Below are 142,458 nucleotides of genomic sequence, written 5' to 3'. Positions count from 1 at the left end.
AATGAAGAGAGGGAAAGATAGAAAAATAACAATGAATAGCTTCACTAACAGGTCGGTAGTTCCGAGATTTATATAGTTCTTCCCATATCCATGAATTCCTCAAAGCATCCCAATATGTATTCATATCTAGACCTTCATTAAACACGCCAAATGCAGCTTCAGCTGCAAGCATTCCTACAAAAAAATAAGTGCTAGTCTATTAGATGCATGTATGTAAAAGAAAATCTGCAACGTTGTTATTTGCATATCACACAGAACCATCAGCACATCGGCATATCCCAATATGTGTTTGATAAAAGTAAGAAATGATTGGTCGATTTAATAAACATAAGAACGGAGACGACCCTAAAGAATCATACATTCCTTAAATTTCACCAAAACTAAATAATCAACATCAGCAAAATATAGAGCAAGTTTCCATCCCCTACCTGATTTCATTGCTGTGTGAGTTCCCTTTATCTTAGGAACATTCAAGAACCCAGCTGAACATCCAACAATTGCTCCACCAGGAAAAACTGGATATGGGACAGACTGAAATTTAACTAGAATCACGTTTATATTTAAATAATGTGCAACAAGTTAAAGAAATAATGCATTGGAACAAACAACACGCAAATAAAACTCTAATATGATAACAAATAATTCATCTAGCTATTTGTCTTTGAAAACTTTTTCTTCATGTATGTCAAATTCCTCTATCACCAATAAAGAAAACAACCAAGCTTTACATGGACCACTGTAACAGTTAGCAGACATGTTGCCTAGACTATGAAGCATAATCATTTCAGAAAAATTATGTCAATGTCGGACACAATGTGACACTTCAATAGTACATGCACTGCTGGACGCTTAAATTTTGTTGTGTTTTTAGTCCATATGTTTCTTGTCCCATTTCCAATTTTACGTGCTTTAGCGTTTAGAACCCACCAAATACCTTTAAATTTGCATTAGAGATCTTAAAAGTTAGGAGTATCCATTTGTCACCCTTCATCCTAGTACATCTATAACACAAGACCTCTTGAGGCTGCTATGACTCGGACATAAAGGTAAATTACTCTACATTGTTTTCGGATTGGTTGCATGAAAAAAAATGAAAGCTGTTGATTATTTATGTACCTGAAAACCACCTTCATTTAAAGTGCGAGCTCCATACTGGATAACTGTTCCGCCTTCTAGAAATGGTTTGATTGCAGGATGATGCTTAAATTTCTGGTCAACCAAATGAGAAACAGGAGATAAGCAAGGAGAAAAAAACTTATTGACCAAGAGTAGAGATCAGAATAAGTGATGTAACTTTCAAGTTTTAGAGAGATAGAGTATCCACACAACCAACCAGCAAAAGATTCACAAAAAATCCATAACATAATTGGCAAATGTGGCAAGATAAATGACTCTATTAATATGAATTGCATAAATACAGGTGATAGTAGAAAAATGAAACAATCATAACCAACTTAGAAGACAGTTGAAGTGGCTTCCCGGGTTGAACATACATATCATTCCTTAGAAGAAATAGCAAAACACTTACAGATGTCATATGACAACCCCAATCATTTACATTGCATAAATAGACGTTCACCCAAGAAAGCTCATACATTCTTATACTAGAAAGATGGAACAACCAACTTAGACAAAACATAAAAGTGGTTTGCCAAGTTAAATACCACAAAAACCACATATTTGAGTATTTTCATTAAAAGGAAAATCACGTCTCTTAAAATACTCAGGCATGTCATACAAAGACAGAAAAATCACTTTAAAGGAAATGTTGAAATTGCTTGTCAGATTATATAAAAGTTTCGTTTTTTCCTACATTTAAAAAATATGAAGATTAAGTAGCATATAATTGACAACATAAAATTTCAATTATGCACCTTAAACATACCCGCAAGAAAAAACTTTACCTGGAATTCCTCATAAGGATTCATGAAAGGGTTCTGATAGTTCAAAGCAACCACAAGACCTAAAGAAATCTGTCACAGTGGAAAATGGAATTCTTGACATGAAGAATATATTGTCAGCAATGAAAGTAAAAAAAAAAAAAAAACTAGCAGGAAATGATAAACTTATATAGTTCGGTCAAAGTTTGCAAATACAGCTGCAGGTGACTTGTTTATAACTTGATATAACTAGTCAGAAAAGATAACCATGAAAAAGTGAGAAAAATGGCTTCATCAAACAGAAATATATCAACTTGCTCCATAGTGGTTTCAAACACATTCTAGGAATGAACAACCATCTAGCTAAGAGACTACGCTCAATCATAAAAATATACAGCCAAATGGTATAGAAACAAGTTGGATTATCATAACTAAAATTAGAAAATTAGCGAGGTTAGTTTTGTGCTGCATGTGTATTTTTTTATGTTTATTTCAGATTTAGAGCACACAATAATGTTGGTGGGACAACATTATTCACAATATGGGGCAGCAATCAATTTTACAAATGAGAAATGATATTCGAACAACCATTTTTTACAACTTTTGTGACAATTTTGTCACTCATACTCACATTTTCTTTTTACTTTCTCTCTTTATTGCTTTGGTGTTTGTGCCACTACCTCATTTCCTTTCTAAAATTTTGGTTGTCACAAAAGTTGTCACATATATGAATGTTCAAATAACACAACTCTTTACAAATACAAATCTTACTTGTCTATCTTTCATGTGATACAGAAAAGATCCTCCATATGTTTTATGATCCAAGGGCCATCCTAACGTGTGAAGTACTGCACCAGGTTGATGCTTTTCCTCGTCAATTTCCCAAACCTAAAGGTATAAGTTTGCAGAATCTAAGTGAATTTGGCGAATAAGATTAATGAAAACACCTATGACTTTCAGTTATTAGAACAGTCAACAATCAAATATTCTTCATGCATATATAATTGAATAAAAAAGCAGAATCATGAAAGATTGCAGTTTTTCATGAAAAATAAAGACGAGATGTTTTTAAAAAAATCTCTTCTAAAATAAGTGAAGTAGTTATACCTCTTTAATTCCCAAAGCATATGTCTGATGTTCTGCGCCTCCCTTCTCTCTAAGGTTGTACTTTTTCATTATTTGCTGTAGGGAATACAGGGATTGAGATTGGAAATTTTACCATCAACATAATAATTGATGGGAAAAGCTAGACAATCCTAAAATTTAATTTTCATACCTCTGATAACGATCCTCGACATCCCTCAGACAGAAGTGTTATTTGGCCTACATGTGATTCAATATTTACATAGTTAACAACTACACCACAGAAAGAACTAAATAACTGGCAAAACTATTGATCCAGATTATAGTCAAGTTGCTGGAGCAGCTAGACAAGCATTAATCAGGAAAACCTTTTTGCTACAAGAATTGAGACAAAGCACATTAACATATGTACGGGATAAAGAAATGTATAAAATGAAACCTTTGACTTCAACGCCACGTTGGAAAGTCTCCTTCTTTGAACCATCTTTTGAGATTCCCATATCATTAGTTCCAATACCGATAACTTTGTTGTCAGAATCATACAATATCTGGCATGGAAATACACTAGTAAACAATAAAAAATATAGAGAAGAGACATCGAAGGAAAAGCTGAAATACCTCACTAGCAGCAAATCCTGGGTATATCTCCACACCTAACTCTTCAGCTTTTGCTCCCATCCATCGTACTAACTGACTTAAACTGTATCAAATGGTCCAAAATAAGTATTTTGGAAGTGGAATTATGAATTGTGAACACGAACATTGTAAAGTAGACAAACAAACAGTTAATTGCTTTTTCCGCTGTAAATAATTGAATAAACGTGTTATAGAAACCTTATTACATAGTTCCCTTTGTTGTCAAAAGGACTCGGGAGTGAAATCGCACGATTCTTTGTCAGAAACCAAAACTTATCAGAAGAAACAGGTGTACTAATAGGAGCCTGCAAATCAAAAAACAAAATTCAATGCCAGTCACGAATTGAAGACACTTAGGGCATGTTTGGATAAATGCTTATCATGATAAGCGCTTACGTATAAGCTATTTTTATAGCAAAAGATAAAATAACGTTAAATTGTTTTTGTATATGATATAAGTTGGCATCGGAGGGAATCGAACATGAGACCTTGAGTAAGAGCACACTCTCAGGTCCTAAGCCAATACCACTGTGTTTTTACAAGCTATATTGGAGACTTATGAAAATAAAGTTGAAAAAAGCTAATGAAAATTGTCATAAGTTGTTTTCGTAAGTTCTCAGAAACAATGTCACAAGGGCTTATGCTAGTGGATATGCTCAAGTAAGTCAATCCAAACAGGCTCATATTTGAGCTTATCTACTGGCATAATCACTTTTGACATTGTTTTTGAGAACTTAGGAAAAAAGCTTATGTCATGTTCATAAATTGTTTTCAGCTCATTTCCATAAGCTATCCAGGATAGCTTATGAAAATAGCTTATAGATTATACAAAAACAGTTCGCCTTGATTTGATATTCTGTTACAGACTTGGCCTTTTTGGATTGACTTATTTGAGTTTATCTTCTGACATAAGTTTTTTGAGACTGTTTGGGAGAACTTACGAAAACAGCTTATGACATTTTTCAGCTTATTTTCATAAGTTTTCTAAAATAGCTTATATGAAAACAACTATACCATACATATTTTATCTTTTGCCATATAAAAGAACACACCTCTTGTTGCTTCCACTGAGGAAGAAGTTCATCCAACGCGCGAGGTTCAAAAACGTTTCCAGAAAGAATGTGCGCTCCTGAGAATAATAACACAGAAATTGCGAAATCAATTAATAGAGCTTTTTTTTGTAGCAATAAATTAACTGAAAGAGAAACGAAGTTGACTTACCAACTTCAGAACCTTTTTCAAGAACACAAACAGATAAATCGGTATCATTTTCGCGGCAAAGTTGTTTCAACCGTATCGCCGCCGATAAACCGGCGGGACCAGCTCCGACGATAACGACGTCGTATTCGATTGAGTCTCTTTCCGGTGCGGTGCAAAAATTACGAGAGATCGGAACTCTAGAATTTGCATGTGTGGACGCATTGCAAGGTTGAAGGTTGTTGAAAGTGCGAATAATTGTGAGAGCATTTTTGGATTTTGATTTTGATTTGAACAAAAGAGAGCTAAGTTTGAACATTCTTCAGACTTTGATTTTGATTTTGTAATATTGATTTGAATTTGAACTACTTCATTCCAATTTTGATTATAAAGTGTTCATCATCATCATCGTTTTCTTTTTTCTGCATATAAAACTATATCATACTTTTTTTTATTATTAATTAATAAAAGCACATGCATACAAGAAGTTGCGTCACGGATTAAAAAACAATTGCAGTGTGTTGTGTCTGACGTGTTCATTCAGTTTATCTGCAAAACGAGTTTATCACATTGTCAGACTATGTAACACCGACACTTCTGATTGAAGGCGTGTCTGAGTCCAACTTGTGTCAGCATCCGACACCGAGACTTGTGATCGAAGGTGTGTTCAGTGCTCAACTCGTGTTAGTGTATGACACCGACAGATGTAATCATACTGAATTATGTCATTTTTTCAAATTTTTATACGTGTCTGTGTCGTGTTTGGTATCCATGTTATGCTTCATTGTTAGCTAGTCTACAATTTTATTCAATGAAAACACATTCTATTTACAGTGCCTTTTGTTAACTTTATGTAATTGTGTTGTATTGAACATCCGAATGTTTGAATCTGATAGAAGGCACCTAGAAGACAATCAAATTAATGGACAGATTCCCTCTCCCTTTGGAACACTAGCAGCTTAAATGATGTGTAAGTTCTACCCCCTTCTTCAAATAAATTGCTTTTGCATTGTTATTGTGTGTCAATACACACCAAATTCTGTGGGAGAGGAGCTCTACTACACGGCTTTAATTCAAGTTTGTTTAATGGCATTTGTGAAATTTGGTAAAATGACTAATTAAGCTGTATATATCCTAATAGGGCCTAAGTTACATGATTAATAGTAATAATTAGCTTAGTAAAATGTATAATTGGGTATGCATTTAAGATATAATTGGTTATGTTTCAATGCATGCAAAGTAAAGGGTTGCTACTTGCTAGATCTGCTACCAAAAGCACTGCAAAAGATTGCTAGATGAGATAGTAGTGTTCATAAGTTGTGTAAGCACGAAGGATTTAATCGGGTTTCGGTCTGAGTCAACGACCAATATAACAGTGCGGTATATGAGAATTTTTCATTTTAGCTTATAGTTTCTATCATCCAAGCTATGAGAATTCAACAACTTGAATTTTTCTGACAGATAGTTCTGCTATCTACATAGTGTTATATCTGGTTTGAGAGATTATGTTCTGGTAAAAATCAGGTATAATCCACGTGTAATTGCATAGATTAATTACTTGAATCAAGTAGAATCGCAATGTCTTAAACTAATTTTGGTAGCTCCCCCTACAAGGAATATGTGATCTATACCAAAAACATAATACAGTGATCATTATATTGCAGGGGCATGGATTAGAAAAAATTATTTGATTAACTAAAATACTTGCACAGATAAAGATTAAGCAATTCTAGCATTTAATTTTACTAAAAGGAAAATCCTAAACCAAGACACAAGAAATTTAACTTAATGCATGACAAAGTCATATTTTTAAGGGTAAGGTAAGGTGGAGATGTGATTATGAGCTACTGTTCCAATCCAAAGCTTTCCTTTCTCCTCTTTAACTTCACTAACCAGCTTCATCACTTTGCCTTCTCGATCTTCAAGAACTTCAAGAATCTTTCCGTTATCATCAAGAAGTGCAATCATTGTGTACATTTTCATCCCCATTGCTTTAGCCAACAAGCTCATTCTTACAGGCAAGCGGAAGTAAATACTCCTCAACCATGGATTGTTACTCAAGACTTCTTGAGGTCCAGTTCGACAACAATCTATTGCCACCCAAAACTGTCCTTTTTCATTCATTCTTACGTTGTCTGGGAATCCTGGAAGGTCGGCCACGCATTCCACTGTTCCATCTTTAGGACCATCTATCCAAAGTTTCATTAGCCTGTCATTAAAGAATTTAATGAATTGATTATTTTGTTGGGCGAATTTCGATTCAATATAGCTGCAGTATGATGTTGCAACCGTAGAGAGACCAATTTTGTGTTGCTAAAGTTTTTTAAAAAATGGTTTGCAGCACCAAGGTAAAAGATCACAATGTGACTACAATTGAGTATCACATTTAACCTCAATTATTACAAGTTGCAGAAAAAAAATGCAAAATAAGTATGATATGTTGATAAAGAAATAATTAACGCAGTTGAAAACCTGCAGTTGGTGGTTTCAGTAAATAGGAGGAAGGATTGATCTTTCGAAATTTGCACTCCATTAGGAAAAACAAGACCATCCAAGACAACATGAGTTGTTTTGGTAGGAGGATCATATCTAAGGAGCCTACCTGTTCCTTCTCCTTCCAACAATATAAAAAAGTGTGCACTGCAAACAATAGCACCCATCATAAGGACTTAGCTGAAATAAATAAATAAATAGGATCCCTGGATTCGGGATCAATTCATTTAACATATTGATAACCGTTGAATTGAGATGACCGTCCAAATTTTATTGTAGATTTTTTCTAATATAAAATACGGAGCTTTAAATCTTAATCATTTGATCTCAATTCAACTGCTATCAACAATCTGACTTTGGTGAATAGATAGCTAGAAACAGAAGAAATTACACTCGATTGTATCTTGTGCTTGTGTCAGTGAAGAAGATGGACCCATTCTTGTGAATATCAAGGTCATTTGCAAAGAGAATGGGTTTTCCTTCGACATGGGTTGCCAATGGTGTAGCTAGTCCTCCATTTGGTCCAACCATAAGAAGACCATAATATGCATCTGCTATGTATAAATCTCCACTCTCTTTGTCAAATCTTAAACCAAGGGGACGCCCACATGTTTTCTCATGTTTCCATTGCTTTGGAGTTGTAGAGTCATTTCCCCTCATGCAAGTCTTCTCAGTCCTTTTAAAAATATCAAGTTTCATTAGCATGAATGCACATATAGACATATACAAACATAATATTATAGATCTAATGGAGTGTATACAATCATGCAATTGCGAGAAGATCAGACATTTCATATCTTGAACTCAAAATATGAATTGTTTGATCTTCATTCAACTATTATAATTGCAATTGGACTCTCTACATTATAATAATTGAATGAAGATTAGATAGTTAATATTTTGAGTTGTATTTGATAGCTGATTTAATCAAATTAGATTACAAATTTCTTGATGATACTCACCAATTGGATGTGACAACTGCAAAAGTTTCCCAACCAAGTTGTTCTCCCATCCATCGGACAACGCGGCCATCGGCTAAACCGGTGTAAGGTCCACGACCCATGTTATCGAACTCAAGTGACTCTGGTCCAAATACTTCATTTTCGAATTCTAATTTTCCGTGAAGTCCTAGTCTACTCATGTTGTCCTTAGGCCAATTCTTCATGACTTGTTTATATGGTGCAACGTTGTGTTTCACGGGTCGAAATTCATGTTCTCCTAGTGGACCTAAATGAAAAGGGTCCATCAAAACAAAACTCAAAAATAGAAATATAGCAAGAACTTTATGTTGTTGGAGAAAGGTTTCATCTTTTAGGAAGTTTTTCTTCTCCATGCATGAAAATTTGTTTTGAATATGGGAATCCAGTATCAAAGTTGAGAAGGTATAAGGCAAGGTTTTGTTTTGCACAACTAGCTAGTAGAACAAGATGTACTTGGCTTGGAGGAGTTCTTATTGGAAGGTTTTGAGAGTTTAAAAGCATGTGTACGTTGCTCATGACAACATGCAAGGTTGGAATTAGGTTGTCTATTGTTGTGCATGTTGAAAGCATGTCTTGCTCATACATATATGTTTGTTTGGTCTAATAATAAAAGTGATAGGAAAGTAAGAGAGAAGAATGCAATGTTCTCATATAGTTTTTTATTGTTTTTTTTTTTATGAATCATTTTTTATTGGATATAAAGTGAGAGAAGGGAAAATGAATCTTTGGAATATGAAAAACAACCCTATGTTAAATTGAATATTAAAAAGTGATTAAAAATACACACTCTTCAAAATGTAAAAATAAAATAAATATACCTTCATTCACAAACCAATATAAAGTAAACTATATTAATATATTTAAATGTACAAATTTTATCCAATGATTTCAAATTTTAAAAAAAAAAAATTACTTTTTCTATTTCATAAACGTGCAAAATTAAATAGGTGTCATATATAAATTATCCCTTCAAAATTAACAAAGAAAGTGCAAAATATTAAAAAAATAAAAAATATTACTTTGAATGCAATAGTTAGAATCCAGTATAAAAAAACAATCTGAGGTAAATACATAACCTATATAACATTGGATGTTAAACCTTAAAATAATTGTCTCAATAGAACTTTGTGTCTTTTTAATAAATTCGACAATCTTCTTCAACTTTTCTTTTTGTACAAGAGTACTTTGTATTTTGAAATGCGACCAGTTTTTATTTCCCATTCTTTTTAACTCTTTTTTAGACAATCAAATGGAGGAAACAATTTTTTCTTATTCCTATAACTTCACTTAATTATTTCCTCCATCCTCTTTTCCACTAAACCAGAAAATGTGTTGAAGTTGGGGGTTAGGTTGTCTTTAGATGTGCATGGTTATTGCATTCTATGACTTATGTTGCAAAAAAACATCTGCTTGAAGAAATTAAATCGTGTGGTTTTATATTTCAAGAAAAAATGAATCATCAAGACCAAATGATAAAGATAAAAATATTCTCTTATCATTTTTTTTTTTTTGGTAGATAGACGAAATGGCAAAGCTATTATAAACTCACACACACAAGTGGATGTACCGGGGTTCGAACCCCGGTCATGGCATCCGGCCTAACAATTTCGGCATTTTACCTTCTCTTATCATTTTTTATTGGATACAAAGTGAGAATAAAATGTATATTTGCAAAATATGTACACCCGCACACTTAAAAATGAAAAAACAAAGAAAATAATCATTCATTCGCAATCCAAGAAGATAAATTAAACAACACTGATAAATTTAAATATAAAATTTTATATCTAATAAGTTTAAATAAATTGATTAATTATAAATTTTCTATTTCATAAGCATAGAAATTAATTAGGTATTATGTCCATAAATCCTAACACGATTGAAAAAATGTCGAAATTGTTGGAGCAAACACTGTGATCGGTATTCAAGTCTTGGCTCCCCCACCCATAAGTGAGTTTTCAATAATTATTGTCATTTCGTTTATAAAAAAAAGTATCATAAATAAATAAGCCCTTCAAAAAAATAACTTGATTTTTTAAAAAATAATAATAATTTGTAATTTTCAATATAAAGTTAAGAATCTCCATATAAAAAAAGTGAAGATTAACCCTTCTTTCTAAACAATGTGTTAAAGTTGAGATTAGGTTGTCTTTTTGTTTTGCAAATGTTGATTGCATTATATGACTTCATTTGAAAAACAAAACAATTTTATTCATACTTTGTATTTCCTTGTAAAAAAAAAATTGTGTGACTTTTTGTTTCCAAGAAAATCATTGAATGCAAAGAGTCCTCTAATTGAACCACACTAATACCAAAAGTTTTTTGTCCAAGCTTAGTAGGTTCATTCACTTAATCTTTAAGATTAGGTAGCCCAAATTCTTGGCATGTCCTCAAGGACTTAAGTTACATATAAAACAATTATTTTCTAATCATATACCATAAGGATCTTATAAAAAAGCATTTGGTAATTCATATCAACAACAACAGGACATATCACAAATTAAAACCAAAACCAATTTCCACAATGGCTAAAAAAACACCTACTAAATTCTCATTCTTCTCGCCTCTTTATTCCCTTTTAACCATAACAATGACTCTATCACAAATCCACTCATTAACTCATGAAAATGACATTCACTCCCTTCAAGAAATAGTGCATGGCATTGATCCTAATTCAATTTCTCCATCTTCTTATATCAATAGTTGGGACTTCACAGTTGATCCATGTCATAGCACTGGCTCACAATTTCTTGGAATATTATGTGATTTACCATTGGACAACTCTTCTAGTAGAGTAACAGCAATTGATCTTGATGGCATTGGTTATGAAGGATTCTTAACACCAGTTATAGGGAACCTAACAGAGCTAACAATACTCAATCTCAACAATAACAAGTTTAGAGGACCAATACCAGAAACCATTGGCAATTTGAGAAAACTCACTAGACTCACCTTCTCAGATAACTTTTTCACTGGTGGTATTCCTCAAGAAATCATTGAACTTAAGAGACTTGAATATCTTGATCTTTCCGCGAACAGGCTTTCCGGCACAATCCCTTCTAATATGACAGGTTTGAGAAGCTTAACTTACTTGAGCTTATCAAACAATAACTTTTCAGGTAGAGTCCAAAATCTCACTGGACTATGGAATTTGAACACACTAGACATTAGTTACAACCAGTTTTTCGGCAATCTACCAAATCTTCCAGTGAGTTTAAGAAACATATATCTCAGCCATAATATTTTTTCAGGAGACATAACACCTCTTAAGGATCTTATACATGTAAGATGGTTAGATATAAGTGACAATAGACTTTCAGGTGTTATAAGAAGGGACATTCTCTCCTTAAGATTTGTTAGTCATTTAAATGTTTCTTATAACAGATTTACATCGATCAATGTTGTTAACGGACAAGGACAAGGACAACGACTTCGTTTGCTTGAGGCTCAAGCTAACAATTTGAAGGGTCATTTGCCAGTGAATTTGGTGACTTTCACAAACTTGACTATAATAAATTTATCAAACAATCAATTACATGGTCCTATTCCAAAAGAGTATGGATTAAAACTAAGAACAACATGGAGAAGATTGTATTTGGATCACAACTTTCTTACAGGAAATCTTCCATTGGAGTTAACTCACAAATCCACAAATTTCAAAGGAAGCTTTGCAAACAACTGTCTCAATTGCCCAACAAATGTTGGTGTTTGCCGTGGAGGGCAAAGACCAGCAACAGAATGTACTGGGCAACACAACCTATGAAATTGGATAAAAAAATTCTCCAAAGAAAACAATTTCTGAAATCAATCAACTGCAATAAGAAAGTGGAGTTCTAGTTTATTTATTTCAATGGTGTGCTAAGTATATTAGTTATATTCAAATAAAATAATTAATTTTGTGAGAAATATATGTAGTTTTATTCTTTTGAAAGAGGTGATGTATTCATTTTAATTTGGCATGTTTTTAATATTTATATTATCTGTTGACCTACTCTGGGGAGAGATTGATCTCTCCAATCCACTATCAATTTGGTCGCGTAGCAATTTGGTCAAATTCCTCTTACTCTTTTTTTTTTTAAGAGAAATTCCTCTTACTCTTAATTTTGGGCTTGATAAAAATATTTTATAACTAATGATTTATAATCTTGATAACTTTTTAAATTGTGTTGATATGATATGATATTTTTTTTCCTAAAAAATGATACGATATTTTTGTAATGGATCGGTTTTTTAGTAGAAATGCGGGTAACGGATATGGGTACTTAGGTACCTAGAGGTTACGTGTATGTGTACGAAAGATGCTACCCATGTTCAGGCCCGGCATTGAGGGTGTGCAAGGTGCTCAATCAGGCCGGGCCTCCAATTGCTAAGAGCCTCTAACGAAAAATTAAATCTAATACCCAACCCCCACTTAAAAAAAATATATATATGTTATATCCTTTTCTTTCTTTAGTACACGTTTGAGTTTTTTCTAGACTCTAGTTCTCCTTTTTGTACATAAATCGGATCCTATCAAACCACCCCTAATTTGTATAATCACTTAATTAGTCAATTTGGAAAGCTATTTCATTTAAAGAATCACAACAATCATTTTTTACTTCGCATAAACCATTCGTTTTACCCTTTTTCACAACAGAGGAGTGAAAAATCCAAACGACACCGTTAGATAAATTTAACCTCTTTCACTTAATTATTTTTAATTTCTTTCATGTTTAAAAGTTCTTCTGATTCTGATTTTTTTTTTTTAATGAAATTAAGTTACACAAAAAAATTATGTTTTATTTTACTATGAGCCTATTTTAAAAAGAGTCGAACCTCCTATTTCACAGGGACGGTCCTGCCCATGTTTATATGAATTCATGTCTAGGGATTTTTCCAAATTGATACCGGGACAGGTAATATAGTACACTATCCATTGTCTATATGAGATGAAAAACAAAATTTGATAATTTTTTAGAGATGAAAAAACTTATTAACCCTTAAATTCTATATGACATTGATAGGTTGTTATTGTATGAGTCATGTTAACAAATTTCTTATGGACGTTAATTAAAAGAATTTATCAAAAGAAATTTTATCTTTGAAATGCAACTAAAATATTTGTCAAAATAATAAATACCTTATTTTTTATTTGAAAGTTACATTTTCTATGTGAACATGTGATATTCTTGTTAACATTTTTCTTAATGAAATTTAGAGTTTGCATGAAATACACGAATTTTGTTATATCGCGGTCTCACCAATAGTTTAAGAAACTATTTTGAGTGATGCATTACATTTTTTTTTTAAGGAAGATGCATTACAATTTTTGAAAGCATTTGCCAAATTTTGAAATTTATTCATTGTTTTCGCTCATAAAAATAAAATTGTTTAAATAAAAAGTATAGACATTCTTACAAACATAGCTTAATTGATAGAGACAATTCAATCCGTAAATAGCAGGTTTTAAACTTGGGATTTCCCATTTATCAACCTTGATGAATGGAAATATGACAATTAGGCTACTTGATGATATATATATATATATATCATAGACTAAATCCTCACCACAAAAATCATTGACCAAATTTGACTTATTCATATAATCAAGACAACATCAATTGTTAGACTAAGATCAAACGATTCAAATTTTAAACTTTTAAAAATCAAAATGTATATTAAAATTTGGATCGTTCGATCTAGATAGATCGATCATACTTCTTCCAAATGTGTGAATGCGTCAAAACATTTGCCCTAGGGAATCCTACTTGCTAAGTTTGATAGTGATAGTGTGATTGATTTTTACCATCCAAACCGTTTGAAAAGCAGTGGACACAGCCAACATGTTGACATAATGACAGCAACAAAGACAAATACAAGTACTGTAGTACACTGTTTATAATAACAACTGAGCTAGTTGTTGTTATAGATCGAATGGTATCCACAAACTAATTACAATGTCAACATGCATGCTTTAATTATTTTGTGTCCATGACTCTACAGCCACACATAAACACTTGGTAAGAACACTCACTGTCCCCACTAACTCGTGTTCTTTTCATTACCGTAACCAAACCTTTAACCTCATCCACTCACTCCCTTCAAATCTTTTATTATTTCATATTTTATTTTTCTCTTGGTCCTTATTATTTCATCAATACTTATAATACAAGATACCCTAAATATTATACAATACAAACAACATTGTCTATTTTTGGCTTAAAACACTTCTTGTCTGATAAAGAGTATCCATTACCATTACTTGAGTTGATATTTTTTTCTTAAAGTTTCATTAGGAATTAAGAGAGTTAAGTAAACATGAAAATTCAGTGTGATGTGTGTGAGAAAGCTCCAGCAACAATGATTTGTTGTGCTGATGAAGCTGCTTTGTGTGCTAAATGTGATATTGAAGTTCATGCTGCTAACAAGCTTGCAAGCAAACATCAGAGGATTCATCTTCAATCTCTCTCTAACAAGCTCCCTAGATGTGACATATGCCAAGTAATTCATTACCACCTTAATTTTCTCTTGTTTTTTTTAATCATGTCATAAAATTAATCATGTTTCAACTGAGTGAATTTTTGTGATAGATATGATATTCAATATTCATACATGAGAAACTAATAGGTCATCCAAGGTATGTTGTCTTAACTTTTAATCTACTTCACAATTAATTCTAAAATATGTTAATTTCAAGTAGCATGTATGAGTTAGTAGGAATTGGGAGCTTATTTTTAAAGTAGCTTATGTGGATGAATGAAAGATAAAATAGTCTAATTATTCTCATACAAGTTATAAACTGTTTTCATAAGTTATTCTGGAGAGCTTATGAAAATAAGCTGAAGTTGAAGACAACTTATACACATATCATAAACTCAAATAAGGTAATCCACACATGCCTTCAAAGAGTCTCACAAATGCTAATACTAGTAGATAAACTCAAATAAATCGGTCCAAAGATGCTCTTAGACAATTGTTTATCTGATGAATTTTGTATTAACTTTCCTATAACTGTTACTTATTATGTTCATTTCTCCTTTTGTTTCACCTGTATGTACAAACAGGACAAGACAGCTTTCATATTTTGCGTTGAAGATAGGGCACTCTTCTGTGAGGATTGTGACGAGTCGATTCATTTACCTGGAAGCCTTTCTGCAAATCACCAGCGCTTCCTTGCGACCGGTATCCAAGTGGCCATGAAATCTAACTGCGCCAAAGACGACGAAAAAACTCACTTGGAACCACCTAAGAGGAGTACACATCAAGTTTCTCTTGAAACTACTTCTCAGCAAGTGCCTGACTTTACACCCCCTTGGGGTGTTGATGACTTATTGGAGTTAGCAGACTTTAATTCCCATGACAAAGTAAGACTTACAACTTTATTTCATAATTGGAATTACATATATGTCATGAACACTAACACAAAATTTGTAACATGTCCTTAGTTGATTAATCGATTTTAAACTTCGTTTTTAGTCCTTTAATCCACTTTTCCGTCCCTATAAAATGTTTTTTTCCCTCTCTAGAGAAACATGTAGTTTTGTAGTTTGTACGAACTAAAATGTGGTACATGCTAACAATACAGAGAATCAGAGAGAAGAGAGAACAAAACAACAAAGACAGCTAGAGTTTTATTAGATCGACAAAAGTTCAAAATACAATAAGAATATAAAGTAAAAATATAAAGAGACTAAACTACCCTTAGCTCAATTATAACAAAAGGTTCAATAACCTATTATCAAATGGTACATGATTAAATACAAGAAATGTAAATTTTTAGTAACTAAACATATTTAATTAACTCAATTTTTAACTTCTTTTTTTCTTATTGTGCTTCAGAAGGATTCCATGCAGTTTGGAGAGATGGAATGGTTCACAGAGGAGGGTCTTTTTGGTGATGACTTCACTCAAGAAGCCATGGCTGCAGCTGAAGTTCCTCAGCTTCCAGTAACTCATGCAAGCAACAATTATTCATCATACAGAAACTCCAAGTCACATATGTCTAACAAAAAGCCTAGAATTGAACTCATACGTGATTATGATTATGATGATGAAGATGAGTACTTCACCGTGCCTGATCTTGGATGAAGCAAATAATCATGTGGGAAAATAATTTATTTGGAAATGTAATTATTTTTCTCAAATTCTTTTTGAAGAAATTGTAAAGAGAAAGTTATTGTTCCAAATTAAGATTTTGAAATTGTATATTCCTACTTCTCTCCGAATACAATACTTTGAGTTGAAGTATGTTTATAAGTTGTGTGGAGTTTATATCAATGTCATATATACTTCTATGTGTTTCATTGCTAGAAATAGAATGATACAAGTAACGAGAATGAATTATTTGTCCACGGTTTAAAATTGACAAGTTGATATTCATTCATTTTGTGTAAAGTTTGACTAATTAGCAAATTCTAATTATAGCAACCTACCATCCATGTAATTATGCTTGTGTTTTCATGTATAGCAAATTTAGTTTAATTGATTGCCTATTTTTCCTTGTTTTCTTCATAATATAGGACCTCCTATCATAGGAGATATTATTATGATAGGAGGTCATAAGCATCCAAATGTTTCTCAACCTCATGTCAATGAGTAACGTCGGTCTCTATGTGCAATAGGAGGATGGAAGAATGGGGAAAGTAAGATATTTTTTGCAAAATCACATGAAAAAAATAAAAAAAATAAAAAAATAAATAAATAAAAGGGAAGGGCTTTGGGGAGTAATTGTAATTATGGTGGTGTCAATAGTAAGGCTCGTGTCTTTTTGGTGTGAATCATAATTCTCTGCACGCATAAATGTGCAACTGCAAAAACTAATTATGTGATTTAGATGGGATGGTAATAGCAAACAAAACTTTCTCAAGAAATTTATTTAACACTACTGCATTTTTATGTTTGGATTCAAACTCATGACCTTTAGTTACATTGGAAGAGATTTTTTATCATCATATTCAAATGCTTTTGAGTATAGTAAGACGTTGTAAATCCACATTTTTTTTAATGTTTTTCTAAAAACAAAAAAAGTATTCAAAAAACAACTTTTTTTAACACCTTATACGAATACTTAAAATTTATCCAAAATATCAACAACGACTAATGTTGTTTTCCAATAGTAAAAAATTCATGATCATTTTCATCTTCACGCCTAAGACAATGATTTGATCAATATTAATTTGACAAAAACAAGTTGAGTTTTGAAACACGCTTATCTGTGTTCTCTTATTTTACGAAACAAACATTGATTAGGTTATTGTCTCAAACAATTACAAATTAGCTCTGTAACGAGTGAATACAAGCAATTCTCTGTAACGAGTGCAATGAGCTCTGAGTTTGTCTTCTCCGCTCAAGATGATCCAACCCTGTACCACTCAAAAAAGCCACCCGACCCCAAGCCATCACCAAAGCCTTCCTTCCGCGATAAACTCTTGGGATCCTCTCAAGATGCCCCAACCCGAGAAAAAGAAAACATGATCGAGAAAAACCTAGTACGAATTGAATTGGAAGATGGTAATAGACTCCTCCCAAAGGTCTACCTTGAGCCGGCGGTTTTCCAGGAGCTATGCACACCTTGGAAAGACGCCCTCGTTGTCAAGCTGTTGGGTAAGAACCTAGGATACAATACCATGCGAGACCGGCTGCAAAAAATTTGGAAACTCCAAGGAGGTTTCGAAATCATGGATAACGATAACGGGTTTTATATGGTGAAGTTTGACCAAGCAGCAGACAAGGAAAAAGTTGTTACGGGAGGTCCTTGGTTAATTTACGACCATTGTCTTGCAGTCACACATTGGTCCCCCGAGTTCGCCTCTCCAAATGCCAAAGTGGAAAGAACAGTCGTTTGGGTCCGTTTTCCAGGTCTAAATCTAGTCTATTACGACGAAAGTTTTCTCCTAGCTATGGCCTCAGCAATTGGCCGACCAATCAAAGTTGACACGAACACCCTGAAAGTTGAACGAGGAAAATTTGCAAGAGTCTGTGTTGAGATTGACCTCACTCTGCCAGTAGTGGGGAAGATTTGGGTAAATGGACACTGGTACAAAATTCAGTACGAGGGTCTGCACCTAATATGCACCAACTGTGGCTGCTACGGTCATCTGGGTCGAAACTGTTCTAAGCCTGCAACCACCGCCGCTTCCGAACCGCCACAAAACACTACTACTGCCGACAACAACCGCGAGTCCAGTCAGCCACCTCAGCAAGCCATTCCCGTCGCCGGCAAAACTCATTCAATGACTGATGAAGGTAACGGTAACGGTTTCATTTCTGATCCTTATGATTTACCAACAATTAAAGACAGTATAATTAGCATTGATGATGGCAATAAAGAACTTCATGGTGACTGGTTGCTTGTAACAAGGAAAAAGAAGTCAACCAATAACCCCACCTTAAATTCCTCAAAAACCGTTACAAACAGAAACAACAGGTTCGCCCCGTTGGTTGCTTCGACCCTAAAAACAAGGGCTACCCCACCAAACCAGAATTTCACCCCACGACCTAACCCTAGTGTTTTTTCACGTACAACAAAACCTGCTAATGACCAAAAAAGACGCAGGCAAGAGGAAAACGCGGCTGACCTATTCATGAATCATCCCTTTACTTCCCCCATCATTAATCCCAATCCTACACCTCTTAATGATGCTCCTCTGAAACATGCAATATCTACACAGATAAAGAATAACCAAAACACCAACCTTTCTTCGAATAACAACTTTTCTTCGCCTGCCCTAACCCCTCAAAAGCACGACCACACTGTTGTTTTGGAAAGAATTCCAGACAGCAGCATCATAAAACCCCCAACCACCTCTGACCCTCACATAAATTTGCCAACTATTCCCAGCCATAGTAACAATGAAGAGTTAGTAGATGATTGTATGACCAATGTGAGTAATAAAGATGAACATGGTGCTTGTGACGTGGACATGGTCTCGTAATTCCCTATCACCGAGGTACTTTTGTTTTCCAGTTTTTTTTATGGATGCTCTGATAGATATTTCAATCCTCTCTTGGAACATCAGAGGGGCATACAATAACAATGCTAGAAGACAATTGAAGGATATGGTTAGAAAGCATCATCCTACTTTCATGGCTCTTTATGAAACTCATATACCTTTTACTCGACTTTCATCTTTCTGGATTAATATTGGCTACACACCGGTTCATATTATTGAAGCTAACGGTCATTCGGGAGGCATCTGGCTTCTAAAACATTCAGCAACGAACATTACCACTACAGTTCTTGATTCCAACCAGTACTCCATAAGCTTCTCTCTCTGCCGGGGTACCGCTACCACTACTTGCTCCTGCATCTATGCTAGTCCAAACTACTCCATGCGCCCCAGCCTTTGGAACCACCTTACAAACATCAAGGATTCCATAAACGGACCTTGGATGCTCATAGGTGATTTTAATGAAACTCATCTCCCTAGTGAGCAACGTGGTGGTACGTTCCATCATAATAGAGCTGCCACTTTCTCTAACTTCATAAATCAATGCAACCTTCTTGACCTTACAACAACTGGTGGTCGTTTTACGTGGCACAAGAACAATAATGGCATCCGCATCCTCTCTAAAAAGCTTGATAGAGGTTTGGCAAATGTTGACTGGCGCCTTTCCTTTCCCGAAGGTTTTGTTGAGGTCCTCTGTCGTTTGCATTCAGATCACAATCCTCTCCTCCTCCGTTTTGGCGGTCTCCCTCTACCTAGAGGGCCTAGACCCTTCCGTTTTGAAGCAGCCTGGATAGACCACTGTGACTATGGCGAGGTGGTAAAAAATTCATGGACCACTTACAGCCACAACCCAACCGCATCTCTAACCAAGGTCATGGAGAACTCAATCACTTTCAATCTTGATGTCTTTGGGAACATTTTCCAAAGGAAAAAACATGTAGAAAGAAGGCTCAAAGGTGTCCAATCCTATCTAGAGAGAGTTGACTCCTATCGTCATACACTTCTAGAGAAAGAATTGCAAATTGAATATAATCATATCCTCCACCAAGAAGAAATGTTATGGTATCAAAAGTCGAGAGAACAATGGGTGAAGTTTGGTGACAAAAACACTTCCTTCTTTCATGCTCAAACGGTTATAAGAAGAAAGCGGAACAGAATTCACAAGCTGCAGCTCCCAAATGGCATCACAACCTCTGACAGTGATATTCTCCAAGAAGAAGCTCAAAAATATTTCAAAAAATTCTTCTGTGGTCAACAACCCCCCCTGAACCGCACCTTCAATGAGGGATGTCACCCCGTCCTTGATGACACTGGTAAAACTTCTCTCACCTCTCCTATTACCAAAAATGAAGTTTTTGTGGCCCTCAACTCTATGAAGCCTTACAAGGCACCTGGTCCTGATGGTTTCCATTGCATCTTCTTCAAACAATATTGGCACATTGTTGGCGACGACATTTCCCACCTTGTCCGCTCCGCTTTCCTAACAGGTCATTTTGATCCGGAGATCTCAAACACTCTCATTGCACTTATCCCAAAAATTGACTCTCCAAATACATTCAAAGATTTCAGGCCGATCAGCCTTTGCAATATAGTTTACAAAATCATCACTAAGGTTTTAGTGCAACGCCTTAGACCTCTCCTTAATAATATTATTGGCCCCTGCCAAAGTAGTTTTCTACCTGGTAGGGGTACTTCTGATAATTCAATTGTTTTGCAGGAAATTATACATTTTATGAAAAGATCCAAAAGGAAAAAGGGTTATGTGGCCTTCAAGCTTGACCTGGAAAAAGCGTTTGATAATGTCAACTGGGAATTCCTCAAACTTTGTCTCCATGATTTCGGTTTTCCGGATATTACGGTTAAACTTATTATGCACTGTGTCTCCTCAGCCAATTACTCCCTTTTATGGAACGGAAATAAAATGCCTCCTTTCAAGCCCACTCATGGCCTCCGGCAAGGTGACCCTCTCTCACCTTATCTATTTATACTGTGCATGGAAAAGCTTTCAGTGGCGATTCACGACGCTGTTCTTAAAGGGGAATGGGATCCGATCCATATCACAAATGACGGCCCACGGATATCTCACCTTCTTTTTGCTGATGATGTTCTTCTTTTTGCCAAGGCGAAAAGCTCTCAACTTCAATACATAACCACTTTGTTTGATAGTTTCAGTCGAGCGTCCGGGTTGAAAATCAATATCTCCAAATCTAGAGCCTACTATTCTTCTGGTACTCCAAATGGAAAAATCAATAGTCTCACTGCTATATCTGGTATACAAAGTACAGCCTCATTCGGCAAATACTTGGGTTTTCCAATGCTTCAAGGTCGTCCGAGGAGAAGTGACTTTAATTTTATGGTCGAAAAAATGCAAAACAGGCTCGCATCTTGGAAGAACAGACTCCTAAATAGAACAGGTAGATTGACTCTTGCAACTTCTGTTCTATCTTCCATACCTACATACTACATGCAGATTAATTGGCTTCCACAGAATATATGTGATAGTATTGATCAAACTGTCCGTAATTTCATCTGGAAGGGATCCAATAATAAAGGGATCCACCTTGTCAATTGGAAAACAGTCACTACACCTAAGTCTATTGGTGGTTTAGGGGTTCGCTCCGCAAGAGATGCTAATGTTTGTCTGCTAGGGAAACTAGTTTGGGACATGGTTCAATCCACGAATAAATTATGGGTGAATCTCCTTGCAAATAAGTATTCATCCGGACCAACCATGCTTGAGGATAGCGTGAAAAGCAGCATCTCACCTTCATGGTTCTCTATAATTCGAGCTAAGGATATTCTCAAATCCGGATATACTTGGCGGGCGGGGGCGGGCACGTCCTCTTTTTGGTTCAGTAATTGGAGCTCTCATGGCTACCTTGGTTCATTGGTCCCTATCATTGACATCCACGATATCCATCTCACTGTCAAAGAGGTATTCACATCCGTTGGCCAACATACTGATGCCCTTTACACCAATCTTCCTCAAGGCATAGCTGATATGATCAATAACTCAAGCATGAGATTCAATGCTAATATCGTGGACGCTCTCATCTGGAATCACAACAAGAATGGTGTGTACACTACTAAAAGTGGATATTCATGGCTATGCTCCCTCGGAATCATCAGGTAATGGCACTACTTGGTCTTGGATTTGGCATCTGAAGGTTCCAGAAAAATACAAGCTCCTAATCTGGCTTGCCTGTCACAACGCAGCTCCTACCTTATCGCTGCTACACCACAGAAACATGACTCCAACAGCTATTTGTTCGCGCTGTGGGGAGGAAGATGAAAGCTTCCTCCACTGTGTCCGCGACTGCAAGCATTCCGCAGCCATCTGGCATCGAATGGGCTTTATTAGCAATGCTTTCTTCTCAACGAATTGTGTGCAGCACTGGATCAAGAATCAGTCCTCTGGGCCGCGCTCAACCACTTTCCTCGCCGGCCTATGGTGGTCTTGGAGGCACCGCAACATGATGTGCATCAGCAATGAAACTTGGCCTTTAACTCGGATCAGCTACCGTATTAACGATTCTGTCAACATCATTGAGACATGTTTCAAGAGGAACAATATCATCCCTCCCGATCGCATGGTTAAATGGAATCAAAATAATAATAATTGTAGCATTCTCAATGTGGACGGAAGCTGCCTCGGAACACCAATCCATGCGGGGTTCGGAGGTATCTTTCGAAACAATGGTGGAGCCTACCTCGCTGGTTTCTCTGGCTTCATTCCGGATTCGACAGACATCCTGCTAGCTGAACTCACTGCTCTTCATCAAGGCTTACTCATGGCGGTTTCAATGGGAATAGAGGAATTAGCTTGCTACTCGGATTCCCTTCTCTCCATCAACCTCATTACAGGAAGAGTTTCAAGCTTTCATGTGTACGCGGTCATAATACAAGACATCAAAGATCTCTTATCTGTGCATAATTTTTCAGTTCATCATTGTCTCTGTGCTCGCGATTTTCGGATATCAAACCATTAATTGATTTGAATCGTCAATCTTTGAACTCTCGATTTTTATTCTTGGGAAGGGAAAAAATGAGTAAAAACCCTTATCGAGACTTTGGATTCGGGGGTTGGTTTCGAATAGGGAAGGTGTTAAGCACCCTAAACGACTATGGTATTCCATAGGAACCTCTTACCTAGATTATCTTGTGCTAAACTACTTGTTTATTTGAAAAATTATTGCCTAATGTCTAAGTGAAAGAATGGAGGGAGAAGAAGTATGTTTTTGGTTATTTTTATTTGATTTGGAAGGACGAGTCCTCTGCCTACGTACCCTTTTTGGGAAAGGGATCAAAACCGACGTAGTTCCACTCAAAAATTTCTTTGGTGGGTTAGGTTGATTTTAAGATTTTTGAAAATGGTTTTAAGAAGAGAAAGAGGCCTCAAGGCATGAGATAAAAGAAATGAGTGAGGTTGATTGATTTTAAATTTTGAAAATGATTGAAGTTGAATTAAAATTGATTAAAAATTTGATTAAGAAAATAAAGGGAAAATGTTGCTAAGAAAAAATATTTTTTGAATTTGACATATTTGATTTTTTTTGTGAAAAATGATTTTTCTAAACTAACGGTGAAAACTAACGTAACGTCGTAAAAAACTAACGGAAAGCGGTAAATAAAATGTGGTAGTGTCGGTGCATGTGTCGGTGCTTGTGTTACCTACATTATTACATCAATTCCTAAATACAACCCTAAGGCCTTTATGCCAAAATAAAATGCAAGAAATAAAATTACATCAATTCCCTATTTATACATACTAAGTCAATGACAAAATAAAATGATGAGAAAATTGAATATGCATGCTATGATTTAAGACAAAAATTAAATGGTTAGTAATCACAAGGAATATTATGATGAATGAGACATAAGAAATAATAAGCAAGAATTAAGATAATAAAAAATTTAAGATCATCATATAAGAAATAATAATAAAAAAAAAAAAAAAAACAAATTAAAAGGGAAAAAAAAGGATGGATTTTTAACAATGATAGAAAATTAAAAATAGTGAGAAAAACATTTTTTGGAATTTTTTCTAAACGTAAAAATGTCAAAGAGAATAAAAAACAGCATTTAAAAAGTAAAAACAATAACAAATAAAAATAATAAACAAATGGCTCAGCAGGATTAATTCTGGATCATTGGATTAAATCAATGGTCCAAGTTCAAACCCCTGGATTCATCATAGCCATAGGATCTAAGATCCAACGGTCACAAAAACAACATAGAAACAAAGGGATTATACTGAAAACACAGTGACCGTCAGATCAACGATCTGATGGTCCAAACAGAAACCACACCATACTCACGCAGAAAGAAAATCCACTTGATCCAAAATCAAGATACACAGGAGCCCTCAGATCAAGGAATGATCCAGATCCAAGGGGTGTAACGCGATGGAGCACTGAATTGCAGTATGCGCATGTGCACAAGATCAAACCAAAAAAAGAAACACTATAAAAGAGTTTTAACAAAAAAACATAACACAAATCACAAAAAAAACCTCTTTCTAAAAACCTAGAGAGAGAAGCTCCCACTTCTCTCTAGGAATCTCGCCGGAGAAGAAGGTGGGGGAGGGGCGGCCGGAGCAACTCCGGCGTGGTGGCCGGCCGGAGCGCCGCCGCGCCGGAGTTTTTTTTTGCTTTTTTCGAAAATTTTTTACATCAAAATACTCCTCTTCCCCTCCTCTACTCGAATCCAAGCTCAAAATTTCGAAACCATACACCAAAAATCCTAGATCTACAAATGAAAATGTGAAATTTTTACCTCTTTTTCCGGTCCCCTTCTTTCCTTCCGGTTCGTTTCTGCTCCCTTACGGTCCGGTTCCGCTTTCTGCTCCGGTTCGGCCTGCTTGCTGTTCTGGTTCGGTTGTGTTGTTGTTGCTCCGGTCCGGTTGTGTTGTTGTTGCTCTGGTCCGGTTGTGTTGTTGTTGCTCCGGTCCGGTTGTGTTGTGGTTGCTTGTTTGTGATTTGTGTGGTTATATGAATAGTTTTGAGGTTTTAGTAAAGTTTTGGTATTGCTGGATTTTGATGAATATATGAATGTTCTTCATGTGTTCATGTTATTTCTTTGTAATTTTTAGTGTTTGATCTGAAAAAGGGTTGGAAAAGTAGAAAATGAGTGTTTGTGAATTGCTGCTGATTTTTTGACGTGAACAGTGACTTCTGGCCCATTTCCCAATGATTGACAGGGTTTTTATAGTGACAAACTAGGGTTGGCTCTGGTACAAAACAAAAACCAAAATGCCCCTGCAGCTGAGACTTGGGGACAAAGGCTTAACAAATAAATAAATAAATAAAAATAAAAAGAATGAATAAAAAGAAAAAGAAAAAGAAAAGCAAAAGAAAAAGAAGAAAGGGAAGACGTATGTCTTCTTCTTTTCTTTGTTGTGTTTTTTTTTTATAAAAAAATAAAAATAATAAAATAAAACAATAATAAACAAACTAAAAAAGACAAATAAAAAAATAATAATAAAATAAAAATAAAAAAAATAATAAAAAAATAAAAAGTCCCTTCGGAATCTGACATGAGGTACTTCAAAGTATCCTCCCTGCCGAAATTTCGATTGAAATGATTAATAAGAAAAGACGCCTTTTTTTTAAAAAAAAGCGATTAGGCCTTCTCTTTTTTGACGTGATCGTTACGATAAAAAAAACTATGCGTCGTAAAAACGAAAGTGAGACGGTTTTTAATTGTTGTGAAATGCGAACGTTGATTAAAATGTAAAAATAAAAACTTTTTGAATGACTAAAGACAAGAAACCCGAATTTTAAATGGTAAAAAAAACGAATAAAAAGGGAACGTGAACCATTTTAAAATACGGACAAGAGATTTTAAACGGTCCAAAATTGGGGTATGACAGATGCCCCTATTTAAGTTTCTTCGTCACAAAGGTTTTAAAAGAGAACTTTTTAAACCAAAGGGTCGGAGAGACTTAAATATATAAAAACGCCAATTTTGGACCATTTGAAACGCCAGAGATGTGATGCTGATGAATGTGATAATATGACTGAATATGATATAAGCATGAAGGTAAAGATGATGCAAAGACTGACTGGGAGACAAATGGATAGGTATCACTGGGGAAAGAAATGATAGGTAATGCTTACGATTGTTGTGAGGTACCTTGAAACGACTGGAGTATAAATGATGATGTTTAATAACATTGTTTCAAGGCGAAAGTAAAGACATGATTGTCGACGAGTGGCGAAAGTAAAGACATGATTGGCCGACGAGTGGCGAACGTAAAGACATGACGGGCCGACGAGTGGCTAAATTAAAGACATGACGGGCCGACGAGTGGCGAAATTAAAGACATGACGGGCCGACGAGTGGCTAAGGTAAAGACAAGACAGGCCGACGAGCGGCTAAAGTAAAGACATGACGGGCCGACGAGTGGCTAAAGTAAAGACAAGACGGGCCGACGAGTGGCTAAAGTAAAGACATGACGGGCCGACGAGTGGCGAAATTAAAGACATGATGGGCCGACGAGTGGCTAAAGTAAAGACAAGACAGGCCGACGAGCGGCTAAAGTAAAGACATGACGGGCCGACGAGTGGCTAAAGCAAAGACAAGACGGGCCGACGAGTGGCTAAAGTAAAGACATGACGGGCCGACGAGTGGCGAAATTAAAGACATGATGGGCCGACGAGTGGCTAAAGTAAAGACATTGTAAAGCTTGATATGAGTGGGGATTAACTTGACAAAGATACACCTGAGGGGAAAAATGAAATTGTCTGAAGACGATGGGGCAACTGTATAGACTGGTTACTGGCGAGACCTGCCACTTTGAAACATGATTGGTTTTATAACATACCTGAGTTTAGACCCATTTTGAGGATAATGAAGCAAAATATTGGGTAAAAAAAAGAAACTATGTATGGATGGTGTTTATATGCGTGCTATGTATGCATGAATGAATGAATATGTATGAGACTCATATGATGGTGTAATGGTAAGATTGTTGAGACAGGACTGGGCAGGTCTACGAGGAGAATGGCCCGGCATCACTGTACGAACACTCAAAGCCTTCAATGGGGATAAAGTCACGGGGAATGAATCAAACATTGTTAGGGTACAGCCCTTAAACATACTGCTGAGGTAAGTCTTCACAAACTGTGGTAGAAGTCGCCATTTCATCAATGCAACACCGTACTGTCTTGTCTAAATAGTCATTGCTTTTTGTATTTATTTGAAATCCCTAACTTTTGCCTGGATCGTCCTTTCGGATTTTCAATCCACCGGGGAGACATTTTTCTTTTTCTCTTTTGTATGCCCCTAATTTTTACCTGGACCGCCCTTTCGGGTTTTCGATCCACCAGGGCGCCTCTTTTTTTTTTTTTTTTTTTTTTTTTGCAATGACTATTTCTTCTTTGTTGAACCTGCTTGTTTCGGACCAACTGTTGACACATACTTATGTGATACATGTTTTTAAAGATAATATGTTTGTCATTTTTTTTTTTTTTTTTGGAAAGAAAACATAAAATCTTTAGAAAAGTTTTCAAAATTTTTGCTTCAAATACTAATACTAAAAACGAAAGAAAGATTTTTTGCACATAGAATAAACAAGAATTCCAACAAAGGGGCACATGCTCAAATTGATTTAATAGAAAAGGTGACCGGCTAAAGGCATGGCACCACAGATTACAAAGAGTTGGAATATGGTAATTATATGGGATAGGCACATTGAACACAATAACCGCTATACTTCTAACCACTTTGAATTCCACAGTTTGGATGCTTCAACATTAGAGAACTTCTGACAGTCAAGGTATCTCGGGCGAGTGGTGTTTCATCTGATGCAGTTACTTGTCTCGATCCTTAATTTTTGCATAGATCGCCCTTGCGGGTTTTCGATCTATCAGGATAATTTCCCCTTTTTTTTTTTTTTTTTTTTTTTGTCTCTAATTTTTGCCTGGACCGCCCTTTCGGGTTTTCGATCCACCGAGACGCTCATTTTTGGTTTAAGCCGCCCTTTCAGGTTTTCGACCTACCGAGCTGTTCTTTTATATATTTAGACAAAGTATTTCTTGACTGCATCAGAATTCACAGGACGAGGTAACTCCTCTCCATCCATATTTGTAAGAATTAAAGCACCACCAGAGAAAGCTCTCTTCACCACATAGGGACCTTCATAGTTTGGCGTCCATTTGCCCCTAGGATCTGGTTGAAAGGATTTGATACATTTGAGCACAAGATCTCCTTCCTTGAATTCGCGGGGATGGACTCCTTTATCGAATGCTTGTTTCATCCTTGACTGATATAACTGTCCATGACACAAAGCAGCCATACGTTTTTCCTCAATCAAATTCAACTGGTCGTACCTGCTCTGGCACCATTCAACTTCAGACAATTCAGCTTCCATCAAGACTCTTAAAGAAGGGATCTCAACCTCTACAGGTAGTACAGCCTCCATACCATATACCAAAGAGAAAGGGGTTGCCCCTGTCGAGGTTCGCACTGAGGTACGGTATCCATGCAAAGCGTAGGGTAACATTTCATGCCAGTCCTTATAAGTAACTACCATCTTCTGTATGATCTTCTTGATGTTCTTGTTTGCAGCTTCAACTGCCCCATTCATCTGTGGTCTGTAAGGAGAAGAATTGTGATGTTGAATCTTGAAGTCATCGCACAACTCTTTCATCATGTTGTTATTCAGATTTGTGCCATTGTCTGTGATGATTCTGTTGGGAACACCGTAGCGGCTGATGAGGTTGTTCTTGATAAATCTGACCACTACCTGCTTGGTCACATTGGCGTAAGATGCTGCTTCAACCCACTTGGTGAAATAATCGATAGCCACTAATATGAAGCGATGCCCATTGGAAGCCTTTGGTTCAATCCGACCAATCATGTCAATGCCCCACATAGAGAAGGGCCACGGGGAAGAGATGACATTGAGCATAGATGGTGGTATATGAATCTTGTCAGCATAGATTTGACATTTGTGGCATCTCTTGGCATGATTGTAGCAATCAGCGTGCATTGTTATCCAGTAGTACCCAGCCCTCAATATCTTCTTCGCCATGGCGTGCCCACATGAGTGAGTTCCGAAAGAGCCTTCATGAATCTCGCACATCAATTTTTCTGCTTCATGCTTATCCACACATCTAAGTAGGACCCTATCAAAGTTCCTTTTATACAAAACGTCTTCGTTAAGGAAGAAACGGCTTGACAATTTTCTCAATGTTTTCTTGTCCTTGTTGGATGCCCCAGGTGGGTACTTTTGAGTTTGAAGAAAAACTTGGATATCATGATACCATGGCTTGTCATCATCAATTGCTTCAGCTACAAACACATAAGCAGGTCGGTCGAGAAATTGGACATTGATTACTGGCACAGTATTGTGACCGTTCACATTGATCATTGAGGATAGAGTAGCTAAAGCATCCGCCATTTGATTCTCATCACGGGGCACATGGTGTAACTCTACTTTGTTGAAGAAAGTCAGCAATCGTCTCGCATAATCTCTGTAGGGAATCAAACCAGGATGGCGAGTTTCCCATTCTCCTTTGATCTGGTTAATCACGAGAGCTGAATCTCCATAGATGACAATTTTCTTGATCCTCAAGTCGATGGCTTCTTCGATACCCATGATGCAAGCTTCATATTCTGCGATGTTGTTTGTACAATCAAATCGAATCCTTGCAGTAAAAGGGATGTGAGTACCCTTAGGGGTAATGAGAACTGCACCAATTCCACTACCATAGACATTAACGGCTCCATCAAATATCAAACCCCATTCGGATTCAGGATCAGGACCTTCACCGAACACTGGTTCGTCACAATCTTTTGCTTTTAGATACATAACCTCTTCATCTGGGAAGTCGAATTTGATTGGTTGATAGTCTTCGATTGGTTGATGAGCCAAATGTTCTGCCAAGATGCTACCTTTGACTGCTTTCTGAGTGCGATACTCGATATCATACTCGGACAATAACATCTGCCAGCGAGCAATCCTTCCAGTTAAAGCTGGCTTCTCAAATATGTACTTGATAGGATCCATCTTGGATATCAACCAAGTTGTATGATTAATCATATAATGACGGAGACGCTTGGCAGCCCAAGTTAAAGCACAACAAGTTTTCTCAAGTACAGAATATCGGGACTCACAATCAGTGAACTTCTTACTCAAATAGTAGATAGCGTGCTCTTTCTTTCCGGTTTCGTCTTGTTGACCCAAAACACAGCCCATGGAATCTTCTAGTACTGTTAAATACATGATCAAAGGTCTTCCGTCAACTGGAGGAACAAGAATTGGAGGTTCTAACAGATATTCTTTGATTTGATCAAAAGCCTTCTGACAATCATCATTCCACTTCACCCCTTGATCCTTGCGGAGTAACTTGAAAATTGGTCCACACGTGGCGGTCATGTGAGAGATAAATCTGGAGATATAATTGAGTCTACCAAGAAAACCTCTGACTTGCTTCTCTGTCTTTGGAACAGGCATTTCTCTGATGGCTCTGACCTTGTCGGGATCAACTTCAATACCCTTTTGACTGACGATAAAGCCTAGGAGTTTACCAGATCTGACACCGAAAGTACATTTGTTAGGATTCAACCGGAGCTTGTACTTTCTCAACCGCTGAAACATCTTCAACAAATACTCAACATGTTCTTCTTCTGTGCCAGACTTAACAATCATATCATCTACGTAGACCTCAATTTCTTTGTGAATCATATCATGAAAGATTTTGGTCATACCCCTTTGGTAAGTGGCACCAGCATTTATCAAACCAAATGGCATCACCACATAGCAGAAAGCACCCCAGGGCGTGATGAAAGACGTCTTTTATCTATCCTCAGGAGCCATCCTGATCTGATTGTAGCCGGAGAAACCGTCCATGAAGGAGAAAACCTTGCACTTAGCAGTATTATCAACCAATACATCAATGTGAGGTAAAGGAAAATTATCCTTCGGACTAGCCTTGTTCAAGTCCCGATAATCAACACACATTCTGACTTTGCCATCTTTCTTTGGAACAGGCACTATGTTGGCCAACCATTGAGGATACTCTGATGTGACTAGGAAACCTGCATCAATTTGCTTTCGTACTTCCTCTTTGATCTTGAGGGCCATATCAGGATGAGATCTTCTCAATTTCTGCTTTACCGGAGGACACTCAGGCTTCAAAGGCAGTCTGTGTTCAACGACCTCAGGGTCTAGACCCGGCATGTCTTTGTATGACCATGCGAATATATCAACATATTCTCTGATAAGCTCAATTACTCTTTTCTTGACAGATACATCCAACGATGCCCCAATCTTGATTTCTTTCTTGTCTTCCTCAGTACCCAGATTGATGATGTCTATCTCCTCCTGATGAGGTTGAATTGTCTTCCTTTCTTGTTCCAACATCCATTTGATCTCATTCGGGATCTCCTCATCCTCCTCTGCCACAGCCTCGTAAACCGGGACCTCAAAGTTGGGAGAAAGCATGGGGTCACTGTGTTCAACGGATTCACTTATGTTCAGTCTGCACATGATTCATGATTGATTTTAATGAGTAAATGCAGACCTTTGGTTTTGAAATTTAAAAGAAAAAGAGAATGATTTTTTTGGATTTTTGTATTACCATTTTTTCCAGAAAAAGTAACAAAAAATAAAAAGTAATAAAGGCCGTGATAGAAACGACGATTTTTATTTGTAATAAAAGTACTAGAATCAAAACAAAGCCCTACATGATTTCACTTTCGCCTTGGGCAGAACGAAAGGAGTTTTCTTAAAAACAAAAAACAACAAGAGACAAGACAAACACATTACTTAGAGCGGGGTGTCACAGAAGGAATGTCAACAGCAATCCAGTTGCAGCAAGCTCCTCCAGGCGTCACAAAGACCGGTGTCACTCCTCCAGGTGCATCATCTAAAATTGCATTAGTCTCTGGCGAATCATGAATGAAACCAGCACTGTGGAAAGAACCTCTGGTAGGGTCGAACATCCCAGGCTTACTGTTAAGGAAACCAATTCCCTCTTTACGCTTATTTTCTGGCAACTCCACTAGCTGACCCCAGCCTTCGGTCTTGCCTTCCTGAATTACTCTCCGGGCATCCTTCAACGAAGCCATACAAGTCTCAATCTTACCGACACTTTCTTCGGCAGAGAATCCTTGGAATGATGGCCCGTCTGAACCACTACCACCGATAACAGAGAAAGCAGACAAATTGCTGATTAAAAAGGCCGATTCGCCACTCACAGTGATCAACTTTCCACGACTTACGAACTTCAATTTCTGATGGAGAGTAGATGTCACAGCCCCAGCGTCATGAATCCAAGGTCTGCCGAGCAAACAGCTGAAAGAAGCCTGGATTTCCATGACTTGGAAAGTAACCTGAAATTCATGTGGGCCGACCGAAATTGGCAAATCTACCTCACCATACACCGATCTCCTAGTTCCATCGAAGGCCCTTACTGTCACCTTGCTAAGTCTCAAAGGAGCCTCGGAGTACGCCAATTGGTCGAAAGTTGACTTGGGCATCACATTAAGTGCAGAGCCGGTATCTATCAGGACGTTGGATAACGAGTCCGTTCTGCAAAGTACAGAGATGAATAATGCTTGATTATGCTTATTCCCCTCCGCCGGGAGATCCTCATCACTGAAAGTCAGACTGTTACACACGGTCACATTCCCCACAATGCTTTCGAATTGACCCAGAGTTACATCATAATCCACAAATGCCTGGTCTAGTACTTTCCTCAGGGCATCCCGATGAGCACCAGAACTTGATAACAGGGCCATGATGGAAATCTTCGCAGGAGTTTGTAACAGCTGGTCCACCACCCTGTATTCACTCTTCTTGATCAGCTTCAAGACTTCATCGGCATCATCAAAGTCAAACTCTTTGGCTTGCTCCCCAGCTTTACCTTTACCGGCGTTTTGCTCTTTTACTGGCTCATCGACTGGAACACTAACACTCTTCGGACCCACCGTAGGAAACATGCGGCCACTCCTCAAAATCCGGCTATTCTCTGCGATATTATCCACAGCAACAGGTGAAGTTGTCTCACTTCCGGGCTCAAGAATCGTGCCTTCGTACTTATAGGGTACAGCTTTCTGAGCAGTAGTAGGCGTGGGCCTAGGCACACAGATTACCAAGGGAGTACCAACAGGCTTTGTACTGTTAGGGTTTATCACCAGCGGCCTCCTGGCTCTGAATACCGGAGTGACAACACAGACGTCCTTGCTCTCGGGTTCCCTTGTAACCACAAGTTCCCTTCTATTTAGGAGACCCTGCATATCATTCTGGACTTGTATACATCCACGAGGATCCATCGAACATATGTCACAAGCTTCATGATTGTGGTTGAAGAGAGTTGCTTTACACATTTTCACATGTATCGGTACCAGAGGAGTCTTGATATCACCTACAGAGAGAATGCGAGCCTCTTCCTGATCTTCTTGAATCATATTAACAGCAGGCCCATGAGTAGGCAGAGGATTGTTCTGAGCTACAGCATCAGGGTCGGTGAAGGTTAACTCTTTACTATTTATCAGTTTCTGAACCTCTTTCTTAAGAGCAAAACAACGCTCCACATCGTGGCCTGGTGCCCCTTGATGGTAAATACAATGAAGGTCCGGACGGTACCAGCGTGGGAGAGGGTCTGGAATGCGAGGAGGTGGTATTGTTTGGACCAGATTCTGTGCAAGTAAAGAAGGGAGCAATGCTCCATAGGTCATTGGCAAGGGGTCAAATTGTTGCCTTTGATTCTGCTGATTGTAAGGAGCCTGAGGACGGGGTTGTTGCTGTGGTCTTTGTTGGTATGGTTGTTGGGGGTAATATGGTTGTTGAGGGAATTGTTGTAGGTTGTATAGTGGTTGGTATAATGGGGGGTAGTATGGTGTAGGTCCTTGAGGTCTGGGTGATTGATAGTTTGGGTTCTGGGGCGCGGTCATTTGTGGGGTGATGTTGGCAACAAAGGGGTGATTAGGGTACACGGGCTGAGGTCCTCCATGAGCCACCATGCTAACCTCTTGGGCATTCCTCTTTGGGTAACCATTCCCAAATTTCTTATTACCATTGGACGAAACCCCTGAAGAACCACCTGAAGAACCTCCCGAAACAGCTGCTCCCTTACGAGCCCACTCCTCGATGCGCATTCCTGTTTCCACCAAATCAGTGAACTTCTGTGATGCACAGACAATCATCTTTTCTGAATAACAAGGGCTCAGGGTTTCATAGAACAATTCTGAAAGTTCCCTCTCATCCAAGGGAGGACGAATCTGAGCAGCTTTTTGAATGAAGCGTTGTGCGTATTCTTTGAACGATTCTTTATCTTTCTGGGTTAAGGACTGCAACTCCTTGCGACTTGGCGCCAGATAGGTATTATATTTGTACTGTTGCATGAAGGCCTCAGCCAACTGTTCAAAAGTAGTGACTCCTTTCAATCCCATGAACCAGGTATGTGCCGGACCAGTCAAACTATCCTGGAAGCAGTGAATGAGTAAGGGAACATTATTCTTGTAAGCTATCATCTTGCTAATATACATAGTTAGATGATTTTGTGGACATGTGTCCCCTTGATACTTCTCAAATACAGGCATCTTGAACTTTGGAGGTATGTTTACATCTGGTACCAAGCAAAGGTCATATATGCTTTGGACGACTGTTTCCTTTCCCCGCATATTACTCATCTTCTTCTCTAGAGCACCGAACCTTTCTTCCCAATCGATTGCTTTATCATCCCCCATTATACTGTCGGAGTGATAAATCTGTTCTTCATGTTGTGGCCCAACATGCACAGTAGGACCTGCTTGAGTCATGGTAGCTTGAGGAATCGGTTGACTCATCTGGAAATGTGCCGAAGTCTGTTGACCCTGTGCGAAAGGCATTTCAGTAGCGCCTGGACCAAAACCCCCGTTGGTTGCAATCGGCATGCCCCAAGGGTAGCCTGAAGGCATGGAATACTGAGGAGTAGCAAAGGGACCCTGGGGGCCAAGAGGACGGAAGCCTGAGTTGCCCATAGTTGCCATATTACCAGAAGAAAAATCAGTCATCAGAGGCTGGGTGAGGCCGATAGTTGTAGTAGTAGTCGGAGATGGTTGCGGGGGACCCTCAGGTGCAGCTGTGACGACCACAACAGGAGTTGAATTGGAGATTGCTGCTTGCTCTCTCTCAGCCATCATAGTTTCCATCATAAGTGCCATTCTTTCCATCTCCCCCTTGAGGTTAACCAGTTCCTCTCTGAGCTGAGCGTTTTCCTGTTCTGCCGCTAACATCCTTTTCTTGATATGAGCTTGAGTGTTGTGAATGCGAGCGGGTTTGTACTGAATACGCCGGGCCACTTTTCTTTTCTGAGGCAGAAATGAGGAGAGCATGAGACTTGGTTTTTGATACTTTTTATGAATGCAATATGATGCATGATATGCTATATGCCAAAAATATGCAATTTTTATATATATATATTTTTTTATTGAAGGACCTATAGAAGCAGTTTTGTAAACATACCAACCTAAACAAATCATAAAAAACAAAGTTGATTACAAGATAATTCCCTTTCTAACAACAAAGCCAAGGGATAAACTTTCAAAGTAAAACAAGATAATTCCCTTTCTAACAACAAAGCCAAGGGATAAACTTTCAAAATAAAACAAGATAATTCCCTTTCAACAAAATGAGCCAAGGGATAGACTCCGTAACTACACAAAAACATCAAAAACAAACTGAAAGACTCTCAAGCCTCTGAACCAAGCTACTCCTCAAAATCAGAATGCGGCCCATCAAAGAGATCCATGCGTTTCTTCTTCCGCCCGGGAATTTGATCCAGCGCGGCATCTTTCTCCTTGATACTCTTTTTCAGCTGGGCGATTATCACATCTTTCTTGTGGCTATCATAGGCTTCTTGCTCTAGTAAGGCCATCACAGTCTCATACTCCTGATCCTTCTTGCGGTACTTCATTTCCCACATGGACTTCTCACGCCTTTCGATATCCAACTGCTTTTGATACCCTTCTAAGGACTCGGGAGGTAAAGGTAAAGGTATAGCTGGGACGGTTGATGTTGCGATCCTTTGTCGTGGGTATGGCATCTTCAATTTATTGGCTCGATCAATAACCCATTGGACATAAACTTCATGGGCGATAACCGATCTCTTTCCTAACTGATTCTTATCTTTCTTGACGATGGAATGCCAAGCTTTCTCGAACTGCACTCTTTGATTTGCATCATCTTTTTTGTAGAGGAAGAAATCCCTATCTAGGATGAGGTACACAGGCTTCATCTCCATATAATACCCAAACTGTCGTCTCGCAAGAATTGGGCTGTAGCTAATTCCTCCCTGCGTACCAAGAAGAGGTACATTGTTGAAGTCACCACAACTGTCAATAATAAACTCTGGGCCACAAGATGGGTTGAACCAGATTATGTCCTTTGGGGTCCAAGTCATGAGCTTTTGGGACCAAGGGATGGGTTCTGGTCTAATACTGGGACGGGGTAAGTGTGAAGTAATCCAGCGGTGGAGTAAAGGTGTACAACAGACGATGGTCCCCTTTCCATGACTAGTGCGATCATGAATAGCGACATACGTGTCAGCGAGTAAAACAGGAACCGGGTTTTGGGTTAAGAAGATCCGTATGGCATTCATGTCAACAAACTTGTCAACTTTCGGGAAGAGGACTATGCCATAGATAAGCAGGGCAAGGATAGACTCAAAATCATCGGTTTTGGATTTCTCGAAACAAGTGGTGGCCTTTTGGTGAAGGAAGTTGTAAGGTAAGCATGGGAGACCGTCTTTGGTTGTGAACTTGTCTTTTATGTCGGCTACTTCAAGGTGAAGGGCTTTTGCGATGGTAGGGATTTTAGGAATGGGCCCAAAGGCATGAAAGGGTACTTCATCGAGCACCGGTAAACCAACCCAATGGGAATACTCCTCTAGAGTTGGGAAGAGCTGAAAGTCTGGGAATGTGAAGCCATGGTAAATCGGATCATAGAACTGGACCAAAGTATTGAGAAGCATTACATCCACTTTTGTCTTGAGAATATCGAGTAAATTACCGTACCGCTCCTGAAAATGACCCGGATTTTTCAACATCTTCGTCAAACCCCTCAAACCCTCTAAACTCTCTGTATCCGGTGCCTTGAATTTATACCCGTGGGTCCTCCTTCCAACAACCTCCATAACCTATGATGTTTATAAAAAACCTATATAAGTCCTTCAATATTTTAATGGATGAGAAAATATGTTTATGAATGAATGCATGTATGTATGATAATGCTCAAGTACATAGAATACAAGGTGAGGGTAAGTTCCACGTAACAACGCCATTTGGTAAGGACTATGGTTTAAATTGCACTTGTAACAAGGGTTCTACCGAGGTTCCCAAAGTCATTGACCACTTCCGAATATTATCGGATACCGAGAAAACACCCGGTCCAACAACGTTCGTAGGAAAGTCTCATTTGAGTGTAGTATCGCGTGTCGACTAATTCCGAAAAAACACTCGGTTAGCCACCGCACTACATCCTAAAAGGCCAAGATGGGTTAAGGGTTACTAAAAGGTTCTTAGCTTCATTGGAAACTTAAGAGTAATAAAGTCTAAAACGTGAAAACACACGTCGACATACATTACTTCAAGCTCCTTTGCTAAGTGTGGTTATCTCACGTGTGACAAGACACGAGTATACTCTCGGTATGCCACTATGAGTCTACCACTCCTATCTTATATTTCCCTCAAGCTCGGGTGTAGAGCTTATTTTCTCACCCCTCACGTAATAAGGTAAACATGTAAGCAAATATTTACAAAGTATAAACAAGTAATAAAGCATAAAATAAAGAAAGTAAGGTGGGTTTAACCCGCGTAGGATCTAAGATCCCCAGTGAAGTCGCCATTTCTGTGCTCGCGATTTTCGGATATCAAACCATTAATTGATTTGAATCGTCAATCTTTGAACTCTCGATTTTTATTCTTGGGAAGGGAAAAAATGAGTAAAAACCCTTATCGAGACTTTGGATTCGGGGGTTGGTTTCGAATAGGGAAGGTGTTAAGCACCCTAAACGACTATGGTATTCCATAGGAACCTCTTACCTAGATTATCTTGTGCTAAACTACTTGTTTATTTGAAAAATTATTGCCTAATGTCTAAGTGAAAGAATGGAGGGAGAAGAAGTATGTTTTTGGTTATTTTTATTTGATTTGGAAGGACGAGTCCTCTGCCTACGTACCCTTTTTGGGAAAGGGATCAAAACCGACGTAGTTCCACTCAAAAATTTCTTTGGTGGGTTAGGTTGATTTTAAGATTTTTGAAAATGGTTTTAAGAAGAGAAAGAGGCCTCAAGGCATGAGATAAAAGAAATGAGTGAGGTTGATTGATTTTAAATTTTGAAAATGATTGAAGTTGAATTAAAATTGATTAAAAATTTGATTAAGAAAATAAAGGGAAAATGTTGCTAAGAAAAAATATTTTTTGAATTTGACATATTTGATTTTTTTGTGAAAAATGATTTTTCTAAACTAACGGTGAAAACTAACGTAACGTCGTAAAAAACTAACGGAAAGCGGTAAATAAAATGTGGTAGTGTCGGTGCATGTGTCGGTGCTTGTGTTACCTACATTATTACATCAATTCCTAAATACAACCCTAAGGCCTTTATGCCAAAATAAAATGCAAGAAATAAAATTACATCAATTCCCTATTTATACATACTAAGTCAATGACAAAATAAAATGATGAGAAAATTGAATATGCATGCTATGATTTAAGACAAAAATTAAATGGTTAGTAATCACAAGGAATATTATGATGAATGAGACATAAGAAATAATAAGCAAGAATTAAGATAATAAAAAATTTAAGATCATCATATAAGAAATAATAATAAAAAAAAAAAAAAAAACAAATTAAAAGGGAAAAAAAAGGATGGATTTTTAACAATGATAGAAAATTAAAAATAGTGAGAAAAACATTTTTTGGAATTTTTTCTAAACGTAAAAATGTCAAAGAGAATAAAAAACAGCATTTAAAAAGTAAAAACAATAACAAATAAAAATAATAAACAAATGGCTCAGCAGGATTAATTCTGGATCATTGGATTAAATCAATGGTCCAAGTTCAAACCCCTGGATTCATCATAGCCATAGGATCTAAGATCCAACGGTCACAAAAACAACATAGAAACAAAGGGATTATACTGAAAACACAGTGACCGTCAGATCAACGATCTGATGGTCCAAACAGAAACCACACCATACTCACGCAGAAAGAAAATCCACTTGATCCAAAATCAAGATACACAGGAGCCCTCAGATCAAGGAATGATCCAGATCCAAGGGGTGTAACGCGATGGAGCACTGAATTGCAGTATGCGCATGTGCACAAGATCAAACCAAAAAAAGAAACACTATAAAAGAGTTTTAACAAAAAAACATAACACAAATCACAAAAAAAACCTCTTTCTAAAAACCTAGAGAGAGAAGCTCCCACTTCTCTCTAGGAATCTCGCCGGAGAAGAAGGTGGGGGAGGGGCGGCCGGAGCAACTCCGGCGTGGTGGCCGGCCGGAGCGCCGCCGCGCCGGAGTTTTTTTTTGCTTTTCTCGAAAAAATTTTACATCAAAATACTCCTCTTCCCCTCCTCTACTCGAATCCAAGCTCAAAATTTCGAAACCATACACCAAAAATCCTAGATCTACAAATGAAAATGTGAAATTTTTACCTCTTTTTCCGGTCCCCTTCTTTCCTTCCGGTTCGTTTCTGCTCCCTTACGGTCCGGTTCCGCTTTCTGCTCCGGTTCGGCCTGCTTGCTGTTCTGGTTCGGTTGTGTTGTTGTTGCTCCGGTCCGGTTGTGTTGTTGTTGCTCCGGTCCGGTTGTGTTGTGGTTGCTTGTTTGTGATTTGTGTGGTTATATGAATAGTTTTGAGGTTTTAGTAAAGTTTTGGTATTGCTGGATTTTGATGAATATATGAATGTTCTTCATGTGTTCATGTTATTTCTTTGTAATTTTTAGTGTTTGATCTGAAAAAGGGTTGGAAAAGTAGAAAATGAGTGTTTGTGAATTGCTGCTGATTTTTTGACGTGAACAGTGACTTCTGGCCCATTTCCCAATGATTGACAGGGTTTTTATAGTGACAAACTAGGGTTGGCTCTGGTACAAAACAAAAACCAAAATGCCCCTGCAGCTGAGACTTGGGGACAAAGGCTTAACAAATAAATAAATAAATAAAAATAAAAAGAATGAATAAAAAGAAAAAGAAAAAGAAAAGCAAAAGAAAAAGAAGAAAGGGAAGACGTATGTCTTCTTCTTTTCTTTGTTGTGTTTTTTTTTATAAAAAAATAAAAATAATAAAATAAAACAATAATAAACAAACTAAAAAAGACAAATAAAAAAATAATAATAAAATAAAAATAAAAAAAATAATAAAAAAATAAAAAGTCCCTTCGGAATCTGACATGAGGTACTTCAAAGTATCCTCCCTGCCGAAATTTCGATTGAAATGATTAATAAGAAAAGACGCCTTTTTTTAAAAAAAAGCGATTAGGCCTTCTCTTTTTTGACGTGATCGTTACGGTAAAAAAAACTATGCGTCGTAAAAACGAAAGTGAGACGGTTTTTAATTGTTGTGAAATGCGAACGTTGATTAAAATGTAAAAATAAAAACTTTTTGAATGACTAAAGACAAGAAACCCGAATTTTAAATGGTAAAAAAAACGAATAAAAAGGGAACGTGAACCATTTTAAAATACGGACAAGAGATTTTAAACGGTCCAAAATTGGGGTATGACAGTCTCCGTGAGGGAAACCAATGCGCGGACTATTTGGCCAAGTTAGGAGCTTCATCTAATGAAGAGTGCTTATTCCACGCCACACCACCTCATGAGCTTTTGGATTTGATTCGCTTTGATGCCATAGGAACTCTGTTTCCTAGAGCATAGTTTCTGTTTCTGTATTTTTACTTTCAGCTTTTTCTTTGTTATTAGCTTTGTTACCAAAAAAAAAACAATTACAACTAGGATGATTGTGAACTCTACTTCTGGGCCTACACGAGTCACAATTGAAGTTTTAAATGATCCTGGAGCATTGTTCCATGACGGTTCATTGTAAGAACTTATAAAAATCTACTTTTTGATATCAAAATCATGTTAGAATAGTTGGTAGTACGACTCTCTTCCATAAAGGAAAAAAAAAAAGAGTTTGATTCTTAGAATCGCTTTTGAAACAAAAGGAAAAAAATTGCTGGTGAGTTGAGGATTAGTCTTATAGTAAATTCAAAATATTAAATTGTGAGAATACTTTGGAGCACCTCCTTGAGATCATTACAGTGAGTGTGTAAAAGAAAACAAAAGGGAACAAAAAAAGTTATGATTATAAAATCTCGAAGTGGTTTGTGACTTGGTGTGTTATAGAAAATGAGGGAGTAAGAATAACCATTAGACCTTGACCTATGGTCTATCTCAAACTCAAATACTAAGGACTCGTTTGGATTGACTTATTTTTAAGCTTATGAAAAGCAGTTTATGTAAATCAATAAGTTTTTATGTCAATTCATTAGTTCTCACTAACGAAATTTGCATCTTCATAAGCTGTTTTATTATAATAATAAAAACTACCTTGACAAACTTATGAATAATACGTACAAACTTATTTATTTGCTTAAACTCGTTTTGGTTCCACTTCTAACTTCTAGAAGGTTCAAATTTTATTTTGAAGACATATAGTTGATTCTAATATGTTTGGTTCCTTTCTAATACAATTAATTTTGTATTTAAAATTAATTCTACTTGAAGCTAAAATTCATAATTTTTTATTTAAAATTGATATTTAAAGAAAAATTTATAATTCACCTCACTTTTCCATAAATTTATCCAAACATAACTTATTTTTAGTGAAGAATCAATTTATTCCAAATCAATTATTCTCTACCTTGAACCAAACATATGCTATGTTCCATTTTGACCCCCCAAAAAAAGTTGAAGAAGAAGAACGCGGCACTGACATTGAATCAGAAGTAGAAGAAGAAAATGGAAGCGATAGAGTTGGATGAAGCCATGAAAACAATAGATTCATGTTTATCTCAAATGAATTGGAGCCTCAAATCTTCTTCAAAACGTCGTTTACAATTAGGTACCTCACACTTCATCTCTTTCAATTTTCTTCAATCAATTCTATTTTTTACATTCAATTCAATTTCACGCATCACAGATATCATTGCCTTAATCACAAGAATGAGACCCGTAGTTATGATCGATTACGGTGGAATCATGCCTCAACTTCAACACCAACTCTCTTCACTTCTTCAACTTGCTCAAAATCAATCCCAAATTTTTCAACAATTAAGATTAATGGTTATACAAGAAATGATTTACTTCATTCATGTAACTGAGTTAACTCATTTTGTTAATTCGTCTTTGGATTCGAAATTGCTCTTTGTTGATCTTGAACATGAATCCCCACAGGTAGATTAACATATTTTTGTTTATTTACTGCCATAAATATTTGAAGACTTTTTTGGAATTAGCTTATAGAAATTAATTATGACATGTTCTTAAGCTGTTTTTAGCTTATTTCATAAGCTTTTCAGGATAGCTTATAGAAATAACTTGCTTAGATAAAAATATTCTGACTTTATTTTATCTATGTAATGGAAATAGCTGATACATAAGCACGTATATGATACAGTAGCTTATACTAGTATGTTCGGCAAGCACAACAAACTAGCTTATAGTTGATAGCTTATAGCTTATAAGCTCATACTACTAAAATGACCGGTTTGATAACTGTCATTTTTTTCACTAGCTTATAGCTTATTTTTGTTAGCTGATGTTTTTTGATAAGCTAATCCAAGTAACTTAAAGCTTATAACTCACATTTTTCTCTCAATTTTGCCCTTGTTATCTTAATTGAAAAAAATTAAATATTAATTAAGCATACTTCTTTTGTCATCTCATATTTATAACCTAATTCAACCGCTGCTTTTATCCACAATTTTTTACCGAACAGAATCTTACTCAATTTCATGTGTTTATTCCTAATGGAATGTTTGGTTAATTTTGTGTTTAGTTGATAACGGAAATAGAGAAAAGCCAATTAGCTATGCAGATGGTGTCAATTCAGAAGCTGTTTTCAACGGTTTTTTCCTCTAATGGGGAGGAAAAATTAAAGGATGATGCTAACTCTTCTGCTCATTGTTCCCACTGTTCTTCTACTGAGTGCATTGATCTTAGTTATTGTATGGAAAACACTGACATCTTAGTGCCAACATTGAATGGGTAATTCCTCTCCGGTAATATATATGCTTATGTCAATGTGTTTTTCTCCTTTTCTGTATTTCACTTCTTTCGCTATAGAATATGAAATATATTAGTTGATTACATTTAGTAATGCTTCAGTTAGGTATTTAGTTTGTTTTTCTACAGCAAAAAACTTTCATTCAAAGACAAACAAGAGAATCATTACCAGCAATATTTGCTACAGGTTTAGGGGCACAGCCCACCCACGATTTGGAAACATGTTGCCTAGCAATAGATACTAGTTCAAGAACAGCAGCGTTTCTACTTTTGCTAACAAAAACTACTTTTCCATTTGCCAAACTAGACAGAAATTCAAACTGTCTGTGATTACTTTTGCAACAGAAGCATCATTTAATCTTCCATGTAAACATTTGACAATCACTCCTCAGTCAGACTCAATGATTATGTGCTCATTTTAAGTTGTTGTTTGGATCCACTGTAGGCACCTACTCAATGCCATAGCCTCAGCTAAGTTTGGGGAAACTTTGATCTTTTCCAAGTGAGTTGCAGCAAACTCAACAGTCCCACTATGTGTTCTAAGTTCTAACAGTCATTCTCCATCCTGTAGTTCCATTTATGAAGCACCGAACGTCAATGTTCACTTTTGCAGCCATGTTCAGGACATTCTCATCTGTCAGGAGCAGCTCTAACTGTTTGGACATGTCTTGAGCGGGTTAAGATCCTCTCCATTTATAACTTTTTCCATTTGTTGCAATTTGGAGAGAGATAGACACAACTGGGAACATTTATTTTCCAGACTGCCTTCCACAGTCCCGGATCTCTAGATAGTTAGTTGCTCTATATACAGTAAGAGCTCATTCTATCAATTTCACCATCTTTGTTAATATAATTCCTTAGCCTCTAAGGCTTAAACTTTCTCTCATTTTCCTAAACCTCTGATTCCTAAGATGGTATCAGAGTTTGTTCAAGATCCGTTGGGATATCCGCTATCGAGTCATTCAGGTCACGCTTCAGATGTTCTATCTTGGGTGTGAAGGAGGTGTTGAGAGTCCCACATTAAATGAGATATGGCCTAAAAACATGTTTATATAAATGAGAGACATCTCTCACTATACAATTGATGATTTGTTATGCATGTTCGGATAGTGGAACAAAGAAAAAATTGGTCAACGACTAAGATTGTTTACTTTACTATATTAATTCAATTGTTAACTTTAGAGGAGCTAGATACATATCACCTTACCTTTTTTTTTACTTTACTATATTAGTTATATTGGTTTCACTAAATGATGTAGCTGCAGATTTATACAGTGAACGAGGTTATTAGCTTTGTCCCCATTTTCTGTGGAAGGAAGACACTCACACTTGAATTCTTGTTGGTTGTTACATACATAGCTGCACTAAAACTCCATTTTCCATGTCTTTATAAATGTTCAATGATGTTAAGAGTCTGTGGGAATTAACAAGTAATGTTACTTAGATCACATCTAGTACTATTATAAAGCTTATACATTTTTTCCTGCTGGGTGGCTAGTTCATCTATGCCAAATTCCTAACTCTTTGGGGAATGGGAACTTGGTGATTTCAATCCTGTTCATATCAACCATATCATACTTGGTTCTTTCCAGGAGTGGGATGTTTAGAATAAAAATGGCTGGCCATGCTGTTATATTTACCCTGAAAGCCACTGTGTGTTTATGTTAGTACTGTCCCCTGTTGTGGATGTAGGTATGTCACAGTCTAATCATATAGACTTGTTAGCACGGAGGAATTGGAATTTTTTCCTTTAAAATTTAAATCTCGTACCGGGATCCATATCAACGTAGAACTCCTTTATGGTTGTTCCATAGAATAGCACATTGTTTTTTGTTCCTTATTAAACATCTAATTTGCGGTCGCCTATCTCATTTTAGTGTATTTATTTGTTTCAGATGGCTTCTAGGCTATCCAGTGGTGTATCTGTTCGGCAAAGATCATATTTCTGATGCAGTTTATAACCTTTCAACCAAATATCTTCATATTTTCCAAGTGTTTGTCTGCAGGTTTGTTTTATGAAAATGCTGCTATTGGTGTGATGTAGAAATTGTTGTATTAAATTCTCCAGCATGTGGTGTGTTCCATAAAAAAGGCATTCTCTGAAGCCTAAAGTAAGAAAAATGGTAAATAAGGCCAAGAAAGGAGTTAAAAGGACATAACAAGATACTATGATATCCGCTTTTAGTGTGTATGTGATTATTTTACCAATCAAAGAGTTGTGGTTGTGGTCATGCTTGATAACTATTCAACCATACTCGGGAATTGAGATCACATCATTGTTTCATTTTTTTTTTTTCTTATCAAGCATTTCAACACAAATTGACTATATTAAAATTTGAGCACTTGCAGGAATAGTAATCTCAACAAAGGAAGTCAAACTGAAGAACTGCTAAGGTGAATACTACTTGTGGATTTTTGTACATATCATTTTGTTCATCAGAATGTTTGACAATTGAATCACGAGATGTGGCTTAGTTGATATTCGAGTTCCATATGGGTGGACTTTAGTTGTAGACTTGTAGTGTATCCGTCTATACACAGTAATCCACATCCTGAGTTCTTTGTTCAGTCAATAAGCATATTGCTGATATTCTAATCATGTTTGAACAGTTTTTCAGTGCCTTATGATTTAAGCACTAGAGGGAGTAAAGAACAATGGGCAGAAGCTTTTCTAGCTCACATGCAGGCAAAATGGGAAAGATGTCCAAAAGTTTGGAAGTCTTTAAAGATGGAGGTCAGTGAATGTCATCCTCAAGCTATCGTGTTATAGTTGTACCCGCGTCTAGACAGAACAAAATTTGAGTCCCGCATCTAGGCAGAACAAAAGGGTGTCCCCAAAAGTACCTAACATGCTTCAAAAAGCAGTATGTACTTAAATAAGCGGAAATATTTATCTGAAAATAACTTTTATTTGTTGGAATGTAATTCTATATGTTGAACAAAAATCTTGAACAAAAAAAAATTGTCTTGTATGGTATGTTGATTGAGAAAGTGCAGTTATATTGATAATTGGTACCCAATAAGATCAAGACGTTCAGCCAAGTCACTACATTCAAGATGATTCACATCAACTAATTCATTGCAAATGGTGTATCATTGCTTAGAGATCACTCCTTTCTTGTGCTAATGATTTTGAAATAGGTAAGATCGACTGGTTGGGAACCTAATCTCTTTTCTTTTTCACTAAGAAAAACAAATAATATATCACTCAGTCAAACAATCGGACACAGGCAAAATTTAACAGATATAATATGGATTAAGAAGCAGCAATACTCTTGAATCAAATTTTCATTCAATAACTCATCAAAACTCCCTAAACATTATTTGGCCAAACTCGGCAATAATTTTGATGTCTGATTCAGAAAATAAAGAAATAACAAAGAAAATTAGAGACAAATTCTCTCTTAAATTGATTAAGAGCAACAACAATGAAAAGGTGGAAAAAAAAAATGGAAAGAAAAGTAAATATGCAGGAATCTATGCTTTGATCAGGTTGAGTACATCCTCCTCCTTGGGAAGAGCAGGAATTGCTCCCTTTTTAGTAGTTGTGATTGCTCCACATGCATTTGCAAACTTGAGTACTTCTCTTAGCCTTGATTCATCCTGCAATTAGTTTGTGAAAATCAATCAATCACCAGTTATAAAAAATCAAACGGAGCATTATAGTGTGTTTCTCAGACATTTAGAGAACATTAGAAAAAAATTACATACAAAATCATTCAAACATGTTTTTCAATTTGAGTAGCTAATGTGAAGGTTTATTAAGGGGTCTGGTAGCCCTAAATACTTACTTCTAGTATGGCCTGATCATCAACAATCTTGGCCAATAGAGCACCAACAAAAGAATCACCAGCACCAGTTGTATCAACTGTGTTAACTTTGAATCCATCTACTTGTCCATGGAAATTCTGGCAAAAGAGGCAGGAAAAAAACTCATTAGTGTTTCTAGACAAATATATTCTTTGGTTTACAATTTTTAGACAAAGTTTAACAATCAATAGTGTACAAAAAGTGATAGGTAAATAAAGAGTAGGGATATAGATTTTACCTTGGTGTAGTATCTTGCGCCATGTTCACCAAGAGTGACAAGGAGCAACTTCAAATTTGGGTGCCACAATGTCAAAGCAGTAGCATCATCAATTTTGTCACTTCCAGTGAGGAACTCCAGCTCATTATCACTAACCTTAATTAGATCAGCCTTTTCCCAAATACTCAGTATTTGCTTGCGAGCTTCATCGGCCGAGGGCCACAAGGGTAGGCGAAGGTTAGGATCATAGGAGAGAAGGCAGCCAGCCTCTTTGGCAACTTCCAATGCCTTCAAGTGTGCTGATCTACATGGCTCCACAATCAAGCTTATGGATCCATAGTGGAAAACTTTAGCCTGTCAAATTAAAATTAAGTTTCAGTTAGTCACCTAACCCATTCATAATTACTCGAATGGTAAATCACACAATTCAACCAAGGCAGTAACGTTAACAATGATGAATTTTTTTAACAAATTTTTAGTTCACTAGGCAAATTTGAATTTGATTATTACACATGGCATGAATAGGCTGCCAAATAATGTACCTAGTCAATGATGTAACACGGCGTGAAACACCATGCGAATTTATATTTATAAATGTTTGAATAACCACAAGTTGCATTATTTAAATTCTAGAAGAATAAAAAGAATTGGACACCACCTATGAAATATAATTGCTCCTGATAAAACCTACCAACGCTTTCGTCGTATGCTATTATTGTTGGATTCTGAGGAAACATTAAAGAAAATCAACTGGATCGAAAAATGATCCGTCATCCTAATCCTGTTTTTTTTTTTTTTTTTGCAACGTAATGGTAACTATCAAATGGCACGTGTAAGAGAGAGTAAAAAATTACTACATAGTAATTATAGTAAGAGTAAATTATCAATTCGTCCATAAAATTATAGGGACCAACATCTCTAAATTTTGCAGATATGTAAAAGGGTCAATTAGGTAGTGCATAAACTTGTTTCTATCATTGGACCAATAAGTCTTACTATTCGATCAAGAGTTCAACCAATCTTACTAATAAATTTGCTAATAAGCTGCATAATTTGAGGACCAATTTACCATATAGAAACATGGTTTAAAGATTAATTTAGCATGAGGACAAAATTGGTCAACATCATTCAAAAGCCTCTTTATCTTCATCAACTTTAGGGTGACTCCTAAAAGATTAGAGGGTGAATCCGTAATTTACTCTACACATAGTAACAATAACACCAAACAACAACCCCACCTACCAAAACAAAATCAAAACCATATCATAGGATTTAGACAAATTTTGAAAGCGTGTATCGGTAGCTCTGCTACATAACGTAATATTAGTCCTAGATCTAATGATGGACCCCACCACATGAACACACAAACGCTGACATGTCAATGTCGTTTACCTCAACACACGAATTTGAAGTCGTTACAAACAAGACACAGATACGAAAATAACAACAACAAACAAAAATAACATCGAAACAACAAAGTACTATACAAAAACAAAACATAACAGATAGATAAAGTTGTTATGTTACGTACAGATCTGATGAGTTCGAGATTGAGTTCTTCAGGTTTAAGAAGCATGTCAGCACTTGGATTTCTATAAAACATAAACTCACGCTCTCCATCGGCGCGTAGAGTAACAAACGCCAAAGCAGTACGTGCACCTTGGTCAAAGGTTATACCTTCGGCAACCACACCGTTTTCCTTTAAGATCCCGGCAAGCATGTGACCGAACTCGTCATCGCCTAGTTTCCCGACAAAGGCAGCTTTACCGCCTAATCGGGAAACAGCGATGGCGACGTTCGCTGGTGCACCGCCGGGAGCTTTGAGGAAACCGGGGGCTTCTGCGAGGGAGACCCCGGAGACTGTTGGGACAAAGTCGATCAGCATCTCACCGAAGCTGACGATGAGACCAGTGCCTGTGGTTGGGATGCCATTGCTTGAAGCCATTGAAAAGTGAGTGAATTTTGAGAGAGAAAAAAAAGTGTTTTGGGTTTTGGGAGTGACAGAGGTGATACAAGAATGGGGTTTGGTGGTAAATATTTATAGAAGGAGTTGGTAGAGAGATGGATAAGAATAAAAAAACAAATTCATAAAAATCATAAAAAAAGGGGATAAGAATAAAATTACTAAAGTTAAGGGATTTATCCATTAATTCGAAAAATATAATAAGATTGATTTGATTCTTGAAAAAGAAGTAAATCATTTAAAGGAATGTATTTTGGATTTCGGATAATAAGGAGTTTCTTATTTTGATGACTTGATAAAGGTGTTAATGTTCTTTGTTTTTGATTTGGTAAAGGAGTTCTTATGATTTAAAATTGTGAAGAAAAAAACTATAAAAACAAAATTGATATAGATAATTCCTAAAAAATGATAAAGATAAAAAGATATTAAAAATGGTACAAAAAATTTTAAAAAAAATAGTTGTTTCGTTTGATTGGTAGATCTTAGTTGTTGCTTATAATTTAATTAATCAAATAATATTATTTGTCACAAAAAAATTAACCTTTAAAAACAAAAGAAAAAAAATATTGTTTGAGGTGGATGCAGATTTTATTTATGATTGAAGAGTCAAATTGAAAATATAATAAGAAGTTGAAATATGAGAATTTTGTTATTTGCCGTCGGTTTTGTTGGGGGCATGGACAGTGGATTTGGACTGTTTTAATATTTTAAACTTACCTTTATCTATTTTTTTTAGGCCGAAAGTCACTGTTATCATTTGGATTTGAACTAAAAATATAATTCTATTGTCCACTAGCGTGTTTGCTGACTAGGCATGATTTAGAAAGAATGAAAAAAATAATACGATATACTAGTATGTGTGGTGTATATGTATATCCCTTTTTTCCTTAAATTTAGCAGGTAAAACTCAAATTAAATTGGAGATAGAGTCTAATTTTACTGGATTTGATTTTGAAATAAATTTCAAAACTCAATCATAAGTTTCTTGTGTCAAAAGACAATATGTTGGATAAGTTTGTTTTCTTTTTGGCAAAAGTTTGTTAAGTTTGTTTTCTTTTTGGAATAGGTTGGATAAGTTTCATGACTGAAATTAAAATATATTTTAGTAAAATTACTAATAATTGGTGAATTTTTTTTTGGTAGAATTCTCTTTTTGTTAGAGAATTGGTGAATCTAAAAGAACATTTTTTTTTTTTTGAGAAATCTAAATAACATAAAATAGCATTTTATTTTTATTTTTAAATAAATATCTATCAGGCATCATTTATTTTAAAATAATAATTTATTTCTATTTAAGTTACTCACCGTAGTGAAATTAGAAATTATAATTTGTTTATTTCATTCTTGTTTTTAAATTATTTTTTTTTTGAATAAGCAAAAAGTTTATTTCTAACGAAATGATTAAACGCGAGTGGTTAATGAGCACCGCTCAAATGATGAATTGTTTGAAAGAATATGAGTTTAATTATTGCATGAAATAATTCTAGGTCACACTATAGTTACATCATTGTCGAATTCCAATTATTTAGACCCTTTCCTCTGAAAACGGCAGGAACATAACGACGCTATTAACCCAACAAAAGAAACAGTAAGAATCCAAGAGTAGTTACACCTAAACACCTGAGGTTGAGTACTCAATTGATAGAAATTGTAGGAGAATCCCATAACTTTATTTTTAATCCAAGACCACATCAAAAGCTTCATCAAATTAAGAAGAATATCTTTAAGTTTATCTTATGTTGCTTCCAAATAATCCACAAGCTAACCATCCATATTGAGTGAAGACACTCCTTCACTTTTTTTCTCAAGAGGAACCAAATTTATAAATTGAGTAACATGACTAGAGTATTGTTTGACAAAGTAGAACTAATGTAATCAAGACAAATCGTCCGATTATAACTTACGTGATACATGAGAGTCAAAAAACAAAGGATTAGATGTTTCATTTATTACACATCCTTCCGCGTGTAAAAGAGATATTATATTCACAAACACCCCTACAAATCAAATTATCAATAGTTGAAGGCGGTCATTTATCAATCTCTAAATAAAGAGTGTTACTTTAACGCAACCAAACTATTCTAAGATGTCTATGGAGAATCTGATATTAAATAAAACTTAAAGATCAACTCATAAGCTTCTTTGACTGAGTATATGACACCTGAATTAAAAAATAGAGAGATCAAAATTACATTTAAACATAAAAACTAAATGCAATCAATGCAATAATGTTATCGCCTCCATTAGTTAACTGGTACAAAAAAAAATATTTTTATTTTACTCTCATCACATGCATAGGTTAAGCTTCCTCTAAAAAAAAATGTATATGTTAAGAGAAGTGTTATTTGAACAATCAATTTGGTTAACAACTCTCTGACAGCCATAATTTACAGAGAAAAGGTAGGTATTTGCACGGAAATCAAAGGAATAGAGAGATAAAGTAAAAAAATAATGTGAGTATGAGAGAGAAAGTTGTCACTAAATAGATGTTCAAATATCATTTAAGTTAGTCACTGTACCTATAATGGGTTTTACCTAGGGGTGTATAAAACTCGGTCAGATCTTGTAACACATCCTGTCCCAAACGCAAGGGCACTGGTTTGACTTGATCAGTAAGATAAACATGGACAAAAATAAGGGACAATACATGAACACAACTGAAATAAGCACGGGGTTCGTGTTACCCATCGGGTTACCCGTCCCAATTTAGTTTGAGGACAAAGAAACGTTGGTGGTATTAATCTTCTAAATATTATGCATTATTCTTACCAAATATTGTGCCCCGTGATCTTAACTCAGTCGGTAAGAATAATGCATAATATATACAAGGTTTGGGGTTTGATCTCCGGACACATAAAAAAAGTGAATATTTTGTAAAGTGAGAAAATTAACTATTTCAAAAACTCGTAATTTATTTTACATGTGTATATACCATCAAGGAAAATGCCAACAAAGGTCTTTAAGACATTGTTTAAGCATTCAAAAATTGTAATTTTTATATTAAAAATTGTGTAGTTATAACATCTACATATGTTTAACTTATATTTTCAATATAAACTTTTTTTTCGGGTTCCTTAAACAATGTTCTTAGGGCACTTGTTAGCAAAAACTTACTATTAATTATTGAGTTATCTATGACTTGACTTACATATTTCATATTTTCTAAAGTCAATTGTTATCTTTAAAAATGATCCAAAATTCATTTCATAAAATAAAAATAAGAGTATGATCCAACGATTAAAACCTACCAGCAATCATGCAGTAAATTGTTTTAAGAAATTCATTGTCCCGATTGGTGGAGACTGGAGAGGTGCCTTTTCAAAGTTGAAAAGGACTGCACCCTCCGAAGAAAATGAAAGATTAACAATTGACTTTTAACAAGCAATGATAATTGATATTAACGAATACTCTTTGAGTATTTTTTTGTTTTTTTTGTTTACTACATATAACTATAAGAGAGACTTTAAAAAAAACTATTGATAATTAGTTATCGTTGGAAGATCAAGAATATTAGTGTGTGTCAACTAAAAAAAAACAATAAAATCCGACATTGAATATTAGAGTATACTCAAATGGGAAAAAACACAAAAATTTCATATTGATACATACATTGGGTATAGTTTCTAGCACTATATACACAAAGTGTTAACGTTAGCTTTGATTCTTTTTAAGCTACATATTTTATCTCTTTGCATGACGCAAGTTTGAGTCACTTTTTTTTAATCCCTTCAAAATAATTTGCCCTTTTCAGGTTGTCCCTTTAGAAGTTCGAGTAGTCAAAATATCATATTAGAATTTTCATAATCTCATCATACTAGAGTGAACATAGTGTCATATTAGAGCGGTAGTACCATAAGAATGTAAGTCTAAAACAGATCCTACAGTGCAGTTCAAAAACAATTTTATTCGGACACACTACTTGTGAAATAAAATACAGGAAGTTAAAAGATGATTGCTAAATGTTTGTTTTGTACTTGTACCAAATAAAACACGATTGTTTCGTACTTTAGTATGGGAATGGAAAGTTGTTTCCCACCATGGGAAAGTAAATATTGGCCATTAGATAAAGTGGAGAATATAGTTTTATCATAGACACTCGACACCAAATTTTTTTCCATAAACTATCTTCTCCGTGCCCCACTCACACCAACCATTAGCTGTCCCAACTTTGCTTGCTTCTTCCTCTCCTTCTCGTGTCTGTGTATATTCCGGAAAAAATTTCAATGATAGAGAAAAAATTCCAAGACAGTGGCGGCAACGCATTGAAAGAGTAGCAGTTCCAAGCGGTTACCTCTAAACAAAAGAAGAATCATTGCATGTAACTCTACCCACACGGTGCCATGGTAATTGGGCTCCACCCTCAACAACTCCCATGGAACCACCACTTCCCATCATCATCATCTTTTCACTTGCAACCTAAAAAGGTGTGGAAATCCCTTCAAGAAAGCATCCATCTTTGGTTTTGACTATGACAGAGTTTATCTTCAATTTTGATTTCACCACTTCTCTCACTTACGATTCCAGTAATATTACCATTATAAACTGACGAAAATTAAATGCTAACAAGCAAGAAAAGTGGAGAAAAAAATGAAGAGGATCAAATGAAATATTTTATGTATGGTGTTGTTTGGCCAAACATCTCTGTTCTGAGTATGATTTTAGCTTGAAATAGTGAAGGTGGAAGAAAGAGGAGTCTCTTTCTAGATTAAACAGATTGGAACTGATCCACAACCTCTTATACTTACTTAAACCCATCTTTCAAATTTCAATTAATAAAAAAGTCATAGATCCAGAGAAATCAAATAATGAAACTATAACATAAAGACTCAAAATTTCAAGAACCAATCACAAAATAAAGAACAAAATCCTTGGATTGAATTTGGGTTTGGATTTTAGATTGGAGGAATTTCTTTCGGGGGTTAGAGAGAACCACAGACCCAATGGAATTTTTGCCATAATAGTTTTTTATCGTGTTCTTGGTGGGGATCAATTACAAACTTCAAACCCCATTCGCAAAACTTGTCACTTTTCATAAGTTCTAATTGAAATTTCTTCTATCATGTTTTAATTTATTTATGTGTAATTTTTTGTCACTGAGAGAGAATCACATGCCCATGCCCATGGAAGTTTTGCCATTGAAATATAGGGAATGGTTTTTGAAAAATCTATTTTTCTGTCACTGCCAAGGATTGAAGGAGAGGAAGAAGGAGATCCGTCAAATGGTGAGTGGATGTGGGGTAAACAATTTGGTGTTGAGTGTCTATGATAAAATTATGTTCTCTACTTTATCTAATGGCTAATATTTACTTTCCCATGGATTGAAACAACTTTCCTTTTCCATACTAAACCCCACCATCAAATTATATTGACGTACTTTGATGACAGTCCGTCATTCGCTATTTCTAGAGTCTTTTTTATATGTATTTTGATCACAAATTGGAGTTCACAAGGCAACTTATGCAGCAAAAGAGTAGAAAACTGAAGAAAACTGAAGAAAATACAAAGAAGAGAATCGTGCCACGATTTGGTAAAAACGTGACACGATTTTAGAAAACCAAAATCAAGCTTCGACATTGAAGAAATCATGTCACGATGGCATAATCGTGGCACGATCTGAGGAAATCCTAATTCAGTAATTTGCGATTCAAGGAGAATCGTGCCACGATTTTAGGCGAAATTCTGTGCCTATTTAAGCTGAAGACTATTCTGAAAACAAGGGTTACGATTTGGAGAGAGCAAAGTGCAATTTTGAGACCTAAAGACGGCTAGGAGGGCGATTTCTTCAACCTTCTATCAATTTATGTATGTTTTAATTCCACTATTGATTATGCTATTTGTAAACACCATTATGAGTAGCTAAATCTCTTAGAGATTAGGTCTGAGATGATTCTTTGTAACCCTAATTGAACCATGTTGTTGTGAAACTCTATTTATTGTGAATGACAATCTAGTTTTTATTCAATTCAATTGTTCTTAATGCTTTTTATATCCTGATCAAATATAAACATGATTTAGTGAGAATGAATGACTACTGACCATAGCTTTCTACTTAGACAGAATTGAATTGTTCTAATAAACAGGGTTAGTCTAGGAATGGATAATCGTTTGTTAGTGATATTAGGTTAACGTGCTTAAACCTTCAAAGATTATTAGACCACCTAAGGAATTAGGGGTTGTAGTTTGAGAAGAGGGTCCTAACTCAAGGGATTGATTAGGACTATTTTGTTAACTATCGTGGAACTAGAAAATCATTCATAAGAATAGGTGCAGTATACCAATTAGGGGAACATAAATGATTTGAAAGACCTGATCTTATCTCTCTTCATATTTTCTAACCAAATCTATTTTTTTTTTAAATCAATCTTTATTTTATGTTATTTAATTTTATGCAATCAAACAAAATCTAAACAAAATAATTTATACATCCTAAATATTTACTTTATTTCTAAATTGAGATTAACACAGTTTTTGTGGGAACGATATTTTTATTACTTCGATAGTATTTAGTACACTTGCTAAAAATATCTATCATACTTCAACAAATTGAAGGTTTTATATAATTATTTTTGGCTTAATACATGATTTGGTCCTTAACTTATTTTTGGATTTCATTTTGGTCCCCTAACTATAAAGTGTCTCGATTTGGTCCCATAAGTATATCTCCGTTTACCCAAGTGGTCATTTTTGTTAGTTTTTTATAGCCTAACATTTTTAATATGATTTTAACCGTTTGATTGTAAGTCCACTGTATATAACAGTGAACCACCTGTATCTAATTTTTTTTTTTCCTTTTCTTCTTCTCCTTCAATATTCTTCCTCTTGATCTTCATCATCTTAAACATTATGTTCATATAAACCCAAAAAAAATTGAACAAACAAACCAATAAAAATAAAAAAATTGATTGAATCCTTTACCGATCACTAAAATCTAAATTTAATTTCCCTAAAAAAAAAATCTAAATTTAATTGGATCCAATTGTTAAAAAAATCTAGAATTGAAACACACCAATTCATCAATTTCTTCCTCCATTGAAAAGCAAGTTCAGCCATAAACAAAGCAAGTTCAACCATGACAGAACCAATCAAAGCAAGTTCCGTCATAAACCAAAGCACATATCTCGCCCAATTCGGATTGAATCACCAATCCCATCAAAGTAGCCCACATCAACAACCATAGCAAAAAAATACCTCGAAACTATATTGAGTGATTCAGGCTTTAGATAATTGGAATTGACAATCAAATTGTAGAATAAAAAATAGAAACCTTAATTAAAAAATCAAATTTCTCACTCAGGAAGAGATAACAAACAAAAAAAAAAGCTTTTGAATAAATAAGCGATTTAACATAAAACCCACAACAAAATAATAGGATAGAACCTTGGGTACGAGGATTCAGGATTCGGTTGTGGGAACAAAAAAAACCAAAATTGAGAGAAAAAATCGATGAAAAATAACAGGGTGTGAATGTTATTGTAAGGTGAAGGGTTTAGGATAATGTGGTCAAAGAAGGAAGCCAAGGGAAGTGGTTGGAAGGTTCCTCCTACAATGAGGAAGAATGATTTAGTACCTTTGAGTGAAGTAGTGACCAGTAACTTCAACGCATTTTTTTTGGGTTTTATGAGAAGTTATTGATGTTGTTTTAACGAATTGAGTTATTCAATTGAATTAAACTATGTTGTTTTGAAGAAGATGAAAAATTTAATTGTATTGTTTTGAAAATGATAAACAAATTTTTAAATTTTTTATTATTTCTGGATTTAATTGTTTGAAGATTGATGAACGTATTTGAAGATGTTGTTGAAGATGATGAAGAAATGAAAGGAAGAAGATGAAGAAAAGGAAAAGAAATCAGTTGTTGGTGGTTTACTATAAGATACGATAAGCATGCGAGATCCAACGGTTCTCATTTATAGACAAAAACTAAAGGGCTAAAATTAATAAGATTAATAAGGTCTATCGTAGACCACCTTCAATGATGGTCCATCTTACACATTAGGGGTTAGAATTAACGGAATTGGACTAGATTGGCTAACGGAAGCAAATATAAGGGACCAATTTGAGACATTTTTTTTAGTTGGGGGACCACTTTAAAATAAAGAATTAAGTTAAGGGACCAACTGATCAATTAAGTCATTATTTTTGACCAACAAGTGAATGACATTTCTCTAAAACTAGTTATCTATTTATAAACTCTTGCTCTTTTAAGAAGCATCATGTAAGAAATGTACTAATTTTCTATTTTTTTTAATTTAGAATTCAATATTATTTTTAAAGGTTTTTATTAGGTAATACTTTCTTGTGAAATTAAGAAGATATGATCTTCGATTAAAAAAAAAAAGAAGATAGGATTTTGACTTTTGAAAATTTTCTTTACCAGCATAACTTTTTTTTGCATTTTGGCAACTGTAAACTTTCTATATATCCTTATAAAAAATATAACGTGCATGCACAAGTAACCTAATAATTATATTTTATTCTTATATATATTTTTCTCATTGTACATGGTGTAATAATTTATTTAGTTATTATAGTTTTTTTAAAAGACGTTACGTTCCACGTGATGATAAAAAAGAAAGGAAGTTAGGCTTACCAAGTGCCAATAATAGCTAATTTTTCTAAGTACCTTGAAAATTCTCTTTAAAAAAAAAAAAGAATAAATATGTAATGCTGAAGCCTGAAGAGGTTAGAAAGAGTGGAAAGGGAAAGGCAAAGCATTGAACGCAATGTCACACAAATTTTGGGAAAAAAATTAACAATCCCCAGATTCTGAAAGTGAAGTGACCAAAACTAAGAGGAAAACGTGATGAAATATTATGGTGTTCTTTGTGTTTTTAGGCACACAACATATCTCAACGAAAAAGGATCGTCGATTGCATTTCATTTCCGCACGTTGTTGAATTTGGATGAGTTATAATCTCTTTTTGGTTTGGTTAGGCTCTCAATTTGGTGATTGATAGAGACAAACAACCATTCATTTGTTAAGAAAATAGGTCAAGTATCTCGTTGGATATGACTTGATTTTTCTTTTTAATTTGATAAGTTGGATGACTTAAATGTTTACGCACCTGTTAAGATATACGAAATATTTGAATCTTGGGGTATGTATGTTAGTTGGTTTTTGGAGGAATTTAGAGAGGTTAACATTTTAATACAAATTATTTGTATTTATTAATTAAAATAATTAACATTTATAATATATCAATATTTAGGGTGTGTTTGATTTGCTAAAAAATGAAGGACATGACATAACAACTCTAGTTGTCTAGTGTTTGATTTGTAAAACCGTTTCAGGTACATGACAAACTGGAGGCAAGGGACAAGACAAAAACTCATATTTTTGTCCTTCATCAAACCACAACACAACTTTTTATATCACGGACAAGTTGTCTAAAATACCAAAATAACATTTTGTCCCCTAAAAATCATATAAAACAAAAAATTACTCAATGCCATAAAAAATTTATCTTGTGTTGTTCTGCCTTGTGTTGTACTGTTCTATCTTATGTTGTTTTTTCCAATACTTACTGTTTTGCAAACCAAACCCACAATTCTAATTATTTGTTCCATCTAAGCTTAAAAAGAGTGTATTCACACTTGTGATAACTTAACTTTACAAGTTAGGATATCCTCAATTAAACACACAACATAATTGTTAACACACCACGTAGTTGTTCATATTACATAGATTAAGACATACTCGTAACTTCCACATCATTAAAAAAAACAGCATACAACCCAGACTTTCACTTCCACGTTAATTTTCAATTCCTCCTTGTAAATTTAATTTAGTTGGTATGGACAATGCATAATTTTGAAAAAACCAACTTATCATCAAACTTGAAGTTTTGGCTTTTTGCAAATGAGTTTTTTCTATCGTGTGAAAATTTGTATATGCAAAAAAGTAAGTTTGCATTTGAATTTATGCATTTAACATTAAATATGTATTGTTTAATAAATAATTATTGTTTTTCAATAAAAAGTTTCCACTTGTGGTTGGTTTAACATATGCAAATATTATATATATTAGACAGACTCTTTGCAAATTCATACCAACCTCCTCTAAGGTGACATTCATTTCTTACTACCTTTTCAAAACACATAATGTATTGTGTAAACAGTAATAATATTGATGATATCAAGTAATGTATCGATAGCATGGGGAAGGTGGGGTGGCTGACCAGGACACGGTTATGGTGCATAAGGAAATTCCAAGTAATGTATCGATAGCATGGGGAAGGTGGGGTGGCTGACCAGGGCGCGGTTATGGTGCAAAAGGAAATCCTTATGCACCCTGCATAAATCCAGAAATGGTTTCTGTTAGTTGTACTCCAAAACCATTAGATGTACTTAATGGTTTCCAGCACCCTGCATAAAGATTTCCTACACCCTGCATAAAATTATGCCAAAACCATTTTGCTGTGAAAATGGTTTCTGTGAGTTGTACTCCAAAACCATTTCTGAATTTATGCAGGGTGCATAAGGATTTTCTTATGCACCATAACCGCACCCGGCTGACCATAGGAAAAAAACTCTATAAATTTAAACTTACACTCGCTAACTTCATCATCCTATCATTCACCGCACAAAAGCATCAAAACAACAACAAAAAATTAAACAGGAGAGTTGTCTTCATTTTAATGATGCTAATGGCTTTAGCCGATGGTTTGCGTCAGCCGGTAGAGGTAAAACTCTACCTGCTTCTGTATATGTTGACTGATCTTTTACATGTTACATATAAACCTTAATTTAAAGGGACGGTTGCTATAGTTAGTGAAGTGACAATTTATACTGATAGCGAATGTCTCTAAGACTATCTCCTTTAAGTCAAGGTTTATATGTAATTTAAAAGATAAGTCAAGATATATTATGATAATCCCATATAAATAAAACTATGCATGTTTTTTTTACTTACAAAGGGTGCTTTGTTTTGATTTTTAAAAATAAAATGATTTTGTTTTTAATTTTTTTTAGAGATTTTTGATAAACAGTTTTTTTTGGGATTGGACGATTGAAGAAAATTGTTTCATAGTTAATTAAATACTCCCTTCGTCTTATAATAGGTGTCATCTTAACTACTTTCTTTGTCTCAAATTATTTGTCCATTTTGAAAATAAACATTTATTATTCCTTTTCACTAACATACCCTTATTTATTGCATTTCAATTATCTAACTACTGTAATAACTTTAATTAATAAGGGTGTTATAGTAAATTAAACACATTTTACGATTAAAATCAATACTACTAATCATTTCCTTAATTACTGTGTAAAACTCAAAAGGACATCTAATTTAGGATGGAGGGAGTACATAGTATCAACATGAAAGGAGCACAAATCGCAAACAATTTTTAAACATCGTTTTGCTAAGTTTATGTTCGATCGTGCCGAGGACTTTAATTTTCATTGATTGTCAAATAGTGATACACACATTTCACTCTACATGTACACCATTTAATCAACAACCAAGTGATTGAACTCAAATAACTAATGAACTTTTCATATGACGAATTGTATTGAAGAATCCAATTTTGGTTAGGGTTAACACATAGGAAAAAAAAATGCTTTAATCAATCAATTTATCAAACAAACTTTAAGGGGGCCTATTGAGCAATTTTCGAAAAAATAGGCCCAGGCCCATGTTATACGGTACACAGAAAGCTACATACATCTTTCCATACCTGATCGAATCCTTCATCTATGTTCTGAGTGAATCTTCTCTGAACCAAACACAAAAAAGAACGAAAAATTAATAAATTCAATTTATTTTTCAAATTCACCATCTCAATTCAATCCGCGTCACACTAATTTCTCAGTAAGCTTCTCTTTTTTTCTTTCTTTCTCATTTTCGGTTCTCAATTCAATTTCGATTTTCAATTTTAGGGTTTTTAGTTTCTTTTCAATTACTGCGTTACGTGCCTTATATTGAATCTCTTTTCTTTCAATTTGTCTATAGAATTTCAAATAGAATGAGCTAAGTAGCTCAATTTTTTTATTTTTTTTTGTTAATTTTGTTAATCTGACTTTTTTTTTTTGTGAATGAGCTAAGTAGCTAACATAGAATGAGGTTTTAACATAGGTTAATTAAACCCATTAATTCAATTATGCTTGGATTATATAGAGATATACTGCATTATGCACCTTTTGGAGATGTACCCTATTGTTTGTTGATAATATTGCAGTTTAATTTTGTGGGTAAAGGTTCACTATGATATGATAGGTTGTTAAAAATGCTTATCAAATTTAAGAATTTTAACAATTGGCTTGCTTGTTAACTATTGATGGTGTTGTGAATTCGGACTCAAAATCACACCAATACAAACTATGATGTGTGGAGCAAAGGAAAGTAGTAACCAAAATCAAAGTGAACTCAAGCAACAACAATAATAACAACACCTAGATCTAATCTAGTAATCAAAGTGAAAAACTCAAAACCACAAGCAAAAGATAAAGAGAGAAGAGAGAAACAAACACACCAAAGATTGTTGACCCAGGTCCAACTTGACCTAATCTGGGGGAGAGATAGATCTCTCCAATCCACTATCAATGAGTTCTTACAAAGGGATACAAATGGGTTACAAGAAATTAGCTTAAACAAGCTCACAAAGAACAAACCTAATTTCTACCCATTTTCCCAATCTCACAAATGAACAAGACACTCAATGATTTTCACTCACCCAAGGTGTTTACAATGTTTCCCAACCCAAGAGAACTCTAATCAAAGACCCTCAACCCTAAAGTTACCTCCTTTGATTTCCCAAGTTTTCCTCTCTTGAAGTTCTCTCTCCTCTTCCTTCAAAAATGAGCTGAAACACTTAAATAGTACACAGTGACAGACAAAATCGCGCCGCGCTACCCAAAATCGTGTCACGATTGATGAGTACGACCCAAGGTACGACAACGTTATCCACAAATCGCGTCACGCCTGCACCAATCTCGTCATGTTTTGCCTTCAGCAGAAACCATCCATTCTGCCACCAAAATCGTGACGCGCCACTCAAAATCGTGTCACGATTATGAGTTTTCAGCAACACTAATTTGAAGGCAAATTACAACAGATGGCTTAGTGGTTTCATAACCATTCTCAAAAATGTGGTCCAATTTTTGCAAAACTCTAGCATTTTTCGTTTGCCTGTGTAGCATTATTTATATTTGATTTACAATAAGCTGAATAAAATTTGCTTGCTTCTTTTAGTAATAGATAGGTATTTTGAGTCATAATGTTTTTAGTTGTTGCGCCAACTTTCTTATATGTTTGAGCTGGGAGAAATTACAAATAAAACATATTTGTGAGACCTTATAACTCAGTAATAACCATCTGGATGCCGTTAAGTTTTATCAAAATCCAAAATTTATTAATCTATTAAGATTAAGTTTTTTTCAAAAATATGAAAATAACCATCTGGATGCCATTAAGCTTTATCTAAAGATTGTAAATTATTATTTTTTCATTTAGGTTTTTGGGCTTTGTTATATTTGTTTTAAATTGACTGATCTTTATGGCATGTTTGTTGTTGTACTTCAGAAATATGTGAATTCTTCCTTCACTTTGATTTTTTGCAAAGTCTTTTTGGATTCAGCATGCTAACTTAACTAGTAATCGGTTTTATTTGTCTTTTTTTTTCTTTTAAGAAACTAGGGAAGGGGAAATTATTATTAATAATCGATTTTATTTGTTGAAGTGAAGGGTATTTGACAAATATTTAGTGTCATTCATAGGGTTTCCTGTATTAGCAACTTTGACTTGTATGGTTTCCTCTCTTTGATTCATTATAGTATTTAGTTTAAACCATAGGGTTTCCGAAAAGGATAATTTTGGAATTAATACGATATGTTTCTTCTTCAGTTCTTTCATAATTTTTATCATCACTGAAGCAGCATTTCATCTATTTTATACACTGTTCTGTAGAGTATCACTTGGCAATGAAAATCTTATATCAAATATTTTTTTGGTGCAGTGGAGATTGAGATCTATGACTCTGGTAATGGTGAGGCGCTAGGAAATGCTACTATTGGAGAGGTCGGTAGTAGCATAGCTAACAAAGAAATAGTTGAATGCAGTTCTTTTGATCCAACTGATGAGCAGGATCAAGATGATACTATGACTCAAGATTCTTCTGGAGTGGACCAAATCGCCTCAGCAGTTCCTGTAACATCGGTTATGAGAACAATTGATGAACCCTATATCGGTCAGGAGTTTGTATCCGAAGCAGAAGCACATGCATTTTATAATTCATATGCTACACGTGTTGGATTCGTCATACGTGTAAGTAAGCTCTCGAGATCAAGGCGCGATGGATCTGTTATTGGACGGGCTCTAGTTTGCAACAAAGAAGGTTTCAGAATGCCTGACAAGCGTGAAAAGATTGTAAGGCAAAGGGCAGAAACAAGGGTTGGTTGCAGGGCAATGATTATGGTGAGGAAATTAAATTCTGGTCTATGGTCTATAACAAAGTTTGTAAAAGAGCACACACATCCTCTGACACCTGGAAGAGGCAGAAGGGACTTCGTTTATGAGCAATATCCGGTTAGTTCATGTTCTCCCAGTTATTTGCAGTTCTAGAAAAGTTTTTGGTCTGTTTGGTTTATGTCCCCTTTCTCTGTTTTCACTCTTTCGTGTACAAATCTTTATTTAAAAACATGAAACATAGTAAAACAGTGTGGCATTTTATTAAAAGTGAAAAGATTAAATGAAAGTAGAGATGGAAATAAAAAACCAAAAGGCCCTTAAATGGCTTTAGTTTTTTATTTTTTACAATGAAAAATCATTGAGCTACTTCTGCAACTAATAGAATTTAAAGGATCTCGTCACTGATTTTTATGAAGATGTTCATCAATCATATTTGTAATACTGTTAATAACTTACACTTGTTTATGCAAGAAGAGAAACTAACCAAAGACTTCAATGTTTTATATCTATGCTTATTGATTTCCATTTTAATTGATCTTCGAGGTTCTGTATCAATCCATACACATGAAAAATCAGTAAAATTACTCCCGGGGGTCTATGCACTTAATTTAGAGTTTTGGATTAGTTCTTTAACTCTGTTTTCTCTCTTCCCAAATCGATACTTTGAGTTTCTGGAGTAATTTTGCGAGGTAAATATTTTGGCAACAGCAAATTGATACTTTGGGTGCATCTGAATGTATTTGTCTCTCTGAGACATTTATGTACGAGTAACTTGAGCAATTCGTGTTACATGTCGTTGGGACCCCTTTTCAGTTTCCCTCCCACATCTTACATATTTGTTTTCATGCAATTTCCAGAGTGGACACGACAGAGTTCGAGAACTAACTCAACAGTTGGCTATAGAGAAAAAGCGAGCTGAAACCTATAAAAGGAACCTTGACCTGTTATATGAGTGCATCGAGGAGCATAATGAAGCCGTCTCAAAGAAGATACAGCACATAGTAGAGAGTGTGAAGGAGATGGAAGCTAAAGAACAAGAGAGTCAGTTTCAATTGGCTGTTATCTAGACTTGTAATTCTTTTATCACTGGATGAATTGTGGTAGATAAATTGTGCAATAATATAGTTGCTGACCATTGAACTTGTAACTCAGTCCAGCTTACTTTAGGTGTCAAGTGAGTTCTGTAGTTCAGTTTGTTAAGTTCAATGGAATTCAATATTCATTGGATTGCTTTATTTGCTTTGATACTTCAGTTGTTAGAAGAGACTAGCTCAGTCAATGTACAGGTCATTTAAGTCCATTCTTGTGAATTAATGCTAACAATATGACGACTCTTAACAAGCATGGCATTCCCTTGATAGAATTTTCTTATTCCATTGTTCATTTTGTAAATTTGATTCATGGCTGTTTTTTTTTAAAGAGTCTAACGGCAAAGCTCATAATCATACATACTATGTGCTCGAGTGGAGAATTGGAAGTTCAAACCGGCGCCTCTAAACATGAAAAGTTCCACTGGTTTTTTTTTTTTTTTTCTTTCACCATGAGTTGCACTTCTGAGACTTCTTTTATTCTTTTTAACGTTACTTAAAACATCTTCATTTTTAGATAGATTGCATTACGAAACAGTTTGTTCAGTGTTCAAATAATGTATGGGCATGCCCCCATCAACTCTGAATAGACAAATAGTATGAAGCTTACCAAGTCGTAATTGAAATTAGGCTAAAATATGGTTTTAGTCCCTGCAAAATATTTTGTTTTTAAAAACGGTCCCTGCAAATTTTTTTTTTCAAAAACAAAAAATTTTGCAGGGACCAAAATCAAAATTTTCTTTTTACAGGGACTAAAACCAAAACGAGGCATATTTGCAGGGACTAAAACCATATTTTAACCTTGAAATTATGCACAAATTGTGCATAATACAAAAGGGAATGAAGCCAATTTCGAAATCCTAACAACCTTGTATCTCATCATCAATGGTACACGAGAGGCAAGAATGTATAGTCTTCACTGTTGCTCAATTATTATGGATAATTTCTTTGACTTTTACAAGCACAATTTTAACTATAGTAGGTCTCATAAACCCATAGTCCATAAGTGGATAAGCAGAGAGGATACTGAAATAAGAATAAGGAAATGCACTTTCAATGTGTTTTTCTTATCAAACAACTTAAGAGCACTCTTGTATCTTGTCCATTCCTTATCTTACTAGAGAAAACACCTTCACGAAAAGATAAAATTATACATCTACTCAAGGAAAGGAATGTAAATTCAACTCCGTATTACTTGGCCCTGAAGCACCGAGAATCAAAATTGTCTCATAAATGAACTTTATAAGTCATTTATTACATTGTATATTACGTTATATACATAAGAGGATGATTTCTTTCAACAATAAGCCCTTATAGCTCAGTGGTAGAGCGCCAGTCTTGTAAACTGGAGGTCCGTAGTTCGATCCTGCGTGAGGGCAAATTTCTTTTTTGTATTATATCTTGTTTTTTTTTTTTTTTTTTTTTTTTTTTTGCATAATTTTGGGTCTCAATTATTCCATTACAGCATAAACCAAAATTATCATTTCTTCAGAGGTTATAAAATAACCATTTCACAATCTTTCTAGTTGGAAAAATGAAGCAAAAACAAATGTTGTTATAGATTTTGACACAGCTAATAAGCTTTACAGTCAATAAAATGAGATGATAGTTACATTAACATTACATCAAAGTTGCATCAAAGAATGAAAGCTCCACTAATTCTAAACCATAGCTCTCAGAAGATACAATACAATTACAAAACTAAATAATGTCACATTTGCATTCATAATCAAACTCAAATGCAGAAAAAGTTAAACAAAAAATTACATTCAACACTAATTAACGTAGCCACTAATAATATCATATTCTTTGCAACATAATCATTGCTTCCTCCAAAATTAGAAGTTGTGTTGCAAGAAGAGTCTCTCTTGAGGAGAAGCAGGACCAATTTCTTCCTCAAGACTTCTCAAAACATCACCTCCACCACCAACAACATTACCATAGTTTCTTCCTTCAACAATCTTCACTTCAACTTCACCTTCTGACCCTGAAGACTTTCTTCTTTGAGAAGAAGTAACACTTGGAAAAGTTATCCAAGAAGGTGCTCTAAACTCAAACCTTTGATCTTCACCTTCGACTACATCGATTTCTGAAGCCGACCGATTTGAAGACCTTTGAGATGTTTTCTTATGCATTCTATTACTTCCTAGAACAACCTCAGTTGGCAAAATTGGTTGATCAATACAAGGACTTCCCATTAACATTGCTAAAGCTCTTTCCAAACTTGTTGTTACTTTGTCCATTGAAGGCCTATCTTTACCTCTCATTCTCACACATTTACAAGCAACATTTGCTATCCTTCTCAATGCTTCTATATCAGAAGGTGGTTTCAAACAAGGGTCTAAAATCGAAGCTATATCGCCCGATTTTATTAATGGAACCGACCATTGAACAATGTTACCTTCTTCATATTGCATATCAATAGCTTTTCTACCACTTAGAATTTCTAATAGTAGAACACCAAAGCTATAAACATCTGACTTTGTTGTGAGGTAGTGAAGTCTATAGTATTCAGGATCAAGATAACCAAGTGTTCCGGCCGGTAACTCGGCCAGTGGGGAGCTACTATCTGTTGGACCTAGTAATGACAAACCGAAATCCGAAACTCTTGCATTGTGTTCTTCATCAATGAGTATGTTTGAAGATTTGATGTCTCTATGAATCACCGGTGGGCACGCATAGCCGTGGAGATATTCAATTCCTCGAGCTGCTTGGACCGCAATTGTTACCCTTCTGATCCAATCCAATTGCTCTTTCAACTCTTTGTTTTTGCCATGAAGGTGTTGATGCAATGATCCATGTGCCATGTACTCATATACAAGTAGTCTTTCACCTCCTTCTTCACAATAGCCTAATAGGTTGAGCAAATGAGCATGGTTCAACCTAGATAACAAGTCAAGTTCTGTGTGAAACTCTTTGGAATTTTTCTGCATGTTTGGAGACATAATAGCCCTTTTAACAGCAACTACTGTTCCATCTTTGAGAACACCTTTGAACACACATGAAAAACTTCCTTTCCCAACAATTGATTCTTCTTTGAATCCACAGGTTGCATTTTCAAGTTCCTCATAGGAAAACTTCTGAGCCCTTCTTATCTTGATCTCCTCTGCGTCCGGTCGAACCTTACCGTTATCCTTTTGAACCGAAGAACTAACATTGAGTCTCTTCATCGAGTTTAACGGTCTTGTTGAACACTCACAATCTCTTAGCTTGTAGCGAACATACATAACCGCGGTAATAGAGACAGCACTGACTATAAAAACAGCAAATACTATCTCACCAACAATAACTATCAACTGCATAGACCAAAATCTTTCATTTTTCTTCCCACCATTAGCAGCATTGGAAGAAGAGGAGGAACAGTTTGAGAAGCATTCAGGTGAAGAACAAACAGAACAATTATATTCACATAGTATATCAGATTTCAAATTGCAACCACTTTTCTGATACATTTCATCAGGACAAACACCACTGCATGGAACACAAAGGTGAGAATTTGGATCTTGACAAATTAGACCATTTTGTTGATCCTTTTCAATTTCATAGTAACTTGGAGGACAAGGTGCAGACAAACACTTTCTTGTTCTTGGTGAAACAGCCAAAGGTAGAGAAGTTGGAAATCCAACACCCCAACAAATAGATTCAAGAGATTTTGCGGCAAGAATTCCACAGGTAAAATAATCACCAGCTGCAATGTCAAACACTTTAATCCCTTTAGGAACTTTTGTGCTTGTTTTCAAATTTAACCCCCAACAAATCACTACATGATCATAGCTCTTAATGCCACAAGCATGAAACTTTCCTCCAACAACAGAAAGCATAGGATCATTTGGAGCCAACTCAACATTACCACCTTGTCCTTGATTAGGTATCAATGAAATTTCTTGCTCCAAACCCAAACTTCTCCCCCAACAAACAGTTCTAGAATTCACACCTTCCAAGATTCCACATACATGATACCCTCCACAAGACACCTTCTGGAACCTCATTCGTTGTGGAATCAACCTAATAACTTGAGTACTAACCTCATTACCCCAACAAAATACCGTCCGATTCTGCGAAAAAAGTCCACAGTTGAACTCAGAACCTGCCGAAATCGATTGAATCTGTCCATCAAACACATAGTTCTTTGTCATATTGTATCCCCAACAATCAACAAAAGAAAAGTTCCTGTGTCTTCCTGTCAATGGTTTCCTCAATCCACAAACATGATAATCGCCGGCACTGATTTCTAAGTACTGAGCATCCTTAAACATAGGTTGTGGCACACCCATTTCTATATGGCTACTACTTCCCCAACAATATGGTTGATTTGAACTCATTAAAAGTCCACAAACAAAACCATCACCAGAAGTTAGACCAAGGAATGGAAACTGAGATGGTGTTCCATAAACTATGGCTGAGTTCATTCCATAACATGTCACAGTGTGAGATCCATCTGATTTCAAGCCACAGAAAGCAGAACCTTTATCTCCATAAGAAACAGCAATTGATGACATGGAACCAAGACCAGTTACTTTTGACCATAACCATGAAAAAACAACAACCTCAAATAAAATAGTATTCAAAAGGTAGGTTGAGAATTGTTTTCTTGAGAACCCCATGATACCTAGAGACTCAAAAACTTTATTTTATAACCAAAAAGGTTGAATTTTTACTAATAATGTTGGTTGGACTTGAGACATCACATACTCTTGTTGACTTCCACCTTTCATTTGATGAATAAAATATACCTATTGATAACTCAGCAAGAAACATGACAAATATTGTTGTTTAAAGAGTTCAGAAAAAGACTAAAAAACTTCATCCACAAAGATATGGTTTTTTTCACAAGTTTTCATGAAAAACTTGTAATGTAGAAGATAGAGACTTAAAAAAAAAATGGTGGGGTGTGTAAAATAGTTAGCAAAATCAGAATCTTCATGGTGGGTTTCTAGGACTTATTTGCAGGCAAAAACAAAGGCTTTTTAGTGGATCTTGTGTACATTTTGGAAGGTGAAAAGAGAAAGGTCGTTGAACTTACCAAGATGAAAAAGCTAGCTTCAAGTTCCAATTCTTTATCAAGTGAAGCTATTGTCCTTAAACTTGTAATGAAACACACATTTTGTAAAAGTTGGTAGAAACTCTTGTTGCACCATTTTCTTTTTTTGTAGCAAAAGACTATAAGAGATATAAGAATTGGTAGAAGGAGAAAACAAACAGAAAATGGATTGTTGAAGGGTGGTTCAGAGGGTGGTGACCGGCAAGGACATAGAAAGAGAGGGTGCAATAAATGAGTTAAAACTGCTACTTATGAAAATGGGGTAAGTGTAGTTGGAAGCATTAAATGTCAAAGTTAATGCTTGTTCATGTTTTCATGCCTGGATTACTGTTACTTACCACACAATTTTACTTTCATCAAAAAAGAAGAAAAGAGAGGTGTGAATGAATTTTGTATATTATTATTTACAACCAACTTTGATATGAGAACAAATACAATCTTTACACACAAAAATATTTGAATCCTTTATTTTTCTGGTTGGTTTGTAGTTAATGGAGTTGGTTTTTTCACTATATACTTTTCACTGATTTACATCAACTTTATCACTCTTTTTACTTACAACTTTTACTAGAACTATAGTTAGTGCTGCTAGTTCATAGATACTTATTTGATATGCCGACGCGCATGTTTGAATCTACAATTATTCACTTCTGAGTATTTTAATGTGTCTGAGTTTTGTCGTTAGTTTCTTTAAAACAAAAAAAATGGTACTAGAACTATGTTTTAAAAATATTTATGGCAAATTATTGAATTTAATATTCATCATTATTTATAAAATACACAGAGACTATTCAAGTTTGATTAAGTTGACAGCCTCTCTTCATCTGTCATATGTCAATTTTACATTTAATTGTTTTTATTATACTTTGGACAAACATTTAATTTTACTTGATCATAATCAATGCATGAAAATATATTATTTTTGTAACGGTAATGCATGATTTATTTACTCTTTCTGTTCCCTATTTTTTTTAATGTTTCTCTAAGTCTCTAACCCACTCAATAAAGTCAAAAAATATTGTTTTATTTTTTAAAATGAAATTTTTAGTAATTTTCGATTATACCTTTGATAGTTTTTTTTTCTTCTTCCTATTATACTATTTTGTTTTACAATTTTTAGTATAATTTGAATTCTCATATTACTACAACTTGCTTGCAAGAAATGAAGTTTTGTGAAAATAACAACACCTCTCCCAAATAATATTTATAAAAGTATATATGGAAAAAAATCAATGCACTCTTATTAAGCAAAAGCTCTTTGATGTATGATTGATAATGAGTTAGAAAATTTAATTAACTGAAGACACCTTAATTACTGAAAAGGGGTAGAAGAAATTAACAAGTAGCAATCATCATAATTAATTAAGGCTTTACATGCCAAAAAACATATTGACAATTACTCTTGCATATAAAGATAGTTTACTCTTTATATTTACAATATGGTTTTCGTATTGTGTCTCTCTCTAGAAAGAGTGATAGAAACACTTTTGCCTTATTAGTGAAAAGGCTACAGTTTCTTAACTCACGTTGAAACGCTAATTGTAGGAAAATTCACTCTTTATCACACAACTCATGATAGAAATAACGAACATTGACGATGACTTTGAGTAGTGTGGATGGGACCTTATTTAATAAGAACTTAATAATTCAAATTGAGCTAACTAAACAAATCGTATTTGTGGTCATATGTAACTTGTCGAAGTTTCTACCATTTCATATCTTAACACGTATACATCATTGTTTTTTTCATAAGTTAAATTGGTTCACTCAAATTTACATAGAAAAGAATCGAATTTGATACCTTAAAGAGGAGCACATTCCAAAGTTTCAAGCCAACATCGCAAGATCAACCCAAGTAGGTTGATATACATCATTGTTAAAATGATTTTTAGTATAACTTTAGTTAATAATTTTTTTTATCTAAAATAACTAATTGCTAATTGTGTAACGCGATTAATATTTTTTATCGTCTGATCTCAATTTGTATATGTATGATTTGAACTGTCCTTTAACAGTCGAGATCGTCTATCACATGTAACTACATAACTCCCCTAAGGCAAGGGAATCTCAATCCTAATTGATGTAAGGTAAATCTTCATTTGTACGAACAAGTTTTATATAGTCATAATTCCAAATCAAAAACATTTGAGAACACCAAATAAAAAAAATTAAAACAAAAATAATGTAATCACATCAATCAACAACATTTCATATTTGTATTCTTTTTAATGTTTTCATTTGATTTGATGTGAGTGTGCCCAAATATTTTTTACTTAAGATTGTGCCCATAAAAGAGTCGCTCCATTTGGGCATATGATCAAATGTTGGTAAAATAGAAGCTTACAAATGAAGTGCATATATGTTGCATCAACTAATTAAATGTTGTCTATAATAGTCGATGCATTATGAAGCACAATTAATCTATCATTTTCCTTACTTCCAACTTAATAAAGTGATCTTTTTAGGGGGAAAAACTTAATCAAGCTATTGGCACAGTAGTTAGTAGTTACTACCTTATTTAAGATTGTGCTACCACAAAAACTGTCACTCTCATTAGCCATGAAAGATTACATTATGGAAATAACAACTCATTTTAGTAGTTTTTTCTTCTGAATTATACAGTATAGTCGAATTAAGCATGGGCTATAACTTATAAGTAGATCTTCTTACCAAATTAAAAAAACAACAACTTATAAGTAGATCTTTGGTCTTTATCAAACATTTGACGTTTCCTTTACTTTTCTTTACTCTATTTAGATTATGTTAAATGATTGGTATATAAAGGTTCTTGTGTAGTATTTATCTATTTATTAAAAAATAAATTCTAACGGGGAACCAAAAATAAAATTTCAAGGGATAGATATCCACATTTATCATTGTTATGTTTTATGACTGAATTTAAACTCAAGACCTCATATTAAATTAAACAAAAACATAAATAAGCTCATTTAAACATTCTTAGAGTCTACCGAGCAACTTTGAAACAATGAACCAAAGTGGTGTATATTAAGTTAGTTGTTCAAGTTTCTTTTAACGTTATTGGTCCTTACCGAGCCTAAGAAATACGCTTTGAGAGTTGATAGCTCCACAACGGAGGTGGTGTACATGAAAACGATGGTGATTGACTGATAGCTCCACAATGGAGGCGGTGTACATGAAAACATTGCGACGATCTAGTAAGTAAGCACATGAGAAGGAAGATTTAGGGTTAGGAATAATGTACATGAGCCTAAACCGTGAGTTAGGGTTTATAGTAGGAGGGTTAGGGTTTTAGGACCCAAAGCCTTAATTAGATAGTTGTCTTAGAAGACAAATGTCACAAATCATGATTTCGTCTGGATTTGATGACCTTAATTCAATCAACGACTTCACTATAGTATGACTATAAGGCAAGTTCATATTGTAATCCATTGTGGAGCTATTGACTCGGTCTGTGAGTGGATTGAGCTTGACCAAGTCCAGAACAATTGTCCCTTAAGTCGTTAGATGATGGAGTGAGGTGATTGCTTGTTGTCATACCTAGGGGTGTTTACGATGCAGTTTGGTTTAGTTTTGAAGTTAAAGGTCATCTGAACCACAAGAGAAAAAATATGTGATTCAGTTTGGTTGGCTTTTAAAACAAAACATAATCAACCAAACCAAACCAATGCAGTTTGGATTAGTTCAGTTGGTTTAGATATTTACGAGAAATACGCAACTAAAAGTACTCCTAATGTTTATATTTCATGTTCCACCCAGGGAACATGACAAGTTACATACAATTTCTTATGTGAGAATTGTAGTGATTTGATACTAGTTTTACATTGATACGATTAATTTTTTCATATTGTAAAATGTCACTGATTCTTTTCCACTTTTAATATTTAATGAACTTACTAAAAAATAAATTACATTCAAACTTGTAATTTTGTCATTCTATAAATTGATAGAAAAACAAACATATTAAAAAATATATCATGTTTTGGTTACCATTAGCATGTTGCATTACATCAAAATAAGAGTACATATCATGTACAAATTGCTAATTTTACCATTAACATGTTGCATTACATCAAAATAAGAAACATGTCATGTTGAGATTGGGTCGGAATGGATCTTTTATGTTGCGGTTCTTTTTGGTTGTTAAAATAAAAATCACAAATGAAACCGCACAATCGAGTTAAAAAATTGCATGAATTCATCTGAACCAAACACAATTTTTTATGGTTTCGATTTAAGTTGGTTCGGTTATGCGATTTTTTATTGGGTTTGTTCAACTTTGAATAGCCCTAGTCAAACCTATCTTCAAAAGCCCATGAATGCAGACCCATCCACGGACGTTTCCCTCTTCTTTCAGCCAGGAAATTGGCTGTTTTTTTTTCCTTCATGTTGATGGAGGTATGATGTGTCTACTCCATTTTATTGGATAAAAGAAAGACATAAATTTTATTATTTTATTTTTGGTCTCACCATTTCCGCTCATTAGTTAGCTATCTTACCCCTAGTCTTATGCAATGCAATTTAAATTTCACCATCAGGCTTTGAATTTTGATGTTACGGTGTGTCGTAGGGTCTAATGTTAAGATCTTCTTTACATTTGGCAAACACTTCCTACATAGCATGTGTTGTGCTATACGCTATACTAATACAACTAAGTTTTTTTTAGAGCCCAACTAAAGTTATATGCAATAAAGGAGATGTGGCCATACTATATATTATACTATACTGCGTGAATTTGTTTTGCCTTTTTTGCTTGCCTGGTGACAGATTTGCATGAATTATAAGTTGTCTTGCATCTCATTTTTTTTGTTATATTATATCTTATAGAAAAAGTATCATATCCCAACTCCATAACCCTTCCTCTCAAACTCTTCACAAAAATGCTACTATTTGGTGGAAAGACTTGTGTGAACTTGGGAAGAGAGGGAAGATCAAAATCGGTTCGAGTTTGTAAAGAAAAAAATAGGCAATGACGATCATACCAAATTTTGGGATGATGTTTGGTTGATGAACAAGGCGCTTAGAAAAGTCTTTCCAATATTATTTTCCTTGTCTGTCCGAAAATCTTGTAGCATTAGTGAGATGTGATCCGTGGGGGAAAGGTCATCGAGTTGGGATTTCAAGTGGTGGAAGAATTTCTTTAAATGAGAAAAAAATATTTATTCCAAGAGTTATGGGGCTGCATTGAGGGGTTTTTAATTGACCCTGAAGATGACCATTGGGTTTGGGTGCTTGACTATTTCAGAGTTTTTCCGATTAATTTGGTATATATGTATCTTGATAAAAAGTTCTTACAAAAGTATATTTTAACTTCGACAACTTAAAAGGGTTTGAAAGCTAATTGAAAGAGTTTTGATTCACCTATAGTTTAAACTATCGCTTGACAACTATTTCTTGGAAGACTTATGACAAGAGGAAATATTTAAAAAAGGAGAATCCTTAATGATGGTTTGGTAGTGGTTTGTGTTTGATGTCTAGGTACCTTGTAAGTGAAGGACCATTTGTTTTGTACATTCAAAGTTCTCGAGTTTGATTTGGTACCAAATTTTCAAATGGGTGGGAACATGTGTGGTGCTTTCTGGCTCTATCACCACCCTTTGTAATTATTTCTCTTCTTATTCTCTCTCTCAGCAAAAAACATCATCATGGTTTAATATTGATATGGCACACTATAGTGTAGAAGATTTTGGAGGCTAAAAACGGTAGATTTTTTTTATTTTTTTTTGTAAATAAAGAAGTTTTAAGAGAAGGTTTAGTAAATGATATATTAAATTCACTTCTCGGATATGATTTTCGAAGTCTCATATGTGTTCTTTATTAAGAGATAGTTTTTTTTCTTTTAACGAGTCGATGGTTGAGTATCATTTGTACTTTTCTCATTACTTTCGAATAAATTTGTTGTTAATTACTTTTCAAAAAAGAAAACTTACATATTTGTTTATAGGTAGTTTTGTTTCAGTTAACCCATTTACTTCATCAAACTTGTGATTGTTGTCTATATAGACTTTCTCATTGACAAACTCTAAATTTTGTCAATAACAATATTATTAAAAAAAAAAAAAAACTAAAAATCCATAAGATTAAATTCAACTACAAAGAAGAAAATGTGCCAGAGATATGATAATTGTTTTTATTGTAGATTCAACTAGTAGTTTTGTGTATAAATAAACATGGATACAAGAGAAATAAAATCCAATTGTAATTACACTGGACTCGATTAATACATTGGTATATATATGTGTTTGCGAGCACCAAATAACAAATCGACGCTTTGGCCGAGTGGTTAAGGCGTGTGCCTGCTAAGTACATGGGGTTTCCCCGCGAGAGTTCGAATCTCTCAGGCGTCGAATTTTTTTCCTTTTCTCATTTTTTATTTTTGTCTCTTGTGATGATAATTTTTTTTTTTCATTTTTTTCTTTTCACGCACTGTGATAATAAAGCTAAGCCATAAAAACACAGGCCAAATGTTTTGATACTTATATTTTACCTCTTTTCTTTCTTTGCATTTTCGTTTATCCTCAGCAAATTTTTAGTTTGTTCGGTACCTAAGGAAGTGAGACGAGAGATTTGAAAAGGAGATAAAGTGAGAGAAAAATAAGAGTTTTATTTTCAATGTTTGGTTGTGTGAGTAAAAAGAATATGTAACGTAAGTGTAAACTAATTTTACATCAGCTTCCGATAGGTATAAGTTATGTGGTACTTATTTTTAAAAGACGATTATAAAATAGACTTTTTTTGGTAGTGGTCGGAGTTTGAACACTGGACCTTGCATATTTTATGCATTGTCCCAACCAGCTGAACTAAGCGCACGAGGACGCGATTACAAAATAGACTTACATGACAAAAGAAATGCTAGAAATATCCTCTTTTTAACATAAAACAAAAGTAAAAGAAAAAGAAGGTTGTTCTTGAGCCTCTAATTGCTCAAAAATCAAATTATCGTTGGTTGAGTGACAATTAATAACTGTTTGCCCACAAAACAGCAGTTAAGTATTGTTCAAAACTTTTTAGATTGGTCTAATTACTATTTGATATTAACTACTAGTATGATATTTTCGCCAATTTAGGGTGCTGATTGCAAACAATGGACGCGTAGATAGCAAAATTCAAAGGAAAAAAAATCTCCATACAACATACCATCTCACAAAATGGGCCCAAACAGCCAAACTTATATGGAAATTGTTGTTTACACTAAAAGATTTGCTATCACACTCCTGGAAATAATCAAAATAACTTCAACAGTAGTTAATTACCGTTCGCTTCAAAGTTCAAAGAGAAAAATTAAACAGCAAACTGCAGTTAACTACAGTTGAAGGTATTGAAGGTCATTTTCAGATGCGTGATAGCAGACTTTGAAGTCTGAAGTGCAATGTTCTACTTACATAGTGTATAAAAAAGGCCTTAAAAATCAGCCCATTCAAAAAACAAAAATGGTACCTTCTTTTTTCATGCTATTCATTTGTCACATGCTCTATAAATTTCGGATTTTATAATCCCAACAACATAAATACGCTATAAAACCCTCCAAAATACGTTTAAACATTTCAGATTTTATAATCTAAATGGAGCACAAGTAGATAATAGGGTTGCAAAATAAAGTGGCAACAAAAAAAACAACCATATATACGGTACTCATTTCTTTAGACCAAGCAAGTAGGCATGTTACAATGGTGATTGCTTTGTAGGTCTTTCGCATTGATCAAAAGTTCATCAGATTTGTTAAACCGTAACTTTCAATCGTATAAAATCTATCGAGAGTTACAACTCTATCATTGTTTTTTAAATATTTCAAAGGTTGAGCAATATGAGGGGCCTATAAAGCAATCACATGGGTTGGATCATATTTTTATTATATTGTGAAGTTTTTTTTTCTTTTAATTATTGTCTTTTGGTTGTTGTTAAAGTGTGGGTACCGGCGTTTAGGTACCCAAAAGGTACAAAGACAAGCAACTAACTCGTTGCGCGCGAGACTATGACTTCAAGTACAAACTTTTTTTTTTACAAACGTGAGTAAGGGAATGTGCATTATAGTACCCTGTCTAATGGGTTCCCATCGCACTCCCTACGACACACGTACGTCATCATAGTTTTAAAACTCGGACCGATCGGTTGAACCGTGAGCCGGGGACGTGACCGGTTCGGTCTGCTTATTGGATCGGTCATGCAGTTGAACCGGTGAAAACCGGTATGACTCGCTAAAAACCGGTGACTCGGCCGGTTTGGTGAACCGGACCGGGTCAATGAAAAAATCAGAAAAACTGAAGGAAAAAAATCATTGAACAGACAGATCTGGCACGGAAGGGAAGAAGATGAAGAAGCCAAGAACATGATGGAAATTTTAGATCTAATATGTGCTTTTTAATTTGAGATCTACTTATTTGGATGAATGTAGATTTTGATTTAGAGATAATAGAAGGCTTTTTTTGTAGAACAGTTGGAGGTTGCTATTATGGGTGCCAAGCTAAGGCAAAGTGTTTAAAGGAGGCTCGGAATGGAACCTGCAGCTTGAGTAAGGGAGGAAGACTACAAGTCTGCAACATAAAAAAAAAATAGGGTTATGTTTTCAACTTTAATTTGACATTTAAGAGTCCCATTTAAAACCTAGCAAAATTTTATTTTTCTTTATTATTTTTAATTGTAAAGTAAATATCTAGGAACTAACTATCTTTGTACTACTATTACTTACCTATTTTTTTTCTTTGAACTATGCTTTTATTAATTCATAATGCCATGTTTCAATTTTGCTTAAAAGACTTTTTTTTTTTTTTTTTTTTTTTTTTTTTTTTTTTTATAAATTTGTACAGACCAAGTCATTCAATTTGATCTAGTTTAACATACATATATTTTTTTTTAATGACCGAATCATCCGATTTAACCCGGTTTCGTCATGCGGTTTAATCGGTGACTCAATGGTTCAACCAATGACTCAGTGACCTAATAATCTCACCGAGTTAATGACCGGTCCGAGTTTCAAAACTATGCACGTTATAGTTGTGACTTGTGGTTGTGTGGCCTTATAACATTTAACTTAAATTTTGATGTATCCTATCTATGTTGCATTAAAAAAATGGGAATTCAACTAGTTTTGCGAATTGCAACTTCATGATTTTTCACGACACTCTATTATTTGCTCCAACTGCACAATTACCTTCCCTGTTTTCCGTTAAGTTAGAGTTAAAAGTTTGAATTTTTCTTGTAAAAGCAACACATAAGCGTTCACATCATATTCGTGAAGATATCCTTCGCTTAATAAAACAAGGCTCTTTTTATTAAAAGTAGCTTGATTATTCCGTTGTGCGCTCTGGTCATGAGAATTCTAGCTAAATGCCATCAATTTCTTTTATTCTTTTTACATTATATACGAATTCAAATAAGAGGTGGAATTTTAACTTTCTTTTCGCATATTTTTGTTGTCAATAGATAATAATCATCGGAAACTCATAAACATAAATGAAAGAACCGAGTTTCGAATTTCAACCACAATGTACATCTTAGCAAACAACTAAAAATCCCTTTTATAGTATACTTTTATTTTCCCTTCCCATATGTTTTTCAAACAAAGTCAAGTGTTAAGTCTTCTATGGGTGTAGGAAAATAAGACAACAGAAAATATCATTTTATTTTTAATAACAAAAATAATAATATTCCATCCGTTCCAATTAGAATTTATAATAGATTGAGCACATTAACACCCTATTAAGTCCAGTTCACCATGATAGATAGTGTCATTAATAAGTGGATGGTGGAAATAGAGACAGGACATGTTCCCTAATACAGTCTGGTATAATAATTTAATTTAAATATATCTCATTGTTATGACCAAAGTTGTTTCTTGTCTGGGAGCAACCTAGTGGCAAAGAAAAACTCAAAACGCGCAGTGTATTTTTATACTATAGCACATATGAATATCCACATTGCTGTCTACTATAGCAAGGTGGGGGATATTCTTTAGGCATCTATCTATAATAAGAAAAATAATTAGATTTCCATGTTTGGTTGACCCTGTATGCATGGAAACTAGTATGCACAAATGAAAACAAAATTTGAAATGCTCAAGATGAGGTAATTAAATTACAGTTAAGCATAGTACAATTTTTTGTTTAGTGTAAATCAAGTATATTTTGCATGTAACCGGATATATTAATCTCTTGAATCGAGTCTATAATAAGTGACAAATCTCTCGAAAAGATTTAACATTATTGCATTTTTAGAGCTGGACTCAAGCTCAAGATCTCTAATGTTTTATAAAATACTCCCACCATCGCACAATAATTTATCGGTTATAAGTGCAATTTTCTTTTAACAAAAATCAAACACAATCTTGTGAAACTTTGGGTGAGATAAAAGCAATTTACTTACTAAGTTTGCCAGTTTGGCATTGATGGAATAAGTATGCCAGAAGAAGAAGAAGAAGAAAAGACAAAATTTTGTGGAGTTGGAGAAACATAATGAACTGAAATTTGAAGCCACCTAATGAGGTAGTACTATAGTGTGGGACTTGACACGAATAAATGTTTTCCGTCTCATGGGTGATGATAATTGTGTTTAGGCTAGGTGATACAGTTATTTATGCCGTATAAAAAATAAAATAAAAGTTTTAAATTAAAGAAAAATAGTAATAATTTTTTAAAATTAATAAAAATCAATTATTTTACCTTCAACTCACTTTTAGTCAAAATCAATTCATTTAAAATTAGAGTTTTTCTATTTACACCTTATGTTTTTCTGGTTACACCCAAATTTTCTTAATTTTTTTATAATACCAAAATTGCCCTTTTATATCATTTTTCTTAAAACCCTAATTTTATTCATTGTCAGTGAGTTTCACCCTCTTTCACCCCACAAAGCGATCGATCAAACAATTTGATGTTCAATATCAATCTCCATGAAAATTAAAGAGTGAATCAAAATATTTTTCATCCATACTCAATTGGATATAAGTAAGTGAATTTCTTCTTCTATTTGCTAGTTTCAATTTTTTTCCTTCAACTGCAATGATGCACTGTACGATTACGGTTTTAATTTACATTGACAAGGTTAACTTAAATTCAGTTTAAGTAGGTTCATGTAAACTTAATAAACTAAGTTTACATGAACCTACTTAAACTGAGTTTACATGAACCTACTTAAACTGAGTTTACATGAACCTACTTAAACTGAGTTTACATGAACCTACTTAAACTGATTTTACAAAATCGCAGAACAAGGAAAACACAAAATCAGAACTGAGAACCCATAACAAGAAAACACAATCGATTGAAGAACAACACTTGCTAACCTGATTTGCTTCGAATTTTCTTTGAAATCATGAATGGACGTGAGAAAGTATGGTTTTGAAAATCTTCGCAGAACACAATCGATCGATTGGAGAATTATGGTTTTGAAAGAAGGGTTTTGGGGTGTAACCAAAAAAGAAGGAATAGGCTTTTTGAAAATCAAATTTTATGAAAGGATAATCTTATCATTTTGGGGTGCAACCATGATTAACTAGGGTGCAAGTAGAAAAACTCTTAAAATTATTTTTTATCACCTTATAACTAAATGCACACAATAAACTGATTTATATTTGAACGCATTAAAAGAGAGTTAAACAATAAAAACTGAATTTTGGATTTTCAGCTTGAAGAAAAGATCAATTCTATTGTACCCAAAAAAATTGTCATAGCAAAATTAATTATATTTGAGAGTATTCGAACATCTCAAAAGTAATTTTACAGTTTGTAAAAAAAAAAAGTAATTTTACAAATCTAAAATCAATTTTATTTTCTAAAAAAATGGAATCAAACATGCAAAAGTATTTTTAGTTGTTAAATGGTACTCATTGTGAAATTAAGAGTACACTTTTTTTGAAAACAAAGAAGGTCGAAGTCTAGAAACAAAGAAAAAACAACACAGTATTAAATAATTATTCTTTAAAAATGTCAAAATTTTCAATTTTAATACACTGATTAAACAAATTTTCATAAAAAGTTACCATTTAATATCCTTAACCAATGCTCCGGAAGCACTAGTTAACATTTCCCTTAATTTATCACACTTCAAAGCTACTAAACCATCTACCGCATATGGCTTCACGATAAATGCTACAAATTTTGACGGCCCAATCCAATTCCATCAAGGGAAGAAAGAAGGGATAACATATGGTTGGTGATAGTTGTGACATTCTCCAACCACAATGTTACAAAATGTATAAAAAAACAAAAAACAAATCTTGTGAAAAGGTAGAAGAAAATCACTTATGATATTGTGGTTGATCAATGACATCAATGTCAGCAACGACAATGTCACCAAGTAGAAGTCATGCGCAAAAAGATGCCACGTGTCAGCTGGAGAAGGTAAGACGCGCAAACTAAAAGAACCGTTGAGGAAATCTAAACTCTCTAAAGTGTCTAGAGTCAATGAACAGTGCATATTATAATTGCCGGCCTCTGCCTTTCCTTTTTCAGTTGCGGGTTCCACTCTCCAACGTTTAGATCCGTCATCAACGGTCAAAAAAATGTTCACCTAAAAATACGGTCACACAAAAAGCCACTAATGTTTTTTTATACTCGTAATAATACTCATTTCTCTACCATTGGTATAATCATATCATTATCATTCATCTGATATTAAAAAACCATAGTATTATTCAGGTCAACCTCAACACACAATAAATTGGGTTAAAAAAGTATACCAACTGTTTTAATAAACCCCTCATAAAAGAAGAGAAATACTTCATCCGGTCCTATTTACAAGAGAAAATTGATTTTTTAAATACATTGAATAATGTATGTATCTAATCAAGAATCTAAACCAAATACATAAATTATTTAATGTATTTAAAAAGTAAATTGTCTCTAGGACCAGAGGGAGTATAGCAAACAACAAGAATTAGTCAAAATAATTTGCGTGGAATAATTACTCAAAATAAAAATACTAAAAATTAAGAGTAGACCACTTCTTACATCAAAAAAGAAAAAAGAAAAAAGGGAGTAAGGGCCTGTTTTGATTCCCTTATTTTAATTTTAGTTTTTTAAAATTAAAAATTTTAAAACTTGTTTGACAATCCAATTTTATAAGAGTGATTTTGAAAACTGTTTTTTATTTGTTGGTTTTTAAAACGAAAAAGCAAAACAGGTTAAAGGTGTTTTGGTTCTCAATTTTTCAGTTTTTGAAAAGTAAAAACACGGAGAAGAATGCAATTTTCATTAATGGTATTTCTATAATATTGTACAACCTAAAAATATAAGATAAAAATGCTGATTTTGCTCTATGTTTGTCAAACAACTTTTATTTTTTATTTTCTTCTTAAAAACAATTTTTAAAATTGTTTTGTAAAATAGATTTCAAAAACTAAAAATCAAAACACATTCAAACAGGCCCTAAACCTTCAGACTTGGGAAGGTCAAGGCAGAAATTGGTTGGGAGAGAGTAATTCTTTTAATTATCTTCTACTCCACGGTACAATAGACTACTACTCATCATGGACTTAAGTACTGCTACATCACTAGTTAGTTCAACAAATCTACACCAAAATCTTTTTCTCTAACTTTAATTAGAGTCTACCGGTAGATGACAAGATTGATCCTCTAAGTTAGTCGGTTTTTAGATCAGACACCGATCTTTCAATTTTTTTACTGTTCGGTCATGAGTTCGATCTCTAACGATATGTCGATATATATATAAAAAATATATATATCGAAAGAAATCAACTATTCTTAAAGGAGAAATGATATTTGAACAACAATTTTTCTTTCAACTTTATCTCTCTTTATTGCTTTGGTTTTTGTGTCGATACTTTATTTTTTATTGTTTCAAAAGTTGTCCTATAAATAGATGTTCAAATAACACAACTCTTATTAAATGATTAGTTTCCATAGTTGAGATATCTTTCTCTACTCAAATAAACAATCAGTACCAGTAACATGTAGAGAAACACATGCAACCAACCAACCCTATAGAAGTGAGACACACGGGCACATTAAACAAAGGGAAACAAGTACCTGCGACCCAATAATTAATGTAAACGCGTTATTGTACAACCAAGTCTAATGATCAATCATAGTCTTACTAAATTAGTTTTAAAAAGGTTAACCACCTCAACTCAAATACGCGTGAAAAATTGATGAACCCCACCACCTTAAATCAAAGACAATAAAGAGCATCACTTCAATCTTAAAAACCAATACTTTCTTGTTACTACTACTTCTAGTCGTTACAACTTTAATGTCTTTGCCTTTATAATAAAGAAAAAACCAACACCAACAGCAACATAAGTCATAAACAATACTACAAATTACTCGCTTCCTTGTTAGAAATGCCAACTATTTTGCTTAGAATTTTCCTTTTATACAACGTTGTCAATTCATTTCTCATTAGTCTTGTTCCTAAGAAACTTATAACCTTCTTCCCTCATTCTTGGTTCACTCATCAAACCTTAACCACACCTTCTTCCACATCAAAAAGAGGTCTTGTTTTTACCAAGACAATAACAATGGATCCAAATGAGCTCAAACGTGTTTTCCAAATGTTTGACCGCAACGACGATGGCCGTATAACAAAGAAAGAGTTGAATGATTCCTTGGAGAATTTAGGAATCTTCATCCCTGACAAAGAGCTGAGTCAAATGATCGAGAAGATTGATGTGAACCGAGATGGGTGTGTGGACATAGAGGAATTTAGAGAGTTGTATGAGTCAATTATGAGTGAACGTGATGAAGAGGAGGAAGAAGATATGAGGGAAGCATTCAACGTGTTTGATCAGAATGGTGATGGATTCATTAGCGTTGATGAGTTGAGATCGGTTTTGGTTTCGTTGGGATTGAAACAAGGAAGAACAGTTGAAGATTGTAAGAAGATGATAGGAACTGTTGATGTTGATGGAAATGGTTTGGTTGATTATAAGGAGTTTAAGCAAATGATGAAGGGTGGTGGATTCACTGCTCTCAGTTAGTTAACTCTTGTTCTTTGCCTCTGTGTCGGGGTTTCAACGTTGATTTCTATTCCCACGTTGTAAATAATAAGTGTATTAGGATTCAGATGGAATGTCTTCATCTATGTGTTTTGTACTAGGCATTTTACTTTATTTTTTGCTTTCTTTTTGTTCTTATTTTTTTCCCAATCCCAAGTTGTTTGGGTGGTTAGTATGGAAATGCATGGCTAGCTGTTATTACAGTCAATGATCTCAGACGTTTTGAGATTTCAAGTTATTGATTTGTCGAAGTTGTGAAGCCGTGGAATCTCTATCCAACATCTAAGATTGGCTCAGTGCAATGAATCTGAGTAGGTTAACTGGCTTGACAAGACTTAGTTCTGCCCAGGTACTACTAATGGATGTTTTGAAGGGGGAGGAAGGTAATTGCAATGGAGGACACACAACCATTGTGAGAAAAAAGTGTGTTTTCTTTCTTTTTCCCTAGGTTTTGGGTCTAGGTTTGATTCTGTTTTAATATGTAATGTAAACTTCTGTTTTAAGATTTTTTTTCTTCAAGATTTACCTTCCCTTTTATTGAACTTAATTTGTAACAGTATCATGTTAATAAATTCTCCCTTGACAAATTCACTTGAAATTGACATGACTTTAATTTATCAATTAGAACAAAGAGGATCCTTATAGTAAGAAACTTACAAAAGAGAGATGATAAAAAGAGGGAACAAAAAGAGTACTTTAATCAGTAAGAAATTGAGAAATAGATTCGAAACACCAAACTTTCATAGTGTCTATCTCTCCCCTAAAGAGATCTGAGAAATCCTGAGAATCTTGGCTCAATATTGTCAACTCAATTTTGATATTTTGATATAAACAATAATGGCTAAACCTTCATGTTCATTCATTGTCCGTCTTAAGTATATCATACCATAAAATAAGGTAATAATGACGTCAATTTGGAATCTCGTGGACAGCTAGTTGCAAAAGTATAAATTATAAATGTTGAAATCTTAGGCCTGGGTTGTTTTTCCCAATGTTTATGATAAAATTTTAGAGAGATAAATTTGGCCTATAGTTGAAATTGAAAAATGGTACAGTAATTATCTAGAAGGCAACTGTTTCTTCCACTATAGTAAAAGGGTATATGAATTGACTGCTAAACTAGTATAGTAATCATTCAAAATGTAAGCAGAGACTTTAGTCCTTGTGGTACCAGGTATTAAGTTATCAACCATAATCTCATTCCAATCAACTTGGAAAAGGTAAATGCTCATTCACTTGCTGTATTGGTGATAAATCAAAATGTGCAGCTGGAAACATTTGATTACAATTAATGCAAGGATACAATGGCTATGGTACTCACAAGGGAAACACTTTTCAACATGTTAAAGTTAAAAATTTAAGCACCTAATCCCGGACATGATACACACCGGAAAATGAATTTCCCATTAACCTATATGATGCCTGAAGATTTAATATTACCACTACACAACTTCAAGCCAAATGTTGATAGAATTACGTTTGAAAACTTCAAATTGCGAATAGGACCAAGTATCTCACCAGAATGTCTGGCAGAATGGAATATACTGGCATCAATTACCTGCCATCTGAATCTGATTTTTCTTCCTCAATCTCTCTTATATTTTGGACTACATCAGCAACCTTTTTAGAGATGTGTTCTGTGTGCTTTTCCAAATCGTTCAGAATCGTATTTAACTGTTCTTCATACGCTGCACAACGTCTTTTGTACTTTTGCCTTTCGTTGTGCAACTCAAGTGATAGCTCACGGATTCTCCTATCTTTCTCATCCTGTGACACAAATCAACAAGACAAGTTTGAGGTAGAAAAAAGGAACAAACAGAACATGGACATTCTATCCTAACAATGAACTTAACAATACACGAATCAAAATATCCTAATCCAACATCTGTATGTAATCGATTGAGATGGGACTTTTAATGCCCTAAAAGAGTTAATACATTCCTCTTTGAGATTTGTTTTGGGGGTGGAGGACTAGAGGTAACTTTTCAGGCTATAATTGACTATATTATGTATATTCTTGGTGTAATATTGATAGGCCTTCATTCTATCTTAGGTGGAAAATAGCAAGAGACACATTGTGACTTTAGATAACTAACTTCCTAATGATGTGATGCAAATGGAAGGTAAAGGGATTTTGTTGGATCAGTGACGGACTTAGAAAAGGGTGTGTGGAAAGTGAGGCTGGAAAAGGGTGAGTGAAGGTTTGGAACCCAGAGACAAGGTGTTCTAAAAGCTCCATGAGAATCTGTATTTTGATATTCGAGTTCATCATGTAAAGGTGGGAAAAGTGTGAGTGAAGGTTTGGCACCCATAGATAAGGTATTCTAAAAGCTCCATGAGAATCTGTATTCTGCTATTCCAGTTCATCATGTTCAGTGTAGTTCAATCCTGCTGATACTGATGTCAATCTAATATCAGCAGCAGGAGAAGAGGTATAACGTATTAGTCAGTCTCACTTTTATAATCTGGCCCAGTTTGATCAGGTATACTTAAACTGTTAGTTTAAACTATAAAGTGCACTACTAGAGAAACATACCTCACTAACCAAGTGCTTCCCGGATCCTCGCCACGGAACTTCACCAGGACTCATCAGTTTATGTGTATGTTCCTTCACAAATTTGGTGACAACCCACTTCCCTTCATCCCGTAAAGCCAACCTTATCATGGCTTGACAACCTTCTCGGGTGGCCGGTGGAGGAGGGAGCACTCTATCTTTTCTGTGCACATACTTTTTTGCACGAAAACCTTCTTTTGAGCAAACAAAATCTTGACCAATAAGCTCGTTATTTACTCGCGAACGGCGGTTATGGTGTATCCGTACTGTAAATCCTATCCTCCTACCATAGCCATCGTAGAATCCTCTGGCTTCCTCCCTTGAGTTAAACTGCATGCCTATGAATGGTTCTAATGTGTCCGAATCTGCTACAGGTTGTTCGACAAACTCTTTATCTTCACCTGTACATAATTCTAAACTGTTTGTAAATTCGTCTTCTACTTTCTCATGTTTCTCACTGATTTCTGCTAACACATCAAAGTCACTGCCATCCGAATCAAATCCCTGGCCAGATTGGTGATCCATCATCCTATTATAGCATAAGTACACAATGCAAATAAGCAGATTATCCTTCACAGTTCATCAGAAAACGTAAAGAAAATTTGATCATTGAAAAAGTTTCATGTTTCGAATTTAAACAGTTTTTTTTTCGTTCCTCTTTTTTGTTTTCCTATTTCTTTTGTTAATCTCCTTGTTTGGAAATATAAATATTTATGATCAATGGTGCCTCACATTATGAATAGCAATAAATGGATGTCAAAAGTCCAATCATCCTATCCATAAGCTATTAGCAAAAAGATATTCACATATTCTTAATGGTTCCCATAATAATCATAAACATTAATAAGTAATGTTGAACCAAAAAAGAATAAATAATTAAGGGTTAATAGTGTTTTTTACCCCTGTAATATATGTCATTTCCAGTTTTCACCCCTATAAAATTTTCGGTTTGATTTGCACCCTCATAAAATTTTTATTTTCCGGAAAACACCCTTAATAGGCCATTTTCAGAATTTTTTGGTTCCAAGATAATACAGAACCAACAGCACCAAATGTTTAGGATGATCGACTAGTGCATCCCAACAAAAATTATTTCCTATTCAATTACAAATACAAATACAATCACTAGCATGCTTTTCCACCTTAAGTCTATGATATTGGTTCAACGTGCCGAATACTATTGTTGGAGAGTGTCTGCCTAAGTGCGGAGCTGTCAGAAACACCGCCATGGCTGTTCGCGTGTCTTATCTAGAAGCTGTGGTGAAGGAGTTAATTGACCGATAGGCAAGAATACGAACATAGATGCATAATTACTTTCAGCAAATGCTTATAGAGTCCTGTCTATCACAGGTGGGACCACATACTCCACAGTCCAGCCCATTCGCGTGGTCAGAAGGAGTCAAAGGGGAGTCAAAGAATGATCAAAATAGACGGAAAGGTTTGGAATATGGTTTTGACAATGGAATTACTATCCGATTCCGCTGGCGGTGGAGCAGGTTGAGCTGACGAGTTTTGATGGCACTCACCCAGGTGTTGGATCTCCAAATCAGAGGCTTTGAGGTGTAGGAGAATCACCCAAAGCTCAATATAAAGTTGAGTAAGATAGCATGGACCCCTAATTGGTTCAACATGTCACGTGTGGATAGAGAATGAACCAAAGCCAGCACTACCACAGTTTATTGGACTAATTGTACCTCTATCAATTGTGAGATTCTTGGTTTGATCTATCGAAGCTTCTACATATATTCTCCAATCTCGACACATGTCCAAATTACTTAAGGCAAAATTCTATCATATTTTCCGCAATGAATACTATCCTAATTTTCTCGCTAATGCATCAGTTCCTAATCCTATTCTATCCTATCTGCGCTTTCGATCACTCATTGTAATATTCTCAATTTTGCAACAACAAATTTACTTCCATATCAACTCTTTGCAGCCTAATACTCACTTCCATACAACATCACAAGTCTTTTTAACTATGGAGTCAGGAGTGTTATTTTTCTATCAGAAGTAACAGATGAAAAACTAGTCCACTTTATCCACCCACTCAAATCCTATAGTCCACTTCTGCCTCTTTTCCATGTTATGTAGGTTGGTTTGAGCTACGGGATAAGGAGTTGGAGGTCCTCAGCTGAAATCTGGACAAAAGAGTAAAGAATGACTAACATTTGGCGTTAAAGAAAAAAGGATTGTTTTGGAGAGTGAAGGGGAAAAGGGAAACTCACCTAATTGGCGGTGTTATAGAGTTTTGAAAGATTTTCCAAATCCTCCACCTCACCTCATTATGTAATACTACCAAAACTAGGAAAATATCAGTCATAAGCCTCCTCTTCCCTCTAAACCGGAAATCTAAGTTGTAGTGTAACAGAACCAAGATACTTGAACTGTATGTATGTATGTATGTATGTATGTATGACTTAAGCTATGATATGGTCCCTAATTTTCAGCATATAGATAATTAGTGCAGCTGCTGCTAGCTTTAGTCCAAGATGGTAACACAAAAATATCATCTCCAATTTGAAAAAGATGAAAGAAGATGAAGAAAATGGTTTACCTATCCAGGTTGAAAAAAACTACTAGAAGATTATGAACCAGATTTAAACACTTTCCATTTGACAAAGCGAATAGAAGAACCTGCAAGCATGTTAAAATTTAGTGACACTATTATTTTTTTCCCTTTCTATTCATCGTTTCAATTGAGTTCAGAAAGTTGGAATATCAGATATGTTGAATTGAAAAATGGGAGGGGAAAGAGAAAGTTGATGGATGGACCCTTTGTTTGTTATTACTGACGAATACGATCAAGTGTAGAAGCTCCGGTGACCGATTACAACAAAGGTGAAGGGTTCCTCAGAATCAGTACACTAACCATAGCAAGTAGAGAAACCCAGCAAACACTGCTATGTTACTAATGTTATTGAGAGATATTAATGAGATAAGGCATATGACGTTAAATAATTTTTTTTCTTATAAATATCTCTAATTTCATTTTTAATCTCTTTCAATTTTGGTCCCCAATGTCCTTAAATTTTATAATTTAGGGACTTTCATTTTTATTTTATTTTAAAGAAATGAGCTTATAACATATCATTAATAACAAGAGTTTCAATACGATGAGCAATCATGAGCAACCATCTTTGCTTATCATTAATTGAACTCTATCTCAGAGTTTTGTAAAATGAGCTGAAAAGATATCCTTACAAGTTGTGATAACATGATCGATTTCTATAACATTTATCCGTCTAGTGTGAAAATGCATATGTTGTTGTTTTGGAATCCACCACAAAATCAATTTGTCAAATTGCATATCTTGCATCCATTGCAACACATAAAATAAACCAAGTGCTTCCCCCAACTACAATAGATTTCATACTCATAGAGAACCATGGTCTTGGTCAAAACAAAAGCACCATCCTCATCATGCAAGCAAATACCAATACATGTGCGATCTTGAAGTGACGAGAAAAAGTCATTGATATTTAGACAAATATTTGCATCCCATCTTTTTTTATTTATTTACATAAATCACAATGAGTATTCACTGTTGTAATTTTTTGTTCATAACAGAATGACTAATATCATCTAAAATTCACACACATTTAAGATGTCCAAGATTCGAACTCGGATAAAAGCATCTAACTTATCAATATCAACATTTTCAATTAAGCGTTTTTGGATTAATTTTGTAGTATTATTGTTTTCAACCGTAAATAAACAAATAAATTATGATTTATCTACTTTGTTTGGCAACTAAATTTCCAGTATTTCCCCCAAAACGCAACGTTTTACAAAGCAACTAGCACCATCAATCAAACATCTTCACAATGTCCTCCTAAACAACAAAACAAACATAGTTCTATGCATCAACAAAATGGCAACAACCAAAACCAACCACCACGTACTCCAACTAATCCTCTCCTGCCGCAAAATCACCGCCCAAGTAACAAACCCCACAACCTCATCCATCATCGCCATGGCTTCCTCTTCCGAACAAGAGTTTCTCTCTCACAACCGCTCCGTCCTCAATCGCTTCCCTAGATCACACCGTTTCTGGGACGCCAAAATCGCTTCTCGTGTTGGTGAGAAACTCGCTTTCCGTCTCAAAGATATCGGTATCACCGGCGTTCAAATCGATGCTAATGAAGAGTTATCTCATCCGTTACATTATCGTACGATGGTTTCTCCTTTGTTCCGTTCTGTTCAACGTGTTTGTGTTCATGTTTTCGGTGCTGATAATTTACCTTCCATTTGATTTATCATTTTTTGTTTTTGTTTATGTCAATTATTCACACTGAATAAAGGAAATTATGGAACACAAACACTTCTTCTTACTATAGTTGTTATTTGTTTTCTTTATTTATCAAAGAATTAACAATGTGCCGATTAATTCATAGGGTGTAGGAACTGTAAAATTCTGCCGTAGCTTTACGACAATATGTCTACATTGAAATTGACTACTATATTATGTCACTTGTCTTATGATTGTAGACAAATTGTTTCTTTGTTATTAGTCTTGTTATAATACATAGATATTGTCTGTTAAACCTGCGTGTGATTCTAACACACTCCACCTTTAGATCCATACTTGTGCAACAACACCCCTATGCCATAAGTCGTCATGGTCATGACTAATTAACTAAACCTCCACCACCATTTACCTATAAAGATCAAAATTAAATTTCCTAATCTTCCTCACCTTGAAACACCCTTATGATCAAGACAAAGTATAGCCTAGTAAATCTAGGAGCACCTTGGATGAACTCTATCCATTGTTATTTTGTGGTTTCATTGTACCATATCATCTTGAAGCAATTCCTCTATTTATTACTCCAATCTATACGATATTCATATTAGGTCCCACAAATTTACCTCACGCATTAATATTTTATTCCTCACTTCATAAAGCGACCATAATTACATGCTGGCCACCTCCAACTATAATTTTGGCAAAATAACCCACCTTTTGCACCTCCAGTTGGCGGACCATTACAAAGTATATGGAGAGTATATGCCATTGGAGTTGCTCTAATGAGCCGATCTTGCTTCCTCCTCTTCCCATGGGAAAGAATTAAAAAAAGATTATATTTTAAGAATGATACATACAAGTCATAAAAAATGAAAGAAAGTAAACCAAAAGAGAAGATGAGACAAATTTAAGTATAAAATGTCGACCTCATGAATAACTGATGACTTTTCCAACCCCGTAGTCTTTTTATGATTCTTTCTAACAAAGGATGCCAAAAACAAGATTTTGGAGGATTGTCACCCATCAAAAGATCAGTGTGTGAGTAAAGGGGTGAATCCAATTTTACAATTAGGAACTTTTAGTGTTTCTTCCAACCAAAAAAGTGAGACATTCTCATCCACCAACACAATTTTGTGAAATTTGATTTTGAGACGCGAAATCAACTCAAATAGTCTTATACTGTTCTTATATTTTTCCAATTTTTTTGGCTCACCACAAAGTGTCGTTTGCAAAATTGCACATGAGAAATCCTAAACTAATGATTTGACCCAAGGCATTGTTCATTGAAGCCCTTAGCATGAAATTATGATTTTCTGCTACAATAAAAAAATATATAAAAAAAGGTTAGAAAGTATCACATTGCCTCAAACATCTGCTTGATTTGAATACATCTACATGCTTACCATTAATGAGAGCGGGGATAAAGACTGAATTGATACATTCCGTATTCCACTTCCTCCATCTAACTGAAACCGCTTTCTAATTGTAACTTAATCTACAAAATCATAAGTCTTTTCAAAATCAACCTTAAAGAGAATAAGTTCTTTCTTCAATCTATTGGTATCATCCAAAACTTTACTTGTAATAAGAATACCATAAAAAAATTGACGACCCTTCATAGAAGCTAGAACACTCATCTAAGAAGCCATATTATTTTTCGGTTAACATGATATTGGTACAAAGTTTCCACCGTCATTTAATGGAGTTCATCTTTGCTCCATTTACTCTTGCTCAATTTATTTCTTTTCAATGCATAGATGTGTGACACTTGACAAAAATAAATCCAAAGGTTGAGATTAAAAGATTAACATAGACACCTATCCATCTTATCCCTCTCATCATGTTCTTCCCCTTCTGCTCCACACGCACTCAACTTCTTCTCCCCCTTGATTTTCATTGTTTGCAGATCTAAATCGAATCATGAGAAATATGTATTGATTTACAAAAGTTCAATTCAGAGATGAATCACATGCTCAACAACGAGTTAATTATTTAAATAAGCGATATTCATTCAGAGATAAACGAGTTTTCCGACGACTGATCTGCAAATTACTCGGATGCCGATAAAACAACAACTTTCAATTTTCAAACTTTCGATTTTGTGCTCAATTTTGTATCATTCACCTTCAATTTTTGTTTTTTGTTGCAATTTTAGATTGTTATGAGAAAGAAGAAGATGAAACACTACCGGTTATATCATTCATCTTCAATTTAGTACTATTAAAATTATTCATCTCTATATGAGGATAAAGTTGTAATCTTAGATCCTTATATGGTCCCTGTGACTTGGTGGAATATTTAAGCAAGCATTATTATCAATTTTCTTCTCTTACAAATCTGAATTTTATGTCTATCAGTTCTATTTCACCGAATCTTATTCATCCATTGGGGTTCCTGATTAGAACTAGGATTATTTCGATATCCCTAATAATCCAAATCTATCATCATTGTTACACAGAATACGTTAACCTTTTAGATTGTAAATGACAATTTGGATGGAGGAAGAAGATGAAACGCTGCCTGTTGTATGATAGAGAAAAATAGTTTTTCTCTTATTTTATTTTTTTATCAAATGGAATAAGGAGTAAATGGAGTAAAGCTTCCTCAACCATTAGATTTATTTTTTTCACATGTCAAACATCTATATATTCAAAAGGAATATGGTTAAATGGAGCAAAGATGCACTCCATTTAATGACTAATCTATCGGATAATCTATGAGACACACAAGATAGATTCTTCTCTCCTAAGAAACCACATTTGTTAATTACTTTAAATCTTCAAAGTATAATTTTTGTCGAAAGAAGGAAGTTTCCTACTTTTTTTTTTGTTAATAAAAAGTTTCCTTCCTTTGCAATTCACCTTTCTTACCCTTTTTCTTAGATAAATCCACCCATTATTCCAATCAACCCATAATTCGTGGTACCATTGATCTTCGCATCGTTGTTTCTCCCACCATCACGCCATTGATATCATCCCATCCAACTGGAGTATCAAATAATTTTATCTAATATATATAGTATTGCCATTAGTATATACTACTTAGATGAAAATAAAATAAAAAAATAATCATTTTAAGAATGCCACAATATTCTTTTTTTTCTAATCGAATAGTCTAGTAACCGGAGCTCACACATTTCACCCCTATTCAATTTTTGACGTGGGCACGATACTTTGATTTCTTTTTAATTAATTTTTTTTAAGAAGTTAAAATAAAATAAAATTAAACACTTACCATTCCATAACAAGGTAACTAATAAAGTGATTAATTATCCCTGTGAGCTTAGCTCAGTTGGTGGGGAGGGATATTACATTTTATCGCAGGAGCCGGGTTCAAACCCCGAACATTCCACTTCTCCACAATTGTGTGAGTTCTAGCTACTAGGCTACTTGAAAAAAAATAAAGTGATTAATTAATCATGCATATAATCAAATCATGCCTAATAAATATTTATAAATAATTTTTATTCCTTTTTAATTTTAATTAATATTAAACATAAGATTGATGTTGTAAAACTTTTTTACACATGATTTAATCGAGCACATGTGTAATTTAATCGGTATTAATTACATTATTATCTCACAAAAATGACAATTGATATACTACATGATGGTTTAATTAACTAACTACGTAATTTGATGATGAAACAAAAACTTACCTTTTTCAACCGTATTCCCATTCATCATATTAACAAACGTCATCATGGCTGGGGAAGAGTTTCGCATTCCAACTCTGACCCCATCGCCATTTTTTCACGGTATTCTTTCTTTTTTCCTCTTCATTTTCATTTCATTTTATTATATACTTTCATTTCTTATCCAATTTAATCACCATTTTAATTAATTCATTTTCTCTTTATCTTATCTTAATTCTCATTATTATTTCATCAATTTTTCATTTTCAACTATATAGTTTAGATCCCGATCGAACACGCGTGGTGCAATTTCAATTATTTCAACAATTTCAATTATTCAAATTCGTAAGTTTCATACATTCATCTCTATAAATTAATTATTCATAACTTATTTAATCTATGGTATAATTGATTCATTAAACCCTGTGTTCTTAATTGAGCTGAATTTGACTTTGTTTATGAATTTGTGTGAAACTCAAGTTGTTAATTATTATTACTGTGATGTGAATTTGAGGAAGTGATATTGTTGTTTTTGCAGGTGAGGGTCTGTGAATTTACAGGAAAATGGGGGTTATGTCCAGGCGGGTTGTTCCCGCCTGCGGTAACCTCTGTATTTTTTGTCCTTCCTTGCGTGCAAGATCAAGACAACCCGTTAAACGTTACAAGAAGTTGATCGCTGAAATCTTACCCCGTAATAAGGTATAATTTCATGCTCATTTCGCTATCATGTGTTTGCGACTTTTCTAGTGTCAGAGAGCTTAGAATATTAAGTTGAGTTTGAAATTATTTGCCAATGTATGCAATATGCATTGAAGGATGGTATGTTGGTTTAGTATTTTACTAACACTTATTGGTAATGCTTGTTTGTGGTTTGGCGCGAAGGATGTAAGTTACCGCACATACGCTGCTTGTCTGTTAGGATTTTCAAATACTATCGCTTTTTGCTTTTAATAAAATGCAATGCTTTGGCGTTTAGTTTATACGTATATACAAGAGGAGGGATGGAATTACACCAATAAGTTACACTAATTATTACACTCTTTTCAGCCGTTGATATTGATCTAATCTAATGACTCATGCCATTTTCACTTTAATGATCACGTGATATTGTACAAATGCAGTGAAACCCATCGTGAAACTTCCTCTTTTAAAACCTTATTACCATTAGTCGGCGTGTTGCATCCGTGATTGTTCTTCTCACCATGAGAAAAAAAATCACCGTCTGCTTCCCAAGCCATCCAATAGCTTTTGATTGACAATGTATCTTGATATATGACTTTATAAGATAATTGATTAATTTATGACCCTAAGTAATTATTACCGACTCATCATCATTGTTTGTACATAGAAAATATTTAATTGCAGCTCATGGATGATGCAGATTCCATTCTTCTTCAATTTGTTACAGATTGATTCTGTGTTTATGGCTGGGAACAAATGAATTTGAGTGCAGAAAGCATAGCCAATGAGTTTAAGTGTAGAAAGTAGAGAATTTAGTGTGCAAGTTAATTGGGTTTCAAAAGAGGAAATTTCCGATGGGTGTTTCTTTGGATTTGTATCTTATCACGTGATCATTAAAGTGAAAATGTCATGACCCTAGATTAGATCAATATCAACGGAACCCACTTGGGTTGGCCTAGTGGTATTGGCTTGGGACCTGGGAGTGTGCTCCTCCTCAAGGTCTCAGGTTCGATTCTCTTCGGTGCCAATTTGGGTGGGCTAATTTAGCATCTTAAAAAAAAAAGATCAATATCAACGGTTGCAAATTAGTGTAACTTATTGGTGTAATTTGATTCTTTCTCTATATATAATAAATATAATAATAACGACCCTTTTTGGAGGAAAAGGGGGAATTGACTCTACAACTTACACGTGGCGCTGTTTTTGGATCTATTTATATACAATTGTGCTATTTGGATACACAATTTCCGATAAACCGTATAGATATATAGTGTTTGTGTCCAGATTTGTGTGAAAAAACATTTATCTTTTATATTTTGTTTAGAAATTGTACTAGAGGGTGCTATATGATCAAAATTGCACTAGTTGTTTGGATTTAACAATGATTTAGAACCTCTGGAGGCCCTCTAACCCTTTTGCCCTCCCCTGTCTCCCCTCCCCTGGCTGAACCGATGAATATGAAAAAGAGTAAAGTTTTTGATTCACTTGATGATTACTGTGTTTTGCAGGTTGCTGAGCTCAATGATAGGAAAATCGGAAAGCTATGCGAATATGCTTCTAAGAATCCACTGAGAATTCCCAAGGTAATAATGTTCGTACAAGTCTACTCTTTGTTTCTTGTCACTTGTAGTCTATTTGTTTCACTTAATAAACAAATTTATGACATGCGGGAGGAAATATAGTAGATAATCATTCTCATAATAAATTACTAGCGGCTTTAACTAATAAATCATTGTAGAAAATCGGCTGGCTTCCATCTAATCACATGTTTGATAGAACTGATATATTAAGCACCGAGATTTTTAGTGGCAATCTCAAGTACTGATTTGTAATTTTTGTCAACATTTTCATTCAATTGCTGAATATATATGTTAAAGGAAAACTTGGTCATTTAGTATTTTCAACGAGGCTATGCTAAAGGAAATAACTGTCATATACTGTAATACTTTAAATAGTGAAAGAGTTGCAACTATATGTTTAGTGAACTCTCATTTGCTGAATACTTTCAGCATTTCTTCACCTAATTTCACTCTGAACAAACGCCATGAGATAAATTTAACTCTGAATTTTTTCATTTTAAGTATTGAATTCAATCTCTTATATACGCTGAGTTTAAGTGGTGTTTTACCTTGTCAGATTACAGAGAACTTGGAGCAAAGATGTTATAAGGATCTGCGTAATGAAAGCTTTGGTTCAGTGAAAGTAATCTTGTGCATATACAGAAAATTGCTGTCTTCATGTAGGGAGCAGATGTAAGTTTTTTGCCTTGCAAGTTAAGTGCAGACATTTTCCTTGTACCGAGTTGTTATTTGATCCCAACTGAGTTTGTTGAAACAAAAAGGGATGCTGAGGGAAGGATTTACCTTCCAAATCTTAAGATTCAGTCATTGTAATCACAAGAGTATTTCATCTGAAGCATTTTTTAAATTTACCAGCATTTATGAATTTTGCGTCCAGGACCTTCTGGTATCATTCATGCTGGGTTTATGGGACTATGCATAGATGATTATATGATAAACTTATTCTGGACGAGTAATCTTAGTGTATAATACAACGAGAAGCCTTTTTTGATAACACAATTTTGTATGGATATACCTTTATTTTTAATATAGTATTTGCATTCCAAGGCAGGGTCAAGCATTATCAACTAGCTCTCCTATTTGCCAGTTACTTGAGCGTTATACAATAATGTTTTGGTTCATTTGATTTCAAGTTGTTGCATGCTATATTTCATTGTAATGAGTAATGATATTCAAAATAAATGCTTCTTAATCTGCAGACCACTATTTGCCAGTAGTTTGCTAGGGATCATTCGGACTCTTCTTGAGCAAACACGAGCAGATGAAGTGCGGATCTTAGGTTGCAATACTCTTGTAGATTTTATTATTTTCCAGGTATATGGTCATTCGGTCTTTCTGATTTGAGTGTTAAAAACTTGCATTACTGTTTGTGAGTGGTTTAGCACCCCTCTGAAAGTAGAATTAGTGATTTCAGTTTTAATTTATTGTCCACATTATAGGCTCTGCTGCTTGATACACTGCAATTTATAGATCGTTTAGTTTCTATTTTGTTGTCACATTTTTTTCAATACCCCGAGTTTAGTGATGTTAACCCTTTGAACTAAAAGTAGACAGATGGTACATACATGTTCAACCTAGAGGGTTTTATCCCAAAACTATGTCAACTGGCTCAAGAAGTGGGAGATGATGAACGAGCTCTGCTTCTACGTTCAGCAGGACTACAAACTCTATCTTCTATGGTAATGCTCCTTTGTTACTTCTTTCTTACTGAATTTGCTCTTGCATTTTCGTAGTAAGTTTATAAATGTAAGAACTTCTCTTTATTGATCAATACAAACAAGAATCAACCCACCTTGATTATTTTTATGAAAAGGTTCCATCTGCACAGAATATTAAATAACTGAACGACAAAGATCATCATTAGCGGTTTTAGTTATTTTTTATTTATAATTCTTCAGTATTAAACTTCTTTGTACTGATAGTGATACAATTAAATCACTTCCACACGTTCCTACCACAATACTTTATGCCAGTTCCCTTTTGAGGTTACTTGAGCCTTCCCTTGATGCCTTTTGATTTTCTCCTTTGTTTTTTTGGCCAGGTGAAGTTCATGGGTGAGCACTCACATCTATCCATGGATTTTGACAAAGTGAGTATTGTATTCCTGTTTTTATTCCTTCAGTCTGTTGACTGATGATACCAGTAGTGACTTCAAGCAAAGGGTTGTATAGAACTTGAAGCTTAGTTTCTATATTATTTATTTATTCCAAATTCTGAACCATAATTTGGGTCTTGAATTCAAAGTTAGTTTAGGGTCTTGAATTTCGATGCTAGTTTACACTTGAAGGCTGAAGCCAAATGTCTTCTTGTCAATCTAATTTTTTTTCCCTTTTCTTATTTGTTGGGTGGGCGGGTTTTTGAATAGATTATATCAGCAATTTTGGAGAACTATGTGGATCTCCAATCTAAATCCAACCTTGCCAAGGTAGAGAAACTGAATTCACAATCTCAGAACCAGTTGGTTCAAGAATTTCCTAAAGAAGAAGCCCATGTATCTTCGATGTTGAATGTTGCGACAGGATTTGAGATAGAGTCCAAATTGTATGTCTTCTCTTACTCTTCTTCCTGCTCCCTTTATTATGTATGAATCCAACATCGGTAATCCCAACAGTCTGTGTTCATCACTTTCACAGGGATACGGCTAAGAATCCTGCTTATTGGTCAAAGGTTTGCTTGTATAATATAGCCAAATTGGCAAAGGAAGCAACGACTGTGCGGCGTGTCTTGGAACCACTTTTTCATTATTTTGATACTGAGAACCACTGGTCTTCTGAAAAGGGGGTTGCTTACTGTGTTTTGATGTATTTGCAATTCCTTTTAGCAGAATCAGGTATTCTTGTTACATCCTTCATTTCTTTCCTTAGATATTAAAGTCTCCCTATTTTTCTCAACAGCTGATCATCACTTTTTGAACATCAGGAAATAACTCCCATCTTATGTTGTCCATATTGGTCAAGCACTTGGATCATAAGAATGTTGCCAAGCAACCTATCCTTCAGATTGATATTATTAACATCACCACACAGGTTGCACAAAATGTGAAGCAGCAAGCCTCAGTTGCAGTCATTGGTGCAATATCCGATCTCATTAAACATTTAAGGAGATGCCTACAAAATTCAGCTGAAGCAACCGACATTGGAAATGATGCGCATACGTTGAATACTAAACTTCAATCTTCCATTGAAATGTGCATATTACAACTTTCAAACAAGGTACATATATGTTAACATTATGTATCAAATTTTTGGTCTGTCTTTCAAACTTTATGGTATTTTATACGACACATGACTTCTTTATGGGTATTCTCCGAGTAAAGTTTCTTCAATTCTATGTCTATAGATTCAATTTATTATCTGTTCTCTCTACTGAAGAGGTTTTCTTTAGAGACCCGTGGCTTTGGTTCTCAATCTCTTAATTCTGACTTTTACTGAAGAGTAACCAAATTTCTACACTGTTTTCCTCTCTTTTTTTTAATAGAATTTGACTTGATTTTATAAGCAACTAAATTGCTATAGAAGTATAAGGATTGAGTATGTTGAATACTAAACTTCAATCTTCCATTGAAATGTGCATATTACAACTTTCAAACAAGGTACATATATGTTAACATTATGTATCAAATTTTTGGTTCGTCTTTCAAACTTTATGGTATTTTATACGACACATGACTTCTTTATGGGTATTCTCCGAGTAAAGTTTCTTCAATTCTATGTCTATAGATTCAATTTATTATCTGTTCTCTCTACTGAAGAGGTTTTCTTTAGAGACCTGTGGCTTTGGTTCTCAATCTCTTAATTCTGACTTTTACTGAAGAGTAACCAAATTTCTACACTGTTTTCCTCTCTTTTTTTTAATAGAATTTGACTTGATTTTATAAGCAACTAAATTGCTATAGAAGTATAAGGATTGAGTATGTTGCAGCAGTTTTGTCACACTGCTTCTGTTGTATCAGGTTGGAGATGCAGGACCCATTTTTGATTTGATGGCTGTGGTGCTAGAGAATGTTTCTAGTTCTACTATCGTAGCAAGAACAACAATCTCTGCTGTCTATCAAACTGCAAAGTTAATCACTTCTGTCCCTAATGTGTTGTATCACAATAAGGCACGTATTTCTTACTTTAGACTGAGAATGGTGTTTCTGCATGCCCGGCTCTATTTAATTGTCTAATTTTTTGAGTTATTTTTGGTCTTTTCCAGGCTTTCCCTGATGCGTTGTTTCATCAATTGCTCCTGGCCATGGCTCATCCTGACCGTGAAACACAAATTGGAGCGCACAGTATTTTGTCTATGGTGCTCATGCCATCTGTGGTTTCTCCTTGGTTAGACCAAAAAAAGATTTCCAAGAAGGTAGAGAGTGACGGCCTCTCCATTCAGCATGAAAGTCTTTCTGGAGAAGATCCCTTGAATGGGAAACCTGTAGAAGAAAAGGTAAAAGCAGGTCTGAGTGGGAAGAAATTTTTCACTCATGCTCTAGCTGATGGAAAAGATGTGTGATTTTTTTTTTATCATTATGTACTGTATGCACTTAAATGTGTTCTTATTGGTTGGATGGGTTGAGAGTATTTTGTTCCTATTCATCACAGTTTAATCTCAATGATTCTTGTTGAACTGTTATGTTGGTGGGCATTCAGTAATCAGTTAGTCAAATGTTGCTATAAGCAGTTCCTAACCAAATATTGGATCTCTGAAATTTTCAGGATCTAAGATCTCTTAGGTTGAGCAGTCACCAAGTGAGTCTCTTGCTTTCTTCAATCTGGGTTCAGGCAACATCTGCTGAAAATGGCCCTGCAAATTATGAGGCAATGGCACACACTTATAGCATTGCTTTATTATTTACTCGTTCTAAGGTAAGGTTGGTGCATACCAAGTGCCATGATTGCTTTTAAAGATTTTTATCATTAAGTATAGCATATACTAAGTAGATTTTACAACCATTGTTTATAAAAGTGCAATTAATTATAAGAGCAACTTATGAAAGACTATTTCTACTTGGCTTTGATACCGTTACCAGCATTTAGTGGCAATGGTGAACATTCAGATAGGAGTTTTCATGTTTTCTAAAACTAAGAAACAATAGTGTATATTTAATCTGGATAGCATTTAGAACCAAATTATACTGCACGATTAATTTGTCTAAGCTGATGGTGATGTTTATTGCTTTCCACAGACATCCAGTTACATGGCTTTAGTAAGATGCTTCCAACTGGCATTTTCCCTCAGGAGCATATCTTTGGACCAAGAAGGTAACTGGGATACATGTAATTTTTTACTTCGGAGGTTGGGAATGGTTTCATCATTCCCCGACTTTTTGCATACTGGAAAAAGAATGTTCTTCCCCATTCAATGGTGGCAAAAATGGAATAACAATTTTTGAAATGTCCAATAGCTAAAACTTACTATAACTGAGAATTTTATATTTTCTACGGCAACTCTTTTCTGACATGTTTCTTTACGTGCATGTTAAAGGAGGCTTACCACCATCTCGCAGGAGGTCCCTTTTAACCTTGGCTTCGCACATGCTTATATTCTCTGCCAGAGCAGCCGATTTCTCTGATCTGATTCCAAAAGTCAAAGCATCCCTGACAGAAGCACCGGTTAGTTTCCACTCTTAACCTCTTGATTTGATTTCCCATTTCACGTCCTTGTTCTTCTGCTTCGGTTTAAAGTTGAGAGTCATTGTTTTTTTCCTTTTCTAATTATGCTTATAACTAATCAAAATCATAAACCCACAGGTAGATCCTTTTCTTGAATTGGTGGATGATAACCTGCTGCGGGCTGTTTGTATAAAATCAGACAAAGTAGTTTTTGGATCTGTGGAAGATGAAGTTGCTGCTATGAAGTCACTATCAGCTGTACAATTGGATGACAGACAATTGAAAGAGACTGTAATATCATACTTCATGACTAAATTTTCAAAATTACCCGAGGTAATATAAATTTGCTTGGGCGGGCAAAGAATACTCTTTTATGCTTTGAAAAGTTATGATGATACTTTTTTGTCAAACTTTGTAGGCAAGATGATTTTCTAAAGTGTGTAAAAAAAAGATGATTTTCTAAAGAAATGTGGCTTTGTTATTATTATTTTTTTTTTTTAAGAAGGGCTTTGTTATTTTTCTATTATAATAAAGTCACATAAAACCCCTCCACGTGCAATATGAAAAAGAAGTAAAGAAAATGGTAGTGGGTATGCTCGAGTGAGTAGAAGGATAGTGATAGTAGCAACAAGAAGGAGAAAATAAATGTAGGAGGGTAGTAACACACTTTGGTTTGCTCCAATGATATTATACCAGTGACTAATATCGAGTAGCAAGGATGTGTGGAAGTTTATAACAAAACAAATGGTTGTTTGGTAAGCGCTTAACAGTGATTGAATATAAGAAGATAAATGGTTGCTTTTAGTTCAATAGTTAATTATGTATTTGTTCTGTATATATGTTCCAGTGTCACGCTCACACACCTTTGTCCTGGAAATTGTCTAAAAAATTAATATTATCTTATGTAAAATAGTACTTGCAGTGGAGTGGCTTGGATAGGAATATATTAGTTGTGTATGTGTGGAAATAACATGATGTTTTCCATATTTACCAGGATGAGTTGTCCAGCATAAAAAATCAGCTTCTACAGGGTTTTTCTCCTGATGATGCTTATCCATCAGGACCTCCATTGTTTATGGAGACACCAAGGCCAGGTTCTCCACTTGCTCAGATAGAGTTCCCTGATGTTGATGAGGTAAAATTATCTAAAAGTACATCTTCATTTAGTTTTTCTGGAAAAACTTTTGACCAATACTGTGATTGGTTTTCCAGATAATGGCTGCAGATGATTTGATAGATGAAGGGAGTGGGACCGAACTAAGTGGAAGCCAGTCAGATCGTAGAACATCACTTTCAACCAACCGCCCAGATGTTCTAGGTGTTAATCAACTCTTGGAATCGGTAAAAATGATACGCTATTCTTTCTTAAAAAAACATAGCTAGTTGGCATTTTGATTATATTCTCAATCAAATTTTTATGCTTCTGCTGGAGAATGAATGTGTTTCTTCTCTTTAATGATATATGGGGATTATCACATGTGTAGGTTTTGGAAACTGCTCGGCAAGTTGCAAGCATATCCACTTCCTCAACTCCTTTACCTTATGACCAAATGAAGAACCAGTGTGAGGCCCTTGAAACAGGAAAACAACAGAAGATGTTAACCATTCGCAGTTTTAAGAACCAGCAGGAGACCAAGGCCATAGTTCTTTCAAGTGAAAATGAAGAAGTTTCCCGTCAACCTGTTAAGGTTAGCATTTTCTTACAATAGTTTGCATGTATTCTTCACGTGTTGTGCCATGTTTTGTGTTATTAGTGGACTAATGAAATTAATCCCAAGTCCCAAAGTACATTATATATTTTTTTTTCTTCATGAGATGGGGATACATGATAATGAGGCACAAAGACTAGGCTATGATTAGAGTTCAGTTGTTTCGTTTTCTGGAATGATAATTATTTGTGAGCTGTGCCATTGTGCAGGCACTAGAATATTCAAAAGGAGATTTGAAGTTGGTAACTCAAGAGCAATTTCAAGCACAGGATCAAATCCGCTTCCGTTCACAAGACACTAGGAAGCAACATTCTTTGAGACTTCCACCTTCGAGCCCCTATGATAAATTCTTGAAAGCTGCAGGATGCTAATGAAGCTACTTTGCAATATACACCATTTTTTCATTCTTTGTGGTGATTATAAATTAAGATGTTTCTGTACTCATGCCCATAATCCGTGAAATGCGCAGCTTCTTTTGTTGAAGGAGGTGTTTTGTTTCAGTCCAGCAAATGTATGATATTGTCTATAAACATTAGTTATATTTGTCAATATTTATAGTTATTTTTGTCTTTTTAGAGGATAAAAGGGTTTTGTTGATAAATTTTGTCAATGTATAATTTTCCTCCTGTTCCCTCAGAGGTTCAAATAGTAAAAGCTCCCCATAAGTCATAAATGAGTGAATTCTTGCCCTGCTCTGCCTTCCAAATTACCAGTGATAAAGCAAATTATGGGTGAAATCTCTTTTGTATATTTTATTTCAAAATTTTAAGAAATCATTATGTTCACAATATTAAGTATTTAATTTTGATAATTTCTTATTTTTATATTTTATGACAAAACAAAATAGAAATTTTTGAGAAGACGAAAACATCACGTTTTTAGAGATTAAAACTAAAATTTGCTATATTTTTTAGGGATGAAAATGTAAACTTAGACTATTGATTTTCTTTTTACAAGAATGTTGCAGAACTAATTCATATTGACAAAGTTTTATGTGCTAAAGCTTTAAAGACACCCAAATTTTGCTTATAAAAGAGAACTAAAAAATTCCTTGCATAATAGATTTCACAGTTTTCTTGTGGATGATTCATTTTCCAAACTCAACATGGAGTAGCACAAGATCTTTTGAATATTTCAAACCCCGGTGAATGAATGAATTAAAGTGCTTTGGAATCTCGAGAGCTTGTACATACATGGTGCAGTAAGCTTTGTGCAATGAGAGATAATTTTGTTATAATAAAACAGAATTTTCATCCATTACACTTGATATCCTAAAAACATTCTAAATTATTGAAAGAAAAAAACTCAAACTCTTCTTAGTCCTAAAAATCAAAAGACTCAAACACATTAATCTCTCCCCCAAACTTGTTGTCTGAGTAGTGTGAACACTGCTCTTGCAACTCAAAACAGCAAAAGAAAATGCAAAAAGATAATACCTTAGCTGAAACTGTAAAAATAGGGCAAAGTTAATCAATAATATACTGCCTTGTGTTGCTGCAACAGTGTGCAACAACTTACTTCTGAACTTGCTTCTTCTTTCTGGGATTAGGGCCAGCTCCACAGGTCTTGTACCTCCTTGGCCTTGGTGGTTGAGTTGCTGCAGGATGAGTATTTGTTGCAGCATTTTGTTGTTCTGCTGCATTAGGGCTAGGAGTTGGAATAGACATGGGTTGGGAGGATGATGGTCCATAATGTGTTTTTGGTGTGTGAAAATATTGACTTGAACTTGACGGTTGAAAAAAATTTGATGATGGATTACCATCTTCAATCGTAACACATAACTCGATCGATAAAATTACATCATACTTCTTATAAATGTCAAACATAAACTCAACATCGTCGTTATCTGTAATTTTATAGGATTCATATAGAATATTGCTCTTTCCAATAAACATAGGGATTCTACAAATAATCTCAGATACAACCTTATTGTTTCCTAACTTGAATTTTTCTTCTATTCTTTGCTTTAAGTAAGCAAAAGTGCATTTAGGACTTACATTGAAGCCCTTTCTTACTTTGCTTTCAAAATATACGCCAGAAACATTATTTCTTTCGCATTTTCCATTGTAGTGCACAATGAAAAATACATTTGATGATGGTGCCATTGAAATTATTTCTTGGCAATAGTTTTTGATGTAATGAGTTGAAGAAAACTTCAGAGTCTTAAATAGGCTAACTTGTTTGCAATCACGCCATTTGATATGGCGGTATTGTAGTATTGTTGTTACTCAGTTCAATAGGTACTGCTAGTATAATATCATGTGCTTTTTCAATGCAATTCAAATGATACGAATCTCATGTTTTGCAGCTTTATTATTTTGTCTTGCAAGGACAATGAGTGGTCTTGTCCCATTATTATCACAGGCATTGTCATCTTTGAATGATTTGCTTGTGTTCTGTACAAAAGCATTAAGTTGCCTTTAAAATGCCTACCAACTCACTTTGTAAAAATCAAGGTGAATGAAGATTTCATTTGAACTCATGAGTCATATCAGTTTCCAGTCTTTAATAAGTATAAAATATGATACTTTAATATCTGCTATCTACTTTATTCCTTAAAAAAATAGTGTTAAAATAATTTTACTTTTAGTCTCTAAAAGTGTGTTCGGATTCAAGTTAAGTGTGATTGAAGTATTATATGATCGTTTATCATGTTAATACGTTAACTTTTTAAAAAACATTTCATAGTGTTTGCAATTTAAAAATGAAAAGTAAACTCCCCCTTCTAAACCTTCCATCCAAACACACCCTAAAAGTTTTTCATCACCATTTTTTTTCGAAGTCATGTTTAAAATATTATAAGAATCTCTCAAACAAAATAGCATATAACAAATACATTTCATATAAATACCCATATATATTATATGTTGATTATTTTGAATAATTACCATACTTTATTTTTTTTGAATAAATATATGTTAATTATTTAAATACTTTTTTTTAAAGGAATTTAAATACTTTTATTAAAATCATAAATTAAAAATTAAAAAAATATGGTAATACACGTAATTTATATCACATAATTGAGAAAGTAGAGGGGCCAAAATCGCTTCATTGAAACTATGTGGTTCAAAATCGTACAATTAAGAAACTAGGAGGGCCAAAGTGCAATTAAGCCATTAATATATGTAGATTGATTTGTGCTCATTCACACGGATACTGCCAAAGATCCAAAACTTGCATTCAGTTCATGTACATATAACTAGTCAAGAAGCCATTAAAATGCTTCAAGCACAAGAGCCAAAATTAGAGGACTGATTTTATGCCATACTTCTAAATTTAGTCAACATTTGAGCAGCAGCTGAATCTCTTGCTTCGCGGGGAAAGGGGCATGTGTTTCCCTCACACGAATACTCAAAGTCCACTCCTTTAACTCTTACAGTAGCATGAAATTCACCTTCAAAAGTTAATCATCAATATAATGAATCGTAAGATGCATGATCAATAAAATATGTCATTGTACAACTGAGCCGGAATTGCGTACTGCTAATGGTGTATTGTACAAGCAACCTTGGTTAGGTAGTCTTACCATCTGATAGAGATACACTATAAGTTGGAAGGATCCAATTATTTTCATGACATATTCCATCTAGTTCCTGCAAGATCAAACAGAATTTTCAAGTACTTGTAAAACGATGAAGGGAAATTAATAATGTGTCTAACTACATTTCTTTAAAACGCATAAAATCACAAGGATTGATATACCTTTTGCATCATTCCGCACCACAACTCCACCTGATAAGTTATTTATGGCCTCTAAAACATTTTATATTTTTTCCACAAATTTATAACTATTGTTTCTTCTTAATATTATATATCCTCTTGATCATTAGACTCATATATATGTTCCCTGTACAAAATATTTATTTTACATTGCTGACCTCTTCTAACAACAAGTAATCATTCGCTGGATTATGTATTAACAGAACTAAATAAAATTAGTAAGTAATCATATTCTCTTGTTTTACTCAAATATATGAAAATAGTAAAGTAATCATACTAATGAACCACAAGTATCACTTACAATAAATTTCCAAACTATAGATGGACGTTAAAAATTAAAGCAAGTATTATTAAGAACATGTCTTGCCTGGCAAGGACTATGCAAAGTAAGCACAGCCTCTGTCAATCTTTTACTCTTAACAGATTGAGGTAAGCATTGATCATCAAGATATTGACTGCACATCCTTCCTTGATTTCTTAACCATGTACCATTACAGCCTTCTATAACGGATTCCAATTTTAATTCAAAGTCATCTTCCTCACCTACGTTTGACAAGAAAACACAAACAATAATTTATTTTCATCTTCACATAGTCGATATGAAAATGGAAGTGTAGAGGAATAAATCAATTCACACAAGTAAATTAATTTAAAAAATTATTGGTATTCCATATTGCACAACAGAAAAATAACGCATTTAGTTGGTACCATGCAGATATAATCTTCTGGTGAAAAGGAAAAAGAAGTTTGTGGTCAAATACATCATTTTCATATTGAAAATTCAAGATTCTCAAAGCAGCTTTAGATTCGGTCAAGGATAAAATGTGCTAGTTAAATTTATGAAATCCAAATACTGCCCAAAAAAAAAATTAACAATTTGGAGTGACAGTGAGATGGGAGAAAATACCTATAAGAAGTTAATAATCACGTAAATAAACCAGTACCATTTATGCTAGACCACAAATCTATCATAAGGGGGAAAACCTTATTGATAGAAGAATGCAGCAGAGAAGCAATATTGAAAGCAATGATAAACAACTGGTAAAAGAAAACATACCGGCCAACCATCTATGAATTTTCATATTACACACAGCCATCTCATCCTCTATCGCGCGCTGCTGAAGAGCCTGCTCAAAGAAACATAATCTTAGATAAATGTAAAGGTCCATAAAGAAACAGGTCGAATAAAATTTAAAGGTCAAAATACAAATTGATGACAATAGCAGTACAAATATATAACACAAAGAAGCATATAAGTTTGAACGGTAATCCAACATTATTGACTATAAGAGGCTTTTACCAGTGCATTCCTCTTTCGTATAAGAGCATTGAGGGCAGTTTGTGACAGTATTGTCCCCTTTGAAGCTATGAAAGTTTGGATCTTCTCAAGATTTTTGTTGGAACTATTTGCATTCAGGATACATTTTTCTACTGAATCATTTTCAAAAGTGGTACCGGCACAAATTTTATCAAAAGCAGATTGATCTTTGATTCCACCCTCAGTGATGTGCTTTCTTTTTGAAACAGCCTTCTCAGCCTGGCAATCCAATGCCATGTAGCTGGATTAGAGATAATCTATATATGTAAATATATATTGTAAAAGCATTGAAACTATATTCTCTAACTAAGAGCCATCACAACTCCACAACAAAGGAAATAGTCAAAACCTCTACTTGTAGGAGTTTGCTTATTACAAAAAAAAAAAAAATTGTTTAAAACATCAACCATAGAATCTAAACATAATTTAATACTATGTACTGGGTGCATATTCAACATTATAACTTGTCAAATCATATCCATGAAAACTTTTCAACTCTAGCAGTAAAACATCAACTGAAGTCAGAAGAAGGAAGGTAATAAACAAAATGATCTGAGAAAGGATGAACTTCAAACCTTGCTAGGTCTTGTACATTCATTTGAGTGGTGTTGCACTGATGGATTTTCTATCTTTTGATCTTCACTTATATGTAAAGTATTGGCAGTATGCTTCTGGCATTCTTTATTTTTAGATGGTAAAACTAAAGACTTGTCCACATCCATATCCCAGTCTTCCTTGACAGAATCACACCGTTTAGTTATACCGCAACCATTTTTCTCTTTCTGATTAAGAGCCACTTTAGTATCACTTCCTGGCTTGTTATCAAGATCAATATACAAGCCCTTACTACTTACATGTGATTCTGTCACTTCATGCTTTGGGAATTGTTTCTCTGCCAGCTTTGAATCTTGCAAACTATTTGAGAATGTTTCTCTACAAAGAAAATTTTACACAAATAGTCATCCTTATCTTACAGAAAGAGGTTCCAAAGAAAACATAAAATGGAAATGAGAAATAATTTGATGAAATATGTTATGTTTCTAAGACTTCTAATTACTAGTTCAGAATTCATTATTGCAAAACGATCTAAATCAGGCATCAGAAAAGGGAAAGGTGAATTACACCAACCTAGAAATCCAGTCTGAGATTATTTCGGAATAAGGAAGCACGTGGAAGTACTCAACAACTGAGGTGATCGTCCAACTGCTAGAACTCTTTTTGAGTAAAGGACCCCGGAAGCTATCCAAAGACGAATATAAAATGTTATGGAGAAGCAAACACGGAGTTTGTTAATATTGAAGGAATGACTCTAGAATAGATAGCAATTGAACATAATGATCATGATAGATTACACCACACTAGATTATATCCCTTGTAACTTCCCTAACAACCTGTAACTGCCTAACTGAATTAACTGGCAACTGCCAGTCATCTGGGGAAAGCTGACTGACATGTGTCAGTCAGCTAGAGGTAGTTAGGATCAGTCTATAAATAGACCCACCTCCTTCATGTAACTGAATTGAACTCTTTCTAACAGAATTGAGAAAAAACAGTTATTGCAGAGCAGCTGAAAGCTCTCTAGAATCATCAAATTACAATTTTCCAATCGGGCAAATATTAAAGTATTGAATTACAAGTACCACTCCATGATAAATAGGATCGTGTAGGTCAGCTTTCTGAGCAGATCATTATACAATCACCTATAGTCTAAAGCCCAGAACAAACAGTCTTATGATCAGAATGTAACATTCTGGCTAATAAGTAGCCATCCAAACAAATTCATACACAGATTCATAAAAAGTTCATAACTTGATTTAGAAGTGAAGACAATTCTTGGTATGCAAACAAAGTATACTTGACTTTTCGGCAACAAAGGAAAATTAATCAAACTGAATGGATGAAAAAAAAAAGGCAATTTTTTTATCCTATCAATGGAAAAACTTGTCACAACTATGCAAATTCACTCGAGACATGAGTCATCAGCCAATTGCAAAACCATACCAATTATAACGAACCTTTCAATTAAATCTTTGATAGGAACTTGAATAGACCCATCAGCTGTCGACTGTGAGCACTTCATTATATAAAAGCGTGAAGCTGTCTTCTCTTTGCGCTGGGAATACACAGTGTAACTTTCCAAAAGCATAATATCATTACTATTGACACCTGTATTGCATACAAGAATCACCAGTTAAAATATAAATTACGAGATAATGATAGATTAACTTGAAATGCAATATACTACAGTAACATTTTAAAAGAGAAAAGCGGTTTGTTATGCAGAAAATAAATAATAACAAATTATGTATCGAATATTAACCTCAAAATATATGGAAAACATAAGAGAAGTAAACAGCATAATTGGAAAACATAAAAGGAAAAGAAAATAAAACTGACACGGAAGAATGTACCCTGACCTGTGATTCTAACTACAAGTAAATTAAACTAAAATAGTTTCTAACAATAGCTATGACAATCTTTCCGTAGAAGAAGGATGATTACCAGTAGCTTCCTTTACAGCAGAATAACCAACTTGCAAAAACTCATCATCATCAACATTTAATCCGTTTTTTGTAGGATTCTGAATGACTCTTCTCTTTTGGTATGTATGTTTGAGTTCATTCATATCTTCAGAAATTTGATCTGAAGAACCCACATCTTTTTCGATCACGGACCATACCCCATCAGTGGTGGAACAAAAACGCAACAAGCAGTTCTCCATCTTACTGTCGACTAAAAGGATGGCAACTTTTGAAACGGGCCATCCCTCTATATTTGGAACATTTTTTGATGCATCTAAACATGTACATATATCACACGAACTCGCTATCGCTTTTTCTGTTAATGAAAGCTGCTGCTCCACATCAACGAGGTCAGTTTGATCAGGCTTTTGCGTGAATTTCATATATATTAACAACGCTGGTCTCAGACCGACAATCAACTTGCAAAAGTCCTTAAATGCCACAAATTCTAGCTCTGGATGCCGTTTCCTGTGGTAATAGTTGTACAGCAACACAACAGAATGCACCTGATACGAAGAACACCGTGATCAAGTAATGAATAACGAGATATCATATCATGTAAACATCCTCATTAAAAAGTGCAAAACAAGACTCGGCGAAGAGAAACGATCAATATCACAACACTTTTCATTTACATTGCCATATATGGCAAAACATTTTCTCAAGACAAGATTTTAATTAAAAGGGCTTGTTGGAAACAAAAAACCAATTAATGTTTCACGTTCCTACTTCCTAGACCACTTTAATGTTTCATTTCCGAAATATCAAGTAGAACAACTTCGGTGTATCTAAGGAAGTAGTGCTAACTTAATTGCTCCCTAGTAAATTGCATCTTCCCTTTGCTATCATTGTTATTACCATCCATATAAATTAAGCAAGCATGTTGCTGGGTGTGGAGAATTCAAGCACATTCAGGAAAGATTTGAAATTTTTGTATAGCTAGGGAAAGCAACTATACTAACGGTTAACCAAAGTGTGAAGTATTTCATGTAAATTTTCTACATTGTGTAAAGAAGATTAGAAAGATTCAGAGATCAAGCGATTGAGTGAAAATAGAGTCGTGAAAGGCTTGGAGATTCTTGTAGCTGTTCTCAACAGTGGGTATTGCAAGGGGCCAAGGGAAAAGTCTATGGCCTGGGATTGATGTTATATTGTTCCTCATCATGGTGAAATTGTTTTGTGCTCTCTCCCCTGGAGTAGATCTGTAAGGCTGAACCACGTAAATTCTAGGTTGCTATCTTCTTCCTTCTCTCTTATTTGTTACTGTTGGTTACTGGTTTATTTTCTGGTTTTGGTTGTTCTCATTGGATGCAAGTATTGTTATTAATCCATAACACTTCAAGCAGAGAATAATAACAATATTGAACAAAAAAATGGTCTAAATCAAACCAATTCCAAATAGTGACCTAGGTGTTAATCTTTGGATTGCTATAACAAAAGGGTCAAGAAAGATGAATGAAGAAACCTGTTTTGCAACTTTCTGCTGTTGAGATATGGAAGGAGCATCACGGATAGAAGCCTTTGCTGGCAGCATTGGATCAACTAAGTGTTCAACGAATGCCCTAACTGCATCCGCAGTAGGACACACATCAGATCGACCCATCTTCCCCTTCGAATCTACGAAACTTCGAACTTTCTCAAAATCTGCGTTGAAATTATCTGCAATCGGGGTACATTTTTCTATGGATTCGTTTTCAACAGTGGCATCGACACAAATCTTATCAAAAGCAGATTCATCTTTGATTCCACCCTCAATAATGTGCATCCTTGTTGAAACAACCTTCTCAGCCTGCCAATCCAAAGGCATGTGGTTAGATGGGAGATGATATATATTGCAAAAGCCCCAAACTGATTTTTTAAGAAAAATCCATCTCAACAGCAAAGGAAATGGTAAAAACTCGAGTCTAGAGTCTATGTAAACTTTAGCAGTTCTATAGACTCCCCTGGTAAGAGTTTACTTAATACAAAAAATAGTCTAAAACATATACAATAGTATTTTGAGATATAATAAACTTCAAACCTCACTAGGTCTTGTACATTCATTTGAGTGATGTTGCACTGATGAATTTTCTATCTTTTGATCTTCATTAACTTGTAAAGTATTGGCAACATGCTTCTGGTATTCTTCGTTGAGTTTAGATGGAAAAGTTGAACAGTTGTCCACATCCATATCCTGGTCTTCCTTGACAGAACTACACCGTGTAATTTTACCGCAACAGCTGTTCTCTTTCTGATCAAGAGCTACAATAGTATCACTGCATGGCTTGTTATCAAGACCAACAGACATGCCCTCGCTACTTACATGTGATTCTGTAACTTCAAGCTTTGTTCTCTTTCTTGAAGAGTTATCCACATCCATATCATGGTCTTTCTTGACCGAACCACACTGCGTAATTGTACCGCAACCGTTGTCCTCTGTCTGATTAAGAGCTGCAATAGTATCACTGCATGGCTTGTTATCAAGACCAACAGACATGCCCTCGCTACTTACATGTGATTCTGTAACTTCCAGCTTAGTTCTTTTTCTTGAAGAGTCATCCACATCCATATCATGGTCTTTCTTGACCGAACCACACTGCGTAATTGTACCGCAACCGTTGTCCTCTGTCTGATTAAGAGCTGCAATAGTATCACTGCATGGCTTGTTATCAAGACCAACAGACATGCCCTCGCTGCTTACATGTGATTCTGTAACTTCAAGCTTTGTTCTCTTTCTTGAAGAGTTATCCACATCCATATCCTGGTCTTTCTTGACAGAACCACACTGCGTAATTGTACCGCAACCGGTGTCCTCTTTCTGATTAAGAGCTGCAATAGTATCACTGCATGGCTTGTTATCAAGACCAACAGACATGCCCTCGCTACTTACATGTGATTCTGTAACTTCAAGATTTTTTTTCTTTGTTGAAGAGTTATCCACATCCATATCCTCGTCTTTCTTGACAGAACAACACCGTGTAATTGTACCACAACTGTTGTTCTCTTTCTGATTAAGAGCTGCAATAGTATCACTGCATGGCTTGTTATCAAGATCAACAGACATGCCCTCACTACTTACATGTGATTCTGTAACTTCAAGATTTGTTTTCTTTATTGAAGAGTTATCCACATCCATATCCTCGTCTTTCTTGACAGAACCGCACTGTGTAATTATACCGCAACCGTTGTTCTCTTTCTGATTAAGAGCTGCAATAGTATCACTAGATTGCTTGTTATCAAGACCAACAGACATGCCCTCGCTACTTACATGTGATTCTGTAACTTCAAGATTTGTTTTCACTCTTGAAGAGTTGTCCACATCCATATCCTGGTCTTTCTTGACAGAACCACACTGTGTAATTGTACCACAACCGTTTTTCTCTTTTTGATTAAGAGTTACAATAGTGTCACTGCATGCCTTGTTATCAAGACCAGCAGACATGCCCTCGCTACTTACATGCATTTCTTTAACTTCAAGCTTCAGGAGTTGCTTCTGATTAAGAGCTACAATAGTTTCGCTGCATTGCTTGTTATCAAGACCAACGGACAGGGCCTTGCTACTTATATGTGATTCTTTAACTTCAAGCTTCGGGAATTGTTTCTCAGCCAGCTTTGAATCTTGCAAACTATTTGAGAATGTTTCTCTACAAAGAACATAATATGCAAATAGCCATCATTATCATATGGACAGATGTGCAAAAAAAACATAAAATGGAAATGAGAAATAATTTGAGGAAATCTATGTTATGTTTCCAAGGCTTTAATTATGAGGTCAGAATACATTATTGTAAATCAATCTAAATTGGGCATCAGAAAAAGGGAAAGGAGAATTATACCAACCTAGAAATCCATTCTGAGATTATTTTGGAATAAGGAAGCATGTGGAAGTACTCGACAACTGGGGTTACCTTCCAACTGTCAGAACTTCTTTTGACCAAAGGACCCCGGACGCTATCCAAAGATGAGATATAAAATGTCATAGAGAAGCATACACAAGTTCGTTAACAATCAGATATAAAATGACTATCAAAATGGAAGTTTATAAGTCAACATGTACAGATTCATAAAAAAAAGTTTATAACTAGATTTAGAAGTGAAGACAATTATTGGTATGCAAACAAATTATATTCGACTTTTCTTCGGACAAGGGAAAATTAATCCAACTGAATGGATGAAACATAAAGGAAACCTTTTCTTCGTATCAATGGAAAAACCAGACACAGTTATGCAATTCACCCTCGAGACCTGAGTGATCAGCCAATAGGAAAACCATACCAATTGTAACGAACCTTTCAATTAAATCTTTGATAGGAACTTGAGTAAACCCTTCATCGATCGACTGTGAGCACTTCATTATATAAAAGCGTGAAGATGTCTTCTCTTTGCTCTGGGAATACACAGTGTAACTTTCCAAAAGCATAATATCGATACTATTGACACCTGTTCATAAGGGAAATAAGAAATATTGATACCAGAATAACATTCGACTTTTATGAATAAAAAACTCCTGTTAAAAAGTAAATTAAGAAAATGATATATTAACTCAAAACAGAAAATGCTACAAGAACAATTCAATAGAGCAAAAAACAATATACTATACAGAAAATAAGGAAGAACAAAGTATGTTCTGATATTAACCTCAAAATATATAGATAATGTAAAGTATACAGCGTGATATTTCATATTGTCACGAGGACATCTTTACTAGGTTAAATAAATTGGAAAAATGAAAAAGGAAATAATAACTTACAAATACACTTAAAACTAAAGCACTATAGTTCTAACAATAGCTATTGCAATCTTTCATTAGAAGAAGGATAATTACCCGCAGCTTCCTTAACAGCAGAATATCCAACTTGCAAAATTCGATCTTCATCAACATTTGATCCGTTTCTCGAAGGCTTCTTAACAACTCTTCTTTTTTTGTATGTTTTGATTTCACTTGTAACTTCAGAAATTTTATTGGAGGTTGTAACTTCAGAAACTTTATTGGAGGTATCCACATCTTTTTCAATCAATGACCGTACTCCATCAGTTATAGAACCAAAATGCAAGAAGCAGTTCTCCTTCTTACTATCGACCAAAAGGACGGCAACTTTTGAAATGGGCCATCCCTCTATATTAGGAACACTTTTTGACGCGTCTAAAAGTGTACATATATCATAGGAACTCACGATTGCTTTTTCTGTTAATGACAACTGCTGCTCCACATCAACAAGGTCAACAGGCTTCTGTGTGAATTTCATATACGGTAACAAAGCTGGTCTCAGATCCACAATCAACTTGCAAAATGCACTAAATGCCACAAATTCTAGCTCTGGATTCTGTTTTCTGTGGTAATAGTTGTACAGTAACACAACAGCATGCACCTACACCATAATCATGCAACTTAATACTAATGGTTCTTGAACTTTAAAATCAAATAGGAACTTCAATTAATTTTTTTTTTTGAAGAATTGCATTGAGACAAACTCAAACATAGCAGAAGGATACTAGCCACAAAAGTTCAAAAGATAATTTTAGTAAATAATATGGAAGACACATTTTACTATAGCAATTTACATGCATGAAGGAAAAAGGCGATTTGGTTTATTTATGAAGCTGACTTACTGCTACGCAACCCCTCACTCAGAGCTATCATGTGAAATGCCTCATTAAAAAGCACATAAGAATAGTTGGTGATGATAAATTATCAACATCACAACACTTTTAATCTACATTGGCATATGTGGCAAAACATTATCCAAAAGGGCCAACTAAAATCAGTTCCAAATCATTGTTGTAACTATAATAAGAATGAACACACACTTTGAGTTACAACACTTAAAGAGGAAAAACTAAAAATGTAAACTATATTTCTCAAATGATTCACTTGTGGGACTTGTGTATCTTACACTTTACATCACATCTGTATATAGTACTAACTGCACACTAGTTGCGTCAGAAAAAGGAAAAGAAAAACTACACACTAGTTAAATATAGGAAAAATTACATCTGCAGTCCTTTAAGTCTGACATTTTTTCCCGGATTGGTCCTTCAAGTTTTTATTTTCCCAAATTGGACTTTTATGTTACATTATACACTCACTTCTAGCCTTCTTAACAAGTTCTGTTAAAATGAATCGGGTATGACATTTTAATTTTGAGAAAATTTATATAGACATGTCAAATACATCCAAATCCATTCTCCTCTAACTTAAATCTAAATTCTCAAATCCAAAAACTTTAAAACCGAAGTATCTCATTGTTCGCAACAATGTGTTCATTTAGAAGGAATGGTTAAAATTTACGAACCTCAAACAATGACTACAATGCAACGGCAAGATAACTTAAAGGCTAACTGTGCAAACAAAATGTATCATAAAGAACCAATTCAGAAAAAATTAAACTTAAAGGATCAATATGAAATGAAGGTTAAACTTAAAGGACCACACATGCAATTTTTCCTTAAATATTCACCCAACTACTCTAACAACTCACAGCTAGAACCTAGTAACAAACTAACTAACTCAAATTAATTATTTTTATTTATTTATTTATTTTTCTTTTGAAAACTCGATATCTGGTTTGAGGGGACCAATCCCACCGTGCACTAACGGGACCCATTTAAAGTCAAAGCAAAGCAAGCTCTATATGAACTAGTCCACAGAAATTGAGCACAAACTAATTATTAACAAACTAACTAAATAAGTTTTAACTCCATCAATAATCACCTAGATGTTAATCAAACTTTGAATTGCCATAACAAAAGTTTCAAGATAAATAAAAAAACCTGTTTTGCAACTTTCTGCTGTTGTGATAGTGGAGGATCATCCAGAATAGGTATTTCTGCCAGCATTGGATCAACCAAATGTTCAAGAAATGCCCTAATTGCATCCACAGTAGGACACACATCTGAAACACCCATCTTCTTAATTTCACCCACCAAATTCCACAATTCCAATGAATGTATATAGTTTCACCTGTCACATGCAGCAAAAACAACAAAAAGGATAAAAAAGGAATTTTTATTTAAAGACATGCATCATGGTTTTGGACAATAACATAGTACATGCATGTTCGATAAAAGTGGAAAAATTTGAGGAAATGGAAAGTACAAAGCAAAATGGCGAACTCACTCACTCTTTGTTGTTGGTGGTGATGAGCTCAATCACAGTACTAAGACTGAAATTGACATTAATTTCTCAGAACTGAAACTGAAATTGCGGAAAAGTGTATGTCTCTTACGTTGTACTCTGTTACTTTGTAGTAAACGACAATTTGACTTTGAAGAATTCTTGTCCGTATGATAAATCCAGTGTTCAATATTTTGCCACGTGGCTGTTTATGTCTTGATGACTAGACAACCCTAATTTTTTTGGCTCGTAAATTGTGCATAATGTATGTTTAAACAATAATTTAGATATAAAACCTGATATCAGCGGGACACAAACTCACAATGTAATAACTAAAAGAACAATGAAGAATTTATTTGAAAACACACTAATTTTATTGTCGAAGACTTGATGATTCAATATGGTACAAGCATGTGCCTTTTATAGGATCTTAAACTTAATGTCGGTTACTAGATTTTTCTAGCTAAGTAAATACATGGATGGTGTTAGATTATTCCTATAGAGGCGGTGTACAATCAGCACTAGATTATTCCTTTGGTTACAAGATTATTCTAGGTGGTGTTACATAATATAGATATTTTTAACTCTTAATGACAAAGAGTAACTCCAAGCTTCTATACTCTTCTAGATATTTCTTGATTTAATTTCTAACATTGCCTCCCTTAAATCAAGCTTTCATCATTCCAAGCATTTTCTTCAATTTGTAAAACGACTCAATCTTCAATGGCTTTGTAAAGATATCTGCAATTTTCTCTTCAGTGGGACAATACTCGATCACCACTTCTTTCTCGGCAATTAACTCTCGTATCTTGTGAAACTGGATGTCAATATGCTTGGACCGTCCATGAAAAACTGGATTTTTGCTCAGTGCAATTGCTGACTTGTTATCACAATATATCTTTGTAGGAGTGTTCTGCTCATGATGCATCACTTCTAAAATTCTTCTCAACCACACTGTTTGAGTAGCACAACTAGTTGATGCTATATATTCTGCTTCTGCTGTGGAAAAAGCGACCACAGGTTGTTTCTTCGAAGACCATGATATTGCACCGGTTCCTAGATGAAACGCGTACCCTGACGTGCTTTTTCTTGTTTCTGTATCTCCTGCCCAATCACTATCTGTATATCCAACAAGCTTCACATCACTATTATTACCATAAAAAATTCCTTCGGTCAGAGTACCTTTAATATAACGAAGAATCCTCTTTGCTCCTTGCAAGTGACTAACACACGGATCCTCCATGTATCTACTAAGTAAACCAACTCCATATACTATATCTGGCCTTGTTGCAGTCAAATATCTCAAACTTCCAATCAAACTTTTATAATGAGTTGAGTCTACCCTTTTACCATCGCTTTCTCTTGTCAGCTTCAACTTTTCTTCAACCGGCGTGGAAATTGGCTTTGAATGCTCCATCTTGAACTTCTTCAAAATATCACTTGCATACTTCTTTTGAGAAATAAAGATTCCATCCTTATGTTGAACGACCTCAATGCCGAGAAAATAGGACATTAGGTCCAAGTCTGTCATTTCAAAACATCTTATCATAGCCTCCCTGAATTCAGCAATCATCTTTGAATTGTTTCCGGTGAATATCAGATCATCGACATAGAGGCACACAATAAGAACACCTCCAGGATCAATGAATTTGATGTAGAGTGTGTGCTCGAATGGACATCTCTGAAAGCCGTTTTGAATGAAATAAGAATCAATCTTTTTGTACCATGCTCTTGGCGCTTGCTTCAAGCCATACAATGCTTTCTTTAATCTATATACTTTATCCTCCTTTCCCTTAACTACATATCCCGCAGGCTGCTCAACATGCACTTCTTCTTCCAAAGTACCATTAAGAAATGCAGACTTAACATCCATTTGATGTATTTTCCAATTATTCTGAGCTGAGAATGAAATAAGCATGCGAATTGTATCTAATCTCGCAACAGGAGCAAATACTTCAAAATAATCAATACCTGGTTTTTGTTTGTAGCCTTTAGCCACTAGCCTCGCTTTATAGCGATCAATCTCACCATTGAGTTTGTACTTTGTCTTGTACACCCACTTTACTCCTATTGGCTTCTTGTCTGCTGGCAATTCAGTCAGCTCCCATGTTTTATTCTTCTCAATTGCATTGATTTCTTCATCCATAGCTTTTATCCAATTTTCATCACGTGAGGCTTCTTCAAAAGTAACTGGCTCACAATCTGCAAACAAAGCAAAGTTGATGATCTCTTCATCAGATGGGTCATTGTCGGCACCCAAAACACAATCTTGCAGTCGAGCTGGTAATCTTCGATTCCTTTGTTCTCTGTTCGATGTTTCTGGCTCATCAGGCGTTGTATCTACATGCTCATCTTCCTCTTCATAATCATTTGGAGTTACAATCGGCTCCTTTTGTGACTTTGATGACCAATTTCACATTCCTACTTCATCAAATGTCACATCTTTACTGATAATCACCTTCTTGGTCTCTGGATTGTAAAGCTTGTAGGCCTTTGAATTTGAGCAGTAGCCAATAAAAATACATCTCTCTCCTTTATCATCTAACTTCTTTCTAATTTGATTTGGTACATGAGCATAAGCAATACATCCAAAAACTCTGAGGTGCCTGATTGAGGGCCTCCTTGCGCTCCATGCTTCTTCAGGAGTCTTCTCTTGAACACTTTTTGTTGGACATCTGTTCAAAATATAAACTGCAGTAGCAACTGCTTCTACCCAAAATTCCTTTGGCATTTGTTTGGCTTTCAGCATGCATCTCACCATATCCATAACTGTTCTGTTCTTTCTTTCAGCTACTCCATTTTGTTGAGGAGTATATCTTTTTGTCAATTGATGTTGGATTCCATGTTGCTCAAAGAAATCTGTGCCGATGAGGTATTCTTGGCTTCTGTCTGTTCTGAGTGCTTTGATTAGACAACCACTTTGTTTTTCTACGAACGCTTTAAATGTCTTAAAGGCATCAACAACTTCTGATTTCTGCTTCAGAAAATACACCCATGCCTTTCTGCTAAAATCATCAATGAAAGTAATAAAATACCTGCATCCACCAGGTGTTGGTATTTCAACCGAGCACAAATCTGAATGAACGATCTCCAATAGTTTCTTTGCTCTCCAAGCTTTTCCAGTTGGAAATGATTCTCTATGCTTCTTTCCCATTTGACATGTCTCGCATACACCACTTGGAATGTTCACAACAGGCAAACCAGAAACATATTCTTTTCGTGACAGATAATTCAATCCAGAAAAATGAAAGTGACCAAATCTCATGTGCCACAACCAATCATCATTTGGAATTATTGAACTCAAGCAAGGAAATTGATCATGTTGAATTCTTAGAGGGAATAGGCGGTTAGGAGACATTTTTACCTTTGTGATGAATCTCCCATTTCCATCAATCAACGTGCAATAGCCTTTGTGAATCTGCATGTTGTAATCTTTCTCAGACAGCTGTCCCATGCTCAAGAGATTATGATGAAGACCGGGAGCATAGAAAACATCACCAATAAAATTTTGGGATCCATCTTTCAGTCTGATAGCAATTTGGCCTTTCCCCTCAATTGGAATATTTGAATTATTTCCAAACTTCACGGTAGATTTTACCGTTTCGTCCAGAGAAGAAAATAATTCCTTTTTCCCACAGATGTGATTACTACACCCGGTGTCCAAATACCAAATATTTTCTTCTTCTGAAAGTGTATTGCTTGCTAAAAATAAACTATGTTGATTTTGAGAAGACTCACCAAAATGTTGATATGAATTCTCTGCCATATTTGCCTGATGTTTATATCTACAGTCAACTGCTTTATGCCCATACTTTCCACAATTAAAGCAACCATTATTTGTTCTCTCTTGGTTGTAATAACCTCTTCCTCTGCCACGGCTATTGGAACCAAAATTGTTTCCACCTCTTCCTTGATGGGATGGATTGAAATTGTTGTAATTGTTGTCTCTCCATTGGTTGAAGTTGCCACGTCCTCTTCCTCTAAAGCTTCCTCGACCTCTTCCTCTGAAATTTCCTCTTCCTCCATTGTTGAAATTGTCACGAGCTCTGGCTTCACCCATCTGACTGGATTCAACAATGTTGTTGAGGTTCACCTGGCTCTTCAAGGCTTCCTCCTTTACATTTTCACTCTTCTCCAATATTCTGTTGACATGGCTTTCAATGCTTCCCTGCAACTCTGCTACCGACAAGGTATCGGTATCGTGGGACTCCAATATCGTAGTCACCACATGATCATATTTCATCGGCATGGTGCATAGAATTTTCTCCACCACCTTGCTATCTTGAATATCTTCTCCATACACTCTCATTTTGTTGACAAGATTCATAACACGAGTAAAATATTGATCCACTGTTTCAGAACTGGACATTTCATACCTTTCGTATTCTCTACGCAGAGACTGCAACTTTGATTTCTAAGCTTTCTCTACTCCTTTATGTGACAACTTCAATATGTCCCACGCTTCTTTCGAAGTCTTCGCATTTGCTATTTTGCCGAAAATTGAGTAATCTATTCCTTGAAGAATTTGTGATAGTGCCAGCTGGTCCCTTCTACGAGCAAGTTCATCAGCTCCTTGTTGCAAACTAGACTCCACATAGCTCCAGATGTTGTGAGCTTTAAGATGTGTTGTCATCATAAATTCCTAATAATTGAAATCTAATTCAGAATTCAATTTAGGACCGGACCAAACGATATTGAAATTATTGTTTGACATATCTTTCTCAGAATATGCTTACAATAATTTCGACACAATGAGAACTCTTTTGTTCCTCACACACTTAGACTATTTTTGACACTGACACTTGCAGGACCTAACCTGCTCTGATACCAATTTGATATCAGTGGGAGACAAACTCACAAAGTAATAACTAAGAGAACAATGGAGAATTTATTTGAACACACACTAATTTTATTGTCGAAGACTTGATGATTCAATATGGTACAAGCATGTGCCTTTTATAGGATCTTAAACTTAATGTCGGTTACTAGATTTTTCTAGCTAAGTAAATACATGGATGGTGCTAGATTATTCCTATAGAGGCGGTGTACAATCAGCACTAGATTATTCCTTTGGTTACAAGATTATTCTAGGTGGTGCTACATAATATAGATATTTTTAACTCTTAATGATAAAGAGTAACTCCAAACTTCTATACTCTTCTAGATATTTCTTGATTTAATTTCTAACAAAACCTTTGAGTTGTGGTCGGATATAAAATTATACAGAAAGATCCAGGGAGTTTCACAATTCTAATGTGTCATTTACGTGATTAATGGGCTAGTATCAATCTCATGTTATGTCCATATTTTACAGGTTTGGTATCGGGGAAGCAAGACCCATAACTATTACACGATATGTCAATTTGTTGATTGAAGATGTGTTCATCATAAGGGTGGACAAATTTGTTTTCCCCGTGGATTTCATCATCAGCTAGAAGTTCCACCTAATCACTAGAATAACTCTCATTGTAAGGTTAACTAAATGGATGTGCATATTTTTTAATACGGCCTGATTTCGAATACTTGGCTTCTAAATTGTGTCGTCATAAAACATACTTATTGTGATTATTTTCTATCATTACGATAGTTCAAGTTTGGATGTGTGGTGACTCATAAAATATGAGTCATCTAAGCTCTCTTAAGGCTGGATTGTTGTATGATAATTTGGTAGTTAATGCTAGTTTAATTAAAGTGTAGTGCATCTAAAGAAATGAGTTTGTTTTTTTCTCAAATGATGGCTCAAAGGTAGTAGACATTATAAAGATATTTATTTATGTATATTTAATTACTAAGGGAGAGAATTGTAATAAACATTTCGTATGGGAGGGAGGTATAATTTACTCTAGCATTTTACTTTTCAAGGGAGAGGATGACTGCAATTCAAGCTTTTCTTAGGGGAGGGGGTGTAATTTACTTTTACATTAATGTAGAATTGATAAGTACAACTCAGTTGGTAGTTGCAATGACAATATTATGCAAGGGTCGGGGTTTGAACCCTAGACTCCTAACTTTTCCATATATATTTAAAATGTGTGAGCTACAACCACTAGACTACTTAATAAAATAAAATAAAAACAAGCACACTAGGTGCTCTTATTTGTCAAATTTCACTTGTTTGTTCATGTGTGCAATGTTTAGTTGAGGTCATGCATGGTGTTGGGTCATGCGAAGTCAGAGAGAGAGCAGTTTCTTTAGGTTTTCGAGGGGTTTTAGATTTGGATTCATTTGATTCAATTGAACTTTCATTACTTTTGTCCATGGAGAATTCAAACGAAAAGTCGTAATTTCGATTTTAAATCTGAATGAAGTTTGAGTTCAGATTTAGAAAAGGAGAATGAGAGTGATGAATCTTGATTCAGCAAGTTTCAGCAACAGTAGAATTGGGGTTTCTGAAAAATCTTAAAATGGTTTGGGTTTTGACTGTGTTCCAATGTTGTTGTTTTTCATGGAGGTGAGAAACACACAGGGGGGTTGAATTGTGTTGGTTTTGTTAAAAACTTTTTTGAGTGTTTATCAAAACAGTTTAGAGTATGATCATAAGCAGAGTTCTTATCAGAGTCTAAAATAGAGTTATGCAGCAAAATTAAATTAAACACACAGAGAGAGAGAGAGAGAGAGAGAGAGAGAGAGAGAGAGAGAGAGAGAGAGAGAGAGAGAGAGAGAGAGAGAGAGAGAGAGAGAGAGAGAGAGAGAGAGAGAGAGAGAGAGAGAGAGAGAGAGAGAGAGAGAGAGAGAGAGAGCAAACAAATTATACTGGTCCCTCCCATAAGTCCTAAGTAATACAATCCTCTTGCATTTCCAATGGATTTTCACTATAATCGCACAAGATTACAATTTGATCAAACACATAAGTAAGAGACTTCCTTTGCTCAATCATACAAGAAAGAGACTTCTATAATCTAAGTTTAATCAAATAAGAAAGATTGTTGTTTACACTTGATATATACTCAGAGGTGTAAGAAAGAGACTTCTAATATATAAAAGTTTGTAAGAATTTCTTTAAGTGATTATGCGCTATATATTTTGACAAAGTAAGGGCACTAGTAAAATTACAGAAGTCTTGTTGTTTTTCTTCAACTGCTCAGGTCCTTATATAGGATAAAATCTGAGAGCCGGTGTTGAATAAATGTCAGTGCATCAAATCATTCCTTGAGAAGTTTAATCAGAGACGTTGAATCTTTTCCTCAAATGGATAATGTCGTTGAGTAGTCATTTGAAGTTCATTTTCTTCTAATAGAATGATTTCTTATATTATCTTTGTCCTTGAATTTCTTTGTTAATTTCTACACGTGGTCAGAAGAAGACAAATGGTGCTACTTTCACTCTGATATAGTGATATTCCTTCAGAGTCTTCACTACTTCAGATAATTCATTCCTTCAGATGCTTCTGAAATTTCACTTATAATCAGGATTTTGACTTTCTAGTTGACCTTTCTTCAGACCTTGTTCCAAGTTTTATAATTTTTTCTTTTACTTCAAATGCACTTTTAAGCGTTCAAAGTCTTCATATTTTAGAACAAAAACTTGATTTAAGAATTAGAATTTAATTATATGGTTCTGCACACTTTAACATACATTAGCATATGATAATCAACAAATATGTCGGTTATTACCTTGCCTTTATCTCCCACTATATGTGATCTTCGAGTGCATGCAAAACATATTTAGCCTTTATTTAGTTTAAATAGTCTTTTATTGTTTTAAGAATCTTTATTTCAGTTTTTTTATTTGTTTGATATTTAGGAACCTTTTATTCTTTCTAGTGTTGGTTTGAACGCCAAGTCGTATGAAGATGTTTGAGGATATAACACTAGGAAAGGAGTTTGGAGCTATAACATTGAAGATCTCTCAGTATGGGTCATACAAGTGTATGACCTTGCGTCACTTATTTGCAAGTCTCAAGGACAAAGTTTATATGAGTTGTCTCCAATGAGTATAGTATGAGGAAGCTAAAGGACTATGAGACATCCTAGTGATGTAGGAAGCTACAACGTTGTGATACGTCATACTTGGTTTTTATTGAATACGCACTAAACTGGGCCCATAACATCTTGTGTTTGGAGAGAAAGGTAAGAGAGTCTCAAATAGTACACGGATGGGATAAGGTATATTCTTCTGCTTAATGGTTAAGAAACAGACCATCGCTTGGAAAATGACCAAAATGATACTAAAGGATAAGAAAGGACTTGTACCATAAAAGGACAACAAGCCTTCATTTGCAAGGGTGTGTTAGTGATGTGCTGAATGGAGTAGAGGTTGGAGACAGTAGCCTCCAATCAACTCTAGCCACCAACTTAGAGATTCAAATCATTCTTCTTCATCTCATACCTTCATCCATTTCATACAGAAAGCGCATAGTAACTAAGTCTTTGAGTTTTAGGGTGTGTTTGGATTGAGGGATTAGGAGGGGAAGGGAGGAGAGGGTTCACTTTTATTTTTTAAATTACGAACGATGTAAAATATTTTTTTAAAATGAATTAAGTGTTTTTAAATTATTATATGATCATTTATTATGTTGTTAATTCATTTTTCTAAAATTCATTTTATAATATCCGTAATTTAAAAAAGAAAAGTAAGTCCTTCACTCCCTTCCCCTCATAAACCATCATTCAAACGCAAGTCATTAGAGTAAATTGTTAATTGAGTGCTGCAAAAATTCACCTTCATCCTCAGAAGATTGTAATTTCTCTTTTGCAAACTATAATAGTAATAATTTATGCAATTATGTTTTTAACTATTATCTTCTCTATTTATATTTTTGTGTTTATGTTCATTATGAGCTAAACCACTTTTGTGGTTAAGGAATGATTAAGTAATAATTATGTCAGTAATTTCAGTTTGTTACAACCTTTAAAGCTTCTTTCAAACAAATTGTTTCATTGCCAAATCTTTATAATTAAAACTTGATCACTTTTATTTTTGATGTTATAGTTAGGGGTGTTCAAATCTAAACCGATCCAAAATAAAACCGGAAACCGATCCAAAAAAACCAAAAACCGCAAAAAACCGAATATATTTGGATGCGTTTGTATGTTGTTTTGTAAAAACTGCTAAGATCGGTTCGGCTTTCGGATCACTTTTCAAAATCGAACCAAACCGAACCGAACTGCAAAAATAATTATTAATACCTATTTGTTCTTTTATTAGTATTATATATTGCATTATTATATTGCTTGTTAAATTTTAATCTTATATATTGCACTAATTTAATCTAATTATTATGACTACATATGTTTCAAAAATAATTGATAATTTTCATACAATAATTTTAACTTTTTAATATATTTTGCATCAAACCTATTATTTTACCTTGTTTGTGTAATATTAATATTAATAAAAAAAATTATATCATTCATAAAAGAGTAAATAAAAAAAAAAAAGCATTTTGGATGTCCAAAAACCGATCCAAATTAAACTGCATATATTTGAATTGGCTCGGTTCAGATTTTTTTATAATACTCATCCAAACCGAACCGAACCACATGTGATTTTTATTTTGGATCGGTTGGCATTTTACCTCAAAACTGATCCAAACCGCACCGTGAACACCCCTAGTTATAGTTCCCTGAGACCGAGAGGACATGAGAATGAAAAATGTTTGTTTGATATGAGTTATGTCCCTAAGTACCGATAGGTGACGAGAACAAGAGATACTACTTTGTCGCCGTTGTAGAGCTATTAATGATATAACTTAGTAATGTTGGAGTTTTTTCACATTCTTAACATGATGGTTGAGTCAAAAGACTCCAAAGGCCACAGGCCACCAAGTGGCCATGAAGCTATGTGAAGGTATAACTCTATACGTTTTTTCTCTGGAAGTTGTACCAAACTATAACTTCCATCTGCGAGTTGTAGCTTTATAAATCTTACAAATCTCTATTTTTACCAAGTTAATTCCTTAACAATACTTTTTCACATGAATCTCTAAATTCTTTTGACATGCTTTATTTACTTCTGCATTTTACTTTAGAACCTTAAAATCTTATCTTTACTATTTTTCACTTTGGGTCTTAAATAACTAAACTTAGCATTTGGAAATACTTACGACCTATCCACTCCAATCCTCGTCGGATCGATACTCTACTTACTCTTTATTACTTGTTACAACAGTGTATACTTGCACTTTACATGTATTGGAAAATAGACAACTATTTTTCGAGCATCATCATATCTAATTATTATTTCATACTTGTTATCATGAAAACTTCAGAGATTTGTACAAAACCCTTTTATTTTCTTCAACATTGCCCCCTTTGATATATTAATCCTTTTTTCAATTTTGATCCAATCAATACTGACGTGGCAGCTCAGTTAACTGATTGGTGTACAACGCGTGTAGTTATCTATTTAAGAAAATCACGTGTATAATTGTTGGATTAAGAAAATGGAAATAAAAAGGAAGGTACACACGAGGATGCTAATACACCCACCACCACCTTACCTTTATTCTCCCCATCTTCTGCAAATCATCATCACCATACAATCATAGGAATGTTTCTTAAGTAAAATTGTTGTTAATTCTTCTAATCTTCGGGTTTGCATGTTTTGTCAATTTTGATATGATCTGAAGTGATTGGTGAAGTGGGTTTGGGATTAGGGTTCTAAGAGGGAGAAGGGTGATGGATATGAAGGTAGTTTGAAGTAGAAGAAAAGCCATAGACTCGACCTTGGTCTTTGATTTTACCAGAGGAAGAAGTGATGGTGGCTTATGTTTGTAAAGAGAAAGAAGGGTCGCACGAGAGAGAACCCTCACATGTCCTTCCTTTTTTATCTTTCCATTTTTTATTTTATTTTATTTTTTATTTTTTAATTCAGAAGATAATGCACGTGGTTTTTTTTAACACTTGTGAGACAACTTCGCGTTTGAGGAGATGGAACAACCGTTCAACACTTCTGAAAAGTAATTAATGAAACAAGTAAAGAAAATTAAATTTTGCTTGGATCAAATTTTAAACCATTGTGTCGTTTTGAAATTTTAAGAAAATAAGTTTATGTCCTCCTATTTTAAAAACAAGTTTTTTGGTTCCACTATTTTACCTTTTTCATAATACTGTTATTAATTTATGAAATAGCAACATTTATTAGACATAATTTTTTTGCTAACATAGATTTTGGTGTGGCCGAATAAGTGTTTTCATTTTATAAATTAATAGGAAAAATTATAAAAAAAATGATCAAAATATGTAATGATGTATTAAAATTTCGAGAAAAGACTTGACCAAAAAAAAAAAAAAATTTTCGAGAAAAGAAAAATGGGGGTTAAGTTAACATTAATGGTACCTCTCAAAATGTATGTTAAGTTAACATCATTTATTGACGTGTCATCGATATCTCTTATATATCCAACATTAAACATGTTCATATTCATATTCATATTTACATATTAAGGTTTTAGGTTTGGATGTGGTGTCATGATCTCTTGTTAATACCACATCATAATATTCATTGTTGCTCCTGATGCTCGAACTCTCTAACAAGTGGTATTAAAGCCTTAGTTTGGCTTGATAAGGGATCAAGAGTGGGGTCATGGTATTTGAGCTAATTATAGTGATGTGATATATTCACATTTGATGGAGAGATTGTTGGTATTCAAGAATAAATTAACAGTAGTCTCACATTGATTGTAAACGTGTTCATTGTTTGATATATAGAAGATGTGTATCATATTCACGATGCATCTAAGTGAATGGATAAAGAGGATAAGAAAAAATGAGTAGGTAATCAGAAGAGAATAAAAATGATGTGGAAAAAGATGCATAAAATTCTTGTAGAAGATCCAAATCATTAAAATTTAGGATAGAAAAGTGGCGTCATCATATCTTATTAGCCATACATTATTAATCTTTTTCTTGTTCGTGCTTCAGAAACTTTTCAACAAAGTAATGATTTATTATTATTACATTAATATAATTTCAATCGCTATTTTAAATTTAACTACGCATAGAAGATCTCCTTAATTGAGTTATTGTTGATAACATTTTGTTTCCATCTCAATTTGCACAACTGAAGTTGCATATGTCGCTATATTATTTTATTATTAGACAATAAAGTCATAAGTATAAGATTCTCGTAAACATAACTCAATTATTTTATTTCAACACCTCACTTATTCAACTTAAGGGTGAAAGTATAACCTGACTAATTGGATAAAAAAAATACGTTTAAGAATGAACGACCATGTTATGAATTAAAATTAAACTTGCTTGATATGTTTCATTACATTCTTAATTATTGGAAACATCAAGTATATAAAATTTAACATTTTTTGAGAAAATTCGTAAACCACATTGCCGACAACTTTTGGTGTCTTTTCAAACCATTTTTGTAATCCACAAAATTCATGCCAAATCGCATTGCATAACCTGATGCCCATTCAAAATTGTCGAGAAACGACCATGCAAAATATCCTTTTATATTTACGCCATCCCTAATAAAAAAATAAATTAAATCATGTATGAGAAAACAACTATACTTTAAATATATAATATATAGCCACTCTAAGAAATCCTTAAAAAAACTAATCTCAAAATTTAAATATATAAATACTATTCACTTACTTGATTGCACATCGAATATAATAGAGATGACGGTGGAAATAATCAATTCTAGAAGTGTCCATAAGGGCTTCCTCGAGTGATAGTGTTGGATCATTAAACTCATCAACACCTAAAAATTAAGTTTTCAAAAAAGATTATGATCATATATATGTTAGATAAAAATATCAAAAGATAAAATTCATACATAAACGTAAATTTTTATCGAAAAATGTTATGTATTCTATCTCACATTTACTTTATATAACAATATTCAGGAATAAACAATATGAAGTAAAGTGTGTTTACCATTTTCGGTGATGTAAATCAAAGGATTGTTGTACACTTTCTTAACATAGAGTAACAATTCTTGAATTCCTTTAGGATAAACATATAACCAACTTGAAGCTGCCTGCACAAAGATAATTGCAAACATAACCTAAATATATATACACTTAAAAAAATTATAAAAGTTATAATATGCTATGGTATACGTACCCTTGGACCTATTGGAATACCATTGCGCTCAGCTTCCACCACAAAAACAAAAGATATAATTTTATCATCAAATTAAAAAATATTCATTAATTTAAAAAATGATCAATAAATAAAGGACATGCTTACTTGTAAAATTGGCATTAGAATCAGTGAAGTAATTGGGTCTACCATTTCCAAGTTGTGGTGCATTGGTAGCATACATAGAGGTATAATAGTTTAGTCCAAGGAAATCAAATGACCCTTTAAGTAGTCTTGCTTGCTTTTTAGAGAAATTTGGCAATCGTTTTCCAACAAGAGAACGCATGCTTTGTGGATATTCCCCTTTTGTTAGTGGTTCCATATACCTGTAATCATTTTTACAAATAGAAAACTTAAAAACAATTTCACGAACAATTGTTATTGTTGAGAATTACTACTATACGATATAGTCCAACTAATTATAGAAACATGGATCGGTTTTGGAATTGGTATTATGATGATTTCAAATGATCGCTTTTTATTGTGATCATGGAGTAACATTTTATGGAAACTTCTTGTTTTGCACCTTTGATAAAGTACCGTTTCAGTTTTGGGGTCTACCGGTACGTAGGTTAAAATCCAAGGAGGTCGGCAACATGGGAAACCAAGAGTGACTCCTTGATGAAGAGATCACCCTTTTGATAGGAGTAAGGGTGGTGCTCGTAAATTGAACAAATCCTTGAACATCGTGTGCTAGTTTAGTTTACTCATAATCAAGAAATATTTGCTAGCTTATAAAAAAACAAATAATTACACCACTAAGTTTTAACTTTCTTAAAAAAATTAAACTAATTCTAATTAATATTCAACTATATCTAACTAGTATTCTAGTGTAGAGTTAAGCACTTACCATCCAAACATGAAGTCTAGTCCTCGTTCAGCAGCTTTTTGATCGAATTTATTATCAGAATGTGGAATGAACCAACTAGACACCAAGGTTATGCCTATCACACCCTTTTGAGATTCCTATATATAAATATATCATTTTTTGGTTATTAGGTATCTTTAACTTTAAATTAAGTTCTTATCTAAGTTATAATAACAAACCTGATACTTCTTCTTGTACACATCGGCAGCTACAGCATGAGCAAGAAGTTGGTGATGCGAAACAATGTAAGGTTCTTTCCCTGAATCACCATCGGTGCAATTTGAACTCAACCATTTAGAACATCGACCAGGTGGAAAGATCCCTATTGCATAGGAAGAAACGCTGAAAGAGGATGGCTCATTGAAAGTGATCCAATACTTCACCCTATCTCCAAACTCTTTGAAACAAAGTTCCGCGTAGTCTTGAAAATCATTTCTAAAAATAAGCCACAGATTATGATATTAATGCTTAGTATTGTTGCTTTTTGATTGGTTAATATACAATTTGTTCCAAATACAAAACTAGCCTAATGTGGATCTTCATAATGAGATTTAGGTAAATAAGATTTAGGTAATTTTGTATCACTTACACAATGAGAGGGCTTAAGAAGCCGCCATACTCGTTCTCTAAAGCTTGAGGAAGATCCCAATGAAATAAAGTTACGAATGGTTGTAGACCTACAATATTTATATTCAATAATTTTGTTTACTATTAATGTTGTTTGAAATGTTAAAATGTGTAGTAGTTTAATAAAAAATCAAGTAAACCAAGTATGGACTAACCATTAGCCAACAACTCATTGATGAGGTTGTTGTAATATTTGACTCCTTCTTGGTTTATACCTCCATTAATTTTTCCTTCTATTGATAGTTTAATAAAATTGAAAGAAAAAAATTGTGAAACATCAACTTAATTAGGTAAAATTAACTAGGAGTTAGTCGTTTAAGTTTAACTCACTTGGGAGGATTCTAGACCAAGAGATCGAGAATCTGTAGGCATCCAAATTCATATTCTTCATGATGCCAACATCTTCCTGCGATATTTAAGTGTATAACGTACTAGTTCCATATTTTTTTGAAATAACATACTATCATTTTATTGTACAAAAGAAAATATATAATATAATACAAAATAGTAACCAATTGCAGGGGGATATTGAATTTGATTTTTCTCCATTGAATATCATTATCTTTATAATAATAATTTTACTAGTGTTCTATCTTATGAAAAGTTTTATGCATTAATCAATTCTCATTAAGTAAGTAAAAAATATATTATATTTGGTATTTTAGTCGATTTCGTATCATCACCTTGATTTTTAACAATATTGACTATTATTTTTTGTAGTTTGTAGACGAAGTGATAATATATCATTTAATACTCACACATACAACAGTGAGGTGCCAGATTCAAACCAGGGTGAATGTCTTCAGTCTAGCAATATAGGCATTGATATTTGAGCTAGACCTTGCAGGCAATAATGAACTTTAAATTGATAATCTCTTAAACTATTCACAATTTTCAACATTAATCATCATACTTAATATTATAGGGGTCCTCGTTCATGATTTTGATCATAAATACAGTACCTTATAGCGATAATATTGGTCAACCGCAACATCTCCGTTGCTTCTGTCTGATATCTTTTCTGCATGTTGAACATTTGTTTTATTTGTAAAAGGCTAAAAATAGAATTATAATAGGTGCATCTAATATGGATCAGATAAAGTTATAATAATTGGGGTGTATATAGTAAAACTAATTTTATGTTAATAAAAATTTAGAATAATTGTAATATGTTAATAACTTTTGTTTTGAAGGAATGTTTGCAAATTTTTTAAAATTCACAGTTCACCTTTCGAGAAGGTTCATATTAGATTGTCCCTTATAAAATACTTCTCAAATCTAATTAAGTTATGACTTTCGGCCTCTCATTCCATAAAATTTGATTTGCAACTCTTACAACATAATACCTTCAAATTAAAATGTTCTCTGAGAGAGAGACAAACTCATATTGCACCATTGAGCAGAATAACATTGTGTATTTTTATTTATTTATTACCAGTGCTATACACACCAATATTGGTTTGTGGTGAACGCGTTTCTAAATAATTGTTGAGAAATGATTCAAAATTGTGATGTTGTAAAAGCTGAAAATTGTGGTGCGATTTTCAGAGGCGTGGCGTGATTTTGCTGGTAGAATGGATGGTTTCTGTTGAAGCAAATCGTGGCGTGATTTTGTGCATCATGACACGATTTCTTGATAAGGTTGTTGTACCTTGGGTCGTACACAATGAACCGTGGCGCGATTTTGGCTGACGCGACGCGATTTTGACAGATCTGTCACACTATTTAAGCACTCTATGACCCATTTGTTAAAAAGCTAGGTGAATCTCATGGAAACCAAATGAGAGAACTTTTAGGGTTTTAGATACTAAAGGTTGAGGGTCTTTGGGTGAGGTTCAAAACTTCAAGATGTGAATCTTGAAGAACCAAAAGAGGGGGCTCTTGGGAAAAGGGTTGGTGCCTTTTGGGAAGATTCATGGGGTTGGGAAACACATGAGTGGAGAGTCTTTTGTGAGCAACTTGGGTGAGTCTTGTGAAACCAAAAGAGAAGATCCTTAGTGAAATCAAAGGCTAAGGGTTGGTTCTCTTTTCGGGTTTAGATTCTAGAGTTGGGAAACAATTGTAAACACCTTGGGAGAGTGAAAATCACGAGTGTCTTGTGCATTGGTGAGATTGGGAAAATGGGTAGAAATTAAGGTTGTTCTTTGTGAGCTTGTTGAAGCTAATTTATTGTAACCCATTTGTATTTCTTTGTAAGAGCTCATTGATAATGGATTGGAGAGATCAATCTCTCCCCAGATTAGGTCAAGTTGGACCGAACTGGGTCAATAATTTCTTGGTGCTGTTATCTTTTCTTTACCCTCTTTAACTTGTTTATTCCTTGGTTGGATTGTGGTTTTTCTATGCACTTGTTTTCTAGATTAGATCTAGATTGTTGTTATTGCTTGTGGTTATTTACATTTGGTTATTGGTTGCCATTGATATTTGCTTCACGAATCTAAAAAGTGTAAAACGTAAACATATTATAAAATTTTCAACTCATCATCATAAAAGTACTCTTGATCTCTTTTAATTAAATCAAAGTCGTAAAATCAATCTTGATACAGAATAAAAAAAACATTGAGTTGTTACTAAATCAAAATTAATTTTAACACTTTACATGCATCTTGAATTCAATCCAAAAAAATAAATGGAGAAATCAGATACCTGGATACTTATGAGTATAGGTGTCCCATATACTTGCTCCTCTCCCACCTTCTTTAGCAGCACCTTCGTACTACATGATATAATATATCATGACATCAACCAAATTGTTCAATTCAATTACCTTGATTTAGCTTAAATTTGGTGGGATTTTTAATATGTTCTAAAAATTAAAACCATTATCATTATTTTTTAAAATCAATGCTCATAAATTAAAAACTGCATTTTGGCCCGACTGAAATTGAATTCAAATCTGTAAGAAGGTCTCATTGAAATAATGAGGTACCTGGTATGCTGAGGATGCTGTCCCAAAAATGAAGTTTGTAGGAAAACTAGTTCGATTAAGTGAAGAAACATCAAGAATTGGTGAAACAACCTCAGCAGATGGTAACGTGGTGAAGAGATTGAAGAGAGTGAGAATTAAAAAGGCTCTGAATAATTTCATATTCAGAGCCATGAATGAAAAACTAATTGACTATTGTGCTTGATCCATTGAAAATATGGTTCCTTTTATAATTTATATTTAGAGCCAAATATAGAGAAAAATTGGTGTAGGCTGTATTTGTCTATATTTGTCTGTAGCTACAACCTACAGATAAAATTGGTGTTAATTGTTAAGAAACTGACAAATATAGAACCTCACAAACAATCATGATTTTTAAATGGATAATCTATTAAAGTATGCACTATTCTCAACACTAATAATCTTTCATAATATTTTAGAGGCCCTCATTCATAATTTTGATTGTATATACCGCGACATCTCTGCTGCTTTTGTCTTGTATCCTATTTATATGTTGTACATTTGTAAAAGGGTAAAAATATAATTACAATATAGGTGCATCAAATATGGAACAAATAAAATTATAATATTAGGGGTGCATATAATATTAATAAAAATTTAGAACAAATGTAGCATTTTATTAAAAAAAAATTTAAAATTCATAGTTCACCATTCGAGAGGATTCATATTAGACCGCCATTTGTAATAGTGCTTCTCAAATTTATTTCTTTACAACTTCTCAAATCTATATATTTATGAAACTCGGCTATCAGTCCATAAAATTTGATTGGCAACTTTTACACCATATATATCTTCAAATAACAATGTTTTCTCAGGGAGATGATAAAATAGTGTTTCTTTATTGTGCACCAAAAAAACTTAGTGTTTCTTTATTACAAGTGTTATACACAACAATAATTGTTTGGGGTGAACATGTTTGTTTGTTAATTGTAATAAAATATCAAACACAATAGTTAATTATTTTTCAATTTAAGGTTTTTTTTTTTATTTTTTTATTTTTATAAAAGTTTACAATCTAAGGTTTATTTTTATTTTTATTTTTTTATTTTAAAAGTGTTTAGAATTGAAGTCTAGCTTCTTCTTTGTTTTGTGGATTATGTTGGTCCAGATGCTTTCAAAGCACATCATGATAGCTTTTGTTGTTGTAGTGTTGTAAGCTTGTAGAAGGGTTGTGGAATTTCTTGTGCTCAGACAGAGTTTATATTTCACTAATGAATCTAATTTATTTATAAAGTAAAATAAGTACACGAGATTTTATCACTGTAATTTGGCTTTCAATTTTTAACAAGTTTAATTGGCTTTGAGTTGTGTATAACTATTATTCATTTACATTAGAATAGTTGTGAGAATTCAGAAAATTGGGAAAAGAAAAAGAAAACGAGCAAAACAGTGATACTAGAAGCAAAATACTCATGCATTTTTAGATCGATCTTGCTAACCTATGCTCTAACGGCACAAGTTAAGGATTTTAAAAGTAGAAGTTTTTAGATGGATTTGATATATTTTGATTTACTTATCACTTATTATTCTTGATCGTCATCATTGTGTTTCCTTATAAATGCACACACTCTCGTCATGTGTGCATAGTCCAATGTAAGCCATGTTGAGCAATTATGAACCACACATTTATTTAATTTTTGGAAAACAAGGTAACAAGAAATTTCCAAGTTAACATGGTAAAACCAAAACTAGAAAGATAAAGCAAGAAACAAAAATATGATCAAGTCCAAATGCAAACACAATTCATATAATGCTAGAGACGACACAATTCTTCATAGGATATAGGATATTGAGACACTAATTGTCTTCATCCCATTGATTAAAATATAAAAGATATATAGATTGGGAAATTCTTGCACGACTTGTTATCAAGATCAATATACAAGCCCGTACTACTTAATTACGTGCGATTTTGTCACTTCAAGCTTTGAGAATTGTTTCTCTGCCAACATTAAATTTTCATATATGCCAACATTGCTGGTCTCAGATCCACAATGATCTCGCGAAATTACCTATATGACACAAGTAATTTTTCAACCAAATCTGCTTTCCAATCCTTACAGAATCCTTTCATTTCGAGATCCTTTACCATTGACCACAGTGTAGGAATTGTCATTCAGAAATTTCGAGATCCTTTCCAATCCTTTACCATTTCGAGATTCCTTAAAGAACAATGGCCTTACCAATAGTTCCATGTTGTCCCGGCTGTAAATCCCTCTTATTATTTGTACTATTGATCATTCAAGATCATAGCAGTAGGACAAATTTTTGACTTCCGCTGGTTAATACATTATCAATGTGAAAAAGAACAATAGAATTTCCCTCAACTTCATGCTGGCCCAGTTGTCATTTATGATTGTACCAACAATATAGGTTTTTTTTGTTTCCGTTGCCTCTTATTTAATATAATATTAGAAGTTACTCCAAGAACATCTAATATTACTGTATCAACTAAGAGGCCGCGGAAACAAAAAACATATATTGCTGGTACAATCTTAAATGTGCAACAGGGCCAACACGAAATTGAGGGTAATTCTATTGTTCTTTCTAACAATGATAATGTATTAACTAAGAGGCAGCGGAAGTCGAAAACATGTCCTGCTGGTATGATCTTAAATGAGCCCATCAATAGTAAAAGTAATAAAGGGATTTGTAGTCGGGCCATCACGGAACTGATGGTAAGGCTGTTATTCATTATGACAACAAATTTTCTGAATTACAAAAGAAAAGACAAGTTTTGAAGAATTTAAATAGGGTTTCATTGGATAATGGAAGCCAATATAATGTGAGATTAGCTTTGGTCCCTATTACCGTGATGAAAACTACATAATCCTTGATGAAAGAGACAATGCCTAGATTGAGGTCAATGACAAAGGATCTCGAAATGAAAGGATTCTATAAGGATCGGAAAGCAGACTTGGTTGAAACTTTGCTAGCTCTTGATTCAGTTTTTTGTGGCAGCAGTTCTTCAATAACACGACTAGATGCACCTACACCATAATCATATAATTAAATACTTCTGGTTCTTCAACTTTAAAATCAAACAGGAACAATTCAATTAGATGTTAATTAATCTTTGGATTGCCATATCTAATAGGAACTCAAGTGGATATTAAAATCAAATAAGAACTTCAATTTGATTATTTTTTTGAAAAAAGAACTTAAATTTGATGTTAATTAATATTTCAATTTTGAAATCAAATGAGAAGTTTTTAAAAAAATATTGGCAAAGGGGAAATTTTTATCAATCAAAATTTTTCATGTATGAAAAAAAAGGTTCAAGGTGAAAGAAAAAAAAAACCTGGTTTGCATCTTTTTCATGTTGTGATTGTGGAAGATCATCATTGGTAGAATTATCTTCTTGCAGTAATCGATCTACCAAGTATTCAAGGAAAGCTCTGATTGCATCAACAGTTGGACACACTTCTAATACATCCATGTTTGAATCTGATTTTCAAAAATCCAATAATTGACTATGGTTTTAGTTATCACATATAAATGGTGAACCAAAAATGAAAATGGTGAGAGGAGAATATTCTCACTCTTTGTTCTTGTTGGTGATGTGCTCAATCACTGAAACTGAAATCATCTCCTACCTTGTATTTATAATAACTAGTGTGGTAATGCCCACATGTATTATATTGCAATTATATTAGAAAATTTAAATGTTTGCGATAACTATATGAATAAATTAAATATTTTGACTATTTGACCAAAATTTAATTTATTTTGAAAGATTGACCAAAATTTAATGTATTTCAATACAATGACTTATATGAATAAATTAAATATTTCGAATATTTGACCAATTTTTTTTTTTTTTAAAGATTGACTAAAATTTAATGTATTTCAATACAAAGTTTTCTCGTACATTAATGATGATAATAATGAAAAAAAAATGATAACTGAACACACAAAAACAAAACACAATACATACATCGTAGTTACTGTTGTTTTATACCAACATTTTCAATTTTTTATTTATTTCATTGTCTTCTTTCCTCTTCAATCCATCTATCTCAGCTATCCCTCTTTCATTAAATGATTAAACCCAAAAATTGATAGGGTAAATGAGTAAAACAATTGATAAAGCTTAGTATGTGAGAAACTAATAAATTGTTAAAGAGAAATGATATTTGTACAACCACTTTGTGACAACTCTCTCTTTTATATTCACGTTATGCTTTTATTCTATCTCTTCCTTTATCTCTTTCTATTGTTTTTGATCAATGAAAAGAGAAAAAATAATAGTTATCACAAAAATTGAATGAAATGGTTGTTCAAATATCACTACTCATTGTTAAATTGTTGGGAGAGAGATTATTTGATAGAATCATGACACGATATGTTTTATTAAAATATAATAACTACTCATTGTTAAATTGTTGGAATTCTTAGTTAAGCTATCTGTTTTATTAAAATAATAACGCAAAATTATATCCTTAATATCTTAACTTAATTTTAAGTAACAATTCAATCATTTATCTTTTTATTTTTTCATTTTAACCCTTCATGTTCTAAAATTTTAACACAACTATCTTTTTTAAATAACAAAATCCAAAAGACTTATTGAAGTCCATTGAATTGTCTTTTGATGCTTTTTTTTTTCTTCTTCAAAGTGTATGCTAACATGTATTTAAAGTTGATCCAAATGTGTATGCAAGTGAAAATTGTAGTGTCTTTCTTTTGTATGCAAGTGTATGTGAGTTTGAGTTTATGCAAGTTCGTTGTGATATCTAAATGAAATCTGAAATTTGCAAGAAAATTTGACTATAATCTCTCTTTGCTTCTTATATGGTTTATTTGTTGTTCTCTTGACCTTTTCAAAGTGTATGTATGTATGCGAACATTTATTCAAAGTTGATGTAAATGTGTATTAAAAGTGTATGCAAATAAAGTTCTCTTTGCTTCTTTTTAAGTGTACGTATGCAAGTGAACATGTTTCTATTTGCTTCAAAAAGAATAACCACTTTTTTTTTTTGAGAGAAAAAAGAATAACCACTTAGAAGCTCTAACAAATGTTCATAAGAATAACCCACCCTTTCTGCAATTTTATTCTCTTTTTAAGATTGTGAGTGAATAATTATCATTGGTGATTGTTTTTCTTTTCTTTTTTGCAGCATCAAGGTTCAAGTTTCTCCATCTTACATCAGCAAGAAGCTTGCTATATTCATTTATAACAGTGAAAGAACTTACTATGTTAATTTTATTATCGAATGAATATAATTAATGTCTTAATATGGCTATTTAAATTGTAATTTATTGAGTATGCTGTGTCAATTGATTAACCTTAAGATTAGTATGAATGAGCTTAATAATATGTTGAATGGTCCAATTTAAGAAAACAATATGTATTTGAATCTACACACATGCCCATTTTTAGAATTACTAAGGAAAAAAAAAACCAGAAATCTTTTTTTATTGAAAGGTAT

At 34.3% G+C, this 142,458-nt stretch overlaps 15 protein-coding genes, 1 long non-coding RNA gene and 2 other non-coding genes across 28 annotated transcripts in view; 9 read left to right on the top strand and 9 right to left on the bottom strand.

The window, feature by feature from the left end:
* LOC11427139 (electron transfer flavoprotein-ubiquinone oxidoreductase, mitochondrial) overlaps positions 1-5,243 on the bottom strand; it is an 8,334-nt gene extending 3,091 nt beyond the window's left edge. For 3 of the 6 annotated variants that reach the window (XR_005644218.1, XR_005644219.1, XR_005644220.1), the window contains exons 1-12: positions 4,821-5,243; positions 4,652-4,728; positions 3,798-3,904; positions 3,582-3,663; positions 3,403-3,511; positions 3,157-3,203; positions 2,988-3,062; positions 2,652-2,768; positions 1,905-1,973; positions 1,117-1,209; positions 429-531; positions 31-174 (exon numbers count right to left, since the gene is read on the bottom strand). Coding sequence is in view for 2 of the 6 variants with exons in the window: in XM_039830874.1 (XP_039686808.1) it covers positions 31-174; positions 429-531; positions 1,117-1,209; positions 1,905-1,973; positions 2,652-2,768; positions 2,988-3,062; positions 3,157-3,203; positions 3,403-3,511; positions 3,582-3,663; positions 3,798-3,904; positions 4,652-4,728; positions 4,821-5,115 (1,318 nt within the window). In the remaining 4 variants the exon portion in view is untranslated. The remainder of the gene's footprint in view (positions 1-30; positions 175-428; positions 532-1,116; positions 1,210-1,904; positions 1,974-2,651; positions 2,769-2,987; positions 3,063-3,156; positions 3,204-3,402; positions 3,512-3,581; positions 3,664-3,797; positions 3,905-4,651; positions 4,729-4,820) is intronic. The other 3 variants (XR_003009531.2, XM_039830874.1, XM_024776811.2) reach the window with 3 other exon arrangements.
* Positions 5,244-6,469: 1,226 nt separating this feature from the next.
* On the bottom strand, positions 6,470-8,840 carry LOC11432932 (protein STRICTOSIDINE SYNTHASE-LIKE 13). Its single transcript, XM_003597479.3, has 4 exons — positions 8,252-8,840; positions 7,681-7,965; positions 7,269-7,436; positions 6,470-7,005 (listed from the first exon to the last, which is right to left on the bottom strand). Exons 1-4 carry the CDS (start codon positions 8,620-8,622, stop codon positions 6,606-6,608), a joined length of 1,224 nt encoding a protein of 407 aa, XP_003597527.1. The 5' UTR covers positions 8,623-8,840; the 3' UTR covers positions 6,470-6,605.
* Positions 8,841-10,859: 2,019 nt separating this feature from the next.
* LOC11430652 (putative leucine-rich repeat receptor-like serine/threonine-protein kinase At2g24130) lies at positions 10,860-12,032 on the top strand. The gene has a single exon (XM_003597478.2). It carries the CDS (start codon positions 10,860-10,862, stop codon positions 12,030-12,032), a length of 1,173 nt encoding a protein of 390 aa, XP_003597526.2.
* A 2,381-nt stretch (positions 12,033-14,413) lies between these two features.
* On the top strand, positions 14,414-16,669 carry LOC11431876 (B-box zinc finger protein 24). Its single transcript, XM_003597477.4, has 3 exons — positions 14,414-14,749; positions 15,313-15,612; positions 16,088-16,669. Exons 1-3 carry the CDS (start codon positions 14,567-14,569, stop codon positions 16,334-16,336), a joined length of 732 nt encoding a protein of 243 aa, XP_003597525.1. The 5' UTR covers positions 14,414-14,566; the 3' UTR covers positions 16,337-16,669.
* Positions 16,670-31,000: 14,331 nt separating this feature from the next.
* On the bottom strand, positions 31,001-35,492 carry LOC112419159 (uncharacterized). The gene is made up of 3 exons (XM_039831134.1): positions 31,973-35,492; positions 31,322-31,685; positions 31,001-31,276 (listed from the first exon to the last, which is right to left on the bottom strand). The coding sequence occupies exons 1-3, from the start codon at positions 35,422-35,424 to the stop codon at positions 31,001-31,003; spliced, it is 4,092 nt and encodes a 1,363-aa protein (XP_039687068.1). The 5' UTR covers positions 35,425-35,492.
* Positions 35,493-42,028: 6,536 nt separating this feature from the next.
* On the top strand, positions 42,029-46,465 carry LOC11431428 (uncharacterized). Of its 2 annotated transcripts, XM_039830873.1 has the most exons (7): positions 42,032-42,260; positions 42,339-42,592; positions 43,197-43,405; positions 43,869-43,925; positions 45,319-45,429; positions 45,773-45,817; positions 46,034-46,465. In XM_039830873.1, the coding sequence occupies exons 1-7, from the start codon at positions 42,158-42,160 to the stop codon at positions 46,191-46,193; spliced, it is 939 nt and encodes a 312-aa protein (XP_039686807.1). In that variant the 5' UTR covers positions 42,032-42,157; the 3' UTR covers positions 46,194-46,465. The 2 variants fall into 2 exon arrangements, with proteins under 2 accessions (XP_003597524.1, XP_039686807.1); XM_003597476.3 differs by lacking the exon at positions 43,869-43,925 and having other exon boundaries at positions 42,029-42,260.
* A 210-nt stretch (positions 46,466-46,675) lies between these two features.
* LOC11431875 (probable fructokinase-4) lies at positions 46,676-49,983 on the bottom strand. The gene is made up of 4 exons (XM_003597475.4): positions 48,982-49,983; positions 47,472-47,804; positions 47,215-47,331; positions 46,676-47,026 (listed from the first exon to the last, which is right to left on the bottom strand). The coding sequence occupies exons 1-4, from the start codon at positions 49,393-49,395 to the stop codon at positions 46,901-46,903; spliced, it is 990 nt and encodes a 329-aa protein (XP_003597523.1). The 5' UTR covers positions 49,396-49,983; the 3' UTR covers positions 46,676-46,900.
* A 3,245-nt stretch (positions 49,984-53,228) lies between these two features.
* Positions 53,229-54,443, bottom strand: LOC112419193 (uncharacterized). Its single transcript, XR_003009342.2, has 2 exons — positions 53,705-54,443; positions 53,229-53,610 (listed from the first exon to the last, which is right to left on the bottom strand). It is a non-coding gene; the product is annotated as an uncharacterized lncRNA (long non-coding RNA).
* Positions 54,444-61,087: 6,644 nt separating this feature from the next.
* LOC11430032 (protein FAR1-RELATED SEQUENCE 6) lies at positions 61,088-65,183 on the top strand. Its single transcript, XM_024775696.2, has 3 exons — positions 61,088-61,225; positions 63,369-63,937; positions 64,678-65,183. Coding segments are annotated over exons 1-3 (780 nt in total). The 5' UTR covers positions 61,088-61,224; the 3' UTR covers positions 64,888-65,183.
* Positions 65,184-66,215: 1,032 nt separating this feature from the next.
* TRNAT-UGU (transfer RNA threonine (anticodon UGU)) lies at positions 66,216-66,287 on the top strand. The gene has a single exon. It is a non-coding gene; the product is annotated as a tRNA-Thr (tRNA).
* Positions 66,288-66,445: 158 nt separating this feature from the next.
* Positions 66,446-70,339, bottom strand: LOC11426633 (serine/threonine-protein kinase-like protein ACR4). The gene has a single exon (XM_003597471.4). It carries the CDS (start codon positions 69,510-69,512, stop codon positions 66,747-66,749), a length of 2,766 nt encoding a protein of 921 aa, XP_003597519.1. The 5' UTR covers positions 69,513-70,339; the 3' UTR covers positions 66,446-66,746.
* A 5,854-nt stretch (positions 70,340-76,193) lies between these two features.
* On the top strand, positions 76,194-76,275 carry TRNAS-GCU (transfer RNA serine (anticodon GCU)). The gene has a single exon. It is a non-coding gene; the product is annotated as a tRNA-Ser (tRNA).
* Positions 76,276-84,061: 7,786 nt separating this feature from the next.
* Positions 84,062-85,420, top strand: LOC11435247 (calmodulin-like protein 7). Its single transcript, XM_003597469.4, has one exon. It carries the CDS (start codon positions 84,225-84,227, stop codon positions 84,858-84,860), a length of 636 nt encoding a protein of 211 aa, XP_003597517.1. The 5' UTR covers positions 84,062-84,224; the 3' UTR covers positions 84,861-85,420.
* A 669-nt stretch (positions 85,421-86,089) lies between these two features.
* On the bottom strand, positions 86,090-90,365 carry LOC11435246 (protein FAR1-RELATED SEQUENCE 5). 2 transcript variants are annotated; one of them, XM_003597468.4, is made up of 4 exons: positions 90,208-90,365; positions 89,990-90,069; positions 87,415-87,961; positions 86,090-86,645 (listed from the first exon to the last, which is right to left on the bottom strand). In XM_003597468.4, exons 3-4 carry the CDS (start codon positions 87,958-87,960, stop codon positions 86,433-86,435), a joined length of 759 nt encoding a protein of 252 aa, XP_003597516.1. In that variant the 5' UTR covers position 87,961; positions 89,990-90,069; positions 90,208-90,365; the 3' UTR covers positions 86,090-86,432. The 2 variants fall into 2 exon arrangements, with proteins under 2 accessions (XP_003597516.1, XP_024632575.1); XM_024776807.2 differs by having other exon boundaries at positions 89,990-90,356.
* An 837-nt stretch (positions 90,366-91,202) lies between these two features.
* LOC11421481 (uncharacterized) lies at positions 91,203-91,687 on the top strand. Its single transcript, XM_003597467.2, has one exon. The coding sequence runs from the start codon at positions 91,307-91,309 to the stop codon at positions 91,685-91,687; it is 381 nt and encodes a 126-aa protein (XP_003597515.1). The 5' UTR covers positions 91,203-91,306.
* A 3,632-nt stretch (positions 91,688-95,319) lies between these two features.
* Positions 95,320-105,616, top strand: LOC11432930 (protein SEMI-ROLLED LEAF 2). 3 transcript variants are annotated; one of them, XM_039830872.1, is made up of 22 exons: positions 95,320-95,438; positions 95,594-95,660; positions 95,854-96,014; positions 97,505-97,579; positions 98,133-98,248; positions 98,776-98,890; positions 99,127-99,255; positions 99,618-99,665; positions 99,942-100,117; positions 100,210-100,406; positions 100,496-100,761; positions 101,142-101,168; positions 101,529-101,678; positions 101,774-102,004; positions 102,274-102,423; positions 102,744-102,819; positions 103,043-103,170; positions 103,309-103,503; positions 104,165-104,305; positions 104,383-104,511; positions 104,655-104,858; positions 105,089-105,616. In XM_039830872.1, exons 3-22 carry the CDS (start codon positions 95,880-95,882, stop codon positions 105,248-105,250), a joined length of 2,850 nt encoding a protein of 949 aa, XP_039686806.1. In that variant the 5' UTR covers positions 95,320-95,438; positions 95,594-95,660; positions 95,854-95,879; the 3' UTR covers positions 105,251-105,616. The 3 variants fall into 3 exon arrangements, with proteins under 3 accessions (XP_039686806.1, XP_024632573.1, XP_024632574.1); XM_024776805.2 differs by lacking the exon at positions 101,142-101,168 and having other exon boundaries at positions 100,496-100,788; XM_024776806.2 differs by lacking the exons at positions 95,320-95,438; positions 95,594-95,660; positions 95,854-96,014; ... (1 more) ...; positions 98,133-98,248; positions 101,142-101,168 and having other exon boundaries at positions 99,124-99,255; positions 100,496-100,788.
* Positions 105,617-107,902: 2,286 nt separating this feature from the next.
* On the bottom strand, positions 107,903-119,674 carry LOC11434747 (uncharacterized). 2 transcript variants are annotated; one of them, XM_003597463.4, is made up of 16 exons: positions 119,543-119,674; positions 119,193-119,382; positions 117,247-117,790; positions 116,711-116,861; positions 116,262-116,372; positions 114,463-116,065; positions 113,908-114,231; positions 112,423-112,948; positions 111,936-112,086; positions 111,049-111,159; positions 110,496-110,853; positions 109,903-110,139; positions 109,660-109,729; positions 108,970-109,145; positions 108,409-108,475; positions 107,903-108,276 (listed from the first exon to the last, which is right to left on the bottom strand). In XM_003597463.4, the coding sequence occupies exons 2-16, from the start codon at positions 119,325-119,327 to the stop codon at positions 108,140-108,142; spliced, it is 4,701 nt and encodes a 1,566-aa protein (XP_003597511.2). In that variant the 5' UTR covers positions 119,328-119,382; positions 119,543-119,674; the 3' UTR covers positions 107,903-108,139. The 2 variants fall into 2 exon arrangements, with proteins under 2 accessions (XP_003597511.2, XP_024632571.1); XM_024776803.2 differs by having other exon boundaries at positions 119,539-119,658.
* Positions 119,675-123,949: 4,275 nt separating this feature from the next.
* On the bottom strand, positions 123,950-134,127 carry LOC11431874 (beta-glucosidase 12; the record flags this gene model as incomplete). Its single annotated transcript, XM_039831133.1, has 9 exons — positions 123,950-124,177; positions 124,352-124,403; positions 132,093-132,201; positions 132,378-132,480; positions 132,567-132,598; positions 132,693-132,910; positions 133,435-133,550; positions 133,632-133,887; positions 134,042-134,127. Coding segments are annotated over 9 exons (1,200 nt in total), but the record flags the coding sequence as incomplete, so codon positions are not given.
* Positions 134,128-142,458: the final 8,331 nt, after the last annotated feature.

Source organism: Medicago truncatula, chromosome 2, assembly GCF_003473485.1.
Source record: "Medicago truncatula cultivar Jemalong A17 chromosome 2, MtrunA17r5.0-ANR, whole genome shotgun sequence".
NCBI lineage: Eukaryota > Viridiplantae > Streptophyta > Magnoliopsida > Fabales > Fabaceae > Medicago > Medicago truncatula.
The sequence above is the reverse complement of the archived record's forward strand: the minus strand, read 5'-3'. Positions and strand labels throughout refer to the sequence as shown.

Coding starts and splice junctions, on each gene's coding strand:
- LOC11432932 (XM_003597479.3), bottom strand. CDS start 8,622: ATGGAGAAGAAAAACTTCCTAAAAGATGAAACCTTTCTCCAACAACAT. Junction 7,966..8,251: donor GCAGTTGTCACATCCAATTG/GTGAGTATCATC, acceptor TATTTTTAAAAG/GACTGAGAAGACTTGCATGA. Junction 7,437..7,680: donor AGCACAAGATACAATCGAGT/GTAATTTCTTCT, acceptor TATTGTTTGCAG/TGCACACTTTTTTATATTGT.
- LOC11430652 (XM_003597478.2), top strand. CDS start 10,860: ATGACTCTATCACAAATCCACTCATTAACTCATGAAAATGACATTCAC.
- LOC11431876 (XM_003597477.4), top strand. CDS start 14,567: ATGAAAATTCAGTGTGATGTGTGTGAGAAAGCTCCAGCAACAATGATT. Junction 14,750..15,312: donor CTAGATGTGACATATGCCAA/GTAATTCATTAC, acceptor ATGTACAAACAG/GACAAGACAGCTTTCATATT. Junction 15,613..16,087: donor ACTTTAATTCCCATGACAAA/GTAAGACTTACA, acceptor ATTGTGCTTCAG/AAGGATTCCATGCAGTTTGG.
- LOC112419159 (XM_039831134.1), bottom strand. CDS start 35,424: ATGTTAGCGGCAGAACAGGAAAACGCTCAGCTCAGAGAGGAACTGGTT. Junction 31,686..31,972: donor TCTGTGACACCCCGCTCTAA/GTAATGTGTTTG, acceptor AATCATGTGCAG/ACTGAACATAAGTGAATCCG. Junction 31,277..31,321: donor TGAAGCCTGAGTGTCCTCCG/GTAAAGCAGAAA, acceptor ATGGCCCTCAAG/ATCAAAGAGGAAGTACGAAA.
- LOC11431428 (XM_039830873.1), top strand. CDS start 42,158: ATGGAAGCGATAGAGTTGGATGAAGCCATGAAAACAATAGATTCATGT. Junction 43,926..45,318: donor GAAACTTTGATCTTTTCCAA/GTGAGTTGCAGC, acceptor TATTTGTTTCAG/ATGGCTTCTAGGCTATCCAG. Junction 45,818..46,033: donor CAAACTGAAGAACTGCTAAG/GTGAATACTACT, acceptor ATGTTTGAACAG/TTTTTCAGTGCCTTATGATT.
- LOC11431875 (XM_003597475.4), bottom strand. CDS start 49,395: ATGGCTTCAAGCAATGGCATCCCAACCACAGGCACTGGTCTCATCGTC. Junction 47,332..47,471: donor GCGCAAGATACTACACCAAG/GTAAAATCTATA, acceptor CTCTTTTGCCAG/AATTTCCATGGACAAGTAGA. Junction 47,027..47,214: donor ATGATCAGGCCATACTAGAA/GTAAGTATTTAG, acceptor AACTAATTGCAG/GATGAATCAAGGCTAAGAGA.
- LOC11430032 (XM_024775696.2), top strand. Junction 63,938..64,677: donor TCGTTTATGAGCAATATCCG/GTTAGTTCATGT, acceptor TGCAATTTCCAG/AGTGGACACGACAGAGTTCG.
- LOC11426633 (XM_003597471.4), bottom strand. CDS start 69,512: ATGGGGTTCTCAAGAAAACAATTCTCAACCTACCTTTTGAATACTATT.
- LOC11435247 (XM_003597469.4), top strand. CDS start 84,225: ATGCCAACTATTTTGCTTAGAATTTTCCTTTTATACAACGTTGTCAAT.
- LOC11435246 (XM_003597468.4), bottom strand. CDS start 87,960: ATGATGGATCACCAATCTGGCCAGGGATTTGATTCGGATGGCAGTGAC. Junction 86,646..87,414: donor GGAAGCACTTGGTTAGTGAG/GTATGTTTCTCT, acceptor TTTGTGTCACAG/GATGAGAAAGATAGGAGAAT.
- LOC11421481 (XM_003597467.2), top strand. CDS start 91,307: ATGGCAACAACCAAAACCAACCACCACGTACTCCAACTAATCCTCTCC.
- LOC11432930 (XM_039830872.1), top strand. CDS start 95,880: ATGGGGGTTATGTCCAGGCGGGTTGTTCCCGCCTGCGGTAACCTCTGT. Junction 101,679..101,773: donor ATGTGTTGTATCACAATAAG/GCACGTATTTCT, acceptor GGTCTTTTCCAG/GCTTTCCCTGATGCGTTGTT. Junction 104,859..105,088: donor TTTCCCGTCAACCTGTTAAG/GTTAGCATTTTC, acceptor GCCATTGTGCAG/GCACTAGAATATTCAAAAGG.
- LOC11434747 (XM_003597463.4), bottom strand. CDS start 119,327: ATGGGTGTTTCAGATGTGTGTCCTACTGTGGATGCAATTAGGGCATTT. Junction 116,862..117,246: donor TGCTGTTAAGGAAGCTGCGG/GTAATTATCCTT, acceptor CCTTATGAACAG/GTGTCAATAGTATCGATATT. Junction 112,949..113,907: donor AGCAGAAAGTTGCAAAACAG/GTTTCTTCATTC, acceptor TCTTCGTATCAG/GTGCATTCTGTTGTGTTGCT.